Source organism: Pseudochaenichthys georgianus, chromosome 17 (genome assembly GCF_902827115.2).
Source record: "Pseudochaenichthys georgianus chromosome 17, fPseGeo1.2, whole genome shotgun sequence".
Classification (NCBI taxonomy): domain Eukaryota; kingdom Metazoa; phylum Chordata; class Actinopteri; order Perciformes; family Channichthyidae; genus Pseudochaenichthys; species Pseudochaenichthys georgianus.
The window spans coordinates 10262470-10406648 of NC_047519.1; the positions used below are offsets into that span (position 1 = coordinate 10262470).

The window sequence follows — 144179 nt, forward strand, 5'->3', positions numbered from 1 at the left end:
AGTTCTCCCACTTAAAAAGATGAGAGAGGCCTGTAATTTTCATCCTAGGTATACCTCAACTATGAGAGACAAAATGAGAAAAGAAATCCAGAAAATCCCATTGTCTTATTTTTTAATTTATTTTTTTAATTTATTTTTTTATTGGAAGCAATTACACCAACAAAACAACAGATAACTTCCATTCATCCATTTCCCCCCGTCGTTTTATCCCTCCCACAATCCCACCCAAAGGAGAACACTTCTCAGTACACAAAATGTACAAAATACAAAATACATATAACAAATACATAAGTATGGAAATAAAAAAAAAATTAAAAAAAGGGGGGGCGGTGGCTCAGTCGTCACAGTCAGGTAGGGATGTCAGAGATTCAATATGATTTAAGAAAGGTCTCCACGTTTTTTCAAAAGAACTTAAGGAACAGTTGAGGGAAAACCTAAGCTTTTCGAGTTTAATGGACAGTAACATTTCTTTCACCCACCTGCTATGAGATGGAGGTTGAGCGTGTTTCCAATTGAGGAGTATAAGTCGCCTGGCTAACAGGGTGGCAAAGGCTAGAACGATCTGTATAACTTTAGAGGTAACAGGCTGCAGGGGGGCACCAAACAAGACCAAGAGAGGATCTGAAAGGATAGTAGTATTACATGCTGTGCTAAGAGTTTTGAAGACATCGGACCAGAATGTGGTGAGCCTAGGGCAGAGACAGATCATATGGGAATGATTGGCTGGGGATTGTTTGCACCTATTACAAGAGTCAGTTACATTGGGGTAAATCCGAGAAAGCCTCAAGTTAGTGTAGTGAACTTTGTGCACTGTACACTTTACACTGTAGAAGGCCGTGCCTTGCACAGATTGAAGAGGAGTGAACCAACCGTAAAACTTGTTGCCAATAATCATCGGGCAGTGTGATTCCAAGCTCCTGCTCCCAAGAATCCCTGGGCTGTCAATAGCAGAACTGATAAGGCTGTAAATGCTAGAAATTAGCCGCTTTTGTTCGGGATCAAGCGCCACTAACAAGTCAACCAGGGTTTCTGGGGGACGACTCGGGAATTTGGGGTTTTGATTCTGGACAAAATGCCTCGTCTGAAAAAAACGAAATAGGTGGGTTCTAGGCAGGTCGAATTTCTTCGAGAGCTCCGGGAAGGACATAAAAGTCCCCTGGTTGTAGAGGTCCCTAAATTTGGTTAACCCTTTGTCAAACCAAGTCCGAAAGGCCATATTGGTGCAAGAGGGCAGGAATAGGTGATTATTTACAATGGGGGAGAGATCTGAGGCCCTATGGAGGCCTAGGCTCTTCCTAAATTGAATCCAAATTCTAATGGTGTTAGTTACCACTGGATTTGAGGTGAAGTTGGAGATAGACAGAGGGAGTTGGGAGCAAACCAGGGAGTGAAGAGAGAGTTTAGACGATGCAAGTTCCATATCCACCCACGTAGGGCGTAAGCCTTCTGCAGCATTGTTAAACCAGTATAAAAGTTTATAAATATTACAGGACCAGTAATAGTGTAGGAGATTGGGCAATGCCAAGCCTCCAAGAGCCCTTGGGAGCTGTAGCACTGATCTTCTGATGCGTGGATTTTTTTTGCCCCAGAGGAAAGAGCTTATTAGTTGATCGAGCAATTTGAAAAAAGACTTCTTAATAAGGATGGGGATATGTGAGAAAAATATATAGAAACTTGGGTAAAACAACCATTTTAACCAAATTAACACGACCCACTAGGGATAATGGGAGTGCAGACCATCTGACAAAGTCCAGTTTACACCTCTCAAGGAGAGGAGAGACATTTTTGGAGAAAAGGCGATCAATTGAGTCAGTAATATGCACCCCCAAATATTTAAACCCGTCTGTAGAATATTTGAAAGGGAAAAAAGCTGGGGGTATACTTTTAGCTGTAGAATTGATGGGGAAAACTTCGCTCTTGTGGAGGTTAAGTTTATAGCCTGAATAGGACCCACATTTGTCGAGGATGTCTAGAACCACGGGAAGAGAGGCAGCTGGATTAGACATGTATAAAAGGAGGTCGTCGGCGTATAACGATAATTTATGTACTTTCCCAGCTCTGGTGATACCCTCAAATCCACCCTCCTGACGCAGCCAGATTGCTAAAGGCTCGATAGCTATGGCAAATAAGAGGGGGGAGAGAGGGCAGCCCTGTCTGGTACCTTGATAAAGGGGAAATGGGGCAGACTGGAGACCGTTTGTGTGGACTGAGGCGACTGGGCAGGCATAAAGCATTTTGACCCAAGATATAAATTCTGAATTGAAACCAAATTTCTGCAACACAAAAAAAAGGAAGCTCCATTCCACCCTGTCGAAAGCCTTCTCCGCATCTAGTGAAATAATCAATTCCGGACTGCATGAACTAGATAAGCCAATGATATGCAAGAGCCTCCTTGTGTTATGAAACGAGTGTCTTCCAAGCATGAAACCTGTTTGGTCAGTAGATATTATACTTGGTAGGACCCGTTGTAGGCGTTGGGCTAGGATCTTTGACAGGATCTTTAGGTCAACATTTAAGAGGGAGATGGGCCTATAACTACCACACATAAGAGGGTCTTTATCACTCTTAAGCAGAAGCGAAATGGAGGCCTCCGACAGGGTGGGAGGCAGGCGGCCCTCAGAAAAAGACTCATTATACATTCTCTGGAGGGCTGGTGCAATTATGCCAGGGAGTAACTTAAAAAATTCAACAGAAAACCCGTCAGGGCCTGGAGTTTTACCGTTCTGAAGTGACATAATTGCCTCCTGTACTTCCTTGATAGAGATTGGACTTCCCAGCTCCTTACACAAATCCTCATTTATTTTGGGGAAAACTGTCCTATCTATATGATTATCTCCATCCCAAACATCCGGAGGACATTGGGAGGAATAGAGGTTAGTGTAGAAAGAACAAAATATCTTATTGATCTCTGTCGGGTCCGAGGAAACTTCACCTAAAGTAGATTTGATCTTGGGGATCAATCTGGATAGTGTAGCTGCAAGCGCCTGGTGTGCTAATAATCTTCCCGCTTTGTCCCCAGTCTCAAAGAAACGTTGTCTAGCGAGGAATAACTGCTTCTGAGTCTTACATGTGGACATTAAATCAAATTTGGACTGAAGTTGAAGGCGTTCCTTATAAAGAGCAGGGGTAGGAGCTGAAGCATACAACTGATCAATTCTAAATACCTCCTTAGTGAGCGCCTCCGACTCTCGCCTTTCTGCCTTTGAGACATAGGAGATGATTTGGCCACGCATAAATGCCTTGCATGCTTCCCATAGCGTGCGTCTAGAGCAGTGGCGACCGGCCCATAGGGGCGCTAGGGGCGCCGCCCCACCTCTTGCCAGATACAAAATAAAAAATTAAAATAAATATTAAATAAAAAAAAATATATTTAAAAAAAATATATTTAAAAAAAAAATATATTTTATATTTAAATTTGTAATGAACAAGGTAAATATCATACAATTAGTATCACAAAAATGTATAATCTACAATACAATCTCGTTTAAAATTGTGTTACGATGTCTAAAGTTACTGATAAGTCACCTGTTTCCTGCCTGGCCTTGCCCATGGCATTAGTTTATCATTACGGGGCAGAGCCCCCGAGCGAAACAGCAGCAACCAGCAGGTTGCAAAAGTCTCAATAGTAAACTGTGCCGCCGAAACATAATTTCAGCCAATCAGCGCCGTCAAATATTTTGGTCACGTGGGCGCTCGCGTTGGCGCCCATGTTGCTTACGTGCGTTGACGTGATTTGTTTTTTAGACTCGTAACCAAGGTGACGCAGTATTTGGATGAGAATGGTGTGCAGGTGGAGTCGCCGGAGCCTCGGTCCGCCCAAGAGCTACTCTCCAATCCTTTTGAAAGGAGAAGTTTGGGAGATAAATTGATACTTAAAGACCTTGGACCGGACCAACCCGATTTGTATATATCACAGCAGGCTCGTGAAAAAGACAAAACGTATCAACAAGGCTTCTCACATGGCTAGCTGGATGCAAACAGGTAAATGCTATCTTTTGTTTCACATGCTCTTCAAACAGCCGGGGACAGATACGATCTGTTCAGAAACTAGACAAAAGTTAAACAAGTACAAACCACAGACTGTCTGTGTCATGGAGAATACAGTCGCTGGTTTATTTATGTCTGTAGGCCGTTGTTGTGAGTGTGTACGGTCGGAGCATATATAGCATTAGCTTAGCCAAGCTCCATTCAGGGAACAAGCATTCTAAAAGGTTTTTCGCCTGCCGTCTGTCTGCAGACTTGTCAAAGCATTAATTCATGGTTTTTACTAACCGGTATCAGTATGTTGTTACGTCGGCATCATTTAGAAACGTGTATTACAATTTAATCACGGTAAAATATGTTCATGTTGTTGTAGCTCCCGAGCCAGCGCGTCTTGTTTGAATGATGCGAGTAAACACAGCTGACAGCTGCGGTGAAACTCCAGCGACTAGAGCGATGCGATAGGAGCGTTTAGAGCGAAGCGAATATTCGCATCGCGTCCGGTCTGAACGCAGCATTAAAGCGAGCTCCACGCTGCACTGGAAACGCGCCATTACATCACCAGAAGTCCTAATTTAAGGGGTCATTTGTCCCAAAAAAAATGTTTTTACTCACTCTATCAATAGCCCCACCAAAAATATTTTCCACCAGCCGCCACTGGTCTAGAGATCTCTGGAGAATCATTAGTATCAAAGAACAAGGAGATCTGCGTATGGAGGAATTCTTTAAAGGAAGTGTGGGCTAGTAGGGGGGAGTTAAGTCTCCATTGTCTGGATGAGGGGACCCGACTAGGAAAGCTAATATCAATAGATACGGGGGCATGATCTGAGATAACAATGCTATGGTAATCACATGAGTGGACCTCTGATCGAAAGTAATTATCCAAGAGAAAAAAATCCATCCGAGAGTATGAATGATGGACGTGTGAAAAAAATGAAAAGGCTTCGACTGAATGGGATTTAGCTCTCCATGGGTCGAATAAACCTAAACTAGATTTATATGTGTCAAGGACTTTAGCTGACTTGGATAACGCCAGGGGCTTAGAGGAAGACCTGTCTAGGGAGGGGTTTTGAGTTAAATTGAAATCACCGCCGATAGTTAAGTAGTGGTCATCAACTTTAGGGAGTGAGGAGAACAAATGTTTAATAAATGTATCATCATCCCATGTTGGAGCATAAGCACAGGCCATAACCACCGGCATACTACACAGTCTACCAGAAATAATTACAAATCGACCATTTGGGTCCTCAATGGAGTTTGATAACTCAAATGGGACATTCTTGTGTATAAGGATAGCCGCACCTCTTGCCCTAACTGGGAATTTAGAGTGAAATACATCCCTTATCCAAGGTCGCTTGAGAAGGCCAATCTCTGAGGAACAAAGGTGGGTTTCTTGTAAAAAGAAAATATCACCCCTAAGTTGCTTTAAATGAGTCATTACCTTATTTCGTTTGATGGGCTGATTGGCACCCTTCAGGTTCCAAGAGATAAAGCGAAGATTCGTCATATCATAAGGAGACGAGGGGCACTAACTCTCCCATGGCTGACGTGACTCCCGAGCCAAAGGAAAAGGGGAAAAAGCAAAACAAAAACAATAAAAACACACATACAAAAATAAATAAAATAAAAATAAAAACAACAATAATCAACAACCCTCCCACCCCCCATTCCCTTATACAAACCAAGCGCGACCACATCTTCACTGCCAACAGGGTATCCCTTTCTGCTTCCATAACCTACTCTTACTCAGAGGTCAACCAGTTAAACAATATGAAAAAAAATAAAAAAAATAAATATCCCACATTTTAAAGAACATATATGATTACAGTGAAGCAACATTAGTCCTCAACTTTAAACAAGCCGTCAATAAGTTTGCCTAAACAATTACCTCAAAAACACAAAAACATCCCACTTAAGAAACTCTACTGCAGGATAGCATATGGCAAGAGATAAAAGCAAACAAAAAGAGGTAATAATAGCAATAATTAAATAAAGTGCCTGATATAGGATAGCCTAACCGTCTCATTGGAACAAACATAACATGTTTACCATCGTAATCAGAACAGAAAAAAATGGTGATAAAATCACATGCGGCGACCACACCGTGCAATTGGAAGTAAACAAAGTCCCCATCATAACAAAGAAAAATACATGGAGTCTATACACGTCGCTCCCGGAACATACTGAGAGTAAACACAACTCACGCGCCGACCCGTTTCCATGGTCACCACGGCGCTCGTGCAAGGTGACCGCATAGCAGTGAGTAGACGGGGCAGCATGCAGTAGCAGGAGCAGACGGCTTAGTCCAAGCAGACGGAGGAATACAGTCTTTTGGGGAAACTCTCAATAGAGGGTGGCCGCCAGGAACACCATACTGCCCCCTACTCTTTGCCCATCACCCGATCGTTGTAGAATGCGTGCGCATCCTCCGGAGTCTCAAAAGTGAACGTTCCATCCTCAAACGGGACTTGCAAGCGAGCGGGGAAGAGAAGCCTGAATTTCACTCCTTTCTGGTAGAGGGCTTGCTTGATTTTGTTGAAAGCAGCTCGTTTCTTTGCAGTGATGGCGCTGACGTCTGGGTACACTCACAGCGTTGTGTCGCGGTACTTAAGCTCGTGTTGTCTGGTCCAGCGAAGCACCTTCTCCCTCTCTTGAAAACGATGAAAGCATATCACAAAAGGCCTGGGTCTACCTCCCGGTCCAGATCTGGGAGCTAGTGTGCGATGTGCTCTCTCGAGCTCCGGGGGTTTGGAGAGGACATCGGGGCCGAGGCTTCCCATCAGCAGGTCGGATATGAACTCGGTCGGGTCCCGGCCTTTTTCACTGCCCTCGGGTATATTTATTATCCGGAGGTTGACTCTGCGGGACCGGTTTTCCATATCGTCGAGGCGATCTAGAAGAGACTTATTCTGGGTCAGTAGTGTTTCCACTGTTTTTTCCGTGCTTGTTATGCGCTCAAAGTTATCCCCCGCCAGGGTCTCTGCAGCAACGAGGCGTTTATTAAATTGATTCACCGTCTCGCGGAGCGCGTCCACCGAGCTCTGCAAAGGTTTGACAGACTCCTGGATTAACTCAGACATGTCTTTCCAGAGCGAGGCCCGTTGCTTCTCCAGTTCAGAAACCAGCTGGCTCATTGAAAAGGTGTCCGGTGTGTCGCTAGCGCCGGAGCTAGCTGCCGCCATTTTAGCAATTTTGCTAGCTACAGGAGTTGCACCGCCACGAGTAGCAGAGAAGTTCGGCGTATTGCTCGCTTTAGATTTAGAACCACTCATTTCACGACTGACTTGAAGTTATAACTGTAATGCGTCACTTTCCCGAATGAATTGTGATATTTACACAGATATATTAAAGTTAAAGTTGAAGTGCAACCGGGAGACCTCCTCCGTGCGACTTTCTCCTACAACATCACTACCGGAAGTCCATTGTCTTATTTTTGAAAGAATTTATTTGCAAATTATGGTGGAAAATAAGTATTTGGTCAATAACAAAAGTTCATCAATACTTTGTTATATACCCTTTGTTGACAATGACAGAGGTCAAACGTTTTCTGTAAGTCTTCACAAGGTTTTCACACACTGTTGCTGGTATGTTGGCCCATTCCTCCATGCAGATCTCCTCTAGAGCCACTGCTCTAGAGGAGATGTTTTGGGGCTGTCGCTGGGCAACACGGACTTTCAACTCCCTTCAAAAATGTTCTATGGGGATGAGATTTGGAGACTGGCTAGGCCACTCCAGGACCTTGAAATGCTTCTTACGAAGCCACTCCTTCGTTGCCCGGGCGGTGTGTTTGGGATCATTGTCATGCTGAAAGACCCAGCCACGTTTAATCTTCAATGCCCTTGCTGATGGAAGGAGGTTGTTACTCAAAATCTCACGATACATGGCCCCATTCATTCTTTCCTTTACACGGATCAGTCATCCTGGTCCCTTTGCAGAAAAACAGCCCCAAAGCATGATGTTTTTACCCCCATGTTTCACAGTAGGTATGGTGTTCTTTGGATGCAACTCAGCATTCTTTCTCCTCCAAACACGTCTAGTTGAGTTTTTACCAAAAAGTTCTATTTTGGTTTCATCTGACCATATGACATTCTCCCAATCCTCTTCTGGTTTGTTTGTAGGTGACCAAATACTTATTTTACCGAATAATTGACCAATTAATTCATTAAAAATCCTGTGATTTCCTGGATTCTTTCCCCCCATTCTGTCTCTCATAGTTGAAGTGTACCTAGGATGAAAATTACAGGCCTCTCTCATCTTTTTAAGTAAGAGAACTTGCACAATTGGTGGCTGACTAAATACTTTTTTGCGCCACTGTATATAGCACCTTTCAACACAAGGTAATGCAAGGTGCTTTACAAAAATGAAAGACATTCAGACAAAGGCATTTCAAAACAGTAAAATATAAAAAAGATAATACACACATGCATTTCCAAACATTTGGACTACCTATGTTGCAAATGTATTATCTTTTCAATTTACACACGGCATCAATCTGTCCGTCCTGGGAGAGGGATCCCTCCTCTGTTGCTCTCCCTGAGGTTTCTCCCATTTTTCCCTTTAAACTGTGGGGTTTCTCCGGAAGTTTTTCCTTGTACGATGTGAGGGTCTAAGGACAGAGGGTGTCGTATTGTCATACTGATATTTTGTACAAACTGTGAAGTCCACTGAGACAAATGTAACATTTGTGATATTGGGCTATATAAATAAACATTGATTGATTGATTGATAAAAGAAACATTAAAAGAAAAAATACATGAATAAAAAGTACATGAATAAGGAAGGAAGGCGGGATCTGAAATGACAGGAGAGTTTAGATGAGCTGCCAAACAAACAATAATAGAAGTGTCTAATTTGTGACACATCTCAGGAATTAAATCAGCTCAATGGCATGCAGAGCTATGAGAAGTGAAGGTCAACAGTCTGGAAAATAAATGGAATATTATTAATAAAACACAATCGGCAGTATAAGGCTTTGATCATTTGAGTGTGTGTTTAAAGACATTGTTAAGAGCAGGTCCATTATTAACATTATTATTTTCAAGCCAGCGTGTAGGTTCCACAAGCCAGTAGGGCCTATTTATTATGAATGCATTTATTATTATGCATGTAAAGGCCACACCGGGCCAATTTCGACCGTCGATAGATGTCTGGCCGTCGATGAGCATCCTGTCGCCCTACTCAGATTGGTGTGTCCAGCACCATCATGTCTTTTCGGCCGTGCCGACACCTTCCGCTGTTGAATCGGGAGGCTGTCTGCAAAATAAATCACTCTTATTGGCTGTTCAGCTTAGCGAATCAGTGCATGAGAAGCGAAACGGAAGTGAAGAAGGCACACACAGACGGCTATTATTTTTAATTTTCCAGTATTTCCAACATGTTTTCGATTATAAGTCGTTATGTGAAACAGTCTGTGATGGACGAGAGTGAAAATGGAACGCATATATGTTTGTATATATCACGCAGTCTGTCTTCCGGTTGGCTCTTTTGAATGACGAATACACACTACCGCCGCCTGCTGGTAAGGAGAGTTATTGCCAAGACACCAAGGAGGTAATAAAGGGAATGAAGCGTAAGAAAAAGTGGATGATTAAATCAAATAAATTATATCATAAAGTTCTGCCATTATCAGACCAAGGTCAACCCATGTGCCTTTTTTTGTGTTTCTTCTCTCAATATGGTATATATTTTCCTCCTTTTCTGCTCCCCCACCCCATACCTTTCATAAAGAAAACCCATCCACGCACCCCCCCACACACATTGGTACTGCAACAACAATATCGAACCCAAACACAAAGCTCATGCTTTTTCCTCCCTTTTTCTAGTGGTTGCTTTCTCTTTTTTGTACTGATAAGTCTAGTTCTCCTGCTTGTCATATTATTTTATCTATTTTGTCATGCTGCTTTTTTGTAATTCATACTGAAAAATTGCCAAAAAGTAGCAAGCTACATTTTCCTAGATACTTATTCATTTTGGTCACTCCTTTCAATCTGTCTGTAGTGATTGTTTGGTCAGTGGGTTGGCAATTGCACACAAGTCTTCTGAAAATGCCTTGCTAAATGTGTTTTTATACCCAATCTTGCTCCAAGGCTGCTCTTGTTGCTCCTGCTCAGAGATTTTTCTTTATATCAGCATGGCAACCACTTTAAGAATACCTAATAACCAGGAAGCCCATTTTCAGGGCCAACAGTAACCCTGTGTATAAGATATTTACTTTTAAACTTTTTATTGATATGGGAACTTTAGGTTGACCATAGTGCATATCAATAGAGTGGCGAAGTCCCTCCTTATTTCGAAAAAATTATGTATTGAAGTCAATGGAGAGAGAAAGATTATCTTTCAATCCTGTTTGAATTGTGCCACGAATTACACATATGATGTTTGTCAATTTAAAAGATAATTTTGCAAGTAAAAAAAAAATTGTCGTAAAACTGTGAAGTAACACATTTGTTTGTGTGAAACGCACAATGAACTACATCTCTGATCTCGCAGAACAACATACGTCACCAAGACGGCCGTCACTACTGTCTTGTCAACAAAATGATTGACAACCCTCACTATCACCACAATGAAACACGTCCTGAAGAATGTCATGCAAAGCTGCCTGCCTGCCTTCCTTTGATGCTCTCTGAACTGCCTGGTCTTTTTAATATTTAATGTCAACCATTTGTGTAGATAGCATGAAGTAGAAAAGATCGGCGATCGCCGATGCTAGCGTTAGCATTTCTCCCCGGGGCTTAAATTGTGTATTATAGGATGATCACACCGGTGACAAAGGGTTCACGAAATATGACTTACTGTTTAACATTTTGGTTTACTTAATGTTACTTCATAGTAAGGCTAATAAAAATGACAACGCTGTAATGCTAACTAACGTGCTAGCTACTAGCTAGGTAGCTAACTTGATCGTGCCACTCCTGGTCCTTTCATCAGACGGGAAGCGAAAGAACGAGCAAGACCCATTGCTGGTATGATAACAACCTGGTACTAAGCACACAGGCATCTTGTTAAAGTTATCTTATCTTAGCCAGCGCCATATAGATAGATTCTATCTACGTATATGGCGCTGATCTTAGCTATATCTTAGTGGAGGAAAACAATTGTGACATCACTTACGCGGCGCGATTTGTAGTCTTTCTAGTTGCGTATTTTTCATAGTCTTATATTTCAACAGTGACTTTTTTGATATGGAAATAATTTTTGAAGATTGACAAACATCATATGTGTAATTCATGGCACAATTCAAACGGGATCGAAAGATAAGTTGGTGGGCGTGACTTCGCCACTCTATATACTGTAGGGATTCACCTGAGCCGACATTTAATAAGCCATCCATGTTCCTGATTGCACTGGCTTTTAAAGTCTCTTTGCTTATTTAACAGCTCACTTGGCTTACATTTACATTGGGATTAACTCATGTTTGAACATGACATTTGAACATGTATGACCTTTTTAAGATGGAAGCTCTTTTCATAATAAACAAGTTTTTAGCTCTTGGAATGTCATATCTGTATTGCACCAGCAGCTCTTGTAACACAAACCTCATACCAAAAAATCATTTAAAAAATAACTCCAATAGTACTATTTGTACATTATTTATATATTTTTCATTTCTTGACGTTTCCTTTTTTTTTTTTACAGAGTTGGTACATTTTCATACTACAGTACAGTGAAATTTTCCTTTTTACAAATACAGAATGGCAGCTCTTGACACATGGTAGTCAAATCTCCTTTTTTGAAGTCCTTTGAAATACACACATGTACAGCATATGTCACATATACATGGACAGAGTTCCGAGTATGACCTTGTGTTGTTTTGAGTATTTGGGCATTTGCTTCTGTAGTGCTCTGGTCCCACATGCTTCTCCTTTGGTCGTTTAAGGCAAAGAGGAAATACAATGGGGTGCATAGAGATCTTCACATGTCTCCAACACAAGGGCAAACACTCGTCCTCGCTTTCATCGTGACCTTCATCATCTTTTTGTCTTGGATTCTGGCAATAACCGTGCAGCGCTGCACGTATGAGGCAGAGTATGCACTTATGACTCAGGACAACAAGGCAGAGAACATAGGGAAAGATGTGGCTGAAAGATATGGGAAATTGTGAATAATCCTTTTTTTTTGCCCAAAATCAGAAATATTTCCTAAATGTGAACCAGAGTAGAGGTTTATCAATGATGTGGTGTTGTTCCTCTATTTCTCTTTGTTGTGTGCGTTTTTGAGTCAGTACATTTATTGGGAGAATGCTCCAACCAGGCAACAGTTTCATTATAAAGAGCAGAATGACAAAATAAAATAATACAATAAACACAACAGATCATAATGAATATAAAGTGATATGAGGGGTAAGTTTTGAATGTTTCAGATATTAACTATAGTGTTCTTACGGAAAATGATGAGGGCCAATTTGTTTTTGAGATTTGACCAGATCAGGAGCTCTAAGAAAAAAAAAATTATATATTCAATATGAAAATCTCATAGTTTTTATCTCATAATTCTGATTTCTTTTCTCAAATTCTAAGATTTTCAGATAAAAATCGATAACTATTTTGGCCCTAATCCTCTTCCGTATATTCTCCTTTTCTGACTCACAGATCTGGGAGGATGTTAGTGAAACCTCAAAAAATGGTTTGTATCAAATAAAACATCTCTGATAAATATGTACACACACAAACATACATAATCAAATGCGGGTCATTATTTAAGTTATGTAAAAAAGAAAAATCGTCTTTTTTTTTCGCCCCGGGGTGGTCTTGCATTCACCCGCCCTGGGCCGCAGTCCTTCTCGAAGCATGTGAAATTAAAGTCACCATGTCTTATGCTTTCTATACATTAGTTTCCAGCCCGTTCATGTCCACGGAGCAGTGGTCCTTGTCCCTGTGCTCTCTCTTGTGGTGCGACGGGTGGGCGTGTTTCCTCTTCTCCAGCGGCCGGAAGCCCTCCTCCAGCTGCATGAGGCGAGCCACCTCTTGGTGGTAGTGGTCCTGCCTGCTGCCCGGGGGAGGGGGCTGGAAGCATCCGTTCTTCTGGTTCTGGTAGGTCATCATCTGCTGGATACTTATCATGGGCTTAGTCTCACAGATCAGAGGCACCTGGAGAACGCAATGATTAAAGAGGAAGGAATCACGTATTTATCAGCAAATATATATATTTAATACAAAATGCTTACATCCATAGCTCCATAGGGATGTTTTGTGTCCCTTAGATCATCAAGTATATAGCACGAATACATTCTTTATCAGTTTATGGTGCCTTCAGTAATTATGGTACTACTCACTGGAATTCCCTTCCACATGAACTAATATTTGCTTTAACCTGTTAACCCCTGAGCCTGTTTTTCAGGTATCAGGCTCGAAAATGACATTCCCAGAACAAATGACTACAACTTCACTTCTAAAAGGGGTACATTAATAATCTCTTTTTTCTCAAAGCAATGATAAACCTGTGAGTTGGATGTAGAAAAGTCAGAATCAATATAGAATCTTTTTATTTTAAAGTAAATTCAGATTGAACATAGTAAAAAAGTATAAATTATAGTGTCTGTCCAAAAATAAAAAATACTTGGTGAAAACGACCCTTGAATGATGGGATAGTAGACTAAAAGCTTTTGGAAAACTATAACATAATAAGTACCCTGTATCAAGATTGATGCAAAACAACTGACATTTGACCTTTTTAGAGAGGTTTATTCAAAGCTGTCATACACTCTGGTAGCTCTCATAGCAACTATATATGAAAACTCCATTATTGACATATTTATGAAGATGGATTATCAGTAATCATTTCAGACACATTGGATTAACCTATGGATTAACCTTCAGCAGCGTTTTTATCGTTTTAATGCCATTGAACACAACTTTTTATCAGAACAACAGCATACAGTAAGACAATGTCCCGTTTTAGCTCCGTAAAGCTCCGTGTTGTGATGTCTGTGTTTGCTTCCCCTGTCGTGAGTTCTGATCGCTCAGTGATGATGCTTATACCCCTAGAATCTGTGGAATCTCAGTTTGCTAATCGATATCTTGTTTGTGCAGATCCGATATGTAATAAGGGTATTTATACCTAGAGTTCTGTGCTAAGTGTGTTAGCATTTTTTTGCTCAGGGCTCATTTAGACGCTTCTTGTGAGACTTGCGTTTTGTTTTGGTAAAAATGGTTCGTATCGTCAGTTAGCTGACTTTCTTCCCGTTAAGTGCGTATGACACATTAATAGGTTTTAAATGTTAAGAAGCCCTGAGACACAGTTTCGTGAAAAAAAACCCCTGCAGCTTCCGGGTTGAACAGGTTAACAGTGTGTTCTTTTAACTAACATATTTTGTTTCGCAATATTTTAGATTGAGTTAGATTGAAGACTGTTGATATGGCACTTACGCCCTATTATGATAATTTTCAGGTTCCTACCTTCACTGAAAAAACTGAAACGTTGACTTTAAATAAATGTATTACATCAGCAGATGTCACATAACAATATTAGGTTAGATGAAAGCAATAATATTAAGTTTCAATACAAAATAATTGAGTTCAACTTAATATTATTGCTTTCAACTAACCTAATACAGTTTTGTGAAATGTATTGACATTGTTAACATTTAATTTAAGTTAACATTTCAGTTTTCTCAGTATAAAATGAGTGAATAGTCACTAGTCTTAACTTTTGGAGCTAGAGTCAGGGCTACCCACATTCCTTGAACTTTTCTCTAGGTCTTTCAAACTAAGATGAAGGCTCTCACCTGCTCCCCTTCTTTGACAAAATCTTTTCTGCAGATATGAGCCATGATGCCTGTGGCCAGTGCATCCCCCATCACATTCACCATGGTCCTGAATCGATCCCTTGATAATAAAAAGGATGAAAAGTAATGCACAGTGTCAAAGATGCTTGGGAAAATTTGATATTTTTCATCATCGGTTGAGATGTTTAGGTTATGCAATGTAAAGGCATAACATTTTTAAATACATCAAGTATGGTACTCATGCATAATTTGGTATTTGCATATACAATATAAAAAATACTCATGCTAAGATGCTACAGAGTACAAAGACACTCAAACGTCATAGCCACATGCTGAGTCGAAGAGCTTCACATGTTGGAAAGATGAACCCTTACTTACAAAGCCCAATCAACAGCAATGATGAGAGTGATATCATCGGTGGGCAGGCCCACAGAGGTCAGCACGATCACCATGGTTACGAGTCCAGCCTGTGGGATTCCTGCTGCTCCGATACTGGCTGCCGTGGCGGTGATGCTGATGGAGCGGAGAGGAGCATTTATTTTAGTTTGATATTGTAACAATTACTCATCATAGGTGAGAGCTAACCAACGGAAAGTGGGGCAGTTTGCCATCCTGTCAAGCTCTTCATTCTAGCATAACATTTGTAGTTTACGATAAAAAACTGTGGCGAAATGTTTAATTCAATTATTTAAAAGCCCGAAGGTCCCCCCAGTGGACCCCTCCCACCGTTTTTTTTACGAGACTATGTCTCGGGGCTTCTTAACATTTATGAAACTATTAATGTTCCATACCCTTTTAACGGTAAGAAACTCAGCTAACTGACAATATGAACTATTTGTAGCTAAAAGAAACACAAGAGTAATACCAAGCCTTTGAATTGGGTTGAATCAAAAAAATGCTAACTAATGCTAACGGACTTTTGCACAGCACTCACGGTAGAAATGCCCTTATTACTTATCGTAACTGCACAAACAAGATATCCGATTAAAGCTGAGACTCCACAGATTCCACACATGTAATGTCATCACTGTACGACCCCGAATTCCTGGAGTTATCAGCCAGAAAAGAGAAAGTAAACAACATCCGGTTTAAAAAATATTACAATAATTACGTCTTACCTTTTTTGATTTGTGATCAAAAGTTGTGTTCAACAGAATAAAAACGACGCTCAAGGTTAATCCAATGTCTTTGTGTCACGTAGAATTTTTTACGATAATTCAATATACTGGGTATAAAGTTTTGCCGTACAGGCTTGTACTTTCAGATATGCTTAGTTTGCTTCTCTATTACGTCCGCAATGGTAATGTTTACGTGGATTTGGGAACTGCCCATCGATTCTATTGGATGTAATGGTTAAGAAGAAGGTGTAAATCACCCAAATCGACCAATAGGTTCCAGAGATATGGTCCTGCGTAAAGTATAAAGAATGCCAGCCAGCGTAAGCACATTACGCAGCAGACTTTACTTATTGTTTACTATGTAAGGAAGCTGGTATTGCAGGACCCAGAGCGCACGGAGCACAGAGCGGACAGCAGATAACGGAATTGCACTTTTATTGCTTATAGATTATCAGAACATTTCAAAGGGGACACAGCCCCATTGGATATTAACCTATGGATTAACTACATCATCTTTTTTATCGTTTTAATGCCATTGCCATTAGACCAGACCAAGGTAAGCCATGTTAGCCTCGCGCGTGTTAGTACCTAGCGCCACTTGTTTGATGTACGTTTTTGTTGATAACGTCGCAAGTTTGTATCTTGCAGTGTTGAGGTGGGCACCGTTAGATTCTGTGTCTTTACGATCATAAACGATGTGTTGGATGTGCAGCTAGGATAAGTAATAAGGTTGCTAGGAGTGATTTTCGGTGCAGTAATAGGTTAGTATTTTTCGCTCGGGGCTAATTCAGAGGCTCACTGTTAGCATTGTGTTAAATGAGTTAAATGAGTTTTTTTTCCCGTTATATGGATATAAAATATTCATAGTTTATAAAATATTAAGGTTCCTTAGACGTTGTTTCCTACAAATGACGCGATTTCGGCAGTTGTATTTGGATGGAATGAATACCTATAGTGATAATTCTATGTAATAAAATGATTTTTACAGTGAAAAAGGTCAAATGGAACTGATGGTTCCCAAATTACCCAGAGGTGAGTCCGCCTGGACTTTATTTGTCTAAACCTCTCTAAAAAGGTCAAATTTCACTTGCATCAATCTTGATACAGGGTACTTATTATATGTTATAGTTTGGATTCCTAAAGCTTTTAGTCTACTAACCCATCATTCAAGGGTGGTTTTCACTGTAAGTAATGGGTTTTCTTTAGGCGCACATTAGAATTTACAAGTTTTTACTATGTTCCATCTGAATTTACTTTAAAATAAAAACATCTATATTGATTCTGACATCCAACTCACAGATGTAACTTTGCTTTGAGAGAAAAGATTATTAATTTACCCCTTTTAGAAGTGAAGATATAGTCTTTGTTGTGTTAGTGGCATTTTCGAGCCTGAAACCTGAAAAACAGGCTCAGGGCTTAAGAGGTTAAACATTTTTTATTGTACTTGATTAACACAAATTCAGGCTCCTCATGTGTGGCATATGAATGGGAATTTGCTGGCTACAATTGTTGTATTGCCAGCAGATCTTATCAGATGTTACTAGCTTTAACACTATTGCTTAATCTCAGAGTTGAATGTGCTCTTCGTCTCCAGCTGACATTTAATATTGACAGCTGACTCAACTTAGAATGATAAAAAGTACGTTATTTTACAACGACCAACACAATAATTAGCTAAAAACCACACCTTGTGGCCGTGTCTAGATGCTAACCCTACATTTGCAAAACTTGCGAAACATACAAGACTTGCTGACCATTAGATTAATTCCTAACTTAACATATCGCAATAGTTTTGAAAACAGAGGGTTAGGATCTAGATGAGTCGGAGTAGAATGTGTTGGATGCTGTGTTTGAATCAAAAACTTTAAATACGTTTTGAAAATGATATTGTAATTTTACATTTTCTAATGACATAGAATGTATAAATCGTAGCATTACATTTTTTAATTAAGTTAAGTATTGCAATAATATAGGGAGAATGATTGAAGGGATATTTTATCCCACACCCGGACTTTTGATCACAAACTGACAAACTGTCCCTCTGCAGGGCTGGTGGGGGGGTTGTGGGGGTTAAGGGGTTGTGTTGGCATGCAGATGGAGCAGCTCCTTGGTCAGCCGCCAAACGGCACGGGAACAGGGCGCAGAGAGAGGAAAATTATTATAATTCTGCCGTGACAAGGGAGATGAGTAATACAGGTCATATGGGTTTTACCGCCAAGGGATTATGACGGAGTGGGCACAGACTGCAGCCATGAGGAGAGGTCTGCTTAATGTTATTACTGTTGGACATGAAATCAGAGGAAGGACAGGCCATTTTTAGACCTGGGTGGGCTTGATCTCCTGTGGTAAAAAAGTTATAGGGAGTCGTGGAAAGAGGACTGTTTTTGTCTGTGTGTCTCTCGGTCTGTCTGTCGATCTGTCTATCTGTGTGTCTGTCCGTGTGTCTGTGTGTGTGTCTGTCTGTCTGTCTGTCTGTCTGTCTGTCTGTCTGTTTGTCTGTTTGTTTGTCTGTGTGTCTGTTTGTCTGTCTGTTTGTCTGTTTGTCTGTTTGTCTGTCTGTTTGTCTGTCTGGCTGTCTGTTTGTCTGTGTGGCTGTGTGTCTGTGTGTCTGTGTGTGTCTGTCTGTCTGTCTGTCTGTCTGTCTGTCTATCTGTCTATCTGTGTGTGTGTCTGCGTGTCTGTCTGTCTGTCTATCTGTCTATCTGTGTGTCTGTCTGTGTGTCTGTGTGTCTGTCTGTCTGTCTGTTTGTCTGTGTGGCTGTGTGTCTCTGTGTGTGTGTGTGTGTGTGTGTGTGTGTGTGTGTGTGTGTGTGTGTGTGTGTGTCTGTCTGTCTGTCTGTCTGTCTATCTGTGTGTGTGTCTGTGTGTGTGTCTGTCTGTCTGTCTGTCTGTCTGTCTATCTGTCTATCTGTGTGTCTGTCTGTGTGTCTGTGTGTCTGTCTGTGTGTCTGTGTGTCTGTGTGTCTGTCTGTCTGTGTGTCTCTCGGTCTGTCTGTCTGTCTGTCTGTTTGTCTGTCAGTGTGTCTGTCTGTGTGTGTGTGTGTGTGTGTGTGTGTGTGTGTGTGTGTGTCTGTTTGTCTGTTTGTCTGTTTGTCTGTCTGTCTGTCTGTCTGTCTGTCTGTCTGTTTGTTTGTTTGTCTGTCTGTTTGTCTGTTTGTCTGTTTATCTGTCTGTCTGTCTGTCTGTCTGTCTGTCTGTCTGTCTGTTTGTTTGTTTGTCTGTCTGTTTGTCTGTGTGGCTGTTTATCTGTCTGACTGTCTGTCTGTCTGTGTGGCTGTTTGTCTGTCTGACTGTTTATCTGTCTGACTGTCTGTCTGACTGTCTGTGTCCCCGGGGCTTCCAGACCGATTTAGCAGAAATCAGATCAGACTAAGGAGCTCATATGAGATGTAATCTGTGACATTTACATATATGTGTATCTAGTAAATCCCATAATATTTGTTATTAATTTAGAATTAAGCTAAATGTGTGACGTTAGATTCATTCAAATGTTGCACTGAAAAAACAAGTATGCCTGCTCTATTTTTTGACTCAGATGCAATTTATAGCTTATATCCTCACACTATCAAAGGTTTTCCTCATTCGTTCAATTTATATTGAGATAAGAATCTGTGCATAAAGAGTTGGTGTGAATTATTTCATTCTATTTCCAAAAGAAGGCTGAGAAGATTGATACCCTGCATACTCTATTATCTGCACGGTTGATATGAAGTCACAAACAGCAGCTTGCTAGTTTAGCTTAGCACTGAAACTACAAACGGCGAGAAAAGCTAGCCTCGACTCCAGGTTCAAGGTCAGTAACTTAGTTCATTTTTTTCACACAGTTTTTTTGAAGTAATCCAACAAAATTAATAAAAATATTGGCATCACAATTTCATCTCCGATATTTGACCGAGGAGCCAGGAGGATTTCATCCGACTGTGCAAATATCCTTCAATATTTTGCCTTCCCTCAACTGCTGACATATCTTACGCTTCATTACATTTCCACCAAAAGCTAATTTATTTTAGCCAGTCCCAGTCTAAATGTACTTACCTGATCGTGATGATCTGTCCAAAGTCAAGCTCATAGTTATTAACTTGGGCGATGAAGATGGCTGCCACTGCCTCGTAGAGTGCGGTGCCGTCCATATTGATGGTGGCCCCGACAGGCAACACAAAGCGGATGATGCGTCTGTCGATGTGGTTGTTCTCAAGTAGGCACTTGAAGGTGATAGGCAGTGTGGCAGAGCTGAAAAAAAAAACTACATTAGTTTAATTACGGTATATTAACATAATACATATATGAAGACTCCTTTGAGACAAGCAGAGTTCGATTGAACCACAACATGTTTTTACAGGGGCTGTTGCCCTGAAACTCCTGCAGTTTTCTAAAACTGCAACAAATTGGTATTAATACATTTTCCTATGTTTATTCTAAAAAAGTATAGAGACATATAGTTTTGTGTTGATGGGGGAAAATGCTAGTCTTTGGGTTGATATACAAATACAAGAACATAATGTGTAGATATACAAATATTGAAGATGTCAATGAATATCCACAAAATGGTTGCGCAAGAGCCAACGTGCATACGCATGGATATATTTGATCAAAATGTAAGATTAGCTGTGATTTAAAATGAGACTAAGGTTTGTAAGTGAACAACTGAATGCTGCAAATACAACATTTTATTTAGAGGTTAGAGGTTTCAGTTATTTTGTATTGTCTCTCGGTGGCTCCCTCATGACGAACTCCAAAAGAACCAAAGAATGTTAGCACACTGGCTGTTAAGAATAAAACATTTAGTGACAATGTTTTATATAATAACTCTCACTGCCAGAACGGTAGACAAAGATATGCAGTGTTGAAAATTATAAATATTTGTCACTTATTTCATCTGGTGCCTGATAGTAGCTGCCAGCTTACGTTAGATTTATAGTGTGTTTCAAAAACTCTGTGGACATTTTTTTTGCACTCCGACCGTCCGTTCATGAACAGTCAGATCCTCCTTTCAAGTCCAACAATGTTTTTAATCAAGCGATGTTTGGATAAATTGGGAATGTACATTTTTTTTTCTCTTTGGAAAATTGTTAATTCTTAATGAAAGATATATTTTAAAGCTTAAAAACTTTAGCATAGCAATGCTGAGTGAACTTATTTTACTTGCTCTATAGTTGCAGTATCGCTCTAGTGTAGGAACAAAAAAAGGGAATTCTACACAGCATGTTTGGCTCTGAAGAAAAACAGCCTAACAGATTCACATGGCCCCAACCGTTATAAATCAATAAATCCAATGCAATGTTCAATTTGGAAAAATCAAATATTTTCATTTTACCTGGAGGAGGTGGCCAAGGAGATGAGAAGGGCCTGCAAAATTCCTCTTATGTACACAATGGGGCTCTTCTTAGTGATGAAGAAGTACATGGCTGGGAGGATGAAGAGGCCATGTAGCACCAAGCCCATTACCACCGTAATGGCGTAAAAACCCAGCTTCTTTCCCATGGCTGAAGGGTCATCCATCTCCAAGATCTTACCGGCAACCAGAAAGACGATGCCAAAAGGGAAATACCTGTAAGGGACAGAAGAAAGGTAGAGTATTTGTTTACTAAAAGACAACCACAACCTGTTGTTGCTGTTCTATTCTTTTCTAAATGAGGTTTTTTTCTTCTTCAAGTCTCAGCACTCATGATGCATTTACTGTTCAAAAACACTTCTATATTCCTGCTAGTGGTTCTTTGATCCAAACGCTAGAATACAATCCAATACAGGGAATAGGACCATCCCAGGAGCACATGAATGCACCATTGACGTGAGTCCTCCGAGTGCTATTTGATTTATAAAGGTATTGGTCATTTTGTGTAGATTGGATACATTTAAATGTGGGGTTACAAAAAATATACCAATTAGCTCTGAAGGGACATACATGACTAAATCAAATGTCATAAAAAAATCATCCCAACATAGGAGCCATGATCATCTGAACACATTGTCTGTAAATTTAGAATTCAGATTTTGACATGCATAACATATAAAGTTAGGGGACAACCAAAGTCAAAAAGATTCCCTGGGCACCCTCCATCCTCTGGGGAACATGAATGCCTTTACTAATGTCATAGTGAACTTACTGACAAAGGCACTGATATTACCAGCCATAAAGCCAAGCAAAAAACGAGAAATTCCAAATTCTTCTTCGGCTACAATAATTATCAATAGTACTAGTATCAGCAAAACTGCTTAATTGACTTAATGTTGGTGTTTCTTACTTCCAAGATCTAACTCTTACCAGATGACAATGGCAACGATCTTCAGAACGGCCTCATTCACACTCTGGCAGAAGTTGACCAAAGCGCTTCCGTTGGGTCCCATTCTTCCTAACATAATTCCTGGATAGAAAAAGAGAACCACAACAACATAGATCGCATTCATTGTTTGTTAAATGCATCAATTATAAACCTCCACTGATGCACCCACAGTGTTAATTGATGGAGGTCACCATTTCTTTGTTCTCTGCGTTCCACATGGAATCACAGCCCATTATAAACGTAATTATGCAGGAATATAATTGCCAAGGTTGCAATTATGTAACTTAACTCTGAAGATGTCTGTTCGGGATATATGCCAACCACTTACCCATGGTAGCTGAAAAAATTACTATCCCAAGCACATTCATGCCTTCACTGGTACCAGGTGATGTTTTCATGATGACATCAGGCGGTGGCGTGAGATCCAGGGAGAAATTCTGTATATCTGTGCCATTGTCGTCCTGAATGCCGTAGATATAGACCCTGCGCGTGGTGGTTTCATCCAGGAGCTGAGCCACCGTTGGTTTGAGGATGAGCTCAGGAACTCTCTGGGTTCGATACTTGAGACCAAAGACAGAGCCAACATCAGCACAGACATGACACCAACAGAGATGTTCAGGGCAGCGGATCCTCACATAATAATGATCTATACATGGGCTCATGTCAAAGGTGTAGAGATTTGAATTAGAAGATTCACATCATGGGAGTGGATTGCAGTAGACGTGCCGTTATTTAATTTTTTTAGTCAGTTCAATGTTTTTCCGATAAAGATAATTTTTTTCTTCACTTTTATTTGTACTTATTGATTGTACTTTTTTTTTTTCTGTGTGTCTTTTACATTAACATTTGTGCTTACCTGCTGAAAAGTGGCTTGAACCAGGTTCGCTGGAAACATGTTGCTGTGGAAGACAATTTTGAGAAATATTTTAGAAGGAATATGAGGCTATATATATAGAAATACACTTATGATATATCATATATATATATATACTGTATATATGTATGTATTTTCAAGGTTAATTGTCATTGTCAAAGCAATAATATTACATTTAATGGAAGGTCAAAATTCACAATGACATAATAAAATCTTTAACCAAAAGTAACTAGTCACCATTGATGCTAACCTTGGAAAAAGATAGGTTGATATCGTGTTAAAAAACATACCGCTCTGGAAAAAACTAAGAGATCACTCAACATTTTCCTTAAATCTCAATCTCTACATATATGGCCCTTCCAGTGTCAGTTGAATTCCAGCAGAGAATTGTCAGTAGTTTATAGAATAAAAAGAAAAATGCACATTTTACTCCAAAACATACCTAAAACCAGAGAAACTGATCATTTTTCACTGGTCTCTTAATTCTTTCCAGATCAGTATATGATAATGTTGTGTATCCAGTGTCTGTTAAATCATTTCTGTACACCATCTGTAGTGTTTTACTCAAAAATGTTCCCAGTGAAAAGAGGAACTATCACAAATGGTAAGTGTTTTTCCCCATTGACCGTGGCTGCTAAGAATCTCCGCAATCTTCATTATTTTCCACACTGAAAGCTGCTCAGACAACTGGTTAGTTATAACCTTTAACCATGACCCCTAATAAGCGCACTCTTATTTCATCCGAGCACAATTATTTCATCCGAGCACAGTTATATTGAGTGTTCTTCCTGCCAAAGGTAACTGCAGCAGAGATGACTCAGGTGCTCCAAGATAAAGAAGGGGTGAAACCTGAAGATGGAGGGACAGGTAGAGTAGTGTCATTTTAGGAAATTGGATGCCCAACCACCCCTCATACACGAGCTGAGATGAAGGCTTGAGATAACTCATCCACAGAAACGAAAAGGAAAAAAGAACAGATTGGGAAATACAGTATTAATACTACTTTTCCTTTGAGGAGTATGAATCTTCATGCCAATGGTTGTTGTGTTTTCCTACCATCGTCAGAAGACATGCAATAAAAAATGGACAGAACCCCAGCGGGACATGGTAGTGACCTGTCAATCACAAGCTAGCCACGCCCTAAAGCATACGCTGTGTCTCGTCAAATGTGTTTATGTTTATATATTTTGTCTGTCATTTCCTGTTTATTTTGTACTTACCTCTTGTCTTTCATTTCAGGCCCTGTTTGTGTTTTCCCGCCATCATCAGTGTCTGCCCCGCCCCTGATTGTTTCCACCTGTTCCCACTCACCTCTTGTTTAAATAGTCCTGTCTATCCCCTGTCCTGTTTGTTTCCCCGAATGGTCGTGCCATCCCTCAGCTAAAAAAAGATCGCTTTCACTCATGTCAGGTTTTGTTGTTTTGTTAATTTTGTACAATTTTTGTAGGCTAAGTTTCTTTCTTAAGTTCTCTTTTTGTTATGCATATATAGTCTTTCCTCCTTGTGAGCGCTTTTTGTTAATTCCAGTACCTACTCTGTTAAAAGGAATTTCCTGGGGCCTCATTTATAAAGGGATAAATGCACAGTGTGCATCTAGACCGGGTGACGACACTAGCTATTGACGCAGCAACCACTGTAAGTTATATTCTTGTTTAATTAGACTTCTCTGTTTCATTTATTCTACTCTGTATAATTGTTCTGTAGTTATTGTAGCTAAAACGGCGCTTTTGAGAGATTTTAAATCTCAGATCTGCTCAAGTGAACCTGTTACACAGGTCTCAGTAGGGGCACTCAACTAGTGATGTTACGTATTGCGCCGAGGCTTCGGAGCGTGTGTCGAGTAATCCCCGAAGCTTTTTGTGAAGCATGTATCGAGGCTTGTATCGTTTTGGGCCAGTGACGTCATCCATGACAAACGAAGCCTCGCTGCCTGTCGATACCACGTGACTGCTTCACGAAGCCATTCAGATCGGTTGAACCGTTGAACCCATACAGTATGGTTGAACCACGACGCTCATATTACCCATTGATGTATTCAAGAACCATAATACCCCTCCTGTACCCGGCGGGCCCGGGGACACGATGGATTAAGAGAGCTCAGACCCTCACTTATAGAGGTCGGAACATGTCATAATAAATAGATACAAGCATAAATAAATGTAGGAATAAAAACATCAATAAATACAGGAATACATATGTTGCAGTTTTTTCCGGGAGCTTTAGTGTGTGTGCTGTGGCTCAGCTGGAAAGCAGATGACTCATGACCGCAGGGTCCCTGGTTCAACGATTCGTCAATACGTCTTTTTTGTTGTTTATAAAAGCTACAGCTAAATGAGACAATGTAGTTAATAAATGTATTCTTTGATATGGTTTAGCCTTTCTCAGGCTACAACATGGTTACGTTTATGAATATTGTTAAGGAATACAAATCCCTCTTTGCAATGTTTACCAGCCTCCTTAGGCTTTTCAATCACAATCATTAAACTGGAATAAATACAATATTGTTAACATGAAAATATGATTTAATGTTCGTTGTTTAGAGTTATTCTAAGGCTTTACTCATTGGGAACTCGGTATGAGATAGAGCACACTGTTGAGAAGTCCAATCTGCCTGTTTTACACACTTTGACCAACAGGGGGGTTTGTGTTCAAATGAAGCCCATGATGAAGCCTCATGAGATGAACCCTTTTGCGAACCAATTGGCTGGAAAGCTTCAAAGCTTCATAAGGCTTCATCTCGCCATCACTACACTCAACCCTGCATTACAATATAGGCAGGGCCACTCTGCTGTCACCCATCAGCTGTAGAGAGGTAACTAATTAGAGGGGCGTGGCCCCACAGCTGTGAGACCTCAGCAATCAGGCGTCCATTTTAGGTAGCCCTTTCCTTTAGCGTCAGCGTCAGACAGCCGAAGACATTGGAGTCCTGCGGGAGTAAGACTGACAAAGACATTGGAGTCCTGCGGGAGTCACGAGGGTGGCAAAGAGGAGGCAAATCCTCCTCTGATTAAGCTAATTACCGCTGGTGTCTTATTTTCTTTTCTTTAGCTTTCTAGCCCCTCATGCTATAATCATGTGTATTTTCTCCATTCCTGTTCATGTGTCTCCTCGCAATTATCATTGGCCCCGTGTATCTCCTAATCGCTATAACCGGCCTTCTCTCGTCTATCCCACATGCTCCACTGAGATCCAACATCTAGTTTCAGGTGGCCTGTGGAACTGCCAGTCAGCTGTTCCTAAGGCTGACTTCATCTCTGGCTACGCCTCCCTGCAGACCCTGGATTTCCTTGCTCTCTCTGAGACCTGGATTACTCCATTCAACACATCCACCCCAGCAGCTCTCTCCACAGCATATTCCTTCGCCCACACACCCAGACCCACTGGCAGAGGAGGTGGCACTGGTCACCTGCTCTCTCCCAAATGGAGCTTTTCCCTCTTCAAGCTACCTAACTTCGCTCCTTCCACTTTTGAATTCCATGCCGTCACAGTAACCCATCCTATACAATTAACCATTGTTGTTCTCTACCGTCCACCAGGCACCTTGCGGGACTTCTTGGAGGAATTAGATAATCTCCTCTCACACATCCCTGAAACTGGCCCTCCCGCTGTACTTCTCGGAGACTTCAACCTCCAGACAGGGAAGATAGACGAACTAACATCTCTGTTAACCGCCTTTGCTTTCTCACTGTCTCCGTCCCCACCAACTCATAAAGCTGGCAATGTCCTTGATCTCATATTCTCAAGGAACTGCACTACTTCTAACCTCTGTGTAAACCCGCTCCACACATCCGATCACTTCTTCATTTCATTCTCTCTACCCCTTTCCAAACATAACAAACTAATTTCTTCTCATCCTGCACCTGTCTGCCGTAACCTTCGTTCCCTCTCCCCCTCTACCTTTGCCTCATCGGTGCTCTCAGCCCTCCCTTCCTCTGACTCGTTCCAATTCCTCCCTCCAAACTCTGCTGCAGAAACTCTCCTCTCTACTCTCTCATCCTCTCTGGACTCTCTCTGTCCTCTCACATCTCGGCAGGCTCGTCAGTCCCCTCCTGCTTCCTGGCTAAATGACGCACTGCGTGCTAATAGAACCGTCCTTAGGGCAGCAGAGCAGAAACGGTGGAAATCCAAACACCATGACGACCTCCTAACCTATCAGGCTCTCCTCTCCTCTTTCTCTGCTTCGATCTCTCAGGCAAAAAGCACTTTCTTTCAAGATAAGATCCAATCTTCCTATTCCAATCCCAAAAAACTATTTTCCATCTTCTCCACCCTCTTGGACCCTCCCAAAAGCCCCTCCCCCCTCCTCACTTCTGTCAAGCGACTCTGTCAAGCGACTTTGTTAAAAAAAGGTTGATGATATTCGCTCTTCTTTTTCTGACTCACCTTTACTCACCGCTGGGTCACCAGACCCTCCTTCCACCCACACACTAACCTCCTTTTACCCTCTCTCTCTCTCCAAGTGAGGTTCTTACCCTCATTACCTCTGCCCGCCCTACCACCTGTCCTCTGGACCCTATCCCTTCAAACCTCCTTCAGACTATCGCTCCTGATATTCTACTGTTTTTCTCTCATTTCATCAACACTTCTCTAACTTCTGGTCACTTTCCAAACAGTCTCAAGGAGGCAAGAGTAAACCCTCTCCTAAAGAAACCCACTCTCAACCCGTCTGATGTTATAAACTACAGGCCTGTCTCTCTCCTCCCGTTCCTGTCTAAAACACTTGAATGCGCTGTCTTTAAACAACTCTCCTGTTATCTCCATCAGAACAACCTTCTGGATCCGCACCAGTCTGGTTTCAAGGCAGGTCACTCCACAGAAACTGCTCTCATTGCTGTCACTGAGGAACTGCACACTGCCAAAGCAGCATCCCTCTCCTCTGTCATCATCCTGTTGGACCTGTCTGCTGCATTCGACACGGTGAACCATCAGATCCTCCTTTGCACTCTCCAAGAACTTCAGGATCTGCACTTTCCCTCCTCACCTCATACCTCACAGACCGCACCTACAGGGTAACTTGGAGAGGGTCAGAGTCCGACCCTTGTCAATTAACTACAGGGGTCCCTCAGGGCTCTGTTCTTGGCCCCCTCCTCTTCTCTCTGTACACAAACTCGCTCGGATCAGTCATTAGCCCGCATGGTTTTTCATACCACTGCTACGCTGACGACACCCAATTAATTCTGTCCTTTCCCCGCTCAGAGACCCAGGTCGTCGCACGCATCTCTGCTTGTCTAGCTGACATCTCTCAGTGGATGTCTGCTCATCACCTCAAGCTCAACCTTGACAAGACTGAACTGCTATTTCTTCCGGGAAAAGATTGTCCCACTCTTGACCTGACTATCAACATCGACACCTCTGTTGTTACCCCAACTCAGACTGCAAGGAATCTGGGTGTGATCCTAGATAACAACCTGTCCTTCACTGCAAACATCGCTGCTACAACCCGTTGCTACAGATACATGCTTTACAACATCAGGAAGATACGTCCCCAGCTGACCCAGAAAGCCACGCAGGTTCTGGTCCAGGCTCTCGTCACCTCACGCCTAGACTACTGCAACTCCCTCCTGGCTGGTCTACCTGCATGTGCCATCCGACCTCTGCAGCTCATCCAGAATGCAGCGGCTCGTCTTGTCTTCAACCTTTCTACATTTTCCCACACCACTCCGCTCCTCCGCTCCCTTCACTGGCTTCCGGTAACTGCTAGAATCCACTTCAAGACACTGGTACTTGCATACCATGCTGCGAATGGATCTGGCCCTTCCTATATCCAGGACATGGTTAAACTGTATACCCCAGGGCGTGCACTACGCTCTGCATCAGCCAAACGGCTCGCTGCACCCTCGCTGCGAGGGGGACCCAAGTTCCCATCAGCAAAAACACGTGGGTTTGCTATCCTGGCTCCAAAATGGTGGAATGAGCTCCCCATTGACATCAGGACAGCAGAAAGCCTGCACATCTTCCGGCGCAGAGTGAAAACTCATCTCTTTCGACTCCACCTCGAGCGATAGAATTACTAACAAAGAACTGCTAACAGAGCACTTATATACTAATAAAGGACTGGCTTATCTAAAGCCAGTTGAGTAACACTTGAAATGTTTGGCTCTATGAAACCTGATGTACTTATATGATTCTGTTTTCTTCAAAGTTGTGTCTTCCCGGTCGAATGTACTTATTGGAAGTCGCTTTGGATAAAAGCGTCAGCTAAATGCAATGTAATGGATATACGCTCAAATAATTGCGTACGCCAGTTTCTATGCAATGTTTGCAATTTATAAAATACTAACTTGACGGGAAAACGTGCTGTCCTCCACGCAAACTCTAACCCATGCATACGCACTAAGCACAAACACGGGAGAGACGAGAAACTGCAACACCGTTGGAAGAATGGAGAGAAATATGTGGAAATAATACCATAAATAAAACGTTACCTCTCATTTATCATATATGAAGAATTCATTTGCAAAAATGGATTAAAGCCAATCCTAAAATGATTAAACAAACGCCGGTTTGAGACTCCACAGTGCACACAAAAACATAACTTGGAGAAATAAATAAATACGGATATGTTATGTAGTGGCGATTTCTTATGTTACCTTATATGCTAAAACCAAATGCTTCTAAAAGCATTGTCCAACACGACTGTACAATTTCTTGATATGTGCTGTTTTCTCTGCATACTCTAATGAAGCGCTTCAAGGCCACAGAGCTGATTTGGCAGACTATGTTGAAACTACTCCTCTTCACACAAAGTTTGAACTTCCATATGCTGATAACCGTTATACTTTCTGCAGGTGTCTAATCGCGATATGAGACATCCGTGTGAAAGCAGATTTCTGAGGCGTTCCGCCATGCTACACGAAACTCTGTCTGCCCGCCCTATCTTGTATATAAGCTTTGCTATTCTGTGACTATTGCGCACACTCCTGCAGACTATCCTATACTCTGTAAGACCTGTGCCTTTGAAGCTTCAAATAACCAACAAGACAATGCTGTTTGCTTTCACCAGTTTATTATCGATTACTCTCATTGTACATCTTTACAGTATTGACAAGTTTAAAATATCCACGACAGTTATTTAAAACCACCTCGAATATGTTGTGTTAATGTTATGAAATGTTTTCTCATAAATGATGCGGTAAGCAGGAGGATAGAATTACATCTAAACTGACGCCGTTTTGTAGATACGAGCATGGTTTTATATACCATCACGTTTAATCGTGTTTTATGTCGTTTGCCAAGACTTGATAAGTCGCTCGTAAAACACAGGAGGTATGGAAACTAAGAACACCATATGTGGTAAATTGTACAGCTAATATAACACAGCACATTAGTTGTATTTCGTTTAACTGGTGGATTATGGATATATAGTTGCTGATCGACAGCTGGAACACAAACCACCAAATACAAACAAATAATTCAGATCCAGTCGTCATGACTCCACTCCGGAGGGATTCCCCGATCATTTCTTACAGTTTCTCATCAAGGGGGGGTCTCCTGTTCCCGATGCAAACACACTGCCTGAGGAAGGCTATGTGTATTTATTTTGTCATTAGACTTTTTCGGACCACTTATTTATTTATTTTGGTGATAATCCGACCTCCATGCTGCTATTCTGGTTCAAACTGCATCCACTGAACAATACGATTTATCTCGACCTCCCCAAAATAACCAAAATCTGACACGGTGTGAGATGTCTTTTTTAGCTGTTCTGTCGTCATTTCCTGCTATCTTCTTCATGCAGTCAGTCAAAATGAATGAATGAATGGACGTTTCTTTGACTATTTATAGGCAAATATGGGCGTTACGTGAAGCCTGCAAAAGCTGCACCGCATTTCGAGTCGATTGTGATCTATAAAGGGAAAGCGGCGTAGGAAGTGCCGTACGCACTTTCCTCGCCGGTACGCAATGTTTGGTGAATCGGAAAATGTCGGAATATTTCTGTATCTATTTTTTGGATTTCTACTACGTAAGCAACCTTCCCACGTGAATCCTACGCACGGCGTTATACATGAGGCCCCTGATCTTTAAAATTAAAGATACTTTTTTTATATTTAAGACTTTGTCTCTGGGTTGTGCATTTGGGTCAGTTTGTGTCGAGGTCCTGACACACTGCTTTATCTTCTATTTTACTCTAAACACAAATCAAAATCATACATTACATTATTACATTACATTTAGCTGACGCTTTTATCCAAAGCGACTTACAATAAGTGCATTCGACCAAGAAGATACAAATTTGAAGAAAACAGAATCATATAAGTACATCAGGTTTCATAGAGCCAAAACATTTTAAGTGCTACTCAACTGGCTTTAGATAAGCCAGTCCTTAGTTAGTATATAAGTGCTTTGTTAGTAATTCTATCGCTCGAAGTGAAGTCGAGAGAGATGAGTTTTCAGTCTGCGCCGGAAGATGTGTAAGGTATCTGCTGTCCTGATGTCAATGGGGAGCTCATTCTACCATTTTGGAGCCAGGATATCAAACCCACGTGTTTTTGCTGATGGGAACTTGGGTTCCCCTCGCAGTGCGGTTGCAGCGAGCCGTTTGGCTGATGCAGAGCGGAGTGCACATGCTGGGGTGTACGGTTTAACCATGTCCTGGATGTAGGAAGGGACAGAACCATTCACAGCGTGGTACGCAAGTATCAGTGTCTTGAAGTGGATTCTAGCAGTTACTGGAAGCCAGTGAATGGAGCGGAGGAGCGGCGTGGTGTGGGAACATTTAGGAAGGTTGTAGACCAGACGAGCCGCTGCATTCTGGATGAGCTGCAGAGGTCGGATGGCACATGCAGGTAGACCAGCCAGGAGGGAGTTGCAGTAGTCTAGGCGTGAGATGACGAGAGCCTGGACCAGAAGTTGCGTCGCTTTCTGGGTCAGGAGGGGACGTATCCTCCTGATGTTGTAAAGCGTGTATCTGCAGCAGCGGGTTGTAGCAGCGATGTTTGCAGTGAAGGACAGGTTGTTATCTAGGGTCACACCCAGATCCCTTGCAGTCTGAGTCGGGGAAAGAACAGAAGGGCCGATGTTGATTGTTAGGTCAAGAGTGGGACAATCTTTTCCCGGAAGAAAAAGCAGTTCAGTCTTGTCAAGGTTGAGCTTGAGGTGTTGAGCAGACATCCACTGAGAGACGTTTGCTAGACAAGCAGAGATGCGTGCGACAACCTGGGTTTCAGAACGGGGGAAATACCAAATTAATTGAGTGTTGTCAGCGTAGCAATGGTATGAAAAACCATGCGGGCTAATGACGGATCAGAGCGAGTTTGTGTACAGAGAGAAGAGGAGGGGACCAAGGACAGAGCCCTGAGGGACCCCTGTAGTTAATTGACAAGTGTCGGACTCGGACCCTCTCCAAGTTACCCTGTAGGTGCGGTCTGTGAGGTATGAGGTGAGGAGGGAAAGTGCAGATCCTGAAGTTCTTGGAGAGTGCAAAGGAGGATCTGATGGTTCACTGTGTCGAATTCAGCAGACAGGTCCAACAGGATGATGACAGAGGAGAGGGAGGCTGCTTTAGCAGTGTGCAGTTCCTCAGAGACAGCGAGGAGAGCAGTTTCTGTGGAGTGACCTGCCTTGAAACCAGACTGGTGCGGATCCAGAAGGTTGTTCTGATGGAGATAACAGGAGAGTTGTTTAAAGACAGCGCGTTCAAGTGTTTTAGACAGGAACGGGAGGAGAGAGACAGGCCTGTAGTTTATAACATCGGACGGATTGAGAGTGAGTTTCTTTAGGAGATGGTTTACTCTTGCCTCCTTGAGACTGTTTGGAAAGTGACCAGAAGTTAGAGAAGTGTTGATGAGATGGGTGAGAAACGGTAGAATATCAGGAGTGATAGTCATACTGTATTTAATAACACTTGCATAAGATGGCAAATGTTTGATCTAGACCAAATATACATTTGCAATATTATAATGTTGTGTAACATCTGGCTTGCTCATCAGGTGCAAATGTGGTTTCCTGACTGAGAACACTAGTACAAGTCAGGTTATAATCCCTAGGCCCCTCCATGATAAATAATTATATAAAGGGGTGTTTGTGACAAATTTTGCACTCAACATCAATCTTAACACATCAATTTGGTTGATTGAGTTCCAGAGCAGAAATAAGTTAGCATTTAGCACTTCCAGGTTGGCTGCCTTTCATAGTAGATATTTTGTTTAGATGCCCTAAATAAGGTATAACATATGTAAGTAAATAGCCTTCTAGTGAATGGCTGATGCTTCTATGTGTCATAAAAACAGTAGTTGCTAACAACATTTTTTAGCCACCTTTAGCTTAGCGGTGGTGACACAGGCCATCATTTAGTTTGTTCATCGCCAAATGTTAGCTTTTTACTTTTGGCAGCTCCATTAACGCTTCAAAAATCATAAGAGTGGTGTTAATATGTGGAGATTAAACAGCAAACAATATTCTTAAATCCAATGGAAATATCCCATAGCTTTAAAATGCGGGAGCCAAATTTAGGGTGGCCTACAAAAATACATCATCACTGCAATACTTATTCTTAACTTATTCTGTAATGACATCTGTAGTCAGAGACTGTTTTCTCAGTGCATACATGGAATGTTCCCTTCAACCTACTTTGAAGTTCAGGTTGACTCCAATAGTAATTGTTCATTTTTTCCTTCACTGCCCAATTTAACTTATTTCAAACAATAAATATCACTTTGTGCCAATTCTGACTAGTTTAATAAACAGGGTTCATACACTTTTTCACCAATGATTTTCAATGACTTTTCCATGACTTCGCAATTACCTTTACCTCATTTTCCATGACCAAAATAAAATTCCCACTGAAAATGGTTTATTTTAACATGGAACAGGAAAATAAGGTCTGCATATGAAACATGTTGTGCCTATCTAAAACAAATCAAATAGTAGGCTTACTAGCTTCTACACGCTAAAGCAACTGTAGTCAGGGAGGCTGGTATGAAAAAGGTGGCAAGGACCCGACCTCTGACCCCTTGAAAGCAGCAGTGTCAATAATAACAGAAACGCCAAAGAGTCACATCTAATAGAAATATATAAAAGCATTTATTTTAATTGTGTAGCAGTCAGTTTATAATTCTGGCAGCACTGTTGAGCATTTTGAAAATGTATTGTCATGCCTGTGCAAGGCTTAGTCTTTCTATATTTATAGCCACTGGTGTAAAGTAACTAAGTTCATAAACTCAACAAGTACTATACGTGGGTACAATTTTGAGATACTTGTACTTTATTTAAGTATTTCAATGTTTTGCTACTTTGTACTTCTACTCCTCTACAGTTCAGAGGTACATGGTGTACTTCTACTCCTCTACAGTTCAGAGGTACATGGTGTACTTCTACTCCACTACAGTTCAGAGGTACATGGTGTACTTCTACTCCTCTACAGTTCAGAGGTACATGGTGTACTTCTACTCCTCTACAGTTCAGAGGTACATGGTGTACTTCTACTCCACTACAGTTCAGAGGTACATGGTGTACTTCTACTCCTCTACAGTTCAGAGGTACATGGTGTACTTCTACTCCTCTACAGTTCAGAGGTACATGGTGTACTTCTCCTCCTCTACAGTTCAGAGGTACATGGTGTACTTTTCCTCCACTACATGTATTTAATACCTTTAGTTACTCTACAGATGTGGATGAATGATGGTAAATCTAATCAAGTGTTAAATCAGACTTTAGTTCCACCTGGAGTAAATCCACCAGCTACCCTGCAGTATACAAAGTCATTCAAACTAGCTGCACCTTTACCAGCGTTGAGAACACTTTCATGATCAATCATTATAAAACATATCATATATATTATTCTGAAATGGACCAATCTGCACAACGACTACTTTTACTGTCGCTACTGTACTTTCACTATATTTTGATGATAATACATTTCTACTTTTACTTGAGTAACATTTTGAATGCAGGACTTCTACTGTAACAGAGTATTCCTACACTCTGGTACTTCTACTTTTACTCAAGTACAAGATCTGAGTACTTCTACTTTTACTACATGATCAGAGTACTTCTACTTTTACTCAAGTACAATACCTGAGTACTTCTACTTTTACTCAAGTACAAGACCTGAGTACTTCTACTTTTACTCAAGTACAACATCTGAGTACTATACTTTTATTAAGTACAAGATCTGAGTACTTCCACTTCTACTAAAGTACAAGATCTGAGTACTTCTACTAAAGTACAAGATCTGAGTACTTCTACTCGAGTACAAGATCTGAGTACTTCTACTTATCTGAGTACTTCTACTTTAACTCAAGTACAAGATCTGAGTACTTCTACTTTTACTCTAGCACAATATCTATACTTTTACCACCTCCGTTTATAGCCTATGAAAAAAACTATTAGAAAACGAAGGCTAAAGCTAACGTTAGCAGATAGTGACAATGTATGCTAGCTAGCTAGCTAGCTCAACGATTCCTTAATGATATTGTGACAGAAAAACATTTCAGTTCACATCACGCTCTGCCGCTCTGCTCTGAACACCTGAACGGCCTGTTCTAACAGCTGTTCACCAGCGGTGCAGTCTGTGCCACAGTGACTCCGCACAGTTAACGAACGCACCGTAGATAATGTAGCTGACCCTCATCCCAGAGCAGCAGAGTTCAACCGACAGGCAGGAAGACTCGAGCACACAGCTCGCGCTTCATATATTAAAAAATAACACCATGCGCGTCATGATGGCACATAACAGCTCGCGACCGCAGATTATTTTGGCGATTAGATAAAATGTAAATTATATTTGACGCAACTTTAGTTACATTTCCATGACTTTTCCAAAACTTTGGGATAAACATCGTTTTCCATAACTTTTCCAGGGCCTGGAATTTGCATTTTGAATTTCCATGACTTTTCCAGGTTTTCAATGACCGTACGAACCCTGAATAAAGGAATGATTTTTGATGGTTTGCACAGCAGCATTGTTATGCTTTCAATAGATGAACAGGAGTGCGCTGCCTTTAACAAAGGGCTGTCGAATGAGCCACATTTATTTTTTTAAACAAGAAAATTTGATTCAGGTACAACAAATAACAATAGCGGATGCAAGTTTAATACTTTACCTACATTAATTGTCACATCCTACCATGAGTCACCAGTAATGTTTTGTGTTCTATATCTAACCAATTCTTCCAATCTATCGTCAAAGATATATGAACTTTATTTCTTATTCTCACAGTTATTGTTTCCATTCTGGATTTAGTAAGTTACTATCTTTTAACCAATTCTTTGTCATTTGTTTAACCATTGCTTCTCTAATTACAAGGAATAAGTACAAATCTTTCATCTTTACTTGGTGTTTAATGAGCCCTATTTGCAGCATGGAATTAGCTCTGGCTGTAAATCCCGCATCAACACAGACATAAATCACAATCATAAATTAAACAGCACATAGATATATGTGGTGGACAATATGTTGCAACTGCATGGATTTAACCACTTAACCACTCAGCAGCCAATCCCGTGTCTGAGACTGACAGCAAAGCAGGCTAATGAAGCGCTATGACCCCGTGCTACTAATACATCCAAGTTTGCACGTATTCATGCACAGTATGGTCAATATGGTTACTTATCACAGACACAAACACACACGGCTGCAGACAGTAGGGACCGTTAGCGGGTGTACCGATATAGTATGCCTGAATGATGGATGAGGGCTTTAAAGAAGCTTTGCAGGATAAATCCAAAGCACAGCTGTGCTCTGTGTACACACACACACACACACACACACACACACACACACACACACACACACACACACACACACACACACACACACACACACACACACACACACACACACGCACCTCTGCCCTATGATCAGTACGTAGTTGGATTTCATGAGCTTGGCCAGTTTATTACTCTCTCTTTTTACATTCAAAGGGATTCATTCAAATTCATGTTATTCTAAGTATGATTTGATTTTTCTTTATATATATATATAAAAAAACAGCAAAACAAACAGAGGTCAAAAAGAGAACTAAGTTTCCAATGTGAAAACATGATTTGTATTTGTTCATGGTGCGTTTTTGATGAAAAAGCATTATGATTATGACTACAGAGCAGCTCTCTTTGCAATCCCACTGCGCCGGTCACCTTGACACAGCGCTCTTAGGGCCTCTCGTCATGTTTCTCTGTGTGCGGCTGACCCCGGTTCACCTCAAACACCAACTCCAACCTTCAGCAGCTCTAATTAGCTTAGCACAATAACCCACTGGCACACGAGGCCGCGGGCTTTGTGCTCTGACCTTAAGCATTTCCCCTGTCTTCAGCTCTTGTGAAATGTATAGTTATAAAACAGCTCGAAATGCAGGTGCTGTGTGTGTGTGGAATTCTGAACATGCTGACATAAAGTTTGTTATTTCCAACCTTCATATCTCTCCGAGGTTAGTGGCAATTTGTGCTGAATTCCAAATATTTTGCTATAGTAGCAAATTCAAAAATCAAAGCACTTTTTATTTGAGGTTGTTATTCTTATTAATAGGTGAAATACAATTTAAACACTAGTTTATTTCCCCTGTATCTTTCCGTTATTGTGAAAAAATACATGCAGAATTACTACATGGCAAGTCCAGAAAAATATTATTATTGTTGGAATGGATTCAAAAGTGATTATCTCGGAATATTTAAGGCATTAACTAAATAGACTGCTTCTCAGCGATACTTTGTCTCCTGTAGGCTAATAGTAACCAAAAACAAATACAATTCCATAAAAAAGCATCCATCAAGTCCTTGTGGTGAATTGGTGATCACAGACATTACAGAGACATTACGAGTAGAGAAAATAGGTTTATCTTGAACGATAAACAAATGCAATTTCTTTGAAAAATGTTGTAAACTCTAATTGTCTTGAATACACAAACATTTAACACAACCCAAGAATGTAGATGCGATTGGATGACGTTTTTTTGTCCCAAGTTTTCCATCTCTTTTCCCTTCCTTTCTCTCTCTTTTTAATTTACACAATTTTTGGAAAAGGGTGTAACATTGAAGCAGTTCCCTATTTTGTCTGAATTTCAAGGTTTCTGCACAAATGCTTCGAATTAAAACATCTGAAACAAATACCCTTGTACCTGGCATTGTATTTGAAGCCTACATGAGAAAAGTCACATACTGTAATAACATGATTTCCCATCTTATAATTCATCTTACAATTCCCTCTTTCGGGCTACCAGGTCGGTATCTATAGAACCTTTAGGTGTGTTTTTACCTTTACAGAAAAGGTTAAAGAAGGGTCTCCAATGCATGAAGTACTCATCATACATTACAGTGGTTCCCAAAGTGTTTTAAACCACAGCACCCCTTTGTACTAATTAAAGATCATGCTATTTTTTGGCATATATTATGGGTCTCAGATAAAAATATATAAAAAACATGTCTATGGTGTGTTTTGCTCAAAATACCAAACAGATCATGCATTTTAGACATCCCTCATATCGCTCTATTCCAGCCCTGTTAGAGAAGTGATGATTCTGGGTCCTTAGCTTGAAAAGAATAAAAGATGAGGGGGAGCTTATTCCTGCTCAGAATTCTACCGAGATACATAACCCAGTCTCACAGCATTTCGTGTTATAGTCACAACATTTAATCTATTGATTAGTGTTCACCAACACGATTTTCCCCTTTATTTCATGTTGCACAGAACGATTTTAAAAGCAATGTATTTCTATTGGTAGTATGTTTCGTGTCTGCAGCACGTCTTTTTGTCCGGTTGGGTCTTGGAAGACCGGAAGCTGTGTGGTTCATAAAAACATTTTCTTACTCAATATCAAGCCACGATTATGGTTTTTATTTTAAATCATATAATGTCAGACTTTCTTTGCCGTGAGGAAAATAAATGGGGCTCATAGCCTCAAAATACTGAAATCTGTACTTTTTAAATCTTTTTTTCCTTCTAATTTGTTATTCTTTTCAAAATAACACACTGTTATTTACTCAACAATAACACACAATTATCCTTGTTTTTATTTATTTGTTTAATATCAGGCTTTTTTGCCGTCCGTCAGGAACTGAATTTCAAAATAAAGTCACCGGAAACAGAAGTGCGATACACACCCACTGAACTGATTACCCAAGATCTTCAGCTATGATTGAAGCTTGGTGATTGGATGTTTTTAGCCGCAATGCACGTTGGGATATTGTGTTAATGCGATATGAAATAACTATCAACAGAATTGCGTTGCCAGGAAACAGCTTGGGGTGAAAACAGTATTTCCGGTGTAGGTACCATATGTGCACGGCCAGTCAACTCAAATAGGACACTTGACACAGTGGCGTTTGGCAAAGCAGAAAAAGAAAACTCAAAAAACCTGAAAATATTAATCTGAACGAGAGAGATTAGTTATTGTTATTACAACGTGACTTCACTATTATTTAACAACTCCTTTTATTGGGTCCTTTTATTGGGTTAAGTACATTGTCAGAATAAGTGAGAAAAGGATTTAACTTCTGTTAAATCATTATAAATCTACCAGATCAGCCCGGTGTCCGTTACGCTTACCGATGACATCACGCATTGGCTGTACGGCAAACCAAGAGGACATTTCGCACGGCCAAATTCCGCAAAGAATATAAAAAAATAACAATCGACAGTGAATGTATGTTAGTGGAACTGTGTGAGGAAAGTGAAGTCTTAATTAAGGAATGTTAATGAAGAACTGAAATTCATAAAATAGAAAAAAATATGGTCGTAGACTTTACTGATGATTTAGAATTTATTGAAACTCCAGACTCAACGTAAGAGCGTGTGCCTCTTTGGGGGGTGTTAATATTTAAACTAGGGCTGTCAAGTTAACGCGTTAATAACTAATTAGTGGTGTTAATTTTTTTTGTGTTAACGCGTTATTAACGCGTTATTAACGCGTTAACACAAAAAAAATTAACACCACTAATTATTTTAACGCGATTAACGCATATGTATTTTTTGTCCTCGGCCGTCCCGTAGTTTCAGAGCGCATCGAGTTTAAAATACCATCTACAAGCTGATGCTGACAGCCCCGCTCCTGCCGTCCGCTTGCGGCAGACCACACTTCCACGCTCACCGGCAGGCACCGACTGGCCATCGGGAGGACCGTGAGGGTGTGTGTATGTGTGGCGCGAGCGAGAACGTGCACACCTTACGTGTATTGTTGTTGTTAGCATCTGGTGCTAGCTAGCTGCGCTAACGGATATAAGGAGCTGTTTCAATGAAAACAGTTGAGCGACATTTCGCCGACAACTGCGCCGAGCACTTGACTTTATGCAGGAAGCCAGACAGTGGGACATTGTATTAAAAGTCAGCACACTCAGCACGGATAGTGCACGCAACATGATTGCAGCGTCCAGGCAGCTCCCGTTCGAGCATATGCCTTGAGTTGCACATAGCTCCAACGATCCATCACAGTGTCTCCACACACAACACACACACACACAACACACACACACACACACACACACACACACACACACACACACACACACACACACACACACACACACACACACACACACACACACACACACACACACACACACACACACACACACACACACACACACACACACACACACACACACACACACACACACACACACACACACACACACACACACACACACACACACACACACACACAATGTATACATCACTTCAGGGGACATTACATTGACTTACATGCATTTCCTGGAGACTTATCCTAACCATAACCAACACATGCCTAAACCTTACCCTTAACCTTACTCTAATCCTAAACCTAACCAAGTCTTCACCCTAAAATTATTGATTCCCCTCATGGGGACCTCCAATTTGTCCCCATAAGGGAGGCGAGTCCCCACACGTGACTGTGTAAACAGATTTAGGTCCCCACAAGTATAGTGGGGATAATGCTAGGCCACACACACACACACACACACACACACACACACACACACACACACACACACACACACACACACACACACACACACACACACACACACACACACACACACACACACACACACTACACTTACACTTACACTTACACTTACACTTACACTTACACTTTGTATTGTATGAGAGAGGTTCCAGGTTGAATTGCGGATATTTGTAATGTTCAGAGGTTGTTATGTTTAATATTCATGAGAATATTTGTCATTGATCATAATGAACAAACATTTGGATACAGCATATTTGTCCACTCATATGTTGATAAGAGTATTAAAAACTTGAACAATATCCCTCTAAGGAACATTTAGAACAGATAAAAAATGTGCGATTAATTTGCGATTAATCGCGATTAACTATGGACAATCATGCGATTAATCCCGATTAAATATTTTAATCGACTGACAGCCCTAATTTAAACATAAACTCTATTCTTTACTTTCTCCGTCTTTATATGTAGAAGATATCGGATACAGCCCTGGAGGTTTAGGCGATAGGGAACACATTGGTGTGTACAAATTTAAAACATGTAATTACTAAATGGGTGAAAATCGCTTGTATCCATAATGGGCAGCATTAATATATACCCACATGACAGCTCATTGTTACTACATGTTATACTCCACTACAATTCAGAGGTTAACCTGGTATTTTTACTCCACTACATTTATTTGAGTTACTTTGCAGATTCTGATTAATGATGTGAAATATAAACAACCCTTAAAATCAGACTTTAGTTACACCTGAGTAAAATTCAGGGAAGGTGATTGTCAAGTGCCAACAATCACCCGAGATATTTGATAGTTGGTGCTTGAGAAGACTAAACATGTATCTGCATATCCCTATAAAGCATATTCATTACTCGTTATTCTCTACTAATAGTTAATTAAAGACTGTATAATGGCTATTTTTCACATCCCTTTCAAGTTTTCAAGATTTTCTAAGGTTTATTATATATCATATGTAATACGGTGTAGTTATGCAATGAATCAAAAAACTTGGATCGCAAGTTCCTCAACAATGACAAGACATCTATCAATATGTGTGTATATCTCCACCATTAAACTGTCATATTCTGCACATTTCTTATACTATCTACATACATCTTATAAGAGTATAATTAATATGTATAATATCAGTTAAAATAAGTGCTTCAACATAATTAACATTGCAGGAAAGCAATATATTAGACGTTAAGTACTTTGTCAGGCTTAATATTTATCTGTAGAAACCCAAAAGTTTTTTTCTTATTTAAAAGAAGACCTTAACCTAAAGTATTCTTTAATGTTTAAATAAAGGTTAATTAGTTTTTCTGTTTTGCACATCCTCCTATTAATATCTTTGTACATCCGGCACTAAACAGTTTTATTGTAGAGATCACTTACAGTATCTTCTTGATATTTTATATTCTATATTTCTATCATTGACCTTCTACTTTCCCCCTATTTTGTATGTAATCTTAATATTTTTTTCATCAAATATAACATATTCAACAAAAAAATGCAATGACGTGCTTTAACCACTAGGTGGTGCGGGTTGAAAACCTGTCAAGTTTAAAGTGTTAACACAACAAATTATACATTTTATTATTAGTGTAGGACACTTATGTATGTATAACATCTGAAGATGTGTAGTTGTATTCATGTTTTCACATAATTTTACAGGATATTGCTATATTATTTGACATGTTTTACTTCTACACATTAATATCTGATAAACATCACAGACAGAAAGGTATATCCGCAATTTAATGGTAAGCTATTGAAATTCTGAATCCATAGATGTGTCTCCCATCACCCAAAACCCATGACTATTCTCTCAACTCAGTATTTACATTCTTATATTCTTAAAATCAATAATATCTTAAAAAACTACAAGTCCCTGTCTATCAGTTGTGCACCGCTACCTATCTACCAATTGCATCAAATATAAAAGTCAGCCGAATTAGTGTTGATACTGCAAGGAGACGTATTGTGTGAAGAGAAATGGAAGATGTTGTTTAATTGCTGATATATTTATGATCCACGTCACGTATTCTGTTCCGGTGGCAGTTCTTCCTGTTTGTCTAGAAGTCTTCTAATCAGGGCTCTATAAATAAAGAACTACGGCAGATGTGTAATATTTAATGCAGCCGAACCGTGTATTACAATGCCGTTATGTGATGACTTTCAAAGAGAAAAGCAAGCACACTCGGTTTAAAGTATTATTATTTATTTTTTTAAATGTTTTCGGATTTCATATCGCATACACACCATATCCCAACGTGCATTGCGGCTAAAACATCCAATCACGAGCTTCAACCATAGTTGAGGATCTTGAGTAATCCAACCCAGTCTCACAAAAAAACGTGTAATAACTACGTTGGTCCACAACGTAGGACGTAGTATTTCTACAAAAACGCTTCTGAAATTGTAGGCTCCCTACGTTTTTTTTCACCATTCATTCCAATGGCTGGCGTCTATGTCACGTGATCTTCAAATTTCTCCCTGCAGAAAAAAAAAACATGGCCGAACTTCGTTTTATTCTCGGTGGAAAAGGCCTATTTTAAAGTTAGTTTGGCCATTAAAATGCGTTTTGATGTCATTTGATGCGAGAAATATGAGTTGTTATTTCAGATTATGTGTGCAGTGGATGTACATGATCTTTAGTTTGCTAGTTATTACGAAGATTACTTCAGGAAATTGTGTCTATACAACGTTTTCATTGTTACCAAGGTGGTTGCTAGGGAAGCTGCTATCGATATTATTTCTGTTATGTTGTGCATGGGCGTCGCAGCCATTATATGAGGGTGGGACAAGTCCCCCCCACTTTTTCAAATGATTAGTTTAGACCCCCCCACTTTTACCATGTGGAAAGTCCGTGAATCGGTCTCTCCACTCGCCGCACTTTGTAGAGCGCTGTGTCAGTGCTTCACTATCAAATCCATTCCACTTGCTTATTGAGAGAATGCCCAAATCAATGAAACTCCGTACCATGTTTTCACTGCTACTTTGTACCAAGGCAGATTCTCACATAGCGCGCATGTTCAAGGACTGTTGTCATAGTTGGACAGCTCAGATCTGTTGTATGAAGCGATGCCGGTAACGGAGGTAAGGCACACACACCAAATGTTCAGGAAATGGTTAAAGGGGAAAGGAAACACCAATTACAGTTATAATATTCCGGTAGTTTATTCATTTTACAATGGATATTGATCGTAATATTTATTGTATATGATATTACTCGCCAAAAGAAAATTTATTATCCGCCGGCCGGGTGGGGAATTCCGGGACCAGGCCGCCGCCATTAGGGGAGTCCCACATGGTGACGTCACTGGATGGGTCTTCGCTCCGGGTATCCATACACAACGTAGCAGATATGGCAGCGATGGAGGAATTTTGCAATGAGATCGACGTTTTGAATGACATTGATGTGGAATGACATTGATGTGGAAGCATCTACAGTTACCAGGCATCCCGTGGCCTATGCGTATGAACCGATTCGGTCGAATAGAGTGGCATACGATCCGGAATAAAAAAACAAAAAAAAACACAATGCTAACAGTGAGCCTCTGAATTAGCCCCGAGCGAACAATGCTAACTTATTACTGCACCGAAAATCACTCCTAGCTCCCTTATTACTTATCCTAGCCGCACATCCAACACATCGTTTATGATCGCAAGGAGACACAGAATCGAACGGTGCCCACCTCAACACTGAAAGATACAAACTCGCGAGGTTATCAACAAAAACGTACATCAAAACAAGTGGCGCTAGGTACTAACATACGCTAGGCTAACGGCTTACCTTCCTCATTGTCTGGTCTAAACTGGTCTTCAATGGCATTACAACGATAAAAACGATGATGTAGTTAATCCATAGGTTAATATACAATGGGGCTGTGTCCCCTTTGAAATGTTCTGATAATCTATAAGCAATACAACTGCAATTCCGTTATCTGCTGTCCGCTCTGTGCTCCGTGCGCTCTGGGTCCTGCAATACCATCCATTGAACACCTAGTCCCGCAATACTAGCCTTTTTAGGGCTGTTTTCGACAGATGAGCGTGTGTATGCCAGTTTAATTAGTTGAGCTATAGAACACCCCCAATTCTCTATTGTACGTCATAATAATAGCTACCATTTAGTTTGGACGCGATTGCGTTAATTAATAAGGTCACACTGTGTCAGTAAATACATGTGTGAGCTAGTAATCTGGTAGTGCTGCAATATTTACCTCTCTCTCGGCAGCTGAAGCAACTCGTTTGGTGGCTCGAACTTCACGTTTGTTGACACTGTCATTGTCTTGCGCGGCCGACGTGCTGGGACGATCGGTGTTCCCGACTGCATACGTTGAGAAATCGAATATTGTGGGAACAGATCCTGGCTTCAAATCCGATGTTTTGTATTGAACCAGGCATCCAGACTGGACTTTGAGCAGCTTCTCATCCTTTAGTGGCAGCCTATGGAAATGTACTTCTTCCTTCTTCGTATAAAATCCATTTGTGCAGCCTGGGTCAATACAATAAACTCCTGGCGACGACCGTTTTCTTGTAATGTAAACTACTGGTGCATTGCACGCCATGTTGTTTGTTATTGAGCGTTGGCCCAGGAAGCCGTACCCACTCAGTGACGTCACTGGAAAAGTCCCGGAGCAATGGAAGCGCCCATGGTCATTAGGCACGTATTTCAAAAAGTAAATTCGCGTATCTCGATCGTTTACATTGGAAATAGACTAGATAAATACATTTCCTAATGGGAATATTGTCGCATGGAAAGCAGTTTGAAAAGTGTTTCCATTTCCCTTTAATACAGCAGAAATCAAAGCTGACGATCTCTTGGTTTGATATGTTTTCTCCCCCAGACAACATGAACATAAGAACATTTTTTTCAAAGAAGAGGAAAGTAAGTCATCAGCTGGTAGAAGTTAATCAGTTAACAGTGATGGCGGCGGCGGCGGCTCACTTATGGAGAGGAGTTTCGTCTTTATGTCATGATAGAGAGACACAAATACAGAATAGTTTAGATGAGAAAAGGCATCGAAATGCCAGGTTACTAGTATTTATCATGTAAACAGGGAAAATGAATAACCCGATCTCTCTGTGCTCATGTAAACACCATGATGTCCATGTAGAGATGCAGTCAGTGTGTTTTACTGGAGCCTCAGTTCGATAAGAGATTATTTTCTGAATTCTTTAACTTCGGTACTCTCTCTCAAAATGGTAATGTGCATTATATTTGAATTATACTTCTTATCATTCAGAAGCTTTTTGTGTGTGTTTATGTTTTACTGAGTGCTTATAGGCAATTTCCATCCCAGTATTCAGTTAACTATTTATTTTCTGTGCACATTACATAGACTAGCTAATATTCTACCTACTGCTTGGGACTTTGAGTCTTCAAAATGTCCAATGTCACAGACTGGGACTTACTTTAGAGTCAGTTGTATTTACATTCAGTATGACTTGTTATGATTCAATGTGAAAGAGTATACTGCTCAATAAATAATTATCACTTCACCACCTCTCTTGACATCTAGGCGCTTGAGAGTGAGTCAGAGGCAGAACACAGGGACAGTGGAGAGAGGTCCGTTGCTGAGGTGAGTGATGAAAGGGAAATGACAGTTTAGAGTAAATTGTGATGTGGACTCTCATCCCAGAATGTTAAGGAAATCAGTGGGGATATTGAACAGGAAACATTTCAAATCAAGTTTTATTTATATAGCACATTTATAAACGATTTTTGGTCGAGCCAAAGTGCTGTACATATAATAAAAATAGCCTACAGTTATCCCCGGTAATAACTGTAGTATTATAGTCAAGGGGCATCATATGACCAATATAGATGGAAGAGCAACATTTATTTGAACATTTAAGTCAATGATACAATTCCTAGGTGAACTTAACATCTGTATGGAGTCAGATCAGTCTCAATATTAATAAATGCTCACAGAAGGCTTCACAAATGTATTTTGCGATTTATATATAAATGACTCTCCACAACAATATCTCTCAATGCACTCTCAAATATTTATTGTTGCATATAAATGTACCAAATGGGCATTTAAACTGCTTTTTATTCATTCAAAGACGGCTCTGAATTAATAATCAAATATGTTTCCTTTCTTCACTACTGGATGAAATTACAAAATGTAATCATTTTCCTCATGCTATCTAAAATCTATTTTTTTTTTTTCGTGGGGGGTGACCCACACACCCCCCGTTAAAAATGTCCCCCCTAAATTCAGGATGCTTCCTACGCCCATGATGTTGTGTAACTGTTTAATGGTGTTATCTTTATTGCTACCCCCCTTCCTACATAATACATAATATTTCCGAAATAAGGTCCCACGGAGGTCCACCGGAGAGGGAGGGACTTCGCCTCTCTATCGCCTACGTCTGTTTCCGGTTACTTTATTTTGAAATTCAGTTCCTGACGGACGGCAAAAAAGCCAGGATAATTGTGTGTTATTGTTGAGTAAATAATTATTATTATTTAGAAAATAATAACAAATTAGAAGGAAAAAAATATTTAAAAAATACAGATTTCAGTATTCTGAGCCCCATTTATTTTCCTCACGGACGGCAAAAAAAGTCCAACATTATACAATTTAAAATAAAAACAATAATCGTGGCTTGATATTGAGTAAGAAAATGTTTTTATGAACCACACAGCTTCCGGTCTTCCAAGACCCGACCGGACAAAAAGACGTGGTACAGGCACGAAACATACTAACAATAGAAATACATTGCTTTTAAAATCGTTCTGTGTGACACGAAAAAAAGGGGAAAATCGTGTTGGTGAACACGAATCAATAGAGTACATGTCGTGACTATAACACGAAATGCCGTGAGACTGGGTTGAGATACAGCTATGCTGCCGTGATTAAACACCGTATCATGTTCCAAAACACATCAAGGATTATTTCTGAAACAGTATGGAGCTCAAATGCTTTTTCTCTCGCGGGTTTACCACAAGGTGAGTTCCTTTTATTATTTCCTGCTTTTTTACACATAATCTCTCTAGTAGGCTACAGGTTAGCTCTGAGTGTTAGCGATGCTTGCTCATGTAAACAAAGACCATATTACGTACAAAACACGTCGTGCATTGTTTCTGATAGTGGGCGTGGGTCCAAATTTCCAATATTACGTCATTTCGAACGCAAATCTGGATCAGCTCCGTTGTACCCCCGTTTTTAGAGATTTGGGTAAGGAGGAAAAGAGAGAGGGTTTTGTTTTCTGACACTTTGTGAGTTCCCTGACATACCAGGGACACATATTTATGTATAAAGGACATTAAAAAGTACATGTTGCAAGATAAGAGACCTTTTAAATTAGTACTTTCTGATTAGATTAATAACAGTTTCCTCTGAGCTGGCATGTTTTGGGCGGTTTTGGCGCAGTGGTTAGAGCGTTGGTCATCAGATCAAGGGGCATTGGTGAACTCCAGTTCGAATCCCGCTTCGGCCGCCACTGCGTCAGGCCGTTGTGTCCTTGGGCAAGACACTTTACCCGCATTTGCTCCTGTGGGTAATGTCCGCAGTAATGACTCTTACATGTCTAAAATGTGTAATGTGTACTTGTAAAGCGCTTTGAGCACCTGTAAAAGCGCTCTAACAAAAAATGTAATGTATTATTATTATTATTATTATTATTATTATTATTATTATTATTATTATGTTAGCTCCAGCCTCTTACCGGATGAGATCCAGCAGAGCGTCAGCAGAGCTGGTCATCGGCTTCATGCTTCCATCAGAGTCTTCCTTCTGAGCGGCTCCGCCCGGGTGGATAATGTAAACCATGAGGATGCCCACTACCACGGCAACAAAGGTGGTCCAGAGGTAGTAGGAGATGGTCATGATGCCCAGGCGGCTGGAGCACTTGGCGTCTAAAGCAGCCAGACCTGACATTAAACTGAAGAATGGAGAAGAAGAGAAAGAATGAGGAGACAAAAAAGACAAGACAAGAAAGAAGAGGTTCACTTTAGAAATCACGAAGGCCTTTGTGAATGACTATGTTCTGCTTTTGTTTTTTGGAGGTGTACAATTTGAAAAGACTGGATAGCTCATTGGCATGCTGTTGGGAGATGTTCCGCCAACTCATTTAGAGTCAATTTGGATTCAAAGGTTTTATTGAGCAAATAAACAAGTGGCACTAAATTGCATAATTGAGAGTCACAAGGTCATAGAAACAAATTAAAAATATTAACTTCCGTTAACAACTACTTCACACTTAGAACCATTAGATTCAAAAGACACCTGCAAAAATGATCCTACAGGCACAAAGCCATGAAGAAAAAATAAAAGCCTTTGATTTTTTCTTCATATGTCAATGCCATACAGCTTTGACCTGATGACACCACCGAATTAAACTCAAGAAGCCTCTTTGAGTCATCCTGATCCAATTACCATTTTCACTGCACAGAAGTCGTGACTGTGGATCAACAAAAAGTGAAGCTTTCATTTAACACCGGCTACTTCTCAGCGGGGGTCAAAATGGAACACATCTAATTCGTGGGAAGATGTAAATAGAAATAGAGGAAATAGAGCCGCAGCAAGAGGGAGCGGGAATTATTTTCTACTTCATCTTCAGCTGGAATAACAATATATTTTTGCTGCTAAAAGTGGATGGGTCTTCTGAGTCTTTGCTCCACCTCATCTTTCCCCTTTTACCATCCCTGAAATGGAACCCCTTCGTCTCCTCTCCCTCACAGTCACACTAAGGATGGTTAGTCATAGGGATGTTAAAGTGTGTATCTCCAAAATGCTGAGACATTGGAGTACCTTTTGATTTTCCCAATGTTGACTAAAAGTATATATAATTGGTTTCACACTGATGTTTTACCTGTAAAGTGCCCACAGATGCGCAGCAAATCTGTCTCAGAATATGGTAAATTAATCAGTGCTGAATCACTTTTATTTCGGAGGAAGCTAAAAATGTATTTTAGAGAGATCCTTGAATGCAACCTCCTGGGACATGAGCTGTTCTTCCACTCCGTATGAGTCTTTCACTTCAAACTAGTCCAGTGTCCTTTTTGTACATAGCTGTCTGTAACAAAAATAATACCTGTGCTTGAACATGGCAAGTACAATTGTAATCATAACTATAGCCTTGGGGTTTGTTCGTCTTGAAACTTTGTGTGATTTTCTTCTAGCTTCCAGACTGTTATTTTATCGGATGTGGCAGACCTGTGTGCTAATTACGTACAATAATAAAATTGCAATGTCCTTAATTGAGTATAACGTAATTGGAAGTGATTGTCAAATTTGTTTCCATATAGCCACTAAGGTTCCCCCCTCCCAGTTGGAGGCCAACTGACAGCTGGATGTTTCCTTAATCCCAGCCATTTATTCAATTGCAGGGTTTCACCATAAGAGGGCGCTTACTGCAGAATAAAAGTATTAACCAGCTAAAGTATATTGATGTCCATAAATATGTTTATATTAAATGTGATGATGCTTTGTACCTTGTCCACTTTTAGCTCAGGATCGAGGTTTAGAATGACGACCATCTTGTTTTACTTACTCGATAACGGGAGGTTAAGCAAGACTAACTTTTACCGAAAAGTAGCCACAAGTTGCAAGTCCAAGATAATTGTAAATGCTGGTATCGTAATAGTAATATTGTAACAGTAACATACATGGAAACGGGTAATAAAGACAGTGACTCAGTTATGTCACGTAATCTATGCTAACATTAGCCACAAAAAATATATTTGTTCCATTCCAGACCAAGAGGCTTAAGCAGCATGTTAATTTCTCAAGAGAAAGAATTTGGTTTTTCTTCTTTCAAAACTAAAATAATCTTTAAAGTTCCCGTTGACATTTTGTAAAATATGCTTATTAGTATTTGCTTTTTTTTGTTTGAGTCTCAAAGGAAGACATACATTCTCAAGTGTGCACGCTTAATACAAGCTAGGACGTTAATCAAACGCCATAACTTGCAGTTTTTACACTCCACTTTTCTATTTTAATTAAACCAACTGAGCTTTAGAGGTGCTCGTCAGTGTAAGCCAGTGAGTGTATTTATTTTCCTTGAAGTGCAACCACTCAAGTGATTCGGCGGTAGAGCTTCTGTTGAGTCGCAAAAAAGCACTCTCCACAACCTCTGTAGGATAAATAAGTCACGATTGTCTTCCATAACAAACAGGCTATTTCCGTTCAAGTGAGTACAAATGTGGACATGCTGAGTCAAAAGTAAAGAATAAAATATAATACCCACTTGCTCCCTGTCATGTCACCATGGCCTTAATTTATTCTATTAGTTTATCGATCAATGTTCATTTTTTTTATAAATGTTACAGGTAGTCCAGGTGCAAATTGAATCTCCTGTTCCTTAGGGGATGTGGATCTGCAGGTGACCTTGCACTTACTAGGATTATTATTATTAAGTATTATAATCAGGCATTTTCTTCTTACGTTGAGTACAGCGAAACCTTTCAAGGAGAAATCCCTTTCCTCCCTGTTATTGAAAAGGGCTAATAAAGCCTTATAATTACATTACAAACAGCTCTTTATTTATGAATTTCATAATTGACCTTGAGATGATGCCTTTTTTTTTAGTGAACTCTGTCAATGATTTTCCTTGAAAAGATATCCCAGAGATATTGTACATAGGCAATAAATTGCAGCCTATGTCAAATGAAGGACTTGGATTGAATGCATTAGTGGTCATAGATTGGGCTATTATATGGTAAATGATGGTATGAAACCAAAGGATGCATGCTTGATTAGCGAGGATTTGATCATGACATTCTTATTACCAGTATAACAGACTGCAGCAAATAGACCGACATGACCGAGATATTCCATCCAACGTGTTAACCGTGACACACAAAAAACTCCATCCAGCTTTGACTTATTTGTTGGAAGCTTGAATCAAGTGTTGGGATATGACTGGAATGTTAATGTCAGGAAGAAACACAGTGTGTGTGAATACACCTTGCTCCAAAGCAGTGAAAACCAAGAGGCTTTTCATCTTCCCTCAGATAAGACAATCTCAGAATGGAAAATCAAACAGTCAACAGTAGATAGTCACACTGTAGTGGAGTGATGGCTCAACAGAACATCTATCTTCTGGAAAATGGTAGACAAACTGCTCACATTGAATTGTATGTACAGATGTTTGGTGCAGAGTTCACATTTTTTTTTACTGCAGCTCTTTGGGGAAAAAACTGCAGCCAGGAGCTCAAAAACTGGGAAAATATTGCATTGGCTGTTCTAGGGATTTACATAATGCCCTCCTGTTCCTCCTGCCCTTCAGTCTGTGCATTTAAATCTGATGAAAAAAACATTAGAGTGAAATGCTGTTTTTTTCTGCCGGTCTTGTTTTTTTATGTGCTACGGTCTTCTGAGGTGACTTCATAAAAATGCTGATAAAAGCTTCAAAGTGAGCAGATACAAATATAGTAATTAAACTGACAACGTTTCTTTTTTTTTTATCTCAGGGCAGGCCAAATTATTCACATCAGTTGCTGCAGTCAGCAGTTAATTTTGTTTGGATATATAAGCACCCGTGGTAATATTTAATGGGTTCTGTACTTAACTCCAATGCATTGATTATTTTAATGACACCCACTAATTCCAGAAAAACTGCACTCATACACACATCCTTACAAAAATACTTTTTTAATTTGATGAAAAAACTAAATGTGTTATTCCATCACTCTCGCTGGTGGATGTATCCAGATGTTACTTTACAAATGTCTCAAACAATGTGGATAGCACTGCAAACATCACAAAGATATTATCACCCTAAAGGCCAGAAAAATCTAAGCAAGGAGCCAAAAGACACTGAAACCTTTATGTAAAGCTCAGATGAACTGCAGTATCGGAGATAATTCTTCAAGTTCATGATGATATGAGATATATCTTTGCTCTTTTTCGCCTTTAGTAGTCTGCAAAATGTTTGGAATTTTAATGGAGTAAGTGTTGGGGATATCTCCAACGGCAGGAAAAAAACTGTTCATTGTCCAAACTTTCCACTTTCATTTCCATCTTCATGTTCTCTTTTACAGAGTAGTATGTTTCTTCACCATTTAAAGGCTGATTTACATTTAGCTATTTATAATTTATTAAAAAAAAAGTCAATTCTCGAAGTCGGTATGACTGTTGACAGTTCTCATTCATAACACTCTGTTCGATGTCTCACTATGGGATGCGCCTCATCGCGGAGCAAACAGAAGCATCAATCTCATTACGCCAATCCTGATTGGCTGTTGATCTTGACGTCAGCGTCAGGGAATTCACCCCCTATAAGTAGCTTGCGCCACGACGCATGCATCATTCAAACACCTCTTCTCGCTTCAGAGCACATCTCTACAGTAGCCGGACAAGCTTAACGGTCCACAGACTGAACCCAAATACCCATTTCGGTCGACGGGCGCTCGCCGGCTACTCCTTCTGCTTCGCAGGAAGACGGTAGTACTAACGCAGTTAGTATTCAAATTGACCTCGCCCTTCTCTCCCCGGGAAAGTAAGGTAGGTCTGATTTTTTAAGCTAGCAACGCACCTGTTGCTAGCTCGCTCCCTCTCTATCGACACCACGGTAGCGAGGAAGTTTTTTCTTTTCTCTTCTCCACGGAGGAAGAAAGGATTAAAGGAGCATACTGCCACACCAGTCAGTATTCTCCGGGAATAAAAGACCCACACCGTCATTTTCTCCGGATTAAGGACAGGGTGGTAACATATTTTTCTCCCATCCTACCTGTCGAGAGCGAGCCCTCTCCACGCCACGAGGCGACCAGGATGGACGCCCCTCTCCCTCACACCAGAGGAGTCAGGGACTCGGTGGCTCGACTCTGTGGCTCGACTCTGTGGCTCGACTCTGTGGCTCGACTCTGCGGCTGCGGGTTGAAGATCTCGGGCGCAGACACACACCAGGTCTGTTCGTCCTGCCTCAGGCTGGAACACGCCCGAGGCGCTATCGACAACCCCGGCTCGTGCGGACATTGTGTCCGCTTCACCGTAAAGAGCCTCCGCCGACGGTTAGCACGACAAGCTAGCCTGTCGGAGCAGGACCCCCCCATGTCCACTGACCCGCCGGCCGGCAGTCAAGACACGGGGGCGTCCGCCACAGAGAGTGAACCCCTCTCCGTGACGGTCTGGGGCTCATTATCTGCGATGGCCACAGAACCGGAATCCCGCTACCCTGGCAGGCCGGGTCCCGGTGACGGCAAGACACGCGGGAACGGGTCCCCACGCTTTACCAAACTGGGGCTCCCGGTTAGACCTCACCATGGTCTCACCCGCGGAGGATGTCCTCGAGGAGGACGAAGAAGAGGACGGCTTGGCATTCCTCCTGTCCGAGTCGGATGAACAGGAAGAGGACACCTTCATGTCATCGGCTCAGGCTGCTCTCCCGGGCGTTAGCACACCAGCTTCGCCCGGTCTGAGCATGGACCTGCAGGCCGTGCGTAAACGCGCTGCGGCCAGACTCAACGTCCCGTGGCCTGAAATGGCCAAGGAGACCTTCAGGTCCCGCTACGAGGGGAAACATTTTCCCCAAGCAGCGCGGACGAAGAGGCAACTCCTTCCGGTCTTCCCGGAGATGTTGGATGAGGTGTCGGTCTCGTGGAGAGACCGGCCCTTCAGCAACAAGGTCCCAATCCAGGGTGCCTCCTTCCTAGACTGTGACGGAATGGAGAAGCTCGGCCTGCTCCGCATACCGCCCACGGAACCGCTGGTAGCGGCCCACCTTCGCTGAGCAAGAGCATTACAGTAATCCTTCGTCAAGATGAAAATTAGAAGGCTGAGGCTCCTTGGAGAGGGGTCATCCATGACATGTGGTAATGACACTGGTCTTTGTTTCAGCAGGGATTTTCTACTTCATGGTAGTCTCACCATTTTATCCTTCAGGACTAATTTAAATCTCATCATGTCAGGATCTAGCTGTTTGGCACTACTAGAAGTAACTACTAATGGGCAAACATAGTCAAACAGGAATCCATGACTTTTCCATGAACTTGCAACATCATGAAATGAATAATACGTGTTAACAGCATTCCAACTATCTGTTCTTCTACGCACAACATTCTTTATTATTCCTCCTGTTATTTTGGCGCTCTTCTTCTCAAATCAAATCAAATCAAGTTTTATTTATATAGCACATTTTTAAATGATTTTTGGTCGAGCCAAAGTGTTGTACATATAATAAAAATTAACCTACAGTAAAGACACTTTACAGCAAATACAACAGCACAGTTTGTGCAGAATATCAGTATGAGTATCTCCCACATTCCACATCGCAGAAACTCCGTTCAAACATCAAAACGTTCAGCTCGGTCGGGAATCGATGGCTATTGCTTTATTCATTCATAACTTTCATAATTCCAGAGATATAGCCCATAATTCATCACATTTTTAACTTTAACATTGCGCAGCTCGTTAAGGCAGAGTACGTGATGTCACAGCTAGAGTGGAGGACAGTTTGAAATTTGCCTTCATATTTGTTTTTAAAACTACCATATTTCCCAAACCCTAGATTCCTGAGACATAATTTTTCATGACAAACGTAGGAAAACATCTCGCTTGAAAAATGATAAATAAATAAGAAAAAAATAATTAATCAAAATGCCTCTTGAGGGCATGAAGTGACAACAACTTTCAACATGCCTCCATTAAAGCCCATTGTAATTTCAGGCTGATATTTCCTCACAGTAGCAGCCGCACACCTTTAGTTAAACTGCCAAAAAGGCCACATTATTAACCCGAAACTACACAAACATTACACTTCAGATACTCAACTTCCTTGACATGCTTAACGTTTTGAAATTTCACAGATATCTGTTACGGTTCTTCGACAAAACGTTCACATGTAAGAGATTTATCTCTCATTCAGAACAATGGAAACCTTTGATCTCTGCACACCTCGTTAGCTCAAATATAAACACCTGTGTCATGGAACACGATGATGTCATCACACACAGGTGTTCGTGTTTGAGCTAACGAGGTGGTCACTGGAGTTTAACAGACTGTCTGAGCCTATTCTTTTCTGTCTGATGGAGACATCATACTGACTTCTACATTTTCCACCTATTGTATACATTATTGGTGACACACAGCTGTCGTCGTTAGCTCAAATATAAACACCTGTGTCATGGAACACGATGATGTCACATTGACAGGTTTGGTAACGATGCAGCCATCAATGCATCTAAGCGTATTATGGGGTGTCATCAAATGCCGTTGCCATGGCGACAGACCACTTGCCATGAAAAACGATGTCGCTGTAAGTCCAATGGACACGGTCCGATCGTCCCCCAAACTTTGCTTGTATATCACCGGTCCAGCCCTCAACAGCTCTACGTAAATTATGGGGTTTCTTCAAATACCGTTGCCATGGCAACACAATGCTCACCTTGAAACACGGTTTTCTCATAACTTCAGTGAAACTCCTCCAAACGGCCCCAAACTTCACAGGTTTGGTAACGATGCAGCCATCAACGCATCTAACCGTATTATGGGGTGTCATCAAATGCCGTTGCCATGGCGACAGACCACTCGCTATGAAGCACGATGTCGCTGTAAGTTCAATGGACACGGTCCGATCGTCCGCCAAACTTTGCTTGTATATAACCGGTCCAGCCCTCAACAGCTCTACGTCAATTATGGGGTTTTTTCAAATGCCGTGGCCATAAAACATGATGTCGTGAAAATGTTCAAAAAGTGCTCAAACTTCATATGTGTGCTAACAGTCCAGCCGTGAAGACATCTACGGGACATGCTGTTGCAACACAATGCTCGCCATGAAACACGTTTTTCTCATAACTTCAGTGAAAATGCTCCAAACGGCCCAAAACTTCACAGGTTTGGTAACGATGCAGCCATCAACACATCTAAGCATATTATGGGATGTCATCAAATGCCGTTGGCATGGCGACAGATCATTCTCCATCAAGTTAGTTCAAAAGTTTGCAGTTCAAATATTCTGCTGCTTTTCAAAGCCTTTTTACTTTCTTTTCTTCTCTCATTACACATTCAAGCCCCCAGTGTTCATGTATCATTTCAATCTAAATTCTTCACTTTCTTCTTACACATTACATGTCAGCATAGCAATTCAGCGTCAGCTTTCAGAATAAAGCATTCCCACTAGCAATTTCTTCAGGAATTGCATTCTCTAGTTACTGTTAAGTGTCCACTCTTTCTTTAGTGAAACAGTTTATACTGCCACAGAGACATGTTAAATAAAAGAAAAAAAACAGGCTATGGCATCATTTCCAAGAAAATTAAACACATTTAACTTTAAGTTGCAGGTCTCCCTTGAAAAAGAGATCTATGATCTCAATGGGACCAATCTGGTTAAATAAAGGTTTGAAATGAAATGAAATGAAATGAAGTTGTACATTTTTTTTTTAGATAAATCTACCACCCAGTACCCACTTGAATAGCCCTTATTTAAATCATTAGGTCCTTAATGTTGTAGAATGTACTAAATTCCGTATCCACTAGACCGGCTGTGACAGGGTGGATTGGAGGCGGGGCTTAAGGAAAATGTACGTGTGCATTGTCTATAGAGTGGCGAAGTCACGACCATCTACTTCCGGTCCATGGGACCTTATTTCGGAAAAATAATGTAATTAAGTCAATGGAGAGCGAAAACTTATCTTTCGATCCCGTTTTGAATTGTGCCATGAATTACACATATGATGTTTGTCAATCATAAAAAATCATTTCCATGTAAAAGAAGTCACAGTTTGTCGTAAAACTGTTGAAATATAAGACTATGAGAAATACACAACTAGAAAGACTACAAATCCCAGAGTTGCGTAAGTGATGTCATAATTGTTTTCCTCCACTAAGAGATAGCTAAGATCAGCGCCATATAGATATAATCTATCTATATGACGCTGGCTAATATAAGATAACTTTAACAAGATGCCTGTGTGCTTAGTACCAGGTTGTTATCATACCAGCAATGGGTCTTGCTCGCTCTTTCGCTTCCCGTCTGATGAAAGGACCAGGAGTGGCTGGATCAAGTTAGCTACCTAGCTAGTAGCTAGTACGTTAGTTAGCATTAGAGCCTTGTCATTTTTATTAGCCTTAATATGAAGTAACATTAAGTAACCCCAAATGTTAAACAGTAAGAGTAGTAGTCATATTTTGTGAACCCTTTGAAGAGTACTGTCACCGGTGTGATCATTCTATAATACACAATTTAAGCCCGGGGGAGAAATGCTAACGCTAGCATCGGCGATCGGCGATCTTTTCTACTTCATGCTATCGGCACAAATGGTTGACATTAAACATTAAAAAGACCAGGCAGTTCAGAGTGAATCAAAGGCAGGCAGCTTGGCATGACATTCTTCTGGACGTGTTTCATTGTGGTGATAGTGAGGGTAGTCAATCGTTTTGTTGACAAGACAGTAGTGATGGCCATCTTGGTGACGTGTGTTGTTCTGCGAGACCAGAGATTTCGTTCATTGAGCGTTTCACACAAACAAATGTGTTACTTCACAGTTTTATGACATATTCTTTTTTTTTTTACTTGCAAAAATATCTTTTAAATTGACAAACATCATATCTGTAATTCGTGGCACAATTCAAACGGGATCGAAAAAGATAATCTTTCTCTCTCCATTGACCTCAATACATAATTTTTTCGAAATAAGGTCCCATGGAGGTCCACCGGAAGGGGAGGGACTTCGCCACTCTATTGGCCATGATCCCCGGATACAGGGTATTTTTGTTCTCGAAAGTCAGGCCATTTTGCTTTGTGAGAAACTTTGAAAATAATAAACAGTGCAACACCTCCTACCCTGTATCCAGTTATTTTTGTATCCATGATTTTAACATGGAGGTTTATGGGGATTTACTTTCTTTTAGACCGAGCCTCAAGTGGCCATTTGTTGGGCTGCAGTTTTTGACACTTGATTTCTTTAACTGTGGCACCGGAGGAAAAGAAAAAGATCCTACTTGTAATGTCATATTCTTTAATGTTGTACGCTCTCTGAGTATCACAGTGATAGAGGAAGTACTTGTTAAGATATCTTGAATTATTAAAAAGGATCTCTTACAGTATAGCCTACATCACGGGCACTTAGTCGCCCGCGGGCACTTAGTCGCCCGCAGGGGCAACGTGAGTCGCCCGCGGGGCATGTTCTAAAAAGAGCTCGCCAAGCAAATCCAAAATGTATAAAATATACAAAACAAAAAAGGAAATGTAATTAAAAGAATCTACCCTATGCATAAAGGAAACCTAAATCATAGCGAACTCTATCTACTTACTACAACTCTATATCTATCTAACACCCCTCGTCCCCCCACCCCCACAATGAATATCGACCAATCACATTCTTGCTTGATTTGCGGGACCAGCGTTGCAGTCGAGAAGAAAAGCAATGTGGCACCTCCCCGCTGATTGTCCTTCTGGCAGAATCGACACAACACATCAGCCCCATTGAACACAGCCTATCATGAGGGCCAGAGTTTTACTCTGTGTGTGTTGCAACTTGCATATATATTTATTCCACTTGATGCACACACACGCATGGCGTAATTTCCACTGGGGACAGGGGGGACATCGCCACAGAGGAGCACACAGCCTCTGTGAGCGAGCGAGACAGAGAGAGAGAGAGAGCGAGAGAGCTAGGAAGGGAGAGAGAGTACACCTTTATCTATTTAATAGATAAAGTAAGAAATCATTCCAATGTGTACTAGAGGACATTTAAAGAGCCTGTGACACGGTTTTCCCCCATCATCCAAACCCATCAATTTGAGTACATATTGTCCCCTTGAAAACCGTTACTGAACTGATTTTGGATATTTGTACTTTGATAACCATTAATCTGCCTTCAATGTTGACAATTTTCTGGATCTTCTCGCGGATTCTTCAAGTCCCGCCAAATGATGGGTGACGTCATTGCGGGCACAGCGCTCCAGCTGCACCGTTCAGGATCCCAGCATCTGCATGTAAACCTTTATATATATACAGTCAGATGTAAACGCACGACGGCGCACACAACAGCAAGCTCAGACAGCGATGACAGGTTAATGTTGAACGTGTCTGAGAGCTCATATGAGGCTGAAGGATCGGTTTATGTTGTATCTGTTAGAAGTTTAGGAATGAGGTGCGTCAATATGGGCGATCATATGGTCATGTAGCCAGTGGGACTGGGACTAAAAATCATCCCGGGACTCTCGACCGGCCCACTTCGGTACCGCTAGTAAATTGTCAACGGGGGGAGTGGGGGATGTCAGGGTGCTGTAGATAGTAAATGTAAATATGTAAATATTTGTGTCACTGCATCCTGGTAAAATACAAATATAATGTATAATGTCTGTGTCTTTGACATTAGCGCTGCTCGCCACCTGTGCCCTGTACTACGAAGCCAGTTCAACAGACCCTGGATATGTTTGAGTAACAAACAAACTAACAACAACAAACTAACAAACGAGATCTCGCTAAGCGGTCCTACGACGCTGGTTATCAACTCGGTAAATCAAGCCAGGGTTTCTCTCTCCAGCAGAGAGCGCGTTCACGTCTAAGACACGAGTGGATCTGACTTTAATTACATTTGTCTCGAGTGTTTCGTCAACATAATGTGTTAAATAATACTTCTGCATCCAGTCTGTGACACTGTGAGTGTTGCACGGCCAGATGAGGCTGGAGAAGCTGACTCAGATAAGGAAATATATGATATATTATGATATTATATGATCGATGATCTGATTGATGATGTAATATGAATGATAAGTGCATACGGCAGTTTAAACTGTATTTTCTTTATCCTGTAATATGACTTGAGAGATTTAAACTCCGCACACTGAGTTGATCTCTTTTCTATAGACGCCGGAGGCGGGCAGCGTCAGGTAAAATAAGTTATTTAGCCTTCTCAAACCTGAGCCTCACGCCCCGCCTATGGGGGATGTGCTAGTTACTTATCCGACCGGCCCACTTCGGTACCGGCCCATCGGGATTCGTCCCGATGGCCAGTCCGCCACTGCACCCAGCCCACGTAAATTGTCAACGGGGGGAGCCTCGCTGCGGGGAAACGGTGGACCTAGTGTCCCGATCGGAGTGGGAATAATAATAATAATCCGTGCATTTTATCCATTAATTTCCCCAACATTGTGGTAAAAAAACCACACGTTTAATCCATGTTGGTGTACTACAACTACAAAAAGCATCGGTTTGTTTTCTCATCAGGAAATGCAGACCGGCTCAAACAAACGATCATCCTCACTCATCATTTAATGTATCATATGTTCGCCGAATTGACATGAAAGCACTAATAAATGTAGTTTCATCCACTTGAGTTTACAACCACAAAAATAATCGATTTGTTTTTATATCACATCCGACGGGAGGAAATTCAGCAGCTCTCACTCCCGATTTTTAATCCTAATGTAATCATCATCTTCACCACGATCATTTATGTTTATGTCGCCGAATTGACATGAAAGCACTGACAAATATGAATATACTGTAGTCAACTTCATTAAAACGTTATTAACGTGCCTAATCTCAGTAATTCACAATTTCTACGCATGACAACACACTTTGTCCATGTTTGGCTCTCGAAGCGGTCCCGCATTGACGTCACTTCCGGCTTCCCCCAAAACTTCAAAATGAGTCGAGGAATTTCCCCGCGATGTTCGAAATTATTGATATTTAACGGAACGGTATCGCTTTTTCTTTTTTAAACTGACGGTTCGAGATTACTAGTAGCCCAATATTTCATTGCACAACAGTTGTTGGGATGGTGTCACAGGCTCTTTAAAAGGGGAGTGATTAGTAAAATATGCATAAATAGAAAGAAAGAATGCTAACTAGGTAACATCAGATAAGAATAAACCAGTTTAAATGATTTGTTATTGGTTGTGATCATATTCTTAAGATGTTTGGATTATTGAAAAGTATACAGCTCCCTTTCATCTGAGTGTTGAGAGCTGTATCCATCAATTCACTTTGTGCTCAGAGTGCACCAGATTGATGCATGCCCCCGGACCCCCCTAGAGGAGGTGAGAACCCCCCTAGAGGAGGTGAGGACCCTCCTAGAGGATGTGAGGACCCCCCTAGAGGAGGTGAGGTCCCCCCTAGAGGAGGTGAGGACCACCCTCAAATAAAGCAGGTTAAAATAATTAAATTGAATACATGTTCTTTTAGTAAACACTGCAAACGGGTCCCACAGACCCAAACAGCACACACAGGTTAAACGTCAGCATATCATAATGTTAAAATGTGCTAAATATATACACTACAAAAAACAAAAAAAAGAGGTGTAAAAGTAGCCCCCGACTTGTTTTATTTTTTCAAAGTAGCCCTCATCCTAAAAAAGGTTGGTGACCCCACGGCCTACATAATTTAACCTGTTAAGCCCCAAGGACCCCCTCGGAGGGTCCTCTTTTTTTTCACGACACTGTGTCTTAGGGGATCTTAATATTTAAGAAGCTATTAATGTGTTATACCAGATTAACGGGAATAATCTCAGCTAACTGATGATACAAACTATTTTTACCAAAACAAAACACAAGTCTCATAAGAAGCATCTAAATGACCCCTGAGCGAAAAATGCTAACGCACTTTGGCACAGAACTCAAGATAAAAGATACCCTTATTACTTATCGTAGCTGCACATACAAGATATCCGATTAAAGCTGAGGTTCCACCGATTATTTAGGTATCATCACTGAGTGATCCGAATTCGCGACAGGGGAAGCAAACACAGACATCACAACACGTACCTTTACGTAGCTTTTACGGGAGATCGTCTCACCATAGCTGTCAATCTGATCAAAATACGTGTTCAATGGCATTAAAATGAGAAAAAACGCGGCTGAATCGGTTAATCCATAGGTTGATAAAGTTTCTGAGGAATATTTTTTTTTAATTTATAATCCATTTTTATGTAAAAATCGTAAAAGTTAGCTGCTAATGGTAGCCACCAGAATTATCGCAGCTTCCGGTTTTGGCTATGCGTCTCACACACACACATGACCAAATATGGAGTATGTGGGAGTTCCCCTCGATTCCATTGGCTCTGACGGTTAGAAAGAGATGTCAATCAGCAAAATCGAGCAAGGGGGGGCCATAGGTCAAATCCACCCAAATGACCCCAGAAGTGTTTTGTTTTTGCTAAATCTCTCTAAAAAGGTCAAATTTCACTTGTTTTGCATCAATCCTGATACAGGGTACTTATTATATGTTGTAGTTTGGATTCCTTTTTGGACGGACACAATAATTTACATTTTTTTACTGTGTTCAATCTGAATTTACTTTAAAATAAAAACATCTATATTGATTCTGACACTTCTACATCCAACTCACAGGTGTAACCTTGCTTTGAGAAAAAAGATTATTAATTTAACCCTTTTAGAAGGGAAGATATGGTCATTTGTTCTGGGAATGTCATTTTAGAGCCTGAGACCTGAAAAACAGGCTCGGGGCTTAACTTAAACATATTTTATGTTCCATTATGCTCATCAGAATACTCACAACAGAACCTGTACAACACAGCCTGGCAACTTACTAACCATTACAAACTTGACCTTTGAACGTGGCATTTGCACAAACCCACCAAGACACCATGACATTTAGCGTACATAGTATTCAGTGAACAATTCACAGGGTACTACAGTACCTGTTTGTTCTGTTTCTGTGCAAAGACAGAAATGTTGGGATGAAAAGACAAATATCGCTCCATTTATAAAAATATATATAAATAAACATCCATCTTAATTAGAAATACATACAACACCACGAATATCATAGATGCTAAATATTGTTTTCTATCCTTAGAGGAGGCTGTACACCGCATACATGATTTTCCACCATGAACATTTTAATTAAAGTGTTACTTGTGGAAGCAAACCAAAACACCCACGGTTGTATAACTACCATATATTTACTGTCATTTCTGAGAGGAGAACACTTCAATTCATATTCAAAATAAAACCTGTTTCAGACTATATCATATTATTATTTCTAGAAACTGTGTACACAAACAGCAGGATATGCCCACTCAAATCTTTTGACAGCGCTCATCTTCCCTGCTAATTATCGCTTCCTCGATGTGTGTGACTGAGTGTTGAGCTTAAAGACACGAGAGACAGACTCAGAACAATCCAAGGGTCAAGTGGACACACAGACATTCCCTGGAATTAGGCTCTCTAGGACAACTCTTGAAATAGGCACTCGTGTCCACTGTTTCTCCATCGTAATCAAGGAGGACTCATTTACACCTCGGTAACTTCTCATGGTTTGGATCAGCCATATGTAGCCTGCTGCATATCATTCAATTCCTCTTCACCTTTTGACCTTCAGATCTCAGTCAAATAATTTGTAAATAAGAGCTTTGAAGGGATTTATCGAAATGTCAATGTACAATTTACAAACCAGAAAAAATATCTATGTTTTACAAATTCTACTTCTATTTAAAGGTGGTTATATTTCCAAAAATAAAAGAACACTGCAATATAAGAAGGCAGTCAGTGGAGTGGCCATTGATTCGGCATGACGCGTTCATGGGATTATCTGGTTTCTGCTTTGGCTGGTGCGCAGATGGCGCTGGGAGGGAGGGGAAACAATGGGGACAGACAGGCTATAGGGCTGGGGAGGATATTCTACTGTACCATGCACCGAGTAAACCAGCCGGTCTGTGAATCCCGATAGAAATACTCTCAATTGTCATCATTTGGCATGGCAAAAGAGAAATACAGAGAAAGGAAAGCAGCATATCGACCAAGACTGAATCGATGTGTGCAGAGGGTTGCAAAGATATGCACATCAGTACTAACGCACCACCCTCATTGTATGTTATTGCCTCCATTGAGTCACAGGCAGGCACCAAGAACATTGAGTGTGTTTCAGATTACACAGGAGCTCCTGCAGCCTGCTGGGTGGTTGCCCTGGTCACTATATATATTACCGTGGGCTGAGGTGATGTGTTTAACTTGATGGCATTTTGACCCACCGCCTGCATGCAATGTCTCAGATTAGTTGTAATTAACGTCTCTTGCCGTCACGTGCCCCACGTTTGGCAGCAAAACCTGCGCTCAGGTTATCTCCTGCTCTCAATCCTTGATATTGGGAGTGTTGGACTCGGCAAGAATACATCTTTAACCTTTTGCCTTTTATGTTCAAAAATTACAAAGACAGAAAGAGAAACATGAAAGAAAACTGACACAAATCGCAGAGATATAGAGACAGACAGGGAGAGAGACACAGAGTGACGGGGGGGGGGGGGAGATTAACTTCTCATCCAGCCTTTGCTGTTGCATAGATTGTAAGTAGCTTATTGCACAAAGCACCCAGCATGTAACCGGTGCGTTTGCATGATTTGTTTTGGGAAGCTTTTTTTGGATTGGTGGCCATCGCTGACCTCGTGCAGGCAACTGAGAGCTTTGGGCCAAAAATAGTCAAACAGGGGAATCTGGCAGGCTGCAAGCTTCTGTGATCGCATCCAAAGCTACGTATAAAAGGGCAACAGGTGCACTTCTACATTACCATTTAATCCTACATGTAGAAAAAGGTAATTGTGTGCAGTGTAAACAAAATGAAAAAAATAAATAAAAATAATCTAGTTTGTGCTTTTCATTTACAATAATCACCATACAGCTGGGGAATTAAATCCTATGGGCTATGCATAATTCACCGACTGGACAAAACATGATTTCAAACTAATGGAATTGAGAATTTTATATTAGTTGAAATTCTCACACTTTAATTGTTCTAGGATGTTGAATGTATTCAAGTATTTTCCGATTAAAAGTTCCTCAAGGATGTTTTGTGGTTTTGATATCTAATTCATTACTCGGGCCTTTTTGAATTGAGGCTTATATATTTCTGCATTTCATAAAAAATAAATGTGGAACTACGCATGCATATGCCCTCCATTGTAAATCCTGCCTAAGCCATGTTTAACAAGTGTATCTAATTGATGCCTTTTATTCTATACTTCCGTATACTTAAATCCTCTTTTTATGTGTTTCTTGTGTGAAGCCCCTTCAATTTCCTTAAAGGGGCTTAATAACCGCTTTCACACCAAGTACTTTGCCGTACTTAGTTCCCAGCACTTAGTACCCCCCATGGAACTAAGAGCTGATCGCGTTCACACCGGAATAAGTTCCTGGGGAAGGATTAGGCAAATGAAGCCGCTGACGTCACTTCTTCTTGTTCTGCTTTGGGTTTACTGGCAGGCCGCAAACAACTTCATGGCGTATACTGCCACCCGAAGTCCCCGGAGTAAATCGCCAGAACGCCGACACCTCCTCATCACTCCACCGCTCCCATGTTTTTTTTTGTGTTGCCATAAGTTATTCTCTCTCTGTTGGTGCGTGGGGCTAATGCTAATGCTAATAATGCTAATGTCAGCAAATACAATGGCGGCTTAAAAAGACTTTCCAGAGTTTTCCGGGTTGTGTTTTGCAATTCGCCCAGCCAATCAGAAATTGGAACTTTTTTCTCCCCAGGAAAGTACCACCTCTCTAGCAGGCACTAAAAAGGGGGTAACAATGCTCATGTCTTTTTGGTGTGAACGCAAAATCCCAGGAACTATCGGAACTAATCGGGAAAAGTACAGGGAAAAGTACTCCGGTGTTAAAGCGCCTAATGTTGTTTTAACAGAAGGTTCCAACCCAGTCTCACAAAAAACGTGTTATGGCTTGGTCCAGTGCAAAAAGTATGTTCACAAAAAATCCTCACTAGTTGTGACATTGACACGGACAATTGATGCTGCGCGCATAGCACCCTCTAAAGTTTAAATACGTAGTCTAAACACATTTTTCCTGGCGAGACTTTAATAGATCTTCGTAATATCTATCAAACTATAGATCCTACACATCCGCTGGACGTAGATTCTGAAAGGAATGTACACTTAGACACAGAAAATGTGTTGGGTGTCCGTCATGCTTTTTTTTTACGCCGGGAGAGTTAATGATCACGTGACATGGCCGTTAAAAATAATATAGTAATATCACAAAATGAGATCGTTTGTTTGGCCCTGTGGGCCAACGTAGCTATTACATGTTTCTTTGTGAGACTGGTTTGGAATTCCACAGAACTGGTTTTCCAATAAGACTTGTCAAGGGTATATATCAATGGTCAAAGTCATGATCAATTCTTTCTCAAGTAGCTCTCAATCAGATGCTGTCTGTTTTGTCTCTTCATCTTCTCAGCAGAACATTTATAGCCAGGGACGTGCACAGACATTTTGGGGGGCGGGAGCTCACGTGATAAAAAGGGCACTTCCCATAATCATGGTTTTAAAACAAAAAGTTAATTACAGTTGCACATCTCTGACTTACTGACCAATTAATTGTAATACTCTCACACTCACACGCTGTAGCGAGTAAAAATCTAACACAGAAAATACCTCCCCAAAACGCCTCGTTGATGAAACCTCATCATCCATTTGATTCTTCCGGGGACATCTGATGTCATGTCGTACCCGGAACAAAATGGACCAATCCGTGGAGCCGTTACGTTACGTCCGCGGAGCCGTTACGTTAAGCCCCCGCTGATTGGTCCAAATGGACCAATCCACGGACTTCCTCACACACACTCTGCTGATCTCTCCTCCCTGGCTGCAGGCTGATAACAGACAGTTGGGATCGCGGCGAAATTCTCTCTGCAGACCCATTCTCACAGCGTTTATCAACCTCTTACTCAATATCAAGCCACACTTATTGTTTTTACTTCGGCTGTGACTTTGTGTGTGCTCAGGGTGAGTTTGGCTGTGTTTCGCTGTGTATCGCTAAACAAGGAAATCACACCTCCACGGAGCTCAGCGCGATTCACAACGTCCCGACTGGTCCCGACCAATCGGAGCACACTGGGCTCACAGGGAGGGGGGGCAAGAGCTGCAACGAGCCGTTTAGTGGAGAGAGTGAATACACACTAGGGATGTGCATCTCCATCACTGAGGCCGATGCGATGCGCATCTCGATACGTTGCCAGGATACGATACATTAACGATACATTTGAAACACCAGGCGATGCGATACGATACGATTCACCCCTGTGGCGATACAGTTCGATACGATTTGATTCAACATTATGCGATTCGGTGCGATACGATGCGATTCAACTCGATGCAAAAATAATGATACTTCAATATGGTACGACAGAGGATTTTTGTTTTATTCCTTATATGCAGCAAATCATACATTAACAAAAAAGTGCTTTACATATTTGGTGCTGCACATCCCATCATGCCGTTTATTTTGTTACCTTTAAAAGCTCTCCAGAGTAGGCTACAGTACAATTGTATAACACCTCACAGTTAAACAATGTAAGGATGCATTGCTCATGATTAACAATGTGCAAATAACAGCTACCATGGTGCCATGCCCATACAGCTGCCAGCCTGATGTGCTGAACACTCATCGGCTGACTCACCAGTGAGCAGAAAGCAGTGGGTTCTATAAAAATAAAAAATACAAATAACCTCTTTCACAAACAGGTATTTCATAACTGCTTACAGTGAGGACTACATTTAAAGTGTTATTGGCCGTCACAGGCTGCTGTAAACTAAACACCACTCTCTGACAGAACACCTCACTGAGTGATTTCACTCATAATGTCTAAATTTCAGGTTTCTCTTTTCAGCCGCAGACCCCATGTCGCCTCTTTATGTGCGTCGCTAAGTTCCTCGTACTACGTGTGTACTTTAAAGCGGCTCGGCATCGTTAACAATTTGCGAGCGATTTTCAAGTTGACCGTCTGTAGTATATAGTGCCGCGCACATATACCATCAGGACGTTACTGATGGCGTGCGGCTGCGGAGTGATACTGTGTGTATGCAAGCCCGCTTCTGGACGGATCTATGTATCATGGCTGTTACCTGTTAAGTAATAAAGATACCTCATACAAAGGTCTACGGATACCTTATTACTCTCCATGACCTGCGGTCAACTATATAGCATAAAGGACTATTACACCGTCTTTCTTGAACAATCCGAAGTATTGCCAAACATTTGATTTGTAGGTATTTTTCGGTGGGCTGTGTTTCTCTTTCTCCTCAACTTCCATGTGTGTTGATAACTGAGACTCTCGGCCTCCGTAGTGGCGAAGCAAATATCAAAGATCGTCTCTGCTGAGCGTTGACAAGATGAGGGGATTTTGAATCGTTTTTTTACCGATGCAAAGACGCTACGCAATCGATGCATCGCGAGTTCAACCCAAACTGTAGCCGATGTGCACTCTTTCAACCGGTGCACTCGCATCGTGAACGTTTATGCCGGTGCACCGATGCGAAACGGTGAATCTTAACATCTCTAATACACACACTTTACAGAGATGCTGTATGGGAAACCAATGTGAGTTTGGAAAATTGCACAGTATAAATCTATTCTAGTAGACCTCAACAATGGAATTATGATCAGTGGAAATGGCCATGACATGGGACCTTTAAGTACAGTACATTATTAGCCTGTATGCCCATGATAAATTGCCTTCGCTAAACCTTGAGCTAACTTATCCATTAGCTAGTGGCCTACCTTAGTTAACTATATTTGTTATTGTCTTTTAGCTAATTAGCTTTAACACTAGAACCGCCAGGGGTCGCTGTATACCTAAAACCGCCAACGGGTAAAATGCACCCGCTATTAGAATGCATTGATTTTCAAGGTACAATGTTCTTTTGATTAACACACTAGAACACAGGGTTAAGAGTGAGTTTTGATCGCAGTGATGAAACATAATATAATCTGTGGACTCTCAGCTTTCATCTGATATCTAGTTCGTGCAGTAGTATAAAAGATCGCTACCGTGAGTTGCAAAGTGTCTCTATCTCACTCTCCATCCATCTATATCTATCTATATCTCTCTCTATCTATCTATCCCTCTCTCTATAAGGAACCGCAGTAAACAACAGGCGTTGCTATAGCAACACGTCATGTTTATGTTTTGGCGCGAGATCAATAGCGCAGAAATCACTGCATCTTCTATGAGGTAAATATTACCCGCTGGCGCTGATGGGTATAAATGTAATTTTTTGGGCCATTTTTTCAATCTTACTTCATATTGACAATTTTTAACAACAGAGGGTGCTACATAACACACGTTCAGGAAAAGTCACGGACTGGGAGACATGAATATTTTATTGAAAAAAAGTTATATACAATCAAGAAACAGCTGCGGGTAAAATTTACCCGTTGGCGGTTCTAGTGTTAAACTCGAGGCACTGGCAGCTTAATAATTTGTTCATTACCACTCACCTTCAAACAAGCTAAGAAAAGCCGGCATAACATGGAACAGTAAAGTGGGAGGTGCTGCTACCTGTCTGTCGGAAGTGACTGCCGATGTCCGCACCGCTGTGCGCGAGACGTGGAGGGAGGGAGGGTAGAGAGAGCATCGGAACTTCACAGTCTAATCTCCGACCTGATATTTTTATTTTGTATTCAATCAATATATTTTTGGAAAGGGAAACTGAGCGCAAACAGCAGTAGATATATATTCATTTCTTCTTCTTTTTTTAAAAGGGCACTTTCTCTGGAGGAAGAAAAAGGGCAGGGGCTCAAGCCCACTTTGATGTGTGCACGTGCCATAGCTCCCATGCTGCTGACATTTTATGTTTCATCTAATCAAAAAGAAAAGGTGAGGAATGTAGCCCTTGTATCTCGGAAAGTACATTTTCAAAGCAATAATACTGCCAGTGGAAATCATATGCTATCTGCAAATAGATTGTGCAGCGCATTGGAACAGTGGGTGGAGGTGAATGATTGCAGATCTGTCCTGTGCAGGTTTGGTTCAAATAATTTCAGCATAAAGAATGCAACACCACCAACTTTTAAACATCTATGCAACAGGGGTTAGTGATTGTAAAATCAATGTGCATGTATATATTCTTTGTTTGTCACAGAATAAATGTAGTTTTTCTGTGAAAATCTACTTTCTTCCTGAACATATTGTCAATCTTTAATCAAGTCTGTCAATCGGCTCACACATTATATGTGTATGTGTGTCTTTGTGTGTGTGTGGCTATATTGCTCATACCTGGATACGACGAGGGGTAAAATCAACATTTTCAACATCCTCATCAGCAGCTCTCCAGGAAACTGGAAGTACTTCACCTCCTGCAGGTATCAGAGAAAAACACACTGTAACACAGGGTTATACAGAAAAACATGTGTAAATATTTTTTGCTTACTTCAGTAACTTGCAATATTAGCTTGATGTGTACTGTATTTTTCACAGCAAGTTGTCAACCAATTAGTTTGCCACTATAAAACTAGAAACATTGAAAACACAGGTTTCACTTTGCATGATTTGAATTTCTGAGTGTATAGATTGGTGTTCCACAGGGGTCAACGCTTGGCACTATCCATTTGTCTAATATACATATATTTTTATGTTTGACATCTCTGAACTGGATGTATATCATATCCCACATATCCGGTAAATAAATGCACTGAGGTAGATACAAATCAATGTCATGCAACCTTTTACTGCTCATCAAGGAGAGATCATTGAATTGCTGCCAATAATGCCTAGGGAAAAAATAAGACCTTCATTACTCATTATTGTTGGACATATTGGAACTAAGACAAATTGGTTTTCTTTTTTCAATCATTAGACGAGTTGATCAATGCTACTCTGATGTGTATATGTAAAGAATTCATAGCTAGCAGCAAATTAGCCTAGTTTAAAACAAATACAAGAAACATGCAAAACAGTTAGCCAAAAGGTGATCTACCAGCACTACTAACACTTGAATCTACTTTGCCTGTAAACATATTTTCTAACTGACTCTTTGCTAAAATAAAGTAACCAGATTCATATATTTATCCCACAGTACAAAGACAAGAGGTATCAATACCTCCATCATAGCAATCCATTTTGTTCCCTTTGTATGTATTGATATAGTATTAAAACATTTATGATAACAATGTTTACAATAATTAGGTTTTTATCATATAAAGCATCTTATAATATTGCAAAATGAAAGCAGACCTCTTATTTTCAAAAAAGAATCTGTTGCAGCGCTGAATACTGTAGCCAATGTTCTGACAGATGCTATGAAACGTTAGATAACATCTGTGCAGTGAGTTGTATATAAAGAATGACCATGGCATTCATATGAAAACATATTAGATTTTTTGAAAAAGTATTTGACCATCTGGCTTCTTGTTGCTCATTTAACGTCCCAACTTGCCTTGAGCTTTTATGCTGTTTATTGCTGGAATAGTCTGCCAGAGTCCTCAAATTGCCTTCAGTCTTTTTTCAATCTATCAATATGCTATTTGTACGTCTGTGTGGGTGGGTCACATTTTCATGAAAATCAGTGGAAGGGTTTAGCATGGTCAAATCAAGAGCCCATTAAAGGGGCCCTATTAGGCTAATTTCTAGGTATATATATTTATATTTAGACATGTCTCCATGCTTTAATGTTCAAAAAGCTCTTTATTTTTCTCATACTGCCTGTGCTGCAGCACCTCTTTTCGCCCTCTGTCTGAAACCAGAGCCCAGTCTGCTCTGATTGGTTAGCTGGCTGGCTCTGGTGTAATTGGTCAACCGCTTAGAGATGTCATACCCCTTAGCCTGTCACGTACAATGTGTCAGAGCGCTAGCCAATAGAAGTGTGAGTGTAGACCATTTACATGCACAACAACCTATATAACACACCACAGGAGAGAGAAGCCCCAAAAAGCAGAATTGGGCATCTTTAATGTTGCAAGATAGGACATTTGTGCTGCAATCCAAATAAAGTTTGTTTCTGATGGGAAAATGTGTGTGAATGTCAGAACAACTAAGAAACAGATATCAACATGTTGCTTAAACCAAAACATCATCCTTTTAGCTTCGCTGTTACTTTCAAATTGTTACCTAAAGTTCATGAACTGAAGTTAGAAGAACAACCTCACATCTCTGTAAATGGGCCCGTCAGCCTTCTTCTGTTCTAAGGGTGCTCATACAGTTGGCATTATGTTTTCAGATTCAACATATTCCACATTTTGTTGATTGATGCTATGCCTAAAGCCAATGAAAAAAAAGGTTTATAATTAATAAAAAAAAGACACAGGTGTATATATATTACACATAAATAATCATGCAATAGAAAACGCTGAAGAAAGCATTGCTTTAATACATTGTTAATATGTGTCTCACACTCACACACACACACACACACACACACACACACACACACACACACACACACACACACACACACACACACACACACACACACACACACACACACACACACACACACACACACACACACACACACACACACACACACACACACACACACACACACACACACACACACACACACACACACACACACACACACACACACACACACACACACACACACCATGAATACATCACCTCAGGGGACATTACATTGACTTACATGCATTTCCTGGAGACTTATCCTAACCTTAACCATAACCAACACATGCCTAACCCTTACCCTTACCCTAACCAAGTCTTCACCCTAAAATGAATGATTCCCCTCATGGGGACCTCCAACACTCATCAAGAGAAAGTGTTTCTCTCTTAGTGCATGAATGGACTAAATAAACATGGATTCTTTTTTCAGTTTTTCATGTAAGAGCCTGATTTATGAACTGTTTTATTTAAACATTAGAAATATGAAGCCCCTAAAGCTTTTTATATCCGGATCATTTAAATGAATGAATCTGGAAACTTCTCCCAGAACCCCTGTCAATCTGATAACGAACACAAAGTCATTAGAAATAGGGAAACTATCTGTCACAGCGATATTGAACTTGAAACAATGTCAAACATATTTAACTGCGTTCACATCCCCACTGAGATGAAAAACAAACTCTGAATATAATTCTCCATATTAAAGGCTTGGTTATTGTACTGAATGCTTTCTGTGAGCCCTCATCTGTATTACAGATGTTGTTGTGTGGAGTGTCAGGGTCTCTGTGTGATGTCATCATGTTTCATCATGTTTTAGTCATGTGATTTTTTTCTTCTTTTTCATGTGTGTAATTCCCGTGGTGCTGGACTGGTTCCAGTGAACATGCAATGCAGCAAAGTGATTGCTTGAGATTGCAAACTTATCACAGTAAGCATGATTTATAATGTATAAAAAGATTATTTATGATTAAGGTTTATGTTATTATCGAATCTGTGAACCCGGCAAATGCAAATAACTATTTATACAGTGTCCACGTTTGTGTCTTTTAGATTTGATTTATTCAGCCAACTGGATATTGGGTTGCTTAAATGCACCACAAATAAAATCTTCAAAATGGTCTTCACCACCAGCTCCTTTTTTCACCCTCTGTCTGAAATCAGAGCCAAGTCTGCTCTGATTGGTTAGCTGGCTGGCTCTGTTGTTATTGGTCAACCGCTCAGAATGTCCCGCCCCCTATCATGTACAATGTGTTGGAGCGCTAGCTGTTATTATTGGAAAGGTAAAACCCCAAATAGCACAATAGGACCCCTTGAAAGTAGAGTGAATGTCAGACACTGTCTTGTGACAAAACACTTAAATTCAAACAAATGTATTTTGTTTGCTAACATGTTCCCCAAAACAGGAGGTGATGACAAAAGATAGTACACATAGTCCAAAATATATACATTGTTGGTTTAACAACACTTTTGAAATGCATAACAAAATGTCATGGGTTATCCAACATTTGAACAATTAGTCATTTATATTTAACCAAAATAGCTAAAAGGTAAGAATGTAAAATAAAGAAAGGATCTAGTATACAATTAGGTATTTAGGTAATGTCGGTGTATTCTTTATGCAAAAAAAAGTACAATTTCAAATCAAAAACAAATTGTAACATGACTGTAATTTATTAGGGGAATAATCCACAAGGATAAAAAAAAAGGTGAAGAGTATGAAATAAAAAAAGTACTGCACAAGATGAGGAAGCAATAAAAGCGTTTTGATTTTGTTTTGGAATAACAAAGCTTTTAGGTCAAATGGCTGTGTGTGTGTGTGTGTGTGTGTGTGTGTGTGTGTGTATGTGTGTGTTTGTGTGTGTGTGTGTGTGTGTGTTTGTTTGTGTGTATGTTTGTGTGAGTGTGAGTGTGGAATAGAGGCAGGTACATTAGTCTGTTATTTTGTTGATGTAAGTCAGGCTGTGAAAAAATATTCAGTGTACGCACTCACACATGCACAAACACACACGCACACACACGCACGCACGCACGCACGCACGCACGCCAAGTCAATAAGCAGCATATGTATGTGACATATTTCTATAAATATAAACGCCATATTTCCTGAAGGTTGTCTTTTCATTTGTGATTTTCATGCATCCAGCCTTTAATTAAATCTAAGTATGTTGGACTGACGTTTTAGACACTAACTGTATAGTGAGAAATATAAGCCAGTCAAGCCAAGTTTTTCTGACTGAAAATATGTTTTCTGAGCACCTAGCATTTAAGATTATTTCCAAAACAATCCACACTAATGTATTTTTAAACTGTTAAATATGTTCAGTCCGTGAGGAACAGAGCTGCTTTTGCCAAAGACGTGTTTTCATTCCTTTTGCCCCTTCAATTAAAATACCATTGCTTCTCTTAAAACTGATATCAAATGTGTTCTTTATCTATGCTGTTAAATAGCTTAGTTTCATTTTGTATTCAGGGAGCTAAACTTACTTTTTATGTCCACAGAGTCGCCTGGCTTTATTTTCTACGGGGGTCATGGCATCGTGTCATAAAATGTTTGAAAGCAGTGCAACCCCCTTTCATGTTTCCATCACCACTGATAGGAGCAGGGACTAATTAATACCTGTGACTTCTGCAAGTCCTGCTAATGAACCCCGAGTGTAACCGCGCCACTCAATGTTAGTGGCTAGTAGTAGGTTTTTTGTCCAGTGGGAAAGCAGCTTTGATGAATTGTTGATATCTTTTTTCTTTTTACATTTCAAGTAAGAATTCGATTTGTTCGGTTACTCTCTGATTGGAACATATTATTTGGAGTTTGCAATCTATCACCAGTCTGCGTCAACACAGTACGGTTGTCCGGTGCCTTACTCAAGGGCACCTCAGCAGGGCCCAGGAGGTGAACTGGGCTCCCAGTCCAAGCCCCGACTGAGCCACTGCCGGAATGTCAACACACCCATGAATGCTATGTTTATATGCAAGCATGCATAACAATAGAACACCCTGTATGCTCCAATGCTACAAACCGCCAATATTGTATTATTATCAATTTGTATTCATGAACACAGTGTGAGCAGGAACCTCCTAACCTTTGTTTTCCCAGCTCCCCCCACAATAGACTCTACAACCCTCTTCATGTTACACACATAATTGAAAGCTGTTTTTTTTCTATTTAGCATTCTGTTTTCTCATGCAATTTAATTATATTAACCTCAAAGTCATGGTGTTGAAGGATACACTGGTTCCTATTTTCCGGCTGAACATATACAAAACTCATGGCTAGCTTGTTGATCCAGCTCACTGTGTTTGTGACAGAAAATCCGAAAGGAGCAAAGTTTCAAATGGATAACCACATTCTCCCTAATCTTTGCAATCCTTATATGTAGAAGTTTGTCACTTATTTCAACCCTCATTGACTGGCAAAGACAAGCAAACCAGAGCTTAACTTAATGTGTTTTACTAGCATAAAAGCTAATCAATTAGCTCTTTCATGTTCTTGTTGTACTTTATTTGTAGGTTTTGCTAATATGATGTTGAAAGTGCACTAAGATAATATGTCAAGATTCTTGTGTTGTGTCACGTTTTTAGTTTTGTGTGTTTGGTAGTGGGTGTTTTCTCCTTGTCATGTTTTCCTCCCTGTGTATTGTCTGGTATTTTTCCCTGTGTTTTCCTGTCTGTCGTTAGTTTCCCTGGTGTGTCTAATTTCCTGATTGTTTTCACCTGTCACCCCTTCTGTGTCTCCTGTGCTCATCAGTGTCAGACAGCCCCGCCCCTGATTGTTCCCACCTGTGTCTTGTTACCCTGTGTTTAAATTCCCCAGTATCCCAGTGTTCAGTGTCAGTTCGTTTTTGTCTATTGCCTTGGTCAGGTCTATGCACTTGTTTCTTGTCATGGTCAGGTCTATGCTGACTGGTCTACGGAGGTGTTGACTGGTCTACGGAGGTGTTCGGAAGTGAGCTCTCATGTGAACCGGCAGTCGAGATTGCATACAGGATTGGGCAGGGGACTGATTTGAGACCCAGACCTATGATTGTCACTATGCAGAGATATCAAGCTAAGGAAGCTATCTTGAAGCTGGCAAGAAGCAAGGGAGAGATTCTTTTCCGTGACATGCGAGTGAAGATATTTCCTGATATTACTCCGGATGTTGCCAGGAAGAGAGCCCTATTCAATGACGTCAGGATGAAGCTGCGCAAGGCTGAGGTGAGGCATGGGCTATTGTTCCCCGCAACGCTCATCGTAACCTTCAATGGACAAACCAAACTTTATCGGGACTGTAGTGAAGCTGAGCATTTCTATAAAACAGTGATAAGCCCGGTTTCAGTTCAAACCAGAAATGAAGGTGGGAAATGACTGATTGACATCACCAGATAGATGGTATGATTATACATATAGGAGAAGAAATTAATTGTATTATGAAAATGGAAATTGTTGCAGTTTTGGTGATCTCCACAATTGTTTTATTTTCTTGTGGGCCAATATTCACTGGTCTATGAGTTATCTACTCATTTATTTGAAGTTATTTACTTCATCATCTGCGAGTATGAATTTATGTTTATTAGATTTTGAATAGAGACAAATTTCAACTTGTCTCTATTGTTGTTTATTCTTCCTAAAATGTAATTGTGATGTATTGATTAGATCTAGTGTTGCGAGACATTACCATGAATATATTTCATACTATTATTTAAAATGTTCGGGAGCTACCGTGAAGCTCGTCTAATTGAGCGAGTGAGTATGCACATTTATAGCAATCTATGTGCAGATAAATGTTGGGTTATGTATGTGATGGTGTGTGTGGTTGAAATTGTGTTACATGTATGTTTTATTTCAGCTCTCATTTTGATAGGAAGTGAAAAAGAGATAACATTTAAATTGCCATCTTAATGTTGAATAAGTTACCAAGTAAAGGGTTTAAATTGGCTCACATCAATATATGTAGTTTAAGAAATAAAGTGTCTGAGATAGAGGAAATATTATCATGTGGTATTCATTTGTTAGCAATATCTGAAACTCACTTAGATGACACATTTAATGACGCTGCTGTGGATATTGATGGATATAGAATATTTAGAAAGGACAGGAATGCAGATGGAGGTGGGGTGGCAGTATACATTCAAAAGCAAATACCAGCTAAAGTGAGATATGATTTGATGTCTGCTGATATTGAAGTACTTTGGTTGCAAATTAATTTACCTCACTTGAAACCTTTGTTGGTAGGATGTTGTTACAGACCTCCAAATGCAAACTTAATTTATTTAGACAAATTATGTGAAATGTTAGACAAAGTTTGTGATCTTGACAGAGAGATTTATTTTATCGGAGATTTAAATATTGACTGGAATATGTTGCACTGTGCCCTTAAAAACAAGCTGCAGACAATAATTAATACATGTAACTTGGTACAAATGGTGACTAAACCTACTAGGATATGCATCAAGAAAGATGGGTCAAAAAGTGCAACTTGTATTGATCATATATTTACTAATTTTAGCCATGTATGTTCTCAGGCAATATCAATTCCAGTAGGGTGTTCTGATCATAATTTAATAATTATCGTGAGAAAGACAAAGGTGCCAAAAGCTGGACCAAAAGTCATTGTGAGGAGATCAATGAAATATTTTAGTGAAGAGTCATTTATCCAGGATGTTCAAATGATATGTTGGAAACATGTTTTTGAGAAAGTCGATCCAGATGATGCTCTTGATGTCTTCAATTTGTTATTCATGCAGGTGATTGATAAACATGCTCCACTTAGAAAACAGACTGTAAGGAACTTTAGAGCACCCTGGTTAGATGAGGAATTAAGGGATCTAATGAAACAAAGAGATGATGCAAAAAATGTAGCTCTCTCATCAAGTTATGAGTCAGACGGGCACATTTATAGAAGGTTAAGGAATTATGTTACAGCATTAAATAAAAAGAAAAAACAGTTGTATTATGGAAATAAAATTAAAGAGATAAAGGATGACAAGAAAAAACTGTGGAGCTTAGTGAATGGCATGATGGGCCGTAAGCCGAAATCCACCTCAACATATCTTGAGGTGGATGGGACATTTTTGACGAAACCAGTACAAATTGCTAATCATCTGAATGATTATTTTCTTGATAAAGTAAAACATTTGAGGATAAATATGAATCAAACTATAAATAGTAACTCCACATTTCTAATACAGGATTTAATTATGAAAAATAAGAAGTGTACATTTAAAATAGAAAAAGTGACAATTACAGATGTTGAATGTCTACTAGGTAAATGTAATGATAAACCACCAGGAGTGGATAATTTAGTTGGTACATTTCTTAGATATGTTGCTAATTTTGTTGCAGAGCCCATCTGTCATATTATAAATTTGAGTATTGATAAATGTATTTGCCCACAGGCATGGAAAATAGCAAAAATTATTCCACTTGCAAAAAATCCAGCTGGACCATTTTCTGGTACAAATAGCCGTCCAATAAGTTTATTACCAGCATTAGCAAAGATAATGGAGAGAATAATTTTCAATCAAATACAAAAATACTTTGAAGGTAACAAACTTAATACTGTGTATCAACATGCTTATAGACCTGGCCATTCCACATGCACCGCTTTAACACAAATGACAGATGACTGGAAGGGCGAACTAGATAATAGGAAGTTAGTGGGTGCAGTACTACTCGATTTTAGTTCTGCTTTTGATGTCATTGACCATTCTTTGTTGTTACACAAGCTGGAACAATATGGTTTTCATTTGGAAACGCTGAAGTGGTTAGAAAGTTACCTGACAAATCGAAGTCAAACTGTTTTTTTTAATGGAAGTCTCTCAAAGATGAAAAAAGTCACCTGTGGAGTACCTCAGGGTAGTTGTTTGGGACCACTTTTATTTTCTATTTTTACAAATGACCTACCATTAGTGTTAGAAAAAGCTAAAATTGTAATGTATGCAGATGACTCAACAATATATTATGCAGCATCAACTACAAGAGAGTTGACAAATGTTATGAATAAAGATCTACTACTGATATCAGAGTGGGTCATAAATAATAAGTTGGTACTTAATGCGGGAAAAACAAAATCGTTATTAATAGGATCAAATCATCAGTTAAAAGGTGAACCAAAATTGCAACTACATTTAAACCATATTGAAATTGAACAGGTCAAGGAGACAAAATTGCTAGGTATAACCCTGGATCATAAATTATCTTGGTCTAAACAAATTGATAATGTTGTATGTAAAATGGGAAGGGGTGTGTCACTTGTAAAAAGAATTGTAAAATATTTGCCTATGGATGTCAGTAGACAAGTTTTGGATGCTTTGGTTCTGTCGCAGCTTGATTATTGTTTGGTTATATGGTCTAGTGCTGCTGAAAAAGATTTAAACAAACTACAAGTAGCACAAAATAAGGCAGCACGATGTGCACTGCAGTGCTCCTACAGAACCAGAGTCACTGAAATGCTGGAGACACTGAAATGGTTAACTGTCAGACAGAGGTCAACTTATATTTTATTGAATTTTGTCAGAAATATTACAGTGACTCACTCACCAGATATATTATCACAAAGATTTATAGCGCAATATGCACAACATAACTATCAAACACGACATACAATAGAAGGAAGGTTTGTATTACCTAAATCTAAATCAAATATGGGACAGAAAACAGTCATGTACAGAGCCATGATCAGCTGGAACTCTTTACCGGTTCACATCATTCAGGAAAATTCTCAAGTACATTTCAAATGGTTGCTAAAAAATTATTTAAGTATTACAAAGTAAATTTGAACTGTGCCTGTGGCTATGTATGCATATATTATTATGTACACTTATTTGTATTTACTTTTGTTTGGCCTTAGGATGGCGATAATTGAATGACCATTTTAGTTTCACTTCATTTCACTGTAAATAGCATGAAATTATGAGCTGTTTTGTTTTGTTTTAATTTTGTTGTATGTTTATGTATGTTTTGAGTGTGTGAGGACCCCAGGAAGAATAGCCAATGCTCATGCTAGTGCTAATGGGGATCCTAATAAAGACATAAAAAAAAAAAAAAAAAAAAAAAAAAAAAATGCTCCTTGTATTTTGCCTTGGTCATGTCTATGCTCTTTTTTGTACTCGTGAAAAGTGCCTGAGTTCTTAACATAATATACTTAAGCTGCAGGTAATAAAATGATCATACCCTGTTTAGGTTGGTCCTATTTCTTGTCCTGCTAGCTGGGATGTTGGACTGTCAGTAGGTCCACCACATGGACCCAACTCAAGTGGATTGTAATACAATTAGGTAAAGACAGTAGATAAATGCCAATGATCGATGCCATCATGAGGTCTTAAATGTCATTGTATTCGATGATAATTAACTATTGCAAGCATGCTAACATCAGAAATTAAGCTAGGTTATACAATACACATTATACCTGAGTAATGACATTAATGTTAGCATAGTCATTGAAGGGATGTCAGCATTCGGACATTCATTTACCTTCAATACATACAATTTGGGCGTAGTTTATCTTTTGAATGCAGATTGTGGCCAGGAGTTGTGTGGCTCCTGTGACATGTCGACTTACGTTACCAATAATTTATTTCTGCCTGATTCGCATGAACACGCTACCTGCACAACTACAAATTGTAATTAGCGTAGTGAGCTGCACTGTGCCACTGCCTGGTGTGTTTCCAGCCTAATAGACTATCATATCTTCATATATGTTATAAGGAAATGTACTTAGGAGTGTAATGGAGTCTTGAGCAAGTAACCCTTTCTCTGTGTGTGTGTAAGTTGAGCTTCTCCGTGCTTTGTTTACAAAGCTATTCCAGTCATGCTAGCATGTTCCCGCTTGTGAGATTCTGTGTGTTTGTCCCAATTGCGAGCTACTGGCTGCTGCTTCACACTGTGCTCATTCGCAAGGTAATGCAGATAACACTGTCCCGTAGTTGCGGAAAGCCTTATGCTAACCCACCAGTTCGCTCTGAAGTTATCACTGTTATCACTTCCCCTTGTTTGCACTGTTTGCACTGCTAGCATTGTTAGCTGCTAGCCGCCAAATTAGCCGTCACCATTTTGAGAGCATTGTGAAGGCAAGTTCTCAGTCAAAGACTTTTTCTGATATTCTTCTAACGAAATTGAAGAAAGGAGACTCGCATTTGCTTGAAGCAGCTTGTACACAATTTTATGTTTTTATTTTGTTGCTGGTGCCTATACCATATAGTGGTAGGACTGGTAATTATAAACCCACATGAGTCATTGCAAGCTTATTGTGAGGAATTCAGCTCAGTGGGCTTGGTGACCCTCAGTGGTGGCTTTATTGATAATACAATAATGTGGAATTGACCTAAAATATATACTGTATACCATGAGGGGATACATTGTTATTACCTTTGGCGCATCACACTTACCCTGCGCTATAAGTTCTATCAGCAATTGTCGGAGATTAAAATGTTCTACTTGTACTAGTTTGCTCACATGCACACCAACTCCTCATAGGCCTTATATCTAATAGATGGCTGCTTTATCAGAGCAGTGCTTTAGCAATCAACACATGGATCAAAATGACCAGGAAGTCTTAATCTGATGTTCCAGTGCAACACAGTCTCACGGCATTTCATGTTATAGTCACAAAATGAATCTATTGATTCGTGTTCACCAACACCATTTCGCAAAAGCAATGTAAATAATAACAATTTGGTAGGAAAAAGAGATTTAAAAAAATACAGATTTCAGTATTCTGACACAGAACGATTTTAGAAGCAATGTATTTCTATTGGTAGTATGTTTCGTGCTGCGGCAAATAATAACAAATTAGAAGGAAAAAAAGATGACAAAAAATACAGATTTCAGTATTCTGAGGCTCTGAGCCCCATTTATTTTCCTTGCAGACGGTAAAAAAACTCCGACATTATACAATTTAAAATAAAAGGGATAGGGTTAGACTTAGGGTAAGATATTGAGTAAGAACATGTTTTTATGAACCACACAGCTTCTGGTATTCCAAGACCCAATCGGACAAAAAGACGTGGTGCAGGCACTAAACATACCAATAGAAATACATTACTTTTAAAATCGTTCTGTGTGATAGGAAAAAAATGCGAAAATCGTGTTGGTGAACACGAATCAATAGATTAAATACATTTTGTGACTATAACACGAAATGCCGTGAGACTGGGTTGTCCAGTGTGTCATATAAATAAAAATAAAATTAATTGGACATCACCGGCATGATCAAACATTGATTGCAATACCTAGACACATCTAACATCATTCATACAAATTACCACATGCACTCACAACCTCTAACAGGTTAAAATCACCCAGTTGCATGCAGAAATGTAATTTCTCTGTTCATCTTTAGCCTCTTAGCGTTCTCTGAATTCAACCCATTTTAATTCCACTTCCCAGTCAGCCATGTGTGAATTATATAAGTGAACACGTATGCTATGCTGTTGACTTGTCTCTGTGAGTGATTGACAAGTAATCTCCTCACCGGCAATCCCTTTCCACAGAGTCCAGCTTGCGTGGCTATAGGCATGACTGATGAGATACTGTTTTACATTTTTGAAAAGCAGAAAAAAAACTTGCTCTTGGGGGCTTAATTTTCCATTATAATTTGCCTGCCGCAGGAGACAAATTGGCTTTAGGAGCGGCCAATTAAGTGCCATTCTAGGAGAAAACAAACTATTTTGATGTAGTGTTTTTTCTTCATATCTCATTTAAAAAAGGCATATTTCTTTAATTTGCAATTTCAGTGTGAAAGAACCCTGGCAGTTTCTTTGATGAAATTGAATAGCCATCATCCAAAAAGTCAATTACATTTGCAATCTAGTAGTTACGTCGTCCTGCCTTGCACTTTATTGGTTATCGGGGCAACTGTGGATCCATATGGTTTAATTAGACGGGCTTGTATGTATTGGGGATGGTTGAATGATTGATATGGAGACTTAATTATCTGCCATCGTGGGACAACAGTCAATTCTGAGTTAATTTTCTGGCTGGGTTTTGAGGTCAAATTAGAATCCGGTCTGGGGTTAAGGTAAAGGTTAGAGTCTAGTTATGGGATGTTTTTCGAGGATCGATTGGGAGTCAATTCAGTGCCATTACAAAGAGACATGTTTGTGAGTGACTGGAAATGCTGGGTGTTTAGCACAGGGAGTCGAGGTGAACGCAGGGAATTGGGTAATCTCTTGCATTAGGAGTTGTAGCGTCTGAATCATTTAAGGAGTCAAGGGGTCACGGACACTTGAGAGGGGAGGTAGGGCGGTTGGGCCGGTGAGCAGGTGGGTAGTGGGTGGGTAGGGGGGAAGACCAGGCTTCACAATCACCACCAGGCGTTTTTAACCAACTGACCTGCTCGGAGAGCCGCTTGCCTCTGAGGAAGAAGCCCAGCAGGCAGCCAATGACCACAGCCAGCACGGACAGGATGAGCAGTCCGTTCTGTTTGCAGACATTCTTCACCCGCCCCCACACTTCACCCAGAGCCACCGCCATCCTCCTCCACCAACTCCTCCTCTTGCTTGTCCTGGTCCGGTCTGCAACTTCTCCACCCCTCACACAGAAAACAACCGGAGCAAGCCCCCCCCCCCTCTTTTAACCGCTTATTCAGCCATATAGAACCAGCGCAGAGCCAACTCTGGAGGAAATAGAATATAGTGAGTCCGATGGACGCAGGCTGGTGAAGGTGAAGGTGGGATTGAGAGAGCAAGAAATTAGAAAGAAAAAGTGAAAAATAAAATAAAAAGTGTTTTCTTAACCGAGGGGCGTGAAGATTCAAAGAGGTAGTGGTCAAAAAACAAAGCACTTCAGGAGTTTCTGCTTTCCTCCTCCCAACTGCTTCCCTGAATATTACACAAGAGCCTCACACTCTCTCTGTCTCTGGCTATCTGTGTCTCTCTGTCAGTCACCTCCCCCTCTGTCTCTCTAACTCCCCCCCAAACACAGTGCTCCTGGTGGCCAACAGGGGGCTCTGCGACAGCTGGCGGTATTGTCATCAGGGTTAATACTACGATCCTATTAGGCAGCACTGCACGACTCACATCTAAGGCTGGATTAGAGAGCTCTCTGAACAATTGGACAGCGGATTGTTCCAGACCACAACAAAAAACTGAAAAAATGCACACAATTGACTTGAGGTAAATAACAGCAAAACAACTACAACCGGGTTACAATCCTGTTGAGATATTGACCTGTTTTTAAGTCTCACGCAGATGAAGAACAAGCTTTGGACAAGTTGGTGGTGACACAGAGCTAAGCACATACACACACAGTCAGGGTATGTGATTGCCCACTAATCATAATTACATCAAGTTCTCACACCCACTCGCCGCCATGCTGACTTGAAGGGCTCTCTTCCCTTTGAATGCCTGGTAGATGAGAGAACGCTCTCGTGCTTTAATTATGAACATTATTTCATATACCATAGCATTGTTATGCATATTTTTCTCATCACAGGGAGTGAAGCATATCTCTCAATGTATTTGATCATGAGATTCCACTTTTTATTTCCTTTAGAAAGACCAAGATAGACAAATGTACAACATTAGTAGGCGTGAAGAGCTGTATTGGTTAACTACTTGACGTGTATACATAGAGCAAGTGTGTATTATTTTCCACATAAATACATTACAAGCAACCGATTAGCAGTCCTTTTGTAATCAAGCATCCTTGTGGATTCACTCAGCAATAGAAGGCCCACAGAACAGTTGTATGAGAATAATTATTCAGAGCAGGTGCTGGAGTCACGTTATTGGCCAATGGGAGTCTAGTTACCACCTGAAAATGTTTCCATTTATTAGTTGCTAAAACTCCACTTCGTGTAAACCTCTGTTTTCCATTCATATCCATGGAAATTATATCCAGGGTTGCATTCAAATAGTCTTTTTTGCTGAGGAGGGTTCCTGAGTTAGGAAAAGTACGCATAAGGAGTGGCATCCAAGAAAGGAGCTGTTCTAATTCTCTAAATAAAGCAAGGAGCTTTAATGCTTCCTTTATTTTGTAGTTTAGCACAATCAACAATCTTTTAAAGAGGACATATTTTGCTCATTGTCAGGTTTCATATTTGTATTTTATGCTTCTACTGTGACATGTTTACATACTTTAATGTTAAAAAAAGTCTTTATTTTTCTCATACTTCTAGCATTACAATTGGCTCGGACCTCGGGCCTCACGGCGGGGAAACTGTGGCTTGCATAATTGCACCGCATTTGCGCATAAGATGAGGCCCCTGGTGTAATATGAGGCCCTACGAACTGTGCGTGTTCTGCGTGAGAGGCGGCCCTGTTGGGATGTCAATATAATATGGAGGTCAACAAAGGAGTTCAATGAAGGTGGTTCAGGCAGGGGGGAGTGTGTGGGAGAGAAACTCCCTCTGGAAGGAACTTTGGGATTTTAGCCTTTGCAGACCATTTACATGGACATAAACCTATAAAACACTCTCCATGAAAGGGGAACCCCCAAAAGCACAATATAATCCCTTTAAGAAAGGAAAGGAGAAATCAGCGCTCCACAGTTCCTACAAATTGAAACATTTTGAGTGACAAAAAAAAATTCAAATCTAGTCAAATATTTGTATACACTCACACTAATTGGGATTCATGTTTATTGATATGAGTCGACTTGGGTTAGGATGTCCACGAGCAACCATTTTTAAAGTGACAAACATTTATTTTCACTCTTGTTTTTTTCTATCTGTTTCTATCTTAGTAATTAAGTCATACTGTATGTATATTTACTGTTTATATTGTACTAATATATTGTTGTAACGAAACACCATGATAACAACGCACAGGGCAAAGTATCGATGTGCGCTTTTAGTATTCCACCCATGGAAAATTGTAGTTTAACCGTGGCAGATGCACAACTAGAACACCTTCCGTTGTAATCAAATTCTCTCCTACAGTAAGTCTTTCTCTGAGGTTAAAAAAGAGTGTATAGAAAAAATACATAAAATGCTATTTTATTGACTATTTGACAACAACCCATAACTGAATTTAATGAGGTTGCAAATACAAGGACAGTTGGTCAGAAAGATATTTTGATTAGAAAACAACACAGTTCATTAATCACGTTATTAAAATGGCTTTGTGCCGTAGCCATTGTATATGGATTACTGCTAAATAAACTACAATATATTCCCCTCAGCAACCTGTCTAATTTCTAATTAATAAGCATCCTCTCCCTTGTAATGTACTAGCATGTTCTGTACAACCACTCTCCTAGTTTAGCTCAGAGTGCTTCAGGAACATCAAATACCCCATGTAAATTGAATCCTGTAACATATATTATACAATATATGCACACAATATTTTCTATAGTATGGGTTACAACTTGATCATAGATTTTTCTTGGGCTTCTAATTTTAAACCAGGTCTGATGGCTTTGGGAGGTTAATATGGTGACTAAAAAGGGATTTGAAAATGTCTTGGTCAGCCCCTTCGTCTGAATCCATTGAGACTCATCTGCTGGAGGACAAGCCCCAAGCCCCCAGGAAGATAGCCATGCGTTGAGAACTTAATTTTTCCCATTGACTTAAACAGGAAAAAAAGACGTCTGTAAATCAGCAGATAATAATTGTATTACATGAATCAACTTACCAAGAAGAACACTTGAATAGCCCATATTATAATCATTAGGGCTTTAAAGTTTAAGAATGTGCTAAAAGTGAAATCAAGAGTTATTTCCCCTCTCCATTAATTTGACTGAGCCGAGACTGGCCGTAACGGAGCAGATTGGAGGCAGGGCTTAAGGAAAACGCAAGTGTGCACACTCTATGGGCCCCTTGGTTGCAGGAGATCTCCGGAATATTATAAAGATCTGGTTATTTTTTGTTCTCGGGTCAGGCCATTTGAGCAACTTTTATAGGAATGAACTGACCCTGCCTCCAACACTGTATCCATGTTAACTTTTTTACATCCATGACGAATCCACCTAGGAGCTATGCGGAAAATAATCGTTGATTACCAAATGTATTGAACTGTAAATAGATCGATGAGTGCATGAGTGTGTGTAGGAAGGCAGTTGACAGAAAGGATGTCCAATCATTTCAAGTGGACCAAATTGAATGAGTGGACGGGCTTACTGTACAGAGGCGCAGGAAGGTATTTTGAGTGTGGGTGCTGAGGTGCTGGACTCCAGTGAACACTATTACGGGCACTATAGAGCACGCACAAACAGGGCCGTATCCAGGATTTCCGAAATACCGAGGTCCAAACATGTTAGGGGGGTTCGGGGGATACCCCCCGAGATTTTTGGGATTTTCATGATCTAGTTAGGTGCTTTTTAAGTCCTGTGAGGGGTCACAAATTGGATAATATATTGATTTCAAACCATGTCAGTGGGCTGACAATGTCAGCATAAATTATTTTTGAAAGTGTAATACATAAGAATAAGTTGATTGTTACTATTAATGATCTGGACATGCAGAAGAGGCTAAAATGATCACAAAACATTGTCAACATTCATTTTACATGTCTCTCTCCTTTCCATAACCCTCTCTTCCATCTTCTTTAGTCTCTCTGTCCTCTACTCTTTCTCTGTGTTCAATCTCTCCCTCCTTGTTCACTTTTTGCTCCTTCTCACTTGTCGCTCCTGCCAGTGAATTAACAGCAATTCAGCAATTTAGTTAATTTCACTTGTTTGTTTGCATTTTTTAAAATTTAAATCTGTTTTGTTTGATTCTCAAAAGAGAACAAAGATGTAAGCAAATGGTGTTTTATACAATTGTATGTTATGCCTATTGTAAATGAAGACTATTGTTATAGATATATAAATAGATGGCCTACATTATTTTGTGTGACTGTACCTGCAGTTACTTATTGTAAGTCGCTTTGGATAAAAGCGTCAGCTAAATGCAATGTAATGTAATGTAATGCAGTTCCTCCCCGACTTCCATCACTTTTTTCTCTCTCTCTCTCTCTCTCTCTCTGCCTGTCCTGTCTCTTCCTTACCAAAGCTGAGCTTTGACTGACGTAGTCTTTTCATTATATCTGAGTCAGTGTAAAAAGAAAACAATACAATGTTATATCTTCAATGTTTTACTCAAATTGAAATGAAAGAAAGCATTACAACGTTTGTTAAAAGGTAATCCTTCTGACATTGGATGAATGTAATTCACGTTAGCTCTCTAGCTAGTTTATTCACGCAATTTAAACCAAGGTATAGCCTATAGCTGCAATATAAGTTAGTGTGCATGTTGTCGGACGTCCACTGACTAACGTAGAGCGTTCACACAGGATCTGCTGGTCCTATGATGTTCTGTGAGGAGCAGAAACACAAGCAGCCCGCTGGACTCAGGTCTCTAGATACTTCAATCACTCCCTTCGCTGCTCCGGTACAAGCATGGATGTATAACGGTACGTCCACACAGCAGCTTTTCAAAAATCATGAAAATCTTGGAGCTGGGCGTGTCTGACAGCTTGGGGATTTTTGCGAGCAATGCGACCAACAACCAATCACATGAATCTCCCGCCCCCCCGACATACAAAGCAAAAAAACCCAGGGATTTTATGCGAAACTCCCCAAACAGGCGAAAACCTACCAGTTTCACCCACTGTCTCTGCCACCTCCCTCCATGCCTGGTTCCTCCGGTTTGTATCCCGTTAATAGTTCTGATCGTAAGAACCCGGGTTATTTGCTACCGTAATTTCTCGTTTGGAATATGAGGAAATGAACTGCGGTCTGGTTCTCCCTGCTTACACGCGGTTTGATTGGCTAGCGCTTCTACTTCCGCTTCAAAAGTTGAACATTGCTCAACTTTTGAATCCTGGAAATCCTGGAAATCTTCGCTTCGCTCCCCCCACAATGCAGTTCGGGCGAAAAGCGAGGCAAAGTGACGTCATCCCCATTCAAATGGGCAGAGAAGCGTTGGAAGCGGTGGAAGATTCGTCTACAGCTGCTGTGTGGACGTACCGTAATGGAGCGTCCACACTACAGCTTCAAAAAAAGCTTGGAGCTGGCGTGTCTGAAGCTTGGGGATTTTATTCAAGCAACACGACCACAACCAATCATATGAATCTCCCGCCCCCGACATACAAAGCAAAAACCCCCCGGGGATTTTATGGAGCAATATATATATAAACTCCCCAAACAGGCGAAAACCTACCAGTTTCACCCACTGTCTCTACCACCTCCCTCCATGCCTGGTTCCTCCGGTTTGTATCCCGGTAGGTGAAGAGGGTCTGGTCATACGAAACCGGGTGATTTGCTACAGCGATAATTACTTTCTCCTCCATCTTTTTTTGAATATAGAAATGAACGGCGGGATATCTCTCCCAGCTTAGACGCGATTTGATTGGCTACGGCTTGAGCTGTCAGATTTTCCGAAACGGGATTTGATTGGCTGGCGCTGGCTACTCCGGCGTCTCCGGTGGACCGCTATGCTACCCACAATTCAGTTCGGCGAAAAAGCGAGGCAACGTGACGTCACCCCATTCAAAGTGAATGGGAAGATTGAAGCTGTCGACGCTTTCGATGCTGTCGACGCTGTAGTGTGGACGGGCCGTAAGGGTCCGGGCTGCGGTGGTTTGTTGATAATTGTCGTCTTCTTCTGTTTGCTTTAACCGAGGCTACGTAGTTATGCAGCGCCCCCATCGTCAGTAAATGGAAGTACTACAAAGAACCCCCGTTTAGTGCAGTTATTTCACAAGTTTTGTAAACACAGCTCGACAAATATTACCGAGGTCCGGATCTCAGTGACCTCAATGGTGGATACGGCCATGCGCACAAAAGCACTCCCCACACGCAAATACACAGTACACCCGCGACTGTTACAATGAAGGCTCGATAATCAGCTCACGGCATATAGGCAGGGGCAGAGCCATATAATAGAAGAGTTACGACATCTCCGTTCACTCCAATGGACCACTTTTTTACAGCAATGACGGATCGTGGAGCCTCTCAATCGTTCCCCGGAAGTTAGCGCCAAGGCTGGCAGAGCTGTGGAGTTGCAGCATAATAGACCGTTCGTGACGGACTTTTAAAGGTAAGAAGAAGTTTAAAGATTTATATTGCGGATATTATCAGTACATCTGATTACAATTAACATGTGTATTAAAGGATGTCAGTGGATTATCCCTAAATTAGTAGATGTAGGGATCGTTTACAGATAACAGATTAAGCTAGCATACCGAAGCAAGTTAGCAACACACGTTGACAGCCTTTTAATTGTAAATTCCGTTCTCTTAATGTCATTTCGTCCAACATGTTGAATTAGAGAAGAGGGGCTTCTGAACGGGATTGTATGCGGGGGTGGAGGGAGTTAAATATTAGATAAATATAACTTTGGTGCGTGTGAGAGTGAGTGTTTTAGCAGAGCCATATTGTGTCCTTGTGATTCTGTTGATTATTACCTGTCTGTATAATGTTGCAGCTCAGCTGATTTGGATTGATGGCAAAGGGAGAGGGACTTAAGTGAGTGAAAACACAAGGTACGTTTAATACTACTGTTTTATATAAGTAAACACCTTATCTCCCCAAGGCATTTCCCATCCAATAGGTGTGCTGTGTGTGTATAACCCTTTCTCCTGTCTGTTACTCCCTCTTTCAGCACAATAACCAGAGGGGGATTCAATGGAGCCTGAATACCTGCACTGAGACCCTCACCCTGCACCCTGAGTCTCAACTCTCAGTGTTTTTCAAGCCTTTCCCTGTTTTTTTGTATTAAACAAAACATTAAGCTTTCCCCAATGGTGTGGTTTTCGTTTTGTGAAAAAGTGCAAATGCAGTGTTTGTATATAAATCACATATTTTGTTGCTGTTGGTCGTGAAATTGCTCCTGCTGACTTGAGCCAGCCATTTTTTCCTCCGCTCTGTGTCAGTGGGGAAGCCGTACATTCGTACTCCTTTCTCTGAGCGATTTGAGGCATCCCCAGGCAGCACAGCAAACCATGGTGGCGACTAGGAGGCAGCACAGCAAACCAGGACAACACGGAGGAAAAGGCACCGACAAACTGCAATGATATGCTATTCAATGTTATTGAATTCCATGTATTTGCAATGGATGTTCCTAAAGCAACACATTTAACATCATCATATGCTGCTGCTGCTGCTGCTGCTGCTGCTGCTGCTGCTAGTCCTTTGATAGTCACCTGTCGGTCTCCTGTCCTCTCTGAAAGCCATAAAGATGACATTAGTCATTTAGATAACTTGTGTCCTCAATTACCATGGGATTACTGAAACTACCATGAATTTAAGAAAATGGTAGAAATTAATCTAATCTGAATTGTAAAGCATTACTTTAGATCCCCTCCCGCTAAATATATCAATAAACATTAGAAAGTGATGCTCCTGACTACCATACAAGTTTAAGAAGATAATATTGGTTTGAAAGAATTCAAAGCTATAAATAAACAGCAACAGGCTCTTTAACCAAGGCACTGTTAGCCTAACATATTGATGTAAATACATACACATATCGATTTATTGTATAAATATTGCAAATCAAAACCTTTATTCACTAATGATTACCAAAAATCGTAGTTCTATCTCCTGTTATCAATGCATTCACATTGCCCCGCCATGAACTTCCGGGGAACAATCCTCGTCTACATGAACCACGTGACGATACCCGTTTTTGGACTTCCGTTGTCGTAACTCTTCTATCTATATGGCGCTGGGCAGGGGTAAGTGCTATTTTACGAGTGGAGAGCGGACCTCACCTCCTCTAGGGGGGTCCGGGGGGATGCTCCCCCGGGAAGATTTTTTTTAATATTGAAGTTGAAAGCATCAATCTGGTGCACTTTGAGAGGAACATTAAGAGATCTATGGATACATCTCTCAACACCCAGATGAAACACAACTGTAAGCAGATGTTATTTTTCTTTATGGATATTTTACAAATCACTCCCCTTTCAAACTGTATTCTTGTTTTAACTGCCATATAGTATTTCATAACTGTTTTTCCTTTATTCTCTTGTTTTTTTTTTATAACGATAATGATCATATGAAGGTGTGCCGCGGAAATAATCTTTGTGAATAACTTGTGACCACACCATTTGAGACCCCACTGAGATAACTTAGACTAAAAGTTAACTATCTAAACACTCAACACTTTAGCTCACCTGAGTCTCTCAGTCTGAGAGGACGAGGACTCTCCTCCAGCTTGTTGTGGAACAACAGCTCCGTATGTCCGTTAGTGCAGCTCGCTAACCAGATGCTAAACAACACGGTCCCTGCTGCTGGCACCGGTCCCTCTCTCTCTCTCCCTCTCCTCACACACACTAAATGCGCGATTTCCGCACACACACACACACACCCACACGCACGCACGCACGCACGCAAACGCACTCACCGCACGCACGCACACACACACACACACACACACAACACACACACACACACACACACACACACACACACACACACACAACACACAGAGCCGAGTTGAATGACACAAGCACACTTTTATTTCCATGCAACTCTCTGATTGGTCTGGTGTCTTGCCTCTGTTGCATTCACTGAACACGGGAAATTACATCCTGCGTCCTCTCTAGTGTCATGATGAGGTTCACGTAAAGCACGGTTAATGTATTATATATTGAGGTAGAATTGTCCGGGGCTACAGAAAAAACATTCGGGGGCAGGCCAAAATATTATTTTACCAACAATGTGGAATTTATTGGCTACATATTACACAGATTATGCACAGCGGGAGCAGCAATAACCGTCAAATAATAATTCAGACAGGGGAGCTCCGCACCCCCTGCTGCCGCTAGGGGGTGCTGCAGCGCCCTCAGCACCCCCCTTCCCGTGCCCATGGGTTTACATGTATTAAAGGTCCGCAATAGCCGAATAAATATTATCTTCGTGTTAGAGCGTTTTATATCTTTAATTGGTCGGAAGACACATTGAAAGGGTTTGAATATATTACCTACCCTAACTTGAACCTTTTATACAACTAATTTTCAACAGAAAACTATTCATAGGATACAGGGTTGTTATAAAATAGACCTTATGTCCATCATTTGCTCCATATTTCTCCTGCTCAGTAATGGTGAGCACATTAAATATGAAGAGGGGAAAGGAGAAAGCTTATTAAAGCCCACCATTACAGATTTTAGGTCAAACGGAAAGCAGAGACATGGCTTCTATTGTGCGCATGAGGGGAATGGAAGGCCAAGTAACTAGAATAACTAAATGAAAAATGGAAGAGGATAGTGACCAGAGGAGGAAAACTATCAGGAGAAGAATTATAAAGTTATAAGGACACAAACCTTCATCTTGTTATTACGTTTAAGTCCTGCACAATGCAAACAGTTTATTTCATTTTGATTAACAACAATACCCCTAGTGACACATTAGGAAAACCAGAGGCTCTTCTGTTGTGTTAACATAACAGGATTTCACATGATGGATGATATTACTCTAATTGTAAACCTAGATGCCACATCTGCTAGGAGGCTGTGGTGTAATCCCTGAGGATGTGTTGTGTCTCGTCAAATTAGTTAGTTATGTTTATGTGTCTGTCTTTTCATGTTATTTCACGTCATGTCATGTCTTTCTATTTATGTAATTTCATCTATAGTCAAGTCCATAGACTGTATATATAAATGTACGTAGTGTCCGTGACGTCACCCATAGGATTCTGCAAAGTTGCCGAGAAGCCCTTAGTAGGCGGAGTCGGCCACTAACGGCTCGACTGTGACGTCAGAGTCTAATCCCGCCTGCTCCAAATAAGGGCAACGAGGCGGGACCTGCTGCCTCCGAACTGGAAGTAAACAGAGCTAGCTCAGGCTAAGAAGCTAAGCTAACATGAAATATATATGCATACCAAGTTACTGCAGTAACAGTGTAGTTCCCCTATATAAACGTTACATTCATAATCAAATGAGACAATCTGCAAGAGAATTTTTACCGTATTTACCTATATTTTGTTGTTCTTAATGCTTGTCATTCACACGTTAAGAAAAGACGGACTCCACCGCAAGGGCGCCGGAAGCGGGGGGGCCAGGGGGCCATTGGCCCCCCCACTTTTCGGCCTTGCCCCCCATTTTCGCAGCAGCAGATTTTTTTTTTTCAGTCTTTAAATCGAACAGATTAAAACATATCAAAGAAAAAATAACAAATGTGAAAAACAGTATACCGTATTGTTATAATACAGTATTTATCCACATTCATGGTAATATTTGTATATTCAACAAAAAAAGTCTTCATATTAATAATAATAAATCATATGTGTCCGAAAGGGAGTAGGAGGAAGCAAATGCTTATTAATTCCCACCCCTTACTTGATCAATGATTGTCCTTTAAATCATTATGCAAGTTATTCCTACTTAGATTTACATTTATACATACATATACAATAATTTCTCATCTTCAATCACCTTTCTTCATTCTCATATTTTTCCAAAAAAGTGTTTCTGTACATCCTTTTAAACTGAATTATGCTTGTGCTTTGTTTTAACTGCTGCTCCAAACCATTCCATAAAATCACCCCACAGATTGTTATACTCATACTTCTCAGAGTTGTTCTGACCTTGAGTTGTTTAAAATGTAGATTTCCTCTCAAATTATACCCACCCTCTCTGTCTATGAACAATGTTTTTAATTTCCTAGAAAGTAGATTATGTCTGGCTCTGTACATGATTTGTGCTGTTTTAAATTGAACCAGATCAATGAACTTCAATATGTGTGACTTCAAAAATAATACATTTTTGTGTTCAAGATATCCAACATTATTGATAACTCTTATAGCCCTTTTTGTAATGTACATAACGGCTGTAGGTTGGTTTTGTACGTGTTTCCCCAAATCTCCACACAGTAAATCAGATATGGCAGCCAGGAGTTGTGTGGCTCCTGTGACATGTCGACTTACGTTACCAATAATTTATTTCTGCCGATTCGCATGAACACGCTACCTGCACAACTACAAATGTAATTAGCGTAGTGAGCTGCACTGTGCCACTGCCTGGTGTGTTTCCAGCCTAATAGACTATCATATTTCATATATGTTATAAGAAATGTACTTAGGAGTGTAATGGAGTCTTGAGCAAGTAACCCTTTCTCTGTGTGTGTGTAAGTTGAGCTTCTCCGTGCTTTGTTTACAAGCTATTCCAGTCATGCTAGCATGTTCCCGCTTGTGAGATTCTGTGGTTTGTCCCAATTGCGAGCTACTGGCTGCTGCTTCACACTGTGCTCATTCGCAAGGTAATGCAGATAAACACTGTCCCTAGTTGCGGAAAGCCTTATGCTAACCCACCAGTTCGCTCTGAAGTTATCACTGTTATCACTTCCCCTTGTTTGCACTGTTTGCACTGCTAGCATTGTTAGCTGCTAGCCGCCAAATTAGCCGTCACCATTTTGAGAGCATTGTGAGGCAAGTTCTCAGTCAAAGACTTTTTCTGATATTCTTCTAACGAAATTGAAGAAAGGAGACTCGCATTTGCTTGAAGCAGCTTGTACACAATTTTATGTTTTTATTTTGTTGCTGGTGCCTATACCATATAGTGGTAGGACTGGTAATTATAAACCCACATGAGTCATTGCAAGCTTATTGTGAGGAATTCAGCTCAGTGGGCTTGGTGACCCTCAGTGGTGGCTTTATTGATAATACAATAATGTGGAATTGACCTAAATATATACTGTATACCATGAGGGGATACATTGTTATTACCTTTGGCGCATCACACTTACCCTGCGCTATAAGTTCTATCAGCAATTGTCGGAGATTAAAATGTTCTACTTGTACTAGTTTGCTCACATGCACACCAACTCCTCATAGGCCTTATATCTAATAGATGGCTGCTTTATCAGAGCAGTGCTTTAGCAATCAACACATGGATCAAAATGACCAGGAAGTCTTAATCTGATGTTCCAGTGCAACACAGTCTCACGGCATTTCATGTTATAGTCACAAAATGAATCTATTGATTCGTGTTCACCAACACCATTTCGCAAAAGCAATGTAAATAACAATTTGGTAGGAAAAAGAGATTTAAAAAAATACAGATTTCAGTATTCTGACACAGAACGATTTTAGAAGCAATGTATTTCTATTGGTAGTATGTTTCGTGCTGCGGCAAATAATAACAAATTAGAAGGAAAAAAAGTGACAAAAAATACAGATTTCAGTATTCTGAGGCTCTGAGCCCCATTTATTTTCCTTGCAGACGGTAAAAAAACTCCGACATTATACAATTTAAAATAAAAGGGATAGGGTTAGACTTAGGGTAAGATATTGAGTAAGAACATGTTTTTATGAACCACACAGCTTCTGGTATTCCAAGACCCAATCGGACAAAAAGACGTGGTGCAGGCACTAAACATACCAATAGAAATACATTACTTTTAAAATCGTTCTGTGTGATAGGAAAAAATGCGAAAATCGTGTTTGGTGAACACGAATCAATAGATTAAATACATTTTGTGACTATAACACGAAATGCCGTGAGACTGGGTTGTCCAGTGTGTCATATAAATAAAAATAAAATTAATTGGACATCACCGGCATGATCAAACATTGATTGCAATACCTAGACACATCTAACATCATTCATACAAATTACCACATGCACTCACAACCTCTAACAGGTTAAAATCACCCAGTTGCATGCAGAAATGTAATTTCTCTGTTCATCTTTAGCCTCTTAGCGTTCTCTGAATTCAACCCATTTTAATTCCACTTCCCAGTCAGCCATGTGTGAATTATATAAGTGAACACGTATGCTATGCTGTTGACTTGTCTCTGTGAGTGATTGACAAGTAATCTCCTCACCGGCAATCCCTTTCCACAGAGTCCAGCTTGCGTGGCTATAGGCATGACTGATGAGATACTGTTTTACATTTTTGAAAAGCAGAAAAAAAACTTGCTCTTGGGGGCTTAATTTTCCATTATAATTTGCCTGCCGCAGGAGACAAATTGGCTTTAGGAGCGGCCAATTAAGTGCCATTCTAGGAGAAAACAAACTATTTTGATGTAGTGTTTTTTCTTCATATCTCATTTAAAAAAAGGCATATTTCTTTAATTTGCAATTTCAGTGTGAAAGAACCCTGGCAGTTTCTTTGATGAAATTGAATAGCCATCATACCAAAAAGTCAATTACATTTGCAATCTAGTAGTTACGTCGTCCTGCCTTGCACTTTATTGGTTATCGGGGCAACTGTGGATCCATATGGGTTTAATTAGACGGGCTTGTATGTATTGGGGATGGTTGAATGATTGATATGGAGACTTAATTATCTGCCATCGTGGGACAACAGTCAATTCTGAGTTAATTTTCTGGCTGGGGTTTTGAGGGTCAAATTAGAATCCGGTCTGGGGTTAAGGTAAAGGTTAGAGTCTAGTTATGGGATGTTTTTTCGAGGATCGATTGGGAGTCAATTCAGTGGCCATTACAAAGAGACATGTTTGTGAGTGACTGGAAATGCTGGGTGTTTAGCACAGGGAGTCGAGGTGAACGCAGGGAATTGGGTAATCTCTTGCATTAGGAGTTGTAGCGTCTGAATCATTTAAGGAGTCAAGGGTCACGGACACTTGAGAGGGGAGGTAGGGCGGTTGGGCCGGTGAGCAGGTGGGTAGTGGGTGGGTAGGGGGGAAGACCAGGCTTCACAATCACCACCAGGGCGTTTTTAACCAACTGACCTGCTCGGAGAGCCGCTTGCCTCTGAGGAAGAAGCCCAGCAGGCAGCCAATGACCACAGCCAGCACGGACAGGATGAGCAGTCCGTTCTGTTTGCAGACATTCTTCACCCGCCCCCACACTTCACCCAGAGCCACCGCCATCCTCCTCCACCAACTCCTCCTCTTGCTTGTCCTGGTCCGGTCTGCAACTTCTCCACCCCTCACACAGAAAACAACCGGAGCAAGCCCCCCCCCCTCTTTTAACCGCTTATTCAGCCATATAGAACCAGCGCAGAGCCAACTCTGGAGGAAATAGAATATAGTGAGTCCGATGGACGCAGGCTGGTGAAGGTGAAGGTGGGATTGAGAGAGCAAGAAATTAGAAAGAAAAAGTGAAAAATAAAATAAAAAGTGTTTTCTTAACCGAGGGGCGTGAAGATTCAAAGAGGTAGTGGTCAAAAAACAAAGCACTTCAGGAGTTTCTGCTTTCCTCCTCCCAACTGCTTCCCTGAATATTACACAAGAGCCTCACACTCTCTCTGTCTCTGGCTATCTGTGTCTCTCTGTCAGTCACCTCCCCCTCTGTCTCTCTAACTCCCCCCCAAACACAGTGCTCCTGGTGGCCAACAGGGGGCTCTGCGACAGCTGGCGGTATTGTCATCAGGGTTAATACTACGATCCTATTAGGCAGCACTGCACGACTCACATCTAAGGCTGGATTAGAGAGCTCTCTGAACAATTGGACAGCGGATTGTTCCAGACCACAACAAAAAACTGAAAAAATGCACACAATTGACTTGAGGTAAATAACAGCAAAACAACTACAACCGGGTTACAATCCTGTTGAGATATTGACCTGTTTTTAAGTCTCACGCAGATGAAGAACAAGCTTTGGACAAGTTGGTGGTGACACAGAGCTAAGCACATACACACACAGTCAGGGTATGTGATTGCCCACTAATCATAATTACATCAAGTTCTCACACCCACTCGCCGCCATGCTGACTTGAAGGGCTCTCTTCCCTTTGAATGCCTGGTAGATGAGAGAACGCTCTCGTGCTTTAATTATGAACATTATTTCATATACCATAGCATTGTTATGCATATTTTTCTCATCACAGGGAGTGAAGCATATCTCTCAATGTATTTGATCATGAGATTCCACTTTTTATTTCCTTTAGAAAGACCAAGATTAGACAAATGTACAACATTAGTAGGCGTGAAGAGCTGTATTGGTTAACTACTTGACGTGTATACATAGAGCAAGTGTGTATTATTTTCCACATAAATACATTACAAGCAACCGATTAGCAGTCCTTTTGTAATCAAGCATCCTTGTGGATTCACTCAGCAATAGAAGGCCCACAGAACAGTTGTATGAGAATAATTATTCAGAGCAGGTGCTGGAGTCACGTTATTGGCCAATGGGAGTCTAGTTACCACCTGAAAATGTTTCCATTTATTAGTTGCTAAACTCCACTTCGTGTAAACCTCTGTTTTCCATTCATATCCATGGAAATTATATCCAGGGTTGCATTCAAATAGTCTTTTTGCTGAGGAGGGTTCCTGAGTTAGGAAAAGTACGCATAAGGAGTGGCATCCAAGAAAGGAGCTGTTCTAATTCTCTAAATAAAGCAAGGAGCTTTAATGCTTCCTTTATTTTGTAGTTTAGCACAATCAACAATCTTTAAAGAGGACATATTTTGCTCATTGTCAGGTTTCATATTTGTATTTTATGCTTCTACTGTGACATGTTTACATACTTTAATGTTAAAAAAAGTCTTTATTTTTCTCATACTTCTAGCATTACAATTGGCTCGGACCTCGGGCCTCACGGCGGGGAAACGTGGCTTGCATAATTGCACCGCATTTGCGCATAAGATGAGGCCCCTGGTGTAATATGAGGCCCTACGAACTGTGCGTGTTCTGCGTGAGAGGCGGCCCTGTTGGGATGTCAATATAATATGGAGGTCAACAAAGGAGTTCAATGAAGGTGGTTCAGGCAGGGGGGAGTGTGTGGGAGAGAAACTCCCTCTGGAAGGAACTTTGGGATTTTAGCCTTTGCAGACCATTTACATGGACATAAACCTATAAAACACTCTCCATGAAAGGGGAACCCCCAAAAGCACAATATAATCCCTTTAAGAAAGGAAAGGAGAAATCAGCGCTCCACAGTTCCTACAAATTGAAACATTTTGAGTGACAAAAAAAAATTCAAATCTAGTCAAATATTTGTATACACTCACACTAATTGGGATTCATGTTTATTGATATGAGTCGACTTGGGTTAGGATGTCCACGAGCAACCATTTTTAAAGTGACAAACATTTATTTTCACTCTTGTTTTTTTCTATCTGTTTCTATCTTAGTAATTAAGTCATACTGTATGTATATTTACTGTTTATATTGTACTAATATATTGTTGTAACGAAACACCATGATAACAACGCACAGGGCAAAGTATCGATGTGCGCTTTTAGTATTCCACCCATGGAAAATTGTAGTTTAACCGTGGCAGATGCACAACTAGAACACCTTCCGTTGTAATCAAATTCTCTCCTACAGTAAGTCTTTCTCTGAGGTTAAAAAAGAGTGTATAGAAAAAATACATAAAATGCTATTTATTGACTATTTGACAACAACCCATAACTGAATTTAATGAGGTTGCAAATACAAGGACAGTTGGTCAGAAAGATATTTTGATTAGAAAACAACACAGTTCATTAATCACGTTATTAAAATGGCTTTGTGCCGTAGCCATTGTATATGGATTACTGCTAAATAAACTACAATATATTCCCCTCAGCAACCTGTCTAATTTCTAATTAATAAGCATCCTCTCCCTTGTAATGTACTAGCATGTTCTGTACAACCACTCTCCTAGTTTAGCTCAGAGTGCTTCAGGAACATCAAATACCCATGTAAATTGAATCCTGTAACATATATTATACAATATATGCACACAATATTTTCTATAGTATGGGTTACAACTTGATCATAGATTTTTCTTGGGCTTCTAATTTTAAACCAGGTCTGATGGCTTTGGGAGGTTAATATGGTGACTAAAAAGGGATTTGAAAATGTCTTGGTCAGCCCCTTCGTCTGAATCCATTGAGACTCATCTGCTGGAGGACAAGCCCCAAGCCCCCAGGAAGATAGCCATGCGTTGAGAACTTAATTTTTCCCATTGACTTAAACAGGAAAAAAGACGTCTGTAAATCAGCAGATAATAATTGTATTACATGAATCAACTTACCAAGAAGAACACTTGAATAGCCCATATTATAATCATTAGGGCTTTAAAGTTTAAGAATGTGCTAAAAGTGAAATCAAGAGTTATTTCCCCTCTCCATTAATTTGACTGAGCCGAGACTGGCCGTAACGGAGCAGATTGGAGGCAGGGCTTAAGGAAAACGCAAGTGTGCACACTCTATGGGCCCCTTGGTTGCAGGAGATCTCCGGAATATATTATAAAGATCTGGTTATTTTTTGTTCTCGGGTCAGGCCATTTGAGCAACTTTTATAGGAATGAACTGACCCTGCCTCCAACACTGTATCCATGTTAACTTTTTTACATCCATGACGAATCCACCTAGGAGCTATGCGGAAAATAATCGTTGATTACCAAATGTATTGAACTGTAAATAGATCGATGAGTGCATGAGTGTGTGTAGGAAGGCAGTTGACAGAAAGGATGTCCAATCATTTCAAGTGGACCAAATTGAATGAGTGGACGGGCTTACTGTACAGAGGCGCAGGAAGGTATTTTGAGTGTGGGTGCTGAGGTGCTGGACTCCAGTGAACACTATTACGGGCACTATAGAGCACGCACAAACAGGGCCGTATCCAGGATTTCCGAAATACCGAGGTCCAAACATGTTAGGGGGGTTCGGGGGATACCCCCCGAGATTTTTGGGATTTTCATGATCTAGTTAGGTGCTTTTTAAGTCCTGTGAGGGGTCACAAATTGGATAATATATTGATTTCAAACCATGTCAGTGGGCTGACAATGTCAGCATAAATTATTTTTGAAAGTGTAATACATAAGAATAAGTTGATTGTTACTATTAATGATCTGGACATGCAGAAGAGGCTAAAATGATCACAAAACATTGTCAACATTCATTTTACATGTCTCTCTCCTTTCCATAACCCTCTCTTCCATCTTCTTTAGTCTCTCTGTCCTCTACTCTTTCTCTGTGTTCAATCTCTCCCTCCTTGTTCACTTTTTGCTCCTTCTCACTTGTCGCTCCTGCCAGTGAATTAACAGCAATTCAGCAATTTAGTTAATTTCACTTGTTTGTTTGCATTTTTTAAAATTTAAATCTGTTTTGTTTGATTCTCAAAAGAGAACAAAGATGTAAGCAAATGGTGTTTTATACAATTGTATGTTATGCCTATTGTAAATGAAGACTATTGTTATAGATATATAAATAGATGGCCTACATTATTTTGTGTGACTGTACCTGCAGTTACTTATTGTAAGTCGCTTTGGATAAAAGCGTCAGCTAAATGCAATGTAATGTAATGTAATGCAGTTCCTCCCCGACTTCCATCACTTTTTTTCTCTCTCTCTCTCTCTCTCTCTGCCTGTCCTGTCTCTTCCTTACCAAAGCTGAGCTTTGACTGACGTAGTCTTTTCATTATATCTGAGTCAGTGTAAAAAGAAAACAATACAATGTTATATCTTCAATGTTTTACTCAAATTGAAATGAAAGAAAAGCATTACAACGTTTGTTAAAAGGTAATCCTTCTGACATTGGATGAATGTAATTCACGTTAGCTCTCTAGCTAGTTTATTCACGCAATTTAAACCAAGGTATAGCCTATAGCTGCAATATAAGTTAGTGTGCATGTTGTCGGACGTCCACTGACTAACGTAGAGCGTTCACACAGGATCTGCTGGTCCTATGATGTTCTGTGAGGAGCAGAAACACAAGCAGCCCGCTGGACTCAGGTCTCTAGATACTTCATCACTCCTTCGCTGCTCCGGTACAAGCATGGATGTATAACGGTACGTCCACACAGCAGCTTTTCAAAAATCATGAAAATCTTGGAGCTGGGCGTGTCTGACAGCTTGGGGATTTTTTGCGAGCAATGCGACCAACAACCAATCACATGAATCTCCCGCCCCCGACATACAAAGCAAAAAAACCCAGGGATTTTATGCGAAACTCCCCAAACAGGCGAAAACCTACCAGTTTCACCCACTGTCTCTGCCACCTCCCTCCATGCCTGGTTCCTCCGGTTTGTATCCCGTTAATAGTTCTGATCGTAAAGACCCGGGTTATTTGCTACCGTAATTTCTCGTTTGGAATATGAGGAAATGAACTGCGGTCTGGTTCTCCCTGCTTACACGCGGTTTGATTGGCTAGCGCTTCTACTCCGCTTCAAAAGTTGAACATTGCTCAACTTTTGAATCCTGGAAATCCTGGAAATCTTCGCTTCGCTCCCCCACAATGCAGTTCGGCGAAAAGCGAGGCAAAGTGACGTCATCCCCATTCAAATGGGCAGAGAAGCGTTGGAAGCGGTGGAAGATTCGTCTACAGCTGCTGTGTGGACGTACCGTAATGGAGCGTCCACACTACAGCTTCAAAAAAAGCTTGGAGCTGGGCGTGTCTGAAGCTTGGGGATTTTATTCAAGCAACACGACCAACAACCAATCATATGAATCTCCCGCCCCCGACATACAAAGCAAAAACCCCCGGGGATTTTATGGGAGCAATATATATATAAACTCCCCAAACAGGCGAAAACCTACCAGTTTCACCCACTGTCTCTACCACCTCCCTCCATGCCTGGTTCCTCCGGTTTGTATCCCGGTAGGTGAAGAGGGTCTGGTCATACGAAACCGGGTGATTTGCTACAGCGATAATTACTTTCTCCTCCATCTTTTTTTGAAATATAGAAATGAACGGCGGGATATCTCTCCCAGCTTAGACGCGATTTGATTGGCTACGGCTTGAGCTGTCAGATTTTCCGAAACGGGATTTGATTGGCTGGCGCTGGCTACTCCGGCGTCTCCGGTGGACCGCTATGCTACCCACAATTCAGTTCGGCGAAAAAGCGAGGCAACGTGACGTCACCCCATTCAAAGTGAATGGGAAGATTGAAGCTGTCGACGCTTTCGATGCTGTCGACGCTGTAGTGTGGACGGGCCGTAAGGGTCCGGGCTGCGGTGGTTTGTTGATAATTGTCGTCTTCTTCTGTTTGCTTTAACCGAGGCTACGTAGTTATGCAGCGCCCCCATCGTCAGTAAATGGAAGTACTACAAAGAACCCCGTTTAGTGCAGTTATTTCACAAGTTTTGTAAACACAGCTCGACAAATATTACCGAGGTCCGGATCTCAGTGACCTCAATGGTGGATACGGCCATGCGCACAAAAGCACTCCCCACACGCAAATACACAGTACACCCGCGACTGTTACAATGAAGGCTCGATAATCAGCTCACGGCATATAGGCAGGGGCAGAGCCATATAATAGAAGAGTTACGACATCTCCGTTCACTCCAATGGACCACTTTTTTACAGCAATGACGGATCGTGGAGCCTCTCAATCGTTCCCCGGAAGTTAGCGCCAAGGCTGGCAGAGCTGTGGAGTTGCAGCATAATAGACCGTTCGTGACGGACTTTTAAAGGTAAGAAGAAGTTTAAAGATTTATATTGCGGATATTATCAGTACATCTGATTACAATTAACATGTGTATTAAAGGATGTCAGTGGATTATCCCTAAATTAGTAGATGTAGGGAACGTTTACAGATAACAGATTAAGCTAGCATACCGAAGCAAGTTAGCAACACACGTTGAACAGCCTTTTAATTGTAAATTCCGTTCTCTTAATGTCATTTCGTCCAACATGTTGAATTAGAGAAGAGGGGCTTCTGAACGGGATTGTATGCGGGGGTGGAGGGAGTTAAATATTAGATAAATATAACTTTGGTGCGTGTAAGAGTGAGTGTTTTTAGCAGAGCCATATTGTGTCCTTGTGATTCTGTTGATTATTACCTGTCTGTATAATGTTGCAGCTCAGCTGATTTTGGATTGATGGCAAAGGGAGAGGGACTTAAGTGAGAGTGAAAACACAAGGTACGTTTAATACTACTGTTTTATATAAGTAAACACCTTATCTCCCCAAGGCATTTCCCATCCAATAGGTGTGCTGTGTGTGTATAACCCTTTCTCCTGTCTGTTACTCCCTCTTTCAGCACAATAACCAGAGGGGGATTCAATGGAGCCTGAATACCTGCACTGAGACCCTCACCCTGCACCCTGAGTCTCAACTCTCAGTGTTTTTCAAGCCTTTCCCTGTTTTTTTGTATTAAACAAAACATTAAGCTTTCCCAATGGTGTGGTTTTCGTTTTGTGAAAAAGTGCAAATGCAGTGTTTGTATATAAATCACATATTTTGTTGCTGTTGGTCGTGAAATTGCTCCTGCTGACTTGAGCCAGCCATTTTTTCCTCCGCTCTGTGTCAGTGGGGAAGCCGTACATTCGTACTCCTTTCTCTGAGCGATTTGAGCATCCCCAGGCAGCACAGCAAACCATGGTGGCGACTAGGAGGCAGCACAGCAAACCAGGACAACACGGAGGAAAAGGCACCGACAAACTGCATGATATGCTATTCAATGTTTATTGAATTCCATGTATTTGCAATGGATGTTCCTAAAGCAACACATTTAACATCATCATATGCTGCTGCTGCTGCTGCTGCTGCTGCTGCTGCTGCTAGTCCTTTGATAGTCACCTGTCGGTCTCCTGTCCTCTCTGAAAGCCATAAAGATGACATTAGTCATTTAGATAACTTGTGTCCTCAATTACCATGGGATTACTGAAACTACCATGAATTTAAGAAAATGGTAGAAATTAATCTAATCTGAATTGTAAAGCATTACTTTAGATCCCCTCCCGCTAAATATATCAATAAACATTAGAAAGTGATGCTCCTGACTACCATACAAGTTTAAGAAGATAATATTGGTTTGAAAGAATTCAAAGCTATAAATAAACAGCAACAGGCTCTTTAACCAAGGCACTGTTAGCCTAACATATTGATGTAAATACATACACATATCGATTTATTGTATAAATATTGCAAATCAAAACCTTTATTCACTAATGATTACCAAAAATCGTAGTTCTATCTCCTGTTATCAATGCATTCACATTGCCCGCCATGAACTTCCGGGGAACAATCCTCGTCTACATGAACCACGTGACGATACCCGTTTTTGGACTTCCGTTGTCGTAACTCTTCTATCTATATGGCGCTGGGCAGGGGTAAAGTGCTATTTTACGAGTGGAGAGCGGACCTCACCTCCTCTAGGGGGGTCCGGGGGGATGCTCCCCCGGGAAGATTTTTTTTAAATATTGAAGTTGAAAGCATCAATCTGGTGCACTTTGAGAGGAACATTAAGAGATCTATGGATACATCTCTCAACACCCAGATGAAACACAACTGTAAGCAGATGTTATTTTTCTTTATGGATATTTTACAAATCACTCCCCTTTCAAACTGTATTCTTGTTTTACTGCCATATAGTATTTCATAACTGTTTTTCCTTTATTCTCTTGTTTTTTTTTTATAACGATAATGATCATATGAAGGTGTGCCGCGGAAATAATCTTTTGAATAACTTGTGACCACACCATTTGAGACCCACTGAGATAACTTAGACTAAAGTTAACTATCTAAACACTCAACACTTTAGCTCACCTGAGTCTCTCAGTCTGAGAGGAGAGGACTCTCCTCCAGCTTGTTGTGGAACAAACAGCTCCGTATGTCCGTTAGTGCAGCTCGCTAACCAGATGCTAACAACACGGTCCCTGCTGCTGGCACCGGTCCCTCTCTCTCTCTCCCTCTCTCACACACACTAAATGCGCTATTTCCGCACACACACACACACACACACACACACGCACGCACGCACGCACGCACGCACGCACGCACGCACACACACACACACACACACACACACACACACACACACACACACACACACACACACACACACACACACACACACAGAGCACACACACAGAGCCGAGCTTGAATGACACAAGCACACTTTTATTTCCATGCAACTCTCTGATTGGTCTGGTGTCTTGCCTCTGTTGCATTCACTGAACACGGGAAATTACATTCCTGTCGTCCTCTCTAGTGTCATGATGAGGTTCACGTAAAGCACGGTTAATGTATTATAGTATTGAGGTAGAGTTGTCCGGGGCTACAGAAAAAACATTCGGGGCACTGGCAGGCCAAAATATTATTTTACCAACAATGTGGAATTTATTGGGTACATATTACACAGATTATGCACAGCGGGAGCAGCAATAACTGTCAAATAATAATTCAGACAGGGGAGCTCCGCACCCCCTGCTTGCCGCTAGGGGGTGCTGCAGCGCCCTCAGCACCCCCCTTCCCGTGCCCATGGGTTTACATGTATTAAAGGTCCGCAATAGCCGAATAAATATTATCTTCGTGTTAGAGCGTTTTATATCTTTAATTGGTCGGAAGACACATTGAAAGGGTTTGAATATATTACCTACCCTAACTTGAACCTTTTATACAACTAATTTTCAACAGAAAACTATTCATAGGATACAGGGTTGTTATAAAATAGACCTTATGTCCATCATTTGCTCCATATTTCTCCTGCTCAGTAATGGTGAGCACATTAAATATGAAGAGGGGAAAGGAGAAAGCTTATTAAAGCCCACCATTACAGATTTTAGGTCAAACGGAAAGCAGAGACATGGCTTCTATTGTGCGCATGAGGGGAATGGAAGGCCAAGTAACTAGAATAACTAAATGAAAAATATGGAAGAGGATAGTGACCAGAGGAGGAAAACTATCAGGAGAAGAATTATAAAGTTATAAGGACACAAACCTTCATCTTGTTATTACGTTTAAGTCCTGCACAATGCAAACAGTTTATTTCATTTTGATTAACAACAATACCCCTAGTGTGACACATTAGGAAAACCAGAGGCTCTTCTGTTGTGTTAACATAACAGGATTTCACATGATGGATGATATTACTCTAATTGTAAACCTAGATGCCACATCTGCTAGGAGGCTGTGGTGTAATCCCTGAGGATGTGTTGTGTCTCGTCAAATTAGTTAGTTATGTTTATGTGTCTGTCTTTTCATGTTATTTCACGTCATGTCATGTCTTTCTATTTATGTAATTTCATCTATAGTCAAGTCCATAGACTGTATATATAAATGTACGTAGTGTCCGTGACGTCACCCATAGGATTCTGCAAAGTTGCCGAGAAGCCCTTAGTAGGCGGAGTCGGCCACTAACGGCTCGACTGTGACGTCAGAGTCTAATCCCGCCTGCTCCAAATAAGGGCAACGAGGCGGGACCTGCTGCCTCCGAACTGGAAGTAAACAGAGCTAGCTCAGGCTAAGAAGCTAAGCTAACATGAAATATATATGCATACCAAGTTACTGCAGTAACAGTGTAGTTCCCCTATATAAACGTTACATTCATAATCAAATGAGACAATCTGCAAGAGAATTTTTACCGTATTTACCTATATTTTGTTGTTCTTAATGCTTGTCATTCACACGTTAAGAAAAGACGGACTCCACCGCAAGGGCGCCGGAAGCGGGGGGGCCAGGGGGCCATTGGCCCCCCCACTTTTCGGCCTTGCCCCCCATTTTCGCAGCAGCAGATTTTTTTTTTTCAGTCTTTAAATCGAACAGATTAAAACATATCAAAGAAAAAATAACAAATGTGAAAAACAGTATACCGTATTGTTATAATACAGTATTTATCCACATTCATGGTAATATTTGTATATTCAACAAAAAAAGTCTTCATATTAATAATAATAATAAATCATATGTGTCCGAAAGGGAGTAGGAGGAAGCAAATGCTTATTAATTCCCACCCCTTACTTGATCAATGATTGTCCTTTAAATCATTATGCAAGTTATTCCTACTTAGATTTACATTTATACATACATATACAATAATTTCTCATCTTCAATCACCTTTCTTCATTCTCATATTTTTCCAAAAAAGTGTTTCTGTACATCCTTTTAAACTGAATTATGCTTGTGCTTTGTTTTAACTGCTGCTCCAAACCATTCCATAAAATCACCCCACAGATTGTTATACTCATACTTCTCAGAGTTGTTCTGACCTTGAGTTGTTTAAAATGTAGATTTCCTCTCAAATTATACCCACCCTCTCTGTCTATGAACAATGTTTTTAATTTCCTAGAAAGTAGATTATGTCTGGCTCTGTACATGATTTGTGCTGTTTTAAATTGAACCAGATCAATGAACTTCAATATGTGTGACTTCAAAAATAATACATTTTTGTGTTCAAGATATCCAACATTATTGATAACTCTTATAGCCCTTTTTTGTAATGTACATAACGGCTGTAGGTTGGTTTTGTACGTGTTTCCCCAAATCTCCACACAGTAAATCAGATATGGCAATATTAGTGTGTTATATAGAGTATACAATGAGTTATAGTCCAGAATGTATCTGGATTTTCCCTTATATTGCGATAGTTTTAGCCAGTTTTGCTTTTACATGAGTGATATGAGGTTTCCAGCTGATTTTGTGGTCTAAAACCACACCAAGGAACTTAATTTCATACTCTTTCTATGTGTATGTTATCTAGTATTAATTCTGTGGATTTGTTTTATGTTTTCCAAATAGAAAAATCTTTGTTTTTCTTATATTTAATGATAATTTGTTTGTGTCAAACCAATGTTTTACTTTAATCATTTCTGCTGTTATCACTTCCATTAGCTCTTTCAAATTGTCACCGGAACAAAAAATATTAGTGTCATCTGCAAATAAAAATAAATTTCAATATATTTGATACTCTGCAAATGTCGTTGATGTATATTATGAACAGCTTTGGACCCAACACGGACCCCTGAGGTACTCCACAAGTTATGTTCATGTATTCTGATTTATGTTCACCAATTTCAACAAATTGTTGTCTGTTGCTTAAATAATCTCTCACCCAGTTTAATCCCACCCCTCTGATGCCATACCGTTCCAGTTTTATCAGTAAAATATTGTGATCTATGGTGTCAAATGCTGTTTGTAAGTCTATACATATTCCCACTGCTTGTTTTTTATTGTCCATGCAGTTTGCTATTTCCTCACTTAATTCCATTAGTGCCATAGATGTTGATCTATCTTTCCTGAATCCATATTGACTGTCGTCCAAAAGCTGATGTGTTTTCATGAAACTGTGCCACGGAAAACTGTATAAATCCCGTTTCAATAATTCCCCTCTACTCTAAAGTCGCATCTAAAACGTGATCTGATCTAGCTGTGTATATTTTGTTATTTTTGATTGTTATATTAAATCTCACTAGCTACAGGCATGTTTGAAGCTTGTAAAGGGAAGATGACAGCTCTCGCCACTCTGCTGTTCCTCAGCGCCGCCGCCCCCCCTCCCTCCCGCTGAAATTATTAATGTAAGGTGTATAGTAATCATAGATAACACGGCAGGGTCCGTTACAGTTTGTTTTTATCTGATTTCAAATAAGCAAGGTTTTGGCTTTCAGAATATTAAACTTGTTTCGGCAAATTCAGATGAGAAATACAACGCTTCGGCATAATTACAAGTGGAGAACGGAGTAGCTTAACGTCACAGCAGGCATAACAACAGCCGGTGTTTCTCGTGAGTGCAGTAATCCAAACGAAAATATCTTCCCTCCGTAGTATTTTGATCATTTTCTCTGCTAATAATCAATCATGATGATTGATGATGAGAAATTATGGATTCCAGAGAAGAGAAAACTTTAAAGGCCTTTTTCTCAAAATGATGACTCTGTAACAGTCATTATATAATGTGACATATTTTGCTTAATATTTGGAGTACAAAAACAATCCTGATATCATTAGAAAGCTAGGAATCAAAATGTGTCTTCGGGTCAATGCGACTGATTTCGATGGAGCAGGTCACTTTGCATTAGGTAAAATAAAACAGGCAGACATAACAGGAAGAATATGTACATTTTAACCCAATCAAATAGGACATTGTCACACCATTCAAATGTATCCATGTAAATTACAACCAATAGAAAAGCTTAGATTTGTTTATTTGTTACGTTGTTCTGTGTGTGTCAGCCATTAACCTAGAAATAATATATACACTTGCAAACATGTCAGAAGAACCAGCGCAGAAGAAAACTAAATACAGTCAATCTAAACTTAAATTTAACAACTGGAAGGTCACATCCCTGACATCCACATCTCCAGAGCCTGGACCTTCATCAATCATAGAAACAGCGAAGCCAGATGAACCCAAAAGCAGCACCTCTACTGCCGCAGAAACTGTCAAAATCTCCGCCGCCCCCACCGCCGCCGCCGTTGAACAGAAACAGGCTGGTTCCGACTGCATGGAGGTTTGTTGTCGGGACATTGAGGCGGGTAAAGCTGTACAGCTAACTATCGGAAAAAAGGAGACCGCTAGTAGATTATTTGAGCAAAGAGAAGGTACTTCAACGCAGAATGGTACAAAAACAGAGAGTGGTTAATTCTTTGCAAAACCACAAAACGATAGTGGTAAATTGTGATGTTAACAACCTCATGATAACCTCATATTTTTTTAACTTGCTGCTGTATTTACTCCCTCCATCTGACAGGAGGGAGCCTCATGTGTCACTTCACTCCGTCATGGAGGGGGAGTGTGTAGGTGTAGGGCGTGGTTTGGGATTGGGCCATACACACGCACTTTTTTTGCCCCCCCCCACTTCTAAAATGAATCCGACGCGCCTGCTCCACCGCCCGGACCTAACGGAGCCGCAGTGGGCTAGCTCCGGGACGCCGGCTGGAGCTAGCCCCCTGCGGCTCCGTTAGCTCCGGCGGCCACCACTGGGATAATTAGGTCCCCTATTAACATTTGCTCCCGTTTAGCATTATGGGCGTCATAGCCATAGACTATAAAAGTCTTACCCAAGGCTGAATCATAAACTAAAATGTATATGTATGTATAAAGGGTTACGTCCTTAGCTGGCTAATAAGTAGCAAGCTAAGCTACCAAGCACACAAACACCTGCGAATGGGGTTAACATGTATAATATTATCATTTTAGACTTCTTGGAAGTTCTGTTAGTACATTCAAGCGCACAGCACAACATTTTAATTATCTGGTATTTGTAACAATATTCCCTAAAAGGCACAATCACCACGAACACGGCTAAAGGGTCAAGTACAGTAACTAACTAACTAATGTTGTAGCCTCTATGGTTGTAGCCTAGCAGAGTGGACAAGTTGCTGTTAGCTGACAGTGAGGCATGTACGTGTCCATCAAAGTGACCACGCCCTAATTTATGCAAAAGCTTTAAGGCTTAATATTAATTAAACAGATGAGTTGAGAAAAATGTCACCCCCCCAATCCATATTCATGAAGGTGGGATCTAACTATACTAGGGTTGCCAACTTCCAGAAATGGAGAAACGGGACACATGCATCAGGGTTTCCGTTAGCCGGTAATTACCGGTTTTTAGCTGGTAAAATTTATAAAAAACCGGTAAATTCAAAACCTGACGGTCAAAATGTCTGGTAATAATTAGGGAGGCTCCGATCGATCGGCCGCCGGTCATTATCGGCCGATATTCACTCTTAATAGTTTGATCGGTGCTCTCTATAAAGGCCGATCAGGAGAGCTGGATCTGATCGATATGGACATAAACGCGAGTGAAGTTTAACCGGACGCGAGAGAGAGATCAGATCAGCTGCTGAGTCTGACCGAGACACGCAGCTCTGCATAATCACCTGAAGCCCCGCCCTCTGTTTAGCGGGCTGCAGGAGCTGCTTGAGAAACTGACGGGCTGTCAGGAGAGAGAGGGGGAGGGAGAGAGAGAGGGAGGGAAAGAGAGGATCCGTTTCTCCCGTGTTATTATTCAAAGTTGATGTAAACTTCTGAATAATGTACGTTATCTACTACAGTACAAGTGGTTTGTTTGAATGTAATAATTATGTTGTTTGTTGTTTGTGGAATCATTTATTGAAAAATGTATCTGAATTGTTTCGATCTGTTACGATTATAAACTGAAGCAATATAAAAATGAGCCCGTGAACTGAGTTTTAAACATCAGCATATCTGCTCATAGTCCGGTAAATTACCTGCTGACGGAAACTCTGCTACACAACTCTTATTATTATTATTGAAATATGACCGGTAAGTTTCAAATGTGTCCGGTAAAATAAATTCTGCCCGGACATTTGACCGGCGAGAAAAAATCCTAGCGGAAACCCTGACATGCATGTGTCCGAAGATTTTCGGGTTTCTGGCAGATTTAGTTACTTTTTTTTGTTACTTTATTTCGGTTTTAGGGTTAGGGTTATGTTATTTAATTCTTTTGGGGGAGCCAGCCCCCTAGGGTTCGAGGGGTCAAACCCCCCAAAACCCTCAAAATGCATAGAAAACTATGCATACCTATAACACAATACAAACACAATGATCTTATACCTGCATTAGGCTACTACTTCACATTGTACATCAGCATGTTCAAATCGGATAGGTGGGCACTAGGGACATCTGGGCACCTCGATGTACAATTGGCTATTTTGTCCAAAATGTTAAAAAACATTTTTTTGAAAAATGGTATTAAGTAATGCAAAGTATACATGATGCGAACATGCACGGTACATCATTATTAGACTTAATGTTCTCCTTCAACCAACCATTTTCCCAGCATTTTCCCATCAATCAGCTGACTGACTCTCTCACACACGCAGAAGACCCGAGACAGATCTCCACTCACGGGCTTTACCCAACTGTGTTTTTCTTCCACTGTTTGTTGTAAGACAAAAGTATTTTCTTTTTAGAAGGGTCAGGGCCCAGAACCACATCCTCTCTCTCTTCTCCTCTTTCATTATCACCTCCTCCACCGGCAGCGGTCATTTCCCCACACGACTGAACAGGCTGACATGCCACACAAATATGGAACGCCCTTTGCGCCACAATTCGCGCGTTTATTCGCGCGTAGTTTCGCGCGGATTAACGGGGAGGTCCGTTTTATAAACGGGGAGGTCCGTTTAAGTTCAAAGTCTCAGTAACCAATCAGTGAAGTGCAAAACCAGACCAAAGCAATCTGTAGATGAAAAGTTCCTGACATTGTGAGGCTGTAAATTGTACGTTATTCCGGATTCAGGGGACTATGTATTAATTTGGCTTTCAATATAATAAATATATCAATCAATATAACCTGCCTTCATTGTCTTTTAAAATAAAATCGCCTTACCTTATCTTACTGAAGTGAAGGGTATTTATGTCTCCTTAAATCACCTTTTAAATGTACTTCTTATAACATGGCATGGTGTAACCGGGTGTAACATATCAAAATGTTCAGTCTCTGGTCTTGCTAGAAATGCAATGTCACTCACCTTAGAGCACTGTCTTTGTCTTATGAGATACTTAGCTTAGAAATCAGATTTTTGGAAAACTTAAAAACTCTTGTGAAAACACAGATGTACTCATGTCATCCATTTTTTCTGGTGTTTCAGATTGGGTTTACCAACGTTTTTGGTTCACAAAAGTAGTGAAATATATGAATTACACTATAGGCCTATATAAATGTGTTGTTCATGTCTAAAATGAAAATGTGTAAATTAGAATTTGGAGTAAAATAGTTCTATCACTCTACTTTCACCACAGAAAAGTTACATCAGGACTGATTCATGACTTCATATTCCATACTGAGGTTCATGTGATGTGTACAAATACAAATTGAGCATTACAACTTTTTTTTCAAACCAACTATTTATGTTAACATCAGAAACTGTAAAATCTCAATATTTACAATACAGGGTTCATACACTTTTTCACCAATGATTTTAAATGACTCTTTCATGTGGCTAGCATGCGCTGCCTTGCCCATATTCAAAATATTGAATATGTTACAACACAGTTTGCATTTAGCACGTCTTGGGTCAATGTCTTTTGATAACCACAATTGGTACTTATTCTTTAGAAGCCATACATTGTTGAAACTGCACTTCCCTGGCATCTTTATATCAAATAGTAGCTCCTGTAGACTAGAGGGCCTGATTGTAAACATCTCTCACCAGCGAAATACTGCCACAGTTGCCATTTTACGTTTCATTATACGATACAGTATTTATTATCATTATAGTATTACTATTTCCGCGATTAGATAACATATACTTTATATTTGATGCAACTTTAGTTACATTTCCAAAACTTTGGGAAAAATATTGCATTCCATGACTTTGCCAGGTTTTTAATGACTGTACGAACCCTGACAATATCAGAACTTTCTCAACAAACTATTCATTATAAATGTAAAGACAGGGGGAGCAGTGCCATGGTCTTTGTCTGTCTTCCAAGACAGTGGGTCTGGCTGCTGTGTAGGTGATGGTGCATGGGCTGCTGGTGTCTGTGTCGGCGGGAGGGAGGTGTGCTAGGCGAGACTTCTTTGCTGGCTGTGGTGGAGGCCTTTGTACCGAGCTGTATCTTAATCTTGTGGCAGGCACAGATGGAGATGGAGGCTGCTGTAGTGATGCTGGTCCTCTGGTCCTTGGTGGTGATGGCTCTGGTGAAGGCCCTTGAGCCACGGTAGATCTTGACCTGGGTGCAGGCACAGATGGAGGTTCTTGCTGCTAGGCCCAGGCAGCTGTGAAATCGGAAAGAAATATAGGACAATAATTACTACTAAGTTCATTAAAATATAAAGTTCAAGTGGAATGTTTCTCAAGCACAAATAACAATGCACAACTCAAAATAAAATGGGGAGGTCGGACAAGACTCTCTCTCTCTTACAACCAGGGCTCGAGCTTAAGGACGTCCCGTCGTCGAAAAAAATAGTGTCGGGAGGATAACAAATAATTTTGGGACGAATTTGGGACGAGAGTTAAAATAAAAATACCTTGCTAACTCTACTACAAACGGCGATGAAAATGAAACCGACTGCACGTTTTGTGTAGCACACAGTTATTAAATCTCCTTGTCCACATAAACACACATGCACAAAACATTTAGCAACCTGCGAAATACACACACATGTAGCTCCAGCTGTGCCGCTGGCTGTGCCCGCGAATTCCTGGCCCGCAAATTCGCGGGTCTAGCTATGTACTGAGTGTGTGTATTTCGCAGGTTGAGTGATGTACAATGGCATCCCGTGGAAGAATTCTGAAATGTTTTACCGTTAATCACAAAAACGCACAGCAGAACCAGACCCTGGAGCGCTGGCCTCTTTATTTACTTACTCCTCTTCATCCGGCTATGGGTAATAAGGCTGAGAAGAGAACCCTCCATCGTATTTAGTCCTTAGCAATATGCTGCGCCTCTCCCCATGTAGGGATGGGTACCGAGCCCCGGTATTAAACGGGCCCCGGGCCGGAATTATTAAAGACAGTGGTAACGTTAAGTTCCGACGTTATCGGACTTTTTATCGGTACTGGAGACATTTAAAAAATATGTCATATGTATTATTGCTACATACACATTATATCGCAGTTTTAGTTTCACCAACTCCGTTTCTAATATGCAATAAGACTACAACATGCGTCTAGGATGTATTTTCGAGCTTTCCAATCCAGACGAGATCTCTCTCTCCCGTCTGTGTGCGAGGGGGCGGGGACGTTCTTAAAGGTCTCCTGACTGTGTTACAGACTGTCATCCTGGTTAGTGGTTACTCTAGGTCAGGGGTAGCCAACACGGTGCCCGCGGGCACTTAGTCGCCCGCAGGGGCAACGTGAGTCGCCCGCAGGGGCATGTTCTAAAAATAGCTCGCCAAGCAAATCCAAAATGTAAAAACTACACAAAACAAAAAAGGAAATGTAATTAAAAGAATCTACCCTATGCATAAACGAAACCTCAATCATAGCGAACTCTATCTACTTACTACAACTCTATATCTATCTAACACCCCTCCTCCCCCACAATGAATATCGACCAATCACGTTCTTGCTTGATTTGCGGGACCAGCGTTGCAGTCGGGAAGAAAAGCAATGTGGCACCTCCCCGCTTCATAAGGAGTGTGACCGTGATTCTGGCAGAATCTACACAACACATCAGCCCCATTGCACAGCCTAGTCGTGCCAGCCGATACAGCACATGAGGGGCAGCGTTTTACTCTGTGTGTTGCAACTTGCATATATGTTTATTGCACTTGACGCGCACACACGTATGGCGTAATTTCCACCTGGGACAGGGGGGACATGTCCCCCGCTCTTTTCGAAATCCCGTTTGTGTCCCCCCACTTTACAAATATGTTTATTATAATTTTTTAACGCAAGCCGTCATCGCCACGGAGGAGCACACAGCCTCTGTGAGCGAGCGAGACAGAGAGAGAGAGCGAGCGAGCGAGAGAGCTAGGGAGAGAGAGAGCTAGGGAGAGAGAGAGCTAGGGAGAGCACACCTTCATCTATTTAATATAGATAAAGTAAGAAATCATTCCAATGTGTACTATAGGACAATACAAAAAATACAGTTTAAAAGGGGAGTGATTAGTAAAATATGCATAAATAAAAAGACAGAATGCTAACTAGGTAACATAACATATAAATAAACCAGTTTAAGTGATTTGTTATTGGTTGTGATCATATTCTAAAGATGTTTGGATTATTGAAAAGTTAAAATGTGCTAAATATATACACTGCAAAAAACAAACAAAGAGGAGTAAAAGTAGCCCCCGATTTGTTTTATTTTTTGAAAGTAGCCCTCACCCTAAAAAAGGTTGGTGACCCCTGCTCTAGGTTCTGTCTTCAGGACAGTTTTGGATTTTTTTGATAATTGGATGGGACTTGATTGGATTCAATATTAGAGTAATTTTCTCGTTTGTTTAAATATATTTGGCCTTTGTTTATGTGATTGAATGATTTACTATTTACTCAAATAAAAAGGTTGATGAATTATCATCTAATGATTTGTATGATGTTTTATTTATGTTAAAGGTCACTTTGAATGATTGTAACTAATGATAATGTAGAAAAACTAACATTTTTAAATTCGGGACGGTCCACATTAATTTCGGGACGGCTTAGATTGTATTTCGGGACGGTTCCGGGAGGATGGGGAAAAAAGTTAGTCAAGAGCCCTGCTTACAACCTATTTAACTAAACCCACACAATGAAAGTACACTATTACTGTAATATTTACATTTACCTATCTTCAAATGGATCCTTGTTGTTGTTGCTGTATTCTCCAGATTCTGATGCTCCATCTCCACTGCTGCTAGTGCTACAAGTCCGCTGTGCAGAGCTGGTAATCAGATAATAAGCCTGTTGAACAGGAGAAAAGAATGAAGCAGAGGGAAAGTTGCTGCCGTTTGTGTGGTTGTCCTAGCCAGAATTTATTAAACACATTAATAAATTCATTTACAAATTATATCCGTTTTCTCTATTTATGTATCTCTGCGTTGTGTTGTGTGGTCGAATGAATATGACGTCCTTCTTGCCAACCAGCTTTATTATCTGTGCAAACAGAATATAAGGAAATGGCTTCAGATAACACACACAACCCGACTGTACTCACTTTAACATGGCTGTTGTACAGGCACAATATTAGCATAGCATTAGCGCTTTAGCATTTAAATAATATGAACAATTATGACCTCAGACCAGCATTTCACATATTTATACAAACAGAATAAACTTGAAATGTAAGCCAGACTAGTGTGCATTTTAGGATGGGGAACACCGCTAAGAGCTCCGGGTGATTTACGTGCGCCCGCTGGAGGTCTCTGCTCTAGAGACCTCTCACCGGGTGACCGACGTGCGTCCGTGGTGACCACCTTCCGTGAAAGGACAGCACCCGTAGGCGCGTCCCGCACTAGAAAAGTCGGGTGTAGTGCCACTACGCATTACATAATAACCAATACTCTCCGCACTTCGTGGCGCGCGGGGTATAGTTTTATTATGAGACCCATGTTGAGCGGGTGCTTTACGAGGACATTTGTCTGCGTAATCTGACTCTGCTCGGCGGGCATTATAGATAAAACCCCTCTTTCTAGGAGAGAGAGAACCTCTCTCTCCAGAATATGGGTTGACTCTCTCTGGGCTAGTGAAAACAGAAAAAGTGTAACTGTTTTGAGAAGCCCAGGCAGATGTCGTGAGTATCTCCTGCTGTATGCTCCTTAGAGCCAGCTGAGATGTCACGCTTACGGCTCCAGCCGGCACTGCGCATGCGCGTGACTGTGGTGCCCTTACAGCTCCAGCTGGCACAGCGCATGCGTGTGACGGTGGAGCCTTTACGACCCCAGCCGGCACTGCGCATGCGCGTGACGGTGGTGCCCTTTACGACCCCAGCCGGCACTGCGCATGCGCGTGACGGTGGTGCCCTTAAAGCCCCAGCCGGCACTGCGCGTGCGCGTGGCGGTGGTGCCTTCACAGACGTGTCAATAATCCGCCTTTTGAGAGATGCCGTAGCTGCTCTCAAAAGGGGAAGAATTGGCGGGCTGTTTATTGGTTTTATTGATTTTCTTTTCATTTTTTTGAGCTGCGCCCTCGGCCTGAAGCCTGGATGCGTCAGCGGCAAATGTTTTATGACAGAGGAATCAATCAACATGTGACATGTGTTTGTGCGGACTTGAGGATGGTGTTTAGGCATCTCTCGAGGCGGCGGGAACACATTCACGGAGGGGAGAAGGAGGGGCCAGTGGCGGCTGGTGGAAAATATTTTTGGTGGGGCTGTTGATATAGTGAGTAAAAAAAATTTTTTGGGGAGAAATGACACCTTAAATTAGGACTTCTGGTGATGTAATGCCGCGTTTCCAGTGCAGCGCGGAGCTTGCTTTAATGCTGCGTTCAGACCGGATGCAATGCGAATATTTGCGTAATACACGTTTCTAAATGATGCCGACGTAACAACATACTGATACCGGTTAGTAAAAACCATGAATTAATGCTTTGACAAGTCTGCAGACAGACGGCAGGCGAAAAACCTTTTAGAATGCTTGTTTTCTGAATGGAGCTTGGCTAAGCTAAGGTTATATACGACCGTCCACACTCACAACAACGGCCTATAGTACAGACATAAATAAACCAGCGACTGTATTCTCCATGACACAGACAGTCTGTGGTTTGTACTTGTTTAACTTTTGTCTAGTTTCTGAACAGATCGTATCTGTCCCCGGCTGTTTGAAGAGCAAGCATGGGAAACAAAAGATAGCATTTACCTGTTTGCATCGTTTGCATCCAGCTAGCCATGTGAGAAGCCTTGTTGATACGTTGTCTTTTTCACGAGCTTGCTGTGAAATATACAAATCGGGTTGGTCCGGTCCAAGGTCTTTAAGTATCAATTTATCTCCCAAACTTCTCCTTTCGAAAGGATTGGAGAGTAGCTCTTGCACGGAATTGGGTGCGGACCGAGGTCCGCCGACTCCACCCGCACACCATTCTCATCCAACTACTGCGTCACCTTGGTCACTCACGAGTCTAAACAACAACTCACGTAAGCAACGTGGGCTCCAACGTGAGCGCCCTCGTGACCAAAATATTTGACGGCGCTGATTGGCTGAAATAATTTTTCGGCGGCACAGTTTACTATTGAGACTTTTGCAACGTGCTGGTTGCTGCTGTTTGGCTCGGGGGCTCCGCCCGGTAATGATAAACTAATGCCACGGGCAAGGCCAGGCAGGAAACATGTGACTTATCAGTAACTTTAGACATCGTAACTGGCAAAGTATCTATTGTAGATTATACATTTTAGTGATACCAATTGTATGATATTTACCTTGTTCATTAAAAATAAAAATATAAAATATATATATATTTTTTTATATATTTTTTTGAATTACATATTTTTTTTAGTATGTGGGAAGAGGTGGGACGGCGCCCCTAGCGCCCCTATGGGCCGGCCGCCACTGGGAGGGGCTGTCACGCCGCTCGCTTCTTCTTCCCCGACTGCTGGCCGAAATTATGGGTTGGCTGAGCCTGAGCTGCAGCCGGAACCGGAGATTTTCTCGGCCAACTTGCCCTTGTCTCCAGCCTGGGCTGGGGACTCGGGGTGGGCTGCGACCTCTGCTTGTCCGGTGCTTTAAACCGGGCAGAGTTCGCTTGGGTGAAGGACTGCTGCTGCGAAGGCAGCGGCTGGACCCTTCGAGGGAGGCAGAGGTGAAGTGCCTCGTCCTCCTTCTTCTTCGTCTCACACCTCCTTTGCATGGAGGCGAGAGCGGAGCAGAAAATTCCCTCGGGAACGATGGGCATATCCAGCACATCTTCCCTTTCTCGGTCAGGGAGGTTGGTGAGGTTGAGCCATCTCGCTCTTTCCTGCACCACCATGATCCCCATTACTTTGCCCGTGGCCTGAACGGCGCAGCGCTGGAAACGAAGGCAAATGTCCGTGACCGCTGCCATCTCGTCCAGAGTGGCTGCTCCCGGGCTACCCGACAGGTCCTCGCAGAGCTCCGCTTGGTAGGCGGTTAGCAGCGAGGACACGTTCAGGGCCCTGGCGGACAGCGCTGCAGCTTTATAGGACTTTTCAGTCATTGTGGACTGAAAGCGGTCCGCCTTTGCCTCTCCATTCCATCGCAGTCCAGGGAGGAGGCACCCTGGATTGGGACCTTGTTGCTGAAGGGCCGGTCTCTCCACGAGACCGACACTTCATCCAACATTTCTGGAAAAACCGGGAGGAGTTGCCTCCCTTTGCCCGCTGTTTGGGGAAGATGCTTCCCCTCGTAGCGGGACCTGGAGGTCTCCTTCGCCATTTCAGGCCACGGAACATTGAGTCTGACCGCAGCGCGTTTGCACACGGCCTGCAGGTCCATGCCCTGACCGGGAGAAGCTGGTGTGCTGTCGCCCAGGAGAGCAGCCCTCGCTCCAGGCTTTGCAGCCTGGGCCGATGACATGAAGGTGTCCTCTTCTTGTTCATCTGACTCGGACAGGAGGAACGCCAGGGCGTCCTCCTCATCGTCCTCCTCATAATCCAACTCGAGGACATCCTCCGCGGGTGAGACCATGGTGAGGTCTAACCGGGAGCCCCAGCTTGGTAAAGCGCGGGAATCCGTTCCCACGTGTCTTGTCGTCACCGGGTCCCGGCCTGCCAGGGCGCGGGATTCCGGTTCTGAGGCCATCGCTGATAATGAGCCCCAGACCGACACGGAGAGGGGTTCGCTCTCTGTGGCGGACGCCCCCGTGTCTTGACTGCCGGCCGGCGGGTCCATGGACATGGGGGGGGTCCTGTTCCGACAGACTAGCTTGTCTCGCTAGCCGTCGGCGGAGGCTCTTTACGGTGAAGCGGACACAATGTCCGCATGAGCCAGGGTTGTCAATAGCGCCTCAGGCGTGTTCCAGCCCGAGGCAGGACGAGCAGACCTGGTGTGTGTCTGTGCCCGAGATCTTCAACCCGCAGCCGCAGAGTCGAGCCACCGAGTCGAGCCACCGAGTCCCTGACTCCTCTGGTGTGAGGGAGAGGGGCGTCCATTATTGTCACCTCGTGGCGTGGAGAGGGCCCGCTCTCGACAGGTGGGACGGGAAAAAAGGTATTACCACCTTGTCCTTAATCCGGAGAAAAAGGACGATGTGGGTCTTTTATTCCCGGAGAATACTGACTGGTGTGGCAGTATGCTCCTTTTTTAATCCTTTTCCCCTCCGTGGGGAAGAGAAAAGAAAAACTTCCTCGCTACCGTGGTGTCGGTAGAGAGGGAGCGAGCTAGCAACAGGTGTGCTGCTAGCTTGAAAAAATCGGACCTACCTTACTTTCTCGTAGAGAAGGGCGAGGTTTCATTTTCATCGCCGTTTGTAGTAGAGTTAGCAGGGTATTTTTTATTTAACTGTCCAAAATTCATTTGTTATCCTCCCCGACACTATTTTTTTCGACGACGGGACGTCCTTAAGCTCGAGCCCTGCCATGCACCATCACCCCCACCTACACAGCAGCCAGACCCACTGTCTTGGAAGACAGACAAAGACCATGGCACTGCTCCCCCTGTCTTTACATTTATAATGAATAGTTGGTTGAGAAAGTTCTGATATTGTCAGGGTTCGTACGGTCATTAAAAACCTGGAAAAGTCATGGAATGCAATATGTAGCTCTGCACAGCGGACTTGTAACACTAGCAGCAGTGAAGATGGAGCATCAGAACCTGGAGAATACAGCAACAACAACAAGGATCCATTTGAAGATAGGTAAATATTACAGTAATAGTGTACTTTCATTAAATAGAGAGAGAGAGGGGAGAAACATTCCACTTGAACTTTATATTTTAATGAACTTAGTAGTAATTATTGTCCTATATTTCTTTCCGATTTCACAGCTGCCTGCGCCTAGCAGCAAGAACCTCCATCTGTGCCTGCACCCAGGTCAAGATCTACCGTGGCCCCAGGGCCTTCACCAGAGCCATCACCACCAAGGACCAGAGGACCAGCATCACTACAGCAGCCTCCACCTCCATCTGTGCCTGCCACAAGATTAAGATACACCTAGGTACAAAGGCCTCCACCACAGCCATCACGATCAACCCAGCCAGCAAAGAAGTCTCGCCTAGCACACCTCCCTCCCTCCGACACAGCCACCAGCAGCCCATGCACCATCACCTACACAGCAGCCAGACCCACTGTCTTGGAAGACAGACAAAGACCATGGCACTGCTCCCCCTGTCTTTACATTTATAATGAATAGTTGGTTGAGAAAGTTCTGATATTGTCAGTGTTCGTACGGTCATTAAAAACCTGGAAAAGTCATGGAATGCAATATTTTTCCCAAAGTTTTGGAAAAGTCATGGAAATATAACTAAAGTTGCATCAAATATAATTTATATGTTATCTAATCGCCAAAATAGTAATACTATAATGATAATAAATACTGTATCGTATAATGAAACGTAAAATGGCAACTGTGGCAGTATTTCGCTGGTGAGAGATGTTTACAATCACGCCCTCTAGTCTACAGGAGCTACTATTTGATATAAAGATGCCAGGGAAGTGCAGTTTCAACAATGTATGGCTTCTAAAGAATAAGTACCAATTGTGGTTATCAAAAGACATTGACCCAAGACGTGCTAAATGCAAACTGTGTTGTTACATATTCAATATTTTGAATATGGGCGAGGCAGCGCATGCTAGCCACATGAAAGAGTCATTTAAAATCATTGGTGAAAAAGTGTATGAACCCTGTATTGTAAATATTGAGATTTTACAGTTTCTTATGTTAACATAAATAGTTGGTTGAAAAAAAAAGTTGTAATGCTCAATTTGTATTTGTACACATCACATGAACCTCATTATGGAATATGAAGTCATGAATCAGTCCTGATGTAACTTTTCTGTGGTGAAAGTAGAGTGATAGAACTATTTTACTCCAAATTCTAATTTACACATTTTCATTTTAGACATGAACAACACATTTATATAGGTCTATAGTGTAATTCATATATTTCACTACTTTTGTGAACCAAAAACGTTGGTAAACCAAATCTGAAACACCAAAAAAAATTGATGACATGAGTACATCTGTGTTTTCACAAGTTTTTAAGTTTTCCAAAAATCTGATTTCTAAGCTAAGTATCTCATAAGACAGTGCTCTAAGGTGAGTGACATTGCATTTCTAGCAAGACCAGAGACTGAACATTTTGATATGTTACACCATGCCATGTTATAAGAAGTACATTTAAAAGGTGATTTAAGGAGACATACCCTTCACTTCAGTAAAATAAGGTAAGGCGATTTTATTTTAAAAGACAATGAAGGCAGGTTATATTGATTGATATATTTATTATATTGAAAGCCAAATTAATACATAGTCCCCTGAATCTGGAATAACGTAATTCCTCACAATGTCAGGAACTTTTCATCTACAGATTGCTTTGGTCTGGTTTTGCTCTTCACTCATTGGTTACTGAGACTTTGAACTTAAACGGACCTCCCCGTTTATAAAACGGACCTCCCCGTTTATTCGCGCGTAGTTTCGCGAATAAACGAATTGTGGCGCAAAGGGCGTTCCATAAAAATCTCACACACACGTGCGAGCATTGTGCCTGCCCTGTCAACTGAGCGGTCCTAGTGCCCTTCGCATACAGCACACAAACACACAGGCACGCAGCCAGACACACTGCATTGCGCTCAAACAGAAACATATTTTTTATTTTTCCCTTTACACGGGAGTCCGGGACAAACAAAGTCCCGTACGGGACACGCCCATTTTGGCTCAAATACGGGACGTCCCGGCTAATACGGGACGGTTGGCAACCCTAAACTATACAGAGAATATGGTTTTTTGAACCACGATGTAAACATGTTTATTTCTGCTGTAAAGTTGGGCATTTTAACATGGGGTCTATGGAAATTGCTCCCTTCTGCAGCCTGCTACTGGCCACTAGATGAACTGCAGTTTGAGACACTTCCGTATTAGCGTCCCGGCTCTTCCCCAGAGTTTGCCGCTTGGTCAAGTCTCTGTGTTTCATGTCATGTCTCGTTTTCCATTTCTTGTTTTATTTTGTACTTACCTCTTGTCTCTCATTTCAGGCCCTGTTACTTCCTCCCTTTGTGTGTTTTCCCGCCATAGAGAGGCGAAGTCCCTCCCTTTCCGGGAGCCTCCATGGGACCCCGGAAGCGGAAAATTATACATTGAAGTCAATGGAGAGAGAAAAGTTATCTTTTGATCCCGTTTGAATTGTGCCAGGAATGACACATATGATGTTTGTCAATTTAAAAGAATATTTTGCAAGTCAAAAAAATAAAAATGTGTCGTAAAACTGTGAAGTTACACATTTTTTGGTGTGAAACCGCTCAGTGAACTACAGGTCTCTGGTTTCGCACAATACGCGTCACCATCACAAAGACGGCCGTCACGTTAGCAAATTTCACCTGTTTCTTTCAGAATGAGGCGAAAAGTATAAAATGAGGTGAAAATACTTCAAGTCTGTGCATGTTGAGAGCTGTACATACACGAAAGGGGAGTTAGTCGGGTCTGTAAGAGCCAGCATGCGGGACCGGCTTTCCAAGGTTTCGGTGAGTAATATGAGTGCAATGTGTAACGTTAATGTCAGCTAGCTAACAAGGTACACTAACGTGTTTTGTTTTAGTAACTAGTTTTCTCCTTAAGAACTTCGTGGTCTCTGTGTATGCTGTGGATAACATTAGTGTTCACAAGAACAAGGTACACTCCCGTGTTTTGTTTTAGTTGCTCTTCAGATTGAAGCGGCCAGTTTTATATCGACTATAGGCCTACAGTGTAGTCTATACTGTATGTGTGATCTCCTTTTACATCTCGTTGTGTCATTTGAGTTTATTTGCTGTGTGTAGATTCAAGGATTTTGGTGACATGAACATGACCATCGCGGAGGCAGTCCAGTTACCATCCTTCTGTCTCTGTGAGGAGGAGGGTGGGTCATATATTCTCAAGGAGAATCACCCATACTGGCACCAGGTCCAAGGGCAGCTGCACATCACAGACCGGAGTCTCTGCTACTTTGTTGTGTTCACCAGAAGGAGGCAATCATCATCCTCATCCCCAAAGACCCTGCATGGCATGGAAATCTCCTCCTGGAAAAATTATACACCCAGCATATGCTCCCTCCCTGTGTTGGCCAGTAGAGAGGAGGACATTTAAATAAACATACTCTTAACACCCTCTGACTCTGCGTTGTGTTTCGTATGTGTGATGGGGTGTTATGCAGAGGGGAGGAAAACAGGACACAGCAGATTGGGATTGTGGTGGAGATGCTGAGCAGTTATTTAATTGTTGCATGTAATTATTATTATATTGCGTGCTTCTTAGTTATTCCATATTTTGCTGTAACATGGATCTGTTTGTAACTCTATTTACTTGTTATCTACCACACTTCCTTCTACATCATACACCATCATTATACATGATGGTGTATATAGGATATATATATTTGTATACATATCTGTAAATTGTATAATTTTATTTAAACATCTTTTTGATCTCTCTGTCTATAAACACAAACTGAGTAAGATTGACAATAAAGTTGACTTTGAAAAATATATATATTCTTTATGAAAATAGTTGACTGTTGTCGAAATGAATCCAAATTAAATGTTGGACTGAACTACAACTACGCCTTTAAATCTCTACGGACTGATTCTCAGTGGGATGGCAAGTTCCTATCTTTAAACATTTATTAGTTTTTTCTCAGAACAGATTTGATTTTCTGAAGTTAATTTAACTTTGCCGACCATGTAAGGTCATTATTAAAAAGGTACAATCAATTTGTTTAGGGTTGAATAAAATAATGATCAACATTTCATTTGGATAATTTACTGACAGAATAAGAAACTCACCTGTTCCTTTTTTATAAAGTGAAACAGTTGAAACGACAGATTTTAGTAAACTTAAAAACAACCTTCTCCAAAAGCTATCAAGGAATATACCGAATACTTGTTTTAGAACTTTATTACATATTTTTATATAAATAGTTTGAATGATCCATAATTGACAGAAGCTTGTGTTTACACTGACCTGTTACTCATATATTAATGTCTTTGTAACTTCAGTAAACCACTACCTCACTAATTTCTTTCATTCATCACGGTTCAGTAAACTAAGTGATACATGAACCAGTTTAATAATTATAATAACGTAGGATTGCAACTCTTTGAAACTGTAGGTGGCTCTTAAAAGAGCCGTTGTGTTTGGGTGTGCTGGTCTCAGGTCAGTCTAAGCCCTCTCTCCACGGATGCAGCGGGCCAGCTGGATGTCCTTGGGCATGATGGTGACCCTCTTTGCTTGGTTCATCTTACTGGGGGGCAGCTATGGATGTTGGTGCAGTCCACAGTCATTGTGCAGTTGAAGGCAGAATGAATGAAGGCAGAATGAATGCATTATTGACTCCGAATGAAGCACAACTTCATGTCATACAATACATTAACTTTATTTGTAATTGTGTAAAAACATATGAGCATTGATTAGCAAGCAGGACCTGCAGGAACAGAGCACGGTGATGGATGGAGCTGGGAAGAGAGAAGAATAAAGAAAACAGATCAACTTTATTATCGGATATTAAAAATTCAATTTCAAAACAAGTTGCCGCTCCTACAGTTTTCTAGTGTGTAAAGATGATTTCACTTGACCTATGCACAATATCACACTCAATACATGTGTGTCTCTGGGGGGTGCATTGTGCCTTTGATGTATATAAATAATATACCATAACCAAATACTATTACGTACAGTGGAAATCAGGTTGCCAGAGCAGGTCAGTCCAGTGTGCATGTTCCTCAGGGTCTCAGCAGTTACAGGTGAGGTGAGGTAAAGAAAATAAAAGAGAAAAAGCTCAGTAACAACACTTTAAAGTAACAACACTTTGAATAATTATCTCTTTTAATAATTTTCTATCAGTAATCACTCAACTACTGTATTTCCAACAAACAGATTGCCTCACCCTCACTGTCATCACGATGAAACACGTCCAGAAGAATGTCATGCAAAGCTGCCTGCCTGCCTTCGACTCTCCCTGCACGGCCTGATCTTTTAATGTTCAATGTTAACCATTTGAGCAGATAGCATTAAGTAGAAAAGATCGCCGATGCTAATGTGCCGTTAGCCTACCTCCCGCCCCCTTAGCACCTGGTGGAGGGGGCGATAGGCTACTCTTCAAATGTTTCACAAAATACTTACCATCATGACTACTCTTACTGTTTAACATTTGGGGTTACTTCATGTTAAGGCTAATACAAATGACAAGGCTAAGTAATGTGATGCTAACTAACGTGCTCGCTACTAGCTATATAGCTAACTTGACTATGTTCCATGCAAAACATGTGTATTACCTGATATGTTTGGTCCAACGACTCCTGGTCCTTTCATCAGACGGGAAGCGATAGAACGAGCAAGTGGTATGATCACTTTTGTGATTCCAACCTGGTACAAAGCACACATGCATCTTCTAAAAGTGAATTTATTGGAGCAATCTCTTATATTTATTGGAGGGAATAAATCAGTTATGAGATCTTCTTCTTCTTCTTTGCTTTAATTGCGAGTCGCAACCAGTCTTGGAGCATTATCGCCTATGACATCACTTACGCGACCCAGAATGGGATTTGGGATTTGTAGTCTTTCTAGTTGCGTATTTTTCATAGTCTTATATCTCAACAGTTTTACGACAAACTGTGACTTTTTTTTACATGGAAATGATTGTTTAAGATTGACAAACATCATATGTGTCATTCGTGGCACAATTCAAACGGGATCAAAAGATACGTTTTCTCTCTCCATTGAATTCAATGTATAATTTTTCGCTTCCGGGGTCCCATGGACCGGAAGTAGATGGGCGTGACTTCGCCTCTCTATTGTCAGCGTCTGCCCCGCCCCTGATTGTTTCCATCTGTTCCCACTCACCTTATGTTTAAATAGTCCTGTCTCCCCCTGTCCTGTGTCAGTTCGTCTTGTTTGCTTCCATGGATGGTCGTGCCAGGCTTCAGCCAAGAGAGGATCATTTCCAGTCTAGTCAGGTTTTGTTCTTTTTTGCAGACTTAAGTTAATCTTAAATTCTCTTTTTGTTACGCTTGTTTTTTCCTCCTTGTGAGCGCTTCTTGTTTTATCCAGTACCTACTCTGTTAAGAGGGATTTTCTGTTTTCTTTTAAATTAAAAAGACATTTTTTGCTACATTCAAGACTGTCTCTGGGTCGTGCATTTGGTTTCTCCAGTTTGTGTTAAGGTCGTGACAGGATGTGCTGTCGTTTGCAATTGCCATATTTTTTATATGCATTTAAAAAAAAGACGCTAAGATCTAATACAAGGCTGTTATACTACATATCTGCACTCAACACTCCGGTGGCAAATGAAGCCTTTATTTGTGACACTGTGCAGTTTTCACAGGAGTGTCTTTGATGGGCAAAGGATATTATGTTGTAAGAAGACTTTACAAAGCAGACATGGGAGAGTGGAGTGGATATTGATGGATTGATCTGTTATGTTCTATAGCTCAATACAATACAATACAAAGGGGCTTTATTGGCTTGACCATATTTCAAACATAGTATTGCCAAAGCTGTCTACAGTATATCTCAGAGATCATCATATAAATGAAGGATGATTGATCCCAAGTCTTTCTTATTATTATAGGATGATGAAAAATGATTTTATGTCACATGCTGAAAAGGGTTTCATGCAAACACACAAAGCTACAAAATAAAAGCTACTCTTATTTTAAACAAAGAATATTTCTTTGAGAGGAAGCCCAATGATTTTCCCCTAATAAAATGAGCGCATACAATACAAATAGTTTTTCCGTCTGATAGAGCAGGAGAATTATCCTCAGAAATGAGGAAAATACCTGGAAATTGTATATCCCCCTCTCAGATGATTACCTCACATTTGTTTGTATATAGATTTATGACTACTAAAAGTGTGACATTATGTAAGTCTTTTTTTCCATTTCATGCTGTCATTTTGAAGTTTATGACATTCTCATCTCGTCTACTTTTTGGGTTGAACTTTGTCAAAATAAAAACACACCTGATTTTATACAGATATTTAGTTCTACAAATGGGTGATATGGAGTTGCCAGCCTCAAGAGATATGCTCTTTCTTACTTTGTGTACTTCTTTACTTACATGTTCTATGCATAGGTGCATACCAATGCGAAATATGTCAAAATGCACTGCAGTAGAATTACCCTGATGGTGCACTTATCTATTTTTTCATCTCCTGATACTGAAAAATATGGAAGAGGATAGTGACCCAAGGAGGAAAACCTCCTTGGGTCACTATCCTCTTCCATATTTTTCATTTAGTTTTTCCAGTTACTTGACCTTCCACACTCAAACTTTCCAAACACTTCTATTACCAACAATTGGCATTGGCAGATGCCAATAGCCACAAAGTTCCTCTAATGAACAACACGCTTCACAAATACATGTTTGTTTTTTTACTATTTAATAAATGTACCACTGTAAATGGTCTGAAAATAAGCCTATGTTGATCTCATTTGGTTTACTGTAGAGTCTGTAATAATTATCCAACAGAAAACGATAGCATTGGTAGCTAGCTAGCTTGACGATAAATACATTTTTTAAAGCTTGTAAAGACGGGCTTTTCTGACACTCCATCCTCCTAAGCCTGGAATAATGAATTACAAGCCAATAGCAACACAGCAGGATCTGACTAAAGAGCAGAGGTGTTACAGGCAGTGTGTTTCACAAAAATACACACAGCACACACATAAACACAATCACACTCACCAACCTTCTTACGCCGACTTTTCCTTATTCAAGTAAAAAAACATCTATCAATCTAAAAATGTCGTTAGACTAATCGATACAATGGATGCATCTCCGTCTTCTGTCTGCTGACTGTTAAACCCTACGAGAGGGTTAGTCTTCTAAGTATTTTATAGACAAACAAATATTTCAGAATCATAGCCAATCCATTGGTGGTCTGTTACGTACTCCCCCCCCCTTTTGTTGTCCTCTTTGTTCTCTCTGCTGTGCAGGTACACCTGGCTCCGCCTTCCCCAGGTGTTCCCAGTTGCCACTCAGCCGAGCTCGGCGCAGGTGTTCCCAGTTGCCAATCAGCCGAGCATAAAAGAGGAGACTGAAGGAGAAGGAGGGGGCCGATCACTACTCCGGATGTCTCTGCTGTGTCAGAGCTCTTTTGCCTTTTTGTTGTGTTTCCTGGAGGACGTGTTAGTATTAGGTTTTCGCGGCTTTATATCTCCCGTTAGGTTCTGTTGGATTGTGGGTAGCGGAGGAAGGCTCTGGATCCTACGGCCCGTGGTGTGGTTGGCCCAAGTCCCCTCTGTCTTTTTGTTTGTTTTACCTGTCCTCCAGTGTAATGTTTTATGATTGTGGCAATAAATGTACGATCACAGTTTAGTGCCTACGTGTTGTGTATTTTTGTTTTATGTTGCGGACTGCCTCACGAGCCACTACTATTAAGTAGGGAGGCGGGTTGTAACATGGTCCTAAGCCTTGAAACACCTCTTAAAATAATGGGCTAAAAACTTGTCTGCAAACTTCGAAGGCCTTTTTCACAAGCATTCCTCACTCAACATTTCCAGCACTTCTATTACAATTGGCATTTTGTTGCGGCACTAGCCACTAAGTTGCTCTAATGAACACCATACTTCACAAATACAATTAATTTTTTTACTATTTAATGAATGTACTGAAAATAAGCCACTATTTTTCTAAGAATCGTGTCTTGAGAGCATATTTTGCTAAATATATGGAGAACGAAAACAATAAAGACATTATCAGAAAGCTTAGTATTTCCAACAGTGTTGGTAACTCAAAATGTGTTTCTGGGTTGAAATGACTAATTTTGATAGAGCCGGTCATAGAGTGAGATTCTGACATACGCCTGTGTAAGAATCTGTTTAAAGCCAGTGTGACATTGTCGACTCCACTTCGAGCGATATAATTACTAACAAAGCACTTGCTTGGCTTACCTAAAGCCAGTTGAGTAGCACTTGAAATGTTTTAGCTCCATGAAACCTGATGTACTTATATGATTCTGTTTTCTTCAAGTTTGTATCTTCTTGGTCGAACGCACTTATTGTAAGTCGCTTTGGATAAAAGCGTCTGCTAAATGCAATGTAATGTAATTGTTATTGAAACACTTTAAATGAGCAATGACTCCACCTCAGAAAAAAGTTAACCTAATTATTAAACTAGTATCCCAAACCCTTTCTGCTTTAGTGCTCTAACGTCTGATCTTGTGAACCGCTAGCAACAAGGAAGCCCATTCACTCGGCACCTGTCGATATTCAATAACCTTTTCAATCTATTTCCAGACAATGTCATGCACAGCACTCATGCTCCTAAACTGTTGAATTGTTTTCAGTTAGTGAAAAACACATCGAAAAAGTCAAGCTGTTCAAGGCGATTCACTTTCACACTTGCAGGGTCGATGAACAAAGAAATAAAATATGGATCAGAATGAATAAAAGTGCTGGGGTGTGCAGTGTCGTGGCACCTGTGCTGCACGAGGGGTGGTCCCCGTTTTCTGTTTGTGTTTACCGATCTGTTGTCGGTGGAATGATGATGGAGGTTAGATAAAAAGATGGATAGCAGAGTTCGGTTGAGGAGTGCGATGGGGGATGAAGATCATGCTGTGTGTCAGAGTCATGGTTCATGTCACCATGGTGACATGTCTCATAAATGAACAAGTAATGCAACCTCAGTGTGAAACGTGCACAGTGAATTGAAACGGCATTTGTCACTCTATATGCGTATCAGGGTTTCCGTTAGCCGGTAATTACCGGTTTTTAGCTGGTAAAATTTATTAAAAACCGGTAAATTCAAAACCTGACGGTCAACATGTCTGGTAATAATTAGGGAGGCTCCGATCGATCGGCCGCCGGTCATTATCGGCCGATATTCACTCTTAATAGTTTGATCGGTGCTCTCTATAAAGGCCGATCAGGAGAGCTGGATCTGATCGATATGGACATAAACACGAGTGAAGTATAACCGGACGCGAGAGAGAGATCAGATCAGCTGCTGAGTCTGACCGAGACACGCAGCTCTGCATGAACACCTGAAGCCCCGCCCTCTGTTTAGCGGGCTGCAGGAACTGCATGAGAAACTGACGTGCTGTCAGGAGAGAGAGAGGGAGGGAGAGGGAGAGAGGAAAAGAGAGGATCCGTTTCTCCCGTGTTATTATTCAAATGTAATGTAAACTTTTGAATAATGTACGTTATCTACTACAAGTAGTTTGTTTGAATGTAATAATTATGTTGTTTGTTTGTGGAATCATTTATTGAAAAATGAATCTGAATTTTTCGATCTGTTACGATTATAAACTGAAGCAATATAAAAATGAGCCCGTGAACTGAGTTTTAAACTGAAGCATATCTGCTCATAGTCCGGTAATTACATGCTAACGGAAACTCTGCTACACAACTCTTATTATTATTGAAATATGACCGGTAAGTTTCAAATTAGTCCGGTAAAATAAATTCTGCCCGGACATTTGACCGGCGAGAAAAAATCCTAGCGGAAACCCTGATGCGTATCTGTATGTGTGTTATGTTGTGAACAAAAAGTGTACATTCTAACAACCACGTCCCTCCACAATCCCTCGCCACCGTCAAATAATCCCCTTTCTTCTGCCAATATTTTCCCTTATTCTGGATTGGACTGGCAGAGATAATCTGGGATTAGAGCGAGCAGTCAGGCCTGGTGTGTTCCTCATTCATTTAGACAGGGCAGACATGTTGAACAACAACAGGTCATTTGCTGCGGGCCTCGACACGTTCCATTACATATCATATCATAGTGCAAAAGCTGAACAGATTTTGGGTTTAACCAAGAGCAAAATGAATGTGGATGCTGCCTGTTGGGTTGTAAAGGAGCAGCTGATTTAATACTCAGCAAATACACTGAATGTCAACAGGCAGATATGATTGACAGGCAAGATATGTATATGATCAGATCCCTCACTCTTTCTAAAACTGGGCATACATTGTGACCTGATTTCTGAGCCGTACTTTTGCAGGCACATAAACTATCCATGTTTTCCTAGCCACTAAAAGCTTAACCCTAACCCTGACCCGGAAAACATCAACACTACAGATCCCTCGAATTATTTAAGTATTGATACGATTCATACAACATGTATCAATTTTCCTCTGCTTCACCTACTTGTGTTTCATCAGGTAAAACAGATGTCTGGAACAGTGGCGGCTGGTGCATTTTTTGCATGGGGGGGCTCTACCATAGCTTTGTGAAGCACCTTGAGATGACGTTGTCTTTAAAGTGTGCTATATAAATCAAATGTATTATTATTATTACCAAAATGTAAGCAAACTAATGGCGCTTCTCCACTGCAGGTTTTGGTGTGGCCGGGTTTGGGTCGGCCTGGCCCGGCTCACTTTAAGCTGTGTTTCCATTACAGTTCGTAACTGGGGTAGTAACTATAGTAACAACGCAGTGTAGGCAGGGCGATCGGCTGTTCGGCGGGCGGAGTGACGCTGAGTAAAACTGCGGTGACGTCATCTTCAAGGCGACACAACTCACAAACACTATAACAATGGAGGATATGGAAGCGATCGTCTACTATGTTCTTGGTATGTGGATTTTTATCACAGTAAGGAGGCAAACTTTGTTTCAGAAAAGGCTGGGTATAGCAAGACGAAATACAGAAGATAAAAACAGGAGAGTTTTGGCAATCCTACGCAGCAGCGCAAACGACAGGCTACTCTGATCACTACAAAACGACAATACCAAGGTAAGCTAACGTTCGCTAACTAGAAATGTGTTTAGGGTTACGGTCACTATACCACCAAAGTGTTTCAAGTATTTAATACATTTTAGTAGTCTGTTTTGTTTGTTTAGAAGATCTACTATTAACACAGAGGAAATCTCGATAAAAAGACTTGTTACAAACAAAAACAGTTTAATCATCAAACAAGTGCAAATAACAAAGCAAACTATAAACATAAATACAAAAGTGTAAAACACAGCAAAACTATACTATAAATGCAAGTGTAAAAGGCCACTAAGGCCAGCTGCAGGTACCGTTCCTGCTGGGCCAGATCTGCACTGTGCATCTCCCTCAGGACTGTGAGGTGCTCCTCTCCTCGTTTCCTCTTGTCTGGAAGACAATATGAAAAGATAAACCTTTTTGAATCACCGTAGGGAAATTCAGGTGTTATAGCAGCAATAAGAATGGAAAAACACAGGACAGGTACAGGTCACATAAGGATATAAGAATGACATATATAAGTATAAACAGAACAACAGTAAGGATGAACTAAAGACAGTTCTGGCCCTAGACGTTTACAATGATTGTGAAAGTGAAATACATTATGTCCAGCCTGTTGATAATGAATATAAATATATGTATGAGTATGTACAAATATACAGTCAGGAAGTAGATGGATAATTACAAATGAATATAAGTATGAATAAATATGAGACCAGTTTAAAGTGCAAAAATCTAAAACAAAGCAGAGTCCAGAATAAGTGGAAAGCAGTGCAGGTCCATGTGTCTGCGGCACAATACTTAACAATGAAGAATATACAAGAATATATTAGGATGTCACACACAATTTTACTAGCTGCAATATTAATAGTGATTCTTACTACTTTTACTTTTGGTACGTTACTTTACTTGTAACAGAGCTTTTCCACACAGTGGTATTGCTTATTTTACTTACTGACGATGAGCTAAAGTTTAAAAAAAAAAATCACAATTCCAGTCGTTTTGCTATGCCTATTTCTTACCTAGCTGTCTGCGTTGCTGGTGCTCGAGCTGAACGGTGCTCCGGAGCACTGCCATCACTCGTTGTTCGGGACTCCTCCTCGCTAATCACAACGGCATCTAGAACAGCATACATGACTTGTTAATTCCACAAACTACTGCAGCACAATACTAAATAGCAACAACAACTCTAGAAAACTGGACGTAAATAATGGCACATATGGTGTCAGCAAACAATAGCTCTAGTTCAGCGGTCACCAACCTTTTTTAGGATGAGAGCTACTTTAAAAAAATAAAACAAGTCGGGGTCTACTTTTACTCCTCTTTTTTTTGTTTTTTGCAGTGTATATATTTAGCACATTTTAACATTATCCTATGCTTACCTTTAACCTCTGTGTGCTGTTTGGGTCTGTGGGACCCGTTTTCAGTGTTTACTAAAAGAAAATGTATGCAATTTAATTATTTTAACCTGATTTATTTGGGGGTGGACCTCACATCATCTAGGGGGGTTCGGGGGCATGCACCCCCGGGATCTGGTGCACTTTGAGCACAACATGAATTTATGGATACAGCTCTCAACACTCAGATGAAAGGAGCTGTATACTTTTCAATAATCCCAACATCTTTAGAATATGATCACAACCAATAACAAATCATTTAAACGTGTTTATTCTTATCTTATGTTACCTAGTTAGCATTCTTTCTTTCTATTTATGCATATTTTACTAATCACTCTCCTTTTAAACAGTTTTTTGTACTTTCCTATAGTACACATTGGAATGATTTCTTACTTTATCTATATTAAATAGATAACGGTGTGTTCTCCTATAGCTCTGGCTATCTCTGGCTATCTCTGGCTATCTCTCTCTCTCTCTCTCTCTCTCGCTCTCTTTCTCTCACTCACAGAGGCTGTGTGCTCCTCCGTGGGGATGACGCCTTGCGTTAAAAAATAATAATAAACATATTTCTAAAGTGGGGGGATACAAATGGGATTTCGAAATGTGGGGGGGACATGTCCCCCCTGTCCCCAGTGGAAATTACGCCATGCGTGTGTGTGCGTCAAGTGCAATAAATAAATATGCAAGTTGCAACACAGAGTAAAACTCTGCCCCTCATGTGTTGTATAGGCTGTTCAATGGGCCTGATGTGTTGTGTAGATTCTGCCAGAAGGAAAATCACGGTCACACTCCTTATGAAGTGTGAGGTGCTGCTCCACATTGCTTTTCTTCCCGACTGCAACGATGGTCCCGCAAATCAAGCAAGAACGTGATTGGTCGATATTCATTGTGGGGGGAGGAGGGGTGTTAGATAAAGAGTTGTAGTAAGTAGATAGAGTTCGCTCTGATTGAGGTTTCGTTTATGCATAGCAGGGTAGATTATTTTTGCATTGTGTATTTTTTACATTTTGGATTTGCTTGGCGAGCTATTTTTAGAACATGCCCCGCGGGCGACTCACGTTGCCCCAGTGGGCGACTAAGTGCCCGCTGCCCGTGTTGGCTACCCCTGCTCTAGCTAATGCTATCTGCGCTAACCGTAGCTCCATAAAAGCATGGGTTGTCAAACATAAATGTAAGGATAAAATAGGCTTGTTTGTTAGAAGTGAGCTTTACAATAGGGACACAACGCTTTCAAGCAAAGAACAGAGCATTAGCAAAAACGTTCCATCCTGCAATGCATGTGTGACCTGCCCCACCGGGGAGGGGGGGCTGCGATAATAAAAGGGGGTTAGGATACTTAACGCTAACCTGGGTTCCCCAATACGAGTCCTTAGGACAAATCACGCAGATAAGAATAAAAGGATGGACAGGGACGCGGCCTCAAGTTCAAATGTTTACAAACGTTTATTATATAAATAATCAAGTAAAAGTTCAGTAATATAAAATGCAGATTCAAACTTATTCAGCTTTCCCAGTCGACACACCTAAGTCCCACGTTTGAAGGCTGGCTCTGACAAGGAGAGAATAACTAGAATAATTACAATATCACACATATAGTGATAGTTAAATAGTTAAAAAGTGATTCTTCTGGCCAACTGCTGAGGGTTTCCCCAAAACCACAATATCACCACGTGTAGCTGTATTCGATCAACACTCACTGCAAATCACCCATATCTGCATGCAAAAAGTGCCCAGCAAACCACATGCTCCACTCCACAGTATGGCCAGGATCGTCACTGAAGAAGTATAAGCACAGAGACAGTATTAGACCTTGTGGGACAGGGTGGGTCGTTACAAGGAGGGTGCTGTAGCTTTACAAATTTAAATCACTAGTTTGTACACAATACAACAAACTAGTCAATAAGCAAAACATAGAAGATAGGCAAAACGGTAGCAAACTAATCCTAAAATAAATGGAGAAAGGAGATTAGAAATTGTATAAAGACTTATATGAATGTCCTTCAATGTACATACAATTAATCTCCTACCTCTGATGCAAACGCATTCACTCAATTATTACCTCACTGGACACCTCCGCAACGGTGATTCTCTACACAGTCTCTGCTGGGGCTGTCAAGAAGCCTGGCGTTTACAGGCCACATGTTAACAATTTAGTGGTACACTGAATGTTACAAGTCCTAACAGCAGCTTCACATACCTCGTATAGGGGGAATACACGCCTATCAGCCAGACAACGATAACTGGAACAAGAACACTCGTAATAGTCACATCTGATTTGGGTGAGGAGTGAGTGGGCATTTAAAGTGTGGCGGGAGATGCTGAACTACGTACAGCTGCGCGTTTTCCTTATATGGAAGGACCAGCTGACTAAAGAAGGGGGGGGGGGGGTGTCTTAAAGGGCCAGTGGCCCAGCCACGTGAAGAAATTATCTGACAGCTAATCCAGAAAACAGTAGCACCGGCTACACATGGACTACAACATGAGCTCCCGCTGTATTTAGTCATCCGCAACGAGATGGATGAACGTCGTCACCTCACCAAACGACCACGGCGTGCTTTTTTTGTGCCATTTCTGTAGCTCTGTAAATACTGTAGTATCTGTAAATACTAGGGATGTAACAATACCAAAAACTCACGGTACGATAATATCGCGATAAAAAGTCCACGGTACGATATATATTATTATTATTCACGTCGGTGATAATGATGTTCGTTTACGCCAATCAGAATGCACCAAACTTAATGTGGAGTCGGTGTGTAGTTATGCTAAAACAATGTCGGACACCGTAATCTTCTCTGGTCCCCTCCCCAATCTGATCAATGATGACATGTATAGCCGCATGTCATCATTTCAGCGCTGGTTGTCTTGGTGGTGCCCAGCAAACAATGTGGGCTTCGTAAATAATTGGACAGCCTTCTGGGGAAAACCTGGTCTGATTAAGAGAGACGGCATTCATCCTACTTTGGAAGGTGCAGATCTCATTTCGGCAAACATTTCAGGGCTTTTTGGACTTAATCCATGACAAACTAGAGTTGAGACCAGGAGGCGGAGTCGCAGTCTTACACGCTTCTCTGCGCTCTCTCCTAGGCAGTCATCCATAGGAATCCCGAACCCAATAAAATACCCAATATTAGCGGTGTGTGTGTCTGCCCAAGGACAATTTAAGGTAAAACCTAATAGAGGTGTCATGCATAATAACCTAATAAAAGTAAATGTAACAACTACTACAGTGCAACAAAACAGGAAGATTAAATGTGGTCTCTTAAACATAAGATCTCTAGCATCTAAAGCAATATTGGTAAATGATTTAATATCAGATTATAATATTGATATATGCTGTCTCACTGAAACTTGGTTGAGACATGAAGAATATGTCAGCATAAATGAGGCCACTCCACCCAGCCATATCAACACTCATATTGCTCGAGGCACGGGCCGAGGAGGTGGAGTTGCAGCAATCTTTGACTCAAGTTTACTTATCAAAATTTAATTATACCTCCTTTGAAAGCCTCGTTTTTAGTCTTACGCATCCGACCTGGAAAACTTTGCAGCCAATCTTATTTGTTACAGTGTATCGTGCACCAGGTCCTTATTCAGAATTCTTATCAGAATTCTCTGAGTTTTTATCAACTTTGGTTCTTAAAACAGACAAAGTAATTATCGTAGGTGACTTTAATATTCATGTTGACGATGATAAAAATAGCCTTACTGTTACATTTAACTCTATATTAGATTCTGTTGGTTTCTGTCAGAGTGTAAATAAACCAACCCACTGTTATAATCACACTCTCGACCTTGTTCTGACTTATGGTATTGAAATTGAGCAACTATTAGTCGAACCGCATAATCCTGATTTATCCGACCATTTCTTAGTAACTTTTGAAGTACTATTACGAGACTACAAAGCATTAGTCAAAAGCTCTTGCAGCAGAAACCTATCTGTTAGTGCTATAGCCACATTTAAGGAAGAGATTCCACCAATACTTAACTCGATAGCATGTCTGCATGTAGGGGAGGAAACTTATACAAAATGTACACCACCCCAAATTGATCATCTTGTTGATAGTGCTATAGATGCGCTGCGAATAAAATTAGACTCTGTTGCTCCTTTGAAAAAGAAGAAAATAAAACAACATAGATTAGCTCCATGGCATAATGCCGAAACCCGCAAAATAAAGCAAAAGTCTAGACAACTTGAAAGGATATGGCGTTCCACTAAACTTGAAGAATCTCGTTTAATTTGGCATATTACTCTCAATGAATATAAGAAAGCACTGCGTAAAGCGAGAGCAGCCTACTACTCTTCATTAATAGATGAGAATAAGAATAATGCAAGATTTCTTTTCAGCACTGTAGCCAGGCTGACAGAGAGCCATAGCTCGATTGAGCCTTCTATTCCCATAGCACTCAGTAGTAATGATTTTATGTGCTTTTTTAATGATAAAATTGTTACTCTTAGAAACACAATTAATGACCTCTTGCCTTTGACCAGTATAGTGTTATCAACAGCTCCCGGAAACGTAAGTTCTAATATTACACTAGATAGTAAACTAGAATGCTTTTCAGCCATAAACCTTGAACAATTACATTCAATGATTCTCTCTTCTCAACCATCAACGTGTATGTTAGACCCAATTCCAACTAAGCTGTTGAAGGAAGTTTTTCCATTAATTAGCACTTCTTTATTAAATATTATGAATATGTCTTTATTATCAGGCTATGTTCCACAATCATTCAAAGTAGCATTGATTAAACCGCTTCTTAAAAAGCACAACCTCGATCCAGAGGTTTTAGCCAACTATAGACCTATTTCTAATCTTCCGTTCCTCTCAAAAATTCTTGAGAAAGCGGTCGCAAAACAGTTGTGTGATTACTTAAAAAACAATGATTTATTTGAAGATCTTCAGTCTGGCTTTAGAACACATCATAGCACAGAGACAGCTCTGGTTAAAGTCACAAATTACATTCTAATAGCCTCAGACAAGGGACTTGTCTCTATTCTTGTTTTGCTCGATCTCAGTGCTGCATTTGATACTATCGACCATGATATCCTATTGCAAAGACGAGAGCACTTAGTTGGCATACAGGGAACTGCTTTAGGCTGGTTTAGGTCCTATCTATCTGTTACGGATGCTGTTTGTCTGCTCATTAATCTGCCTGTGAGTGTTTTCAGCTGTGTGTGTGTTCATGTAAATGAGCTGTGTGGTTGCGCCAACTTCATTGGCTGCCCATCTCCTGGTCCGCCTCTGAAGATGGGGATTGGATTGACGGCGTCCAATCGCAGCGCACAGCCGGCGCACACCTGCTGGGGAGGAGTATAAAGGCTGAGCACGGACAACAATCTGGAGGCTCTGTATTGTGTGACAGACGCCTCAACCCTCTCATTGTGACAAAGCCTTCCTCCTGTGATTCTGTAGACTGACTAGCAGTGTGTATTCTGTGCTTCTGTAGACTGACTAGCAGTGTGTTCTGTAGGGTTCTGTGCGAGCACACTGGTTAGCAGTGTGTCGTGGTATTCTGTGTTTAGTGTAGGGTTTGTGTGTGTGTGTTGCGTAGATCCAGGTTGCTTGGCTCCTGTAGAACCGCACTTAGGATAGTTACATTGGGAAACAGCTTAGACCCAGGTGATTAGCACCTGTAGATCAGCATTTGTGTGTGTATATTGCGTAGAGCCAGGTGATTGGCACCTGTAGGCCCGCACCAGCTGTGTGTTTCCACAGTCCCGTTTTGTTGTTTGTTTCCACTTTAGAAGTGAGGTATTTTCTTTCTTTTGTATAGTACTGGGCTACTCTCTTTTGGAGACCCTTTTGTGAACTAGTGACAGCTTGACCCGTTGTTGGGCCAAGCTGTTTGTGTGCAACGTTTTGCTCAGTTTGCCGTTACCAATAAAACCACCGGTAACCAATACCAATTACAAACTGGTCGTGTCGTTTCCCTTCCTTACCCCTAGCAAAGAGGGAACGTAACACGTGGGGGCTCTCGTCCGGGATCTTTAACTCAATTACTGGGGTTATAGGTGGTTGTATTGTGGCTAAAAGCTTGGTAAAACGTGTGGGCGGTACACTTAGGTATGGCATCGTTTGACATAGAAGCGTTCTTGGTCTGGCCGTGCTATGAGCAGCTGGACCGATGTAAAAAGGACGATCTAATGGAGATAGTGCGGCACTTCAGTCTTGTGGTAAGTCGGCAGATATTAAAGAAAGAGTTGAAGGCATTGGTGGTGGAAGAGATGGTGAGAAAAGAGTTATTTGTACCGGTTGAGCTCCCAGTGTCTGATGTGGTAGCTGAAGACCCGTTAAGTCAGAGGCAGGCGGCGAAGTGTATAGGTACCGAGGAAAAGAGTGATGACAGCGAGGGGGGCGAGTCGTGTGAGGCATCGCTCACGCCGTCTCGCAGAGGTCCATCCTCTCCTGTGGGCAGCACAGATTCCCGGGAAGGGAATAAACTAAAAATCCGTCTCGCTCGGCTTCAGCTAGAGGCTAAAGACAGGGAGCAAGACAGGCAGTTCCAGTTGGAAAATCGAGGCAGATAAGGAAGTCCGGATCCGGATCCGGCAGATGGAGCTAGACTCCGAACTGCGCGCATCCGGTGTTGTTGGCAATCCTAGAGAAAGCTTTTCACTTCCTTCTCATCCACCTGCCTTCAATGTAGGAAAAAATGTTTTGTTGGTGCCGGTTTTCCATGAGACTGAAGTGGATGCGTATTTCGGTGCGTTTGAACGCATGGCAGCGGCATTACAGTGGCCGGCTGACGCCTGGGCTCTGTTAGTGCAGTGTAAACTTCACGGGAGAGCTCAGGAGGCGGTTGCTGCTCTTTCAGTGGAGGACAGCCTAAATTATGACCTGGTGAAGCGTGCCATACTTAGGGTGTACGAGTTAGTTCAGTCAGTGATTGTTGCCTCGGCTCTGCCATTCTCGGACAAGTCAGCGTGTGGGTATGGATCACTATTATGTGGCATTGAAATGGGTTACGTGCCCCGTCCCGTACACAATGTACACATACAGTCAAAATTAATTACTGGATTTTTCCCTGTTGCTGTGTGCCCAGCATTACCTATACGGGGTATAGTCCTTTTAATGGGAAACAACATCGCAGGAGGTAAGGTAACTCCTGCACTTGAAATATTGGATTCTCCTCAGACTGTGTTGTCTGAGGCCACAAATGCTCACATTTTCCCCATTTGTGCTGTCACCCGCGCGCAGGCGCATAAGAGTGACTCGGAGGTGTCGTTAAATGATACTATGTTTGGGACCCTGTTTACAGATGAGAAAATGCCGGAGGAAAAGCCAGTAGTGGCGAATTC

General features: G+C 41.0%; 1 protein-coding gene and 1 long non-coding RNA gene across 2 annotated transcripts; both read right to left on the reverse strand.

Annotated features, from left to right (window-relative positions):
• Nucleotides 1-12540: 12540 nt before the first annotated feature.
• Nucleotides 12541-84348, reverse strand: slc1a7a (solute carrier family 1 member 7a). The gene is made up of 11 exons (XM_034103798.1): nt 84208-84348; nt 70774-70853; nt 48538-48753; nt 22963-23005; nt 22435-22666; nt 22088-22187; nt 21140-21373; nt 19861-20055; nt 15086-15220; nt 14708-14807; nt 12541-13070 (listed from the first exon to the last, which is right to left on the reverse strand). Exons 1-11 carry the CDS (start codon nt 84346-84348, stop codon nt 12804-12806), a joined length of 1743 nt encoding a protein of 580 aa, XP_033959689.1. The 3' UTR covers nt 12541-12803.
• Nucleotides 84349-135763: 51415 nt separating this feature from the next.
• On the reverse strand, nt 135764-139136 carry LOC117461992 (uncharacterized). Its single transcript, XR_004553778.2, has 4 exons — nt 139074-139136; nt 138936-138997; nt 136502-136598; nt 135764-135869 (listed from the first exon to the last, which is right to left on the reverse strand). It is a non-coding gene; the product is annotated as an uncharacterized lncRNA (long non-coding RNA).
• Nucleotides 139137-144179: the final 5043 nt, after the last annotated feature.

Excerpts from the sequence above, each read along its gene's own strand:
- slc1a7a (XM_034103798.1), bottom strand. The coding sequence starts at position 84,348 with ATGGCGGTGGCTCTGGGTGAAGTGTGGGGGCGGGTGAAGAATGTCTGC. Across the intron at positions 20,056-21,139 it reads TCCTTGGCCACCTCCTCCAG|CTCTGCCACACTGCCTATCA; the intron begins GTAAAATGAAAA and ends TTTTTTTTTCAG. Across the intron at positions 14,808-15,085 it reads ATTGCTGTTGATTGGGCTTT|GGATCGATTCAGGACCATGG; the intron begins GTAAGTAAGGGT and ends TTTATTATCAAG.